This window comes from Oncorhynchus clarkii, chromosome 7 (assembly GCF_045791955.1).
Source record: "Oncorhynchus clarkii lewisi isolate Uvic-CL-2024 chromosome 7, UVic_Ocla_1.0, whole genome shotgun sequence".
NCBI lineage: Eukaryota > Metazoa > Chordata > Actinopteri > Salmoniformes > Salmonidae > Oncorhynchus > Oncorhynchus clarkii.
Window position 1 is genome coordinate 44,551,326 of NC_092153.1, and position 144,179 is coordinate 44,695,504.

Below are 144,179 nucleotides of genomic sequence, written 5' to 3' on the forward strand. Positions count from 1 at the left end.
CTCAATCAACGAGAGGAAGGGGAGTGCTCTGTTTCTGCTGCTGCATTAGCTGATAGGACAGCCAGTGAGATTCTCCCAGGCCTTTTTCACCCGAGACCTCTCTAGACCCTTTACTCTGGCAACCGTCATAAGCCCAACTCACAGTGGCCAGAATGGATATGAAGACAGATTCCGCAAACCAGTCAACCCATTCCATTACTACCATGGCTGTACAGTATGCAGGAGAGGTTTGCATTGGCAGAATTACATATTACATACATATTACACATCCCCAGTAGGATGTTGCGACAGGTGTCACAGCCCCACTGCCAAATAGGAAGACCAATTAGACAGAGGAACCCCTGCTCTCTTATCCAGTAGGAGCCTGCTACCTTCCCACAGTATCCTCATTAAGTATCAATGGACTGGGCAATGCCAAGCCTACAGCACAATAGACCAGCTGGGGAGAGATGCCACTGAATGTTCCAATGCTAGCTGACTTCCTTTGGCACAAGAGAGGGACTAAGTAAAAGATGATACAGAACTTGACGTATTTTTTTCTGTCACTTCAAGATGTGTATCATAAAAACAAAAACAGAGGGTAGACAAAATACATCAAACATGTAGGGATAAAGGTTATTGGTTGAGCACAAAGTGGAAGGAAAAGGTCCCAGTACAGCCTCGTGTAAGCAGATGGTGGTGAGAAGTGAACATGCACTCTGCCCGACGGAGTGCCTGCACGGTCTCAGTGACCCCACTGACATGACCGCCTGCTCCATGGGCTGTCCACTACGTGAACATGATCATGATAAGTGATTCAATGTTGTCCTTGTGGTCGTTAGTGTTTACTGCCTATCTGTTACTCAATAATACGGAAGTCTATCTTTATGTAGTGGTATGCAACCATACAGGGTGATAGTGTTTACTGCCTAATGAGCACAAGGGACCACATTGAATCATTTATCATGATCGTGTTCATATAGTGGACAGTGATGACAGAGACACTGGGTGTCTGTCATCACTGGGGCTGACAGGCCCATGTTGTCTCTACCTTCTTGCCCTTTGTGCTGTTGTCTGTGCCCAATAATGTTTGTACCATGTGTGTGCTGCCACCATGTTGTGCTGCTGCCATGTTGTGTCGCTACCGTGTTGTCATCATGTTGTGTTGCTACCATGCTGTGTTGTCATGTGTTGCTGCCATGCTGTGTTGTTGTCTTTAGGTCTCTCTTTGTGTAGTGTTGTGGTGTCTCTCTTGTCGTGTTTTGTGTGTTTTGTCCTACATTTTTAATCCCAGCCTCCGTCCCTGCAGGAGGCCTTTTGTCTTTTGGTAGGCCGTCCTTGTAAATAAGAATTTGCTCTTAACTGACTTGCTGAGTCAAATAAAGGTTAAATAAATAAATAAAACCTTGTTGTAGAGAATAACCCTCGCATTCCTCTGGGGGAGATGCAGATGTGTCCTTACATGAACCACCACCGTAGCTGGAAGTGAGACTGCGTGGCATTGGCAATGTGGTGGGGGCATGCAGCGATGAGAGAGAGACAGCTGCTGATATGTTTTTTAAACGTACCCATGCCTCTCAGTTCCCTTCCACTGTCTCCGTTTGTCTGATGGACACACCACGATGTCAGTGTAGCAATACGATACGATACAATACGATTTTCTTGTCCAATGTAACATCTTGATTGGTGGTTTTCATCATTGGGGACAATAGAAAATGAAAAAGGCCTGGTGATATCACAATCAGATGTTGGATTTACAGTATGTTGGTATTTGCAACTGTATGGAGATTTACTCTTATTCAAATTAACTTGTTGTAAATACTGTAGACACTCCTAACGATGCCTGCCTTCCAATAACAATGGAATAATTACATAATAGAGCATTTGACTTCTCGCAAGGGTACCAGCCAGCACAAAGCACAGTCCCCACAGTACTTGCTCTTACCTCCCTGAAACTTCCCTTGGAATGTCCTCAAAGAATGACCCACCTTCTAATTGTGCTTATTTCCTTTTATCGAAACTGTTCCTTTTCCACAGAATGAATCACCACTCAAAGTTTGGAAGACGGATTATTTGTTTACATTTCTGCCCTGCCCCTTTAGCAGCCAAGAATGGCCACAGAATTTGAAGTTGAGGTCCTGCCCTTAAGAAGAGAGGTTTATTGCGGAACATTTTGTTTGTGGGCATTGATATGTTCTCCATCCTAGCACTGTAGAGTTGTGATTTTATTAAATGACAGACTATTTACTTTAGACATATTTCAACATTGATGTAGGGCAGTCCTGGGTAAAAATTAAGTCACCTCTTCCTCCACACACACACACACACACACACACACACACACACACACACACACACACACACACGCACACGCACACACACACACACGCACACGCGCACACACACACACACACACACACACACACATTAGGAAGTGGTCTAGTAGTCTCACTGGGATACTGGTATATTTGTGCAGCTTAGACGAGAGCAGTTTATAGTGCTACTTCCCTTTTTGATGTGTGAAAGGTGGAAGGAAATCAAAGCCATTCCTTCAAATGGTTCTGGCTACAGTGGGTTGTGGCTCCAATGAGAGACTGGCAGTAAGGAAACATGGGGGGGGGCTGCATTCAGTCTGGGAGGGAGGGAGGGAGGGAGGGAGGGAGGGAGGGAGGGAGGGAGGGAGGGAGGGAGGGAGGGAGGGAGGGAGGGAGGGAGGGAGGGAGGGAGGGAGGGAGGGAGGGAGGGAGGGAGGGAGGGAGGGAAGGAGGTATGGAGATGTGCTGCATGCAGGGCTCAACCCTCTGCCAAAAACAACAGGGGAAACTGTGGCTCAATCCCTCCAACCACAGGTACGGGAAAAGAAGGTGGCCCTGTAACGTTAGTGTTCTTGTGAGTACCATGCTATTACGAGCATTCAGAGAACATTATCAATACATATAATCTTTGAAATGTAGTTGATTTCTGGCACTGGTCAAGCTGAGGGGGCAGCTGTATAAACAGGCACGGTTATGTGGTAAGAGCTGCAGAGGGTTGTGGTCTGTTGCTAAAGGGGCCATCACACGGCCAGTCGGCTTGTTCAACACTGCTGCCAGGCCACACTCACTCCCTCTCTCAGCCATTCGCTCGCTATCTTTCTCACTCACTCTCTCACTCACTCTTGCTCGCTCACTTGCTTCTATACATCATCTCAGGTGGATTCATAGTGTATGTGTGTTTAATTTGAAAAGTATTTTCAGCTGAAGTACTTCTGACTGTCCTTCATTAGACCTGTGGCAGGTCTATAAGTGCATACCAATGAAAATATAAACACTTTTCCAAAAACTCTCACTCTAGACCCTGGTCTTTCCTGTAAGCAGTATAGGAAAACGTTTCTTCCATGATCAAGGTGAGATGCTGTCTACTGCAATATCTTCTTTTCCCATTTAAATGCAAATAACTCTGAGAACATTGACTTCACACCAGCAAAGAGTCAGGCTTTTTGTCATATCTCGTCACACCATAAGGTTAAAGCTTTTCTATGGAAGCTGAAAGATTACCACATGTGCAGTCCTGAAACTCAACAGGGCAAACTCTTTCTGTGTTTAGGGTCATGAGTAAAAATGCCCAGTTGCCCCATTATTCTGGCCACCATGACTAGAAGAAGAGATCTCAGTGACTTTGAAAGAGGGGTCTTAACGGAGCATGGGGGGGGTTAAAGTGTGTGTGTGTGTGTGTGTGTGTGTGTGTGTTGCGTGCGTGTGTGTGTGTGCATTTTTCCTTTTAACATTGTTTCTCCCTTGGTGATGTTTGTGATTATGCTTTACCTTTAGGCTTATTGAGACGGACTTAAAACCCTCATGAGTTATATGATGTCATGATTTTTACACTTGGGACTAGTTGCCAAGCAATGAGGTAGACATCCCAAAACAGGGTGTTTGTGATTGGAATTCCCTTTGTTATGACAATGGAACAGGGTCAATATTGTCCTGTTGACTTCCTGTTTTCAGGGCAGAACAACCCATGGGGTTATGATATGTGTCTTTCTCTGAACACAAAAGAGGAGAGCGGAGAGAAATGATCTCTGTATTAATTAACATCAACTCACAAAACATAGCAGGAGGGGCTTACGCCTTCTTATCTTGGAGTTGAAGACTCAACAGCACTATGTACCAAGAAAACGTTCATTGAAATGGCAACACAGCATGTGGAGACAGCATGTGCCAACACAGCATATCACAACCACATTATAACCAGGTTCATATGTGAATGATAGATATTGTAAAATACCAATGAGTTGGAATTTCCCCAAAATGAGAAAAACACCACTGCTAAGAAAATGTTAATTGACATGGCAACACAGCATGTGGAAACTGCAATACCTATTTCCAGGATGAACAAAACACCTCATGTTTTTCTCACAAAATGGCGAAAACATGTCCCACAACTTGCCTGAAACATTGAGCAAGAGACAGAGTTCAGGGCTGACAACTACACCTTTCAGCTCAGCAGCACCGACTCGAGGTGGATTCTGAACCCTGCATTGCTCAGCAGAACGGCAGCAGCACTGGATCGCATTCAGTCACAAAGAGTGGAGAGTGAGACATGCACCAGGGGTGTTACATCTCCCTACACAATAAGCCTACACAATGTGGATGAACCCTGGAACTCTGCAGTGTGGTGTCCAATGCTAGCCCTCCATTTGAGCCCCAAAGGCAGTCAGTGGCCCTGAGCAGGTATTGCACACTCCATTTGGAATGCAGCGTATTCTGCAGAACACTAAAAACAACGTCATACACCACTTAGATAGATGTCAACAGCATCATTAAATCGTGTGCTGGCAAGATTTTATCCAAAATATTATAGTTCAGGCCCACTTAAAAAGTCATGTTGGCGGCAAAATGTGCACAAGTCATCTTGGATTTCTATCAAGCAGAAAAGCACAACTCCCATATGGGCAGAGTGGAACTAGATCTGACACCCCCAACTTTTGTCTTTTAGCGTGAAGACTGGATGGGGAGAAGAATGTAGAGATGGCTTTGCAGGACTCTCAGGCTTGCTTCTCATCTCAGCCAGCAAATCCATTCTCACCCTCAGTGAACAGATAACTTGTCGGACCTTGCCTGAAGAGATGGAGAGGAAAAAGTCAACTTGGAATCACCGGGGAGATCTTTTTCATTTGACCTCTGCCAAGTGGATTTGTAAAAGGACCTTTATGGAAGGCCAGAATAGATTGGAGATTCAGGAGTATAGAGTGAATGGCATGGCTTTGTATGTGTGAATACTTGGGAGGGACAGTTTCTTTTGACCACATTGATTCCATCCTGACACTTCCAGCTAACTTCTTTCAAGTCATTGGCAGGCTTTATTGAGAAACTAAGGCATGACATTTAAAGGGATGAGGTTGAATAAGGAACTGATAATGCAGGTAGGAAAGGACGGTGAAAAGAATGAGTCTCCTTTTGAAAATGAACAAGTCTTTATAAGCAATAACTCAATGAATATATTACGTTCTATCAGTTTGGAAGGGGAAAGTAACAATTTTAATGGTAATTTCCCAATCGCTGTTAAATAAATGACATCGGCTGCCCTCTGAAAAGTACTATTCACATGATCATCATTAAGTACGTGACGAAGATAACACTTTGTCATTTCTGACATTTGCAATGGGGTTATTAATCAGCACCTGTTAAGGTGCTCTGTCTTCAGTCGCATTAGTGGAAGTGAAAGTCAAACATTATTTGGAAAGAGATGCGAATGAGGTTTAATGGCTTAAAGGTCAAGTTAGTATGTGATCTCACGCAGTATTCATGGCCACAGTGGTAGCGAACTGAACGTACGCAACCAGTGATTTGCAATAGGTCTTCATTTATCCATTTTTCTTCTTACATGAAGTTCCAGTGAAAACACACAGAAAAGTATATTTTATACCACTTGTGGATTGGACAAGCATTGAAATCCGTAGGAATACACAACACATTATTAGGAAGTGTGTACTCAGCCAAATCCTGTTGAATATTTCCCGTCCACATTTCATGTGAGGGTGGCAGATGGTGCGTTGCTGGCTGTCGGTGAGACGGGAGATGGAAATAATACAGACAGGCAGTTGATTCAAAGCAAACAAACACCCTCTCAATAGTCAGATTCAGACATGGTCATATCAATTCCAAAGGAGGAAATAGAGTATGAATAACCGGGTTTTGAGTCCTTCCCATTCCCAAATGCTGAAAACATAAAGACGTCAGAGGTTACCTTCTCTAACATATTTTTCATATCCATTACAGTTTTGAGAACCATTTTGTAACATTGGAATACATATTTCTGTGTTTACAGGATAAGTCCCTGCTGTTCCATAAGCAAGTCTCTGATTTGTTGACAATTGAAAGGAGCCAATCAAAGGGGAATGTAGAATATTTGAAGGTGAATGTTTTGTTGACCTTTGTTTGAAGGTAATCTTGTCAGTTTGTCTCAGCTGTAATAGCAATGCAGTATGCTACTCCTGTTTTGTGTAATGAAATACTGCCTATAATATACAGACCTAATGTAAATCTTCCAAAAGTCTGACGTTCGAGTCAAGCAACAATATCCATTTAACAGTGTTTGAACTTCCTTCTTGTTGATGTGTGTCTAGATGTGTGCCTTCCTGCTATATTGTTAGTGGCTGTCGGTCTTCATTTGAGTCCATACACCACACCTACATTCCAGCATCAAAGAAATTGTTCATGGAAACGTGTCAAAGACCAAGATGTTATTGCTGTCAGGTACAGTATGTTCCATTATAGGTACGTGATTTAATCTTCTTAATTCCGGATTCATCTCTGATATTTTCTTCTCATATCATTATCATACAGACTAAGGCAGCATGCCCTGTGAGCAGGTAAGGTCTACACGTAGGCTATAACAATGTGTAGGCTAGTAGGGGTGGCAGGTAGCCTAGCGATTAAGAGCATTGGGGTGCTGGTTAGAATCTCTGAGCTGGCTAGGTGATGTGCCCTTGAGCAATGCACTTAAGCCTAATTGCTCCTGTTGCAATTGTAAGTGTTCACCGTAATTACAATAGACGTCGATAAGAGTTTATAATATATGTTTAAGGTCATATACATTGGTAACACACTATCAAAGCAAATTCATTTCATAATTGTGGAAGCAATCTGGTTTGAGGGCCACTGTTGTCCAGTTAGTCACCACAATACTCCGATATTTTCTAAAAGCCTGCTCATCTAGATGCTGGAGGAATGGGCGGTGGCAGCTAAGGTACTTCCCGCCTAGTGGGTGTGTTTTACGCAAATGACCATTGCATCCACCTGCCAGTGCGTTTCCCCAGCAGTCAGGAGAAAATACACTTTCACCAGTAACACTGGCTGCATGTTTAGCCGAGTTTCAGACGAGGAATTCTGACAATTGATCATTTTGAAGGAGCTGTCACATTGGACTTGTCACAACTTCTGGTCATTAAACTTACACGATATTTACTTGGAGAGACGATATTTTCAGCTGTGCCTCATGAGCATTGGACCGGGCAGCGGTAAACACACCGGACTCCAGGTGTATCTCTATAAGGACTCCTGCAACGGGGCCACGGCACCCCGGATCTTATACATTTTAAACTTGGAGAATTGAGGCGAACGATTCGGTGGAATTCTGTTGGTTTCTTCGATGACTTGTAAGGTTGGACTTGGACTCCAAGTTATTTGTGTAGAGTAAAGTGACAATCAGGTATGCCTAATTATTTATAACGTTAATGATTTGCATTCAAACAGCCTGCAATTGGCTCGCACAGAACTGTCATTTTTCATTTACTTTATATTACCGTGAGAGGTATATCTATGCTGTTTACTTTACTGGTGTGTTACATGGGACATTTGGTTACCTCAAAATAACTGTGACAAAATGGTTTTAATAAGTTCTGTACTGGCATTGTAACCCTTAAACATTTTAATTCGATTAGGCTTAATTAGCCTTGTGAAAACCATCATGAGGCTATTTCAATTATAACAATGAACTTTTGCATTTGAAAGTGTGACAGTAATATTTGGACACTTAGACTTTGTTATAAACATCGAACTAAATATTATATTTCATGTCAGTGAGTTTTAACGTGCTTTAAATTAGTATTTTGAATTTATTACATGCACTCTTGCAAATTGCGCATGAACTCCTACCAGGTTCAGATTGTTTACAGCATTAAAATCAGAAAAATGTATAGCTTTATCTCTCGCAGTCCAACACCGATAGTGTTGATGTGAAATTAGGGAAATATTTCTCGATATGATTAAATTAAATTACCAGACTACTTATTCATAGCCTATTGCTTTGTTCGCGCTGGAATTTGACAGCTGACGTGTTTTCAAAATAGCATAACAATAAAAAAAAATGGTTCAAAGTGGTTTTGTAATGCACTAGGTGTTTTCTTTTTAGAATAAAAATACGGACGGGATGGATTTAGTCATCCACAAAGTTTATTTTGCTGCTGGTAAAAGCGCACAAATCATTAACAGCGCACACGTCTCTAAGAAAAGCAATGCAGTATTTAGCCTACCCACGCCTGAAAGGGAAAAATAGATAATTACCAAATAATTGGGAACATGCACAAATGTAGGCTACTCTTGGAATACGATCCCCTATAGACCGCTGAATTTACAAGCGCGGCTGGACCAAGCAGGGAGGGTGATTGGCTGAAAGCGCGTTTTAATAGTGGTCTTTACCACCCTGCGCTTGTAAATCATGCTCAACATGTCGATTGTCTTGACTCTTGACTCACAATATAGCAATAAGTTAAGTTTGGCTGTCTAAAACACATGCAAGAACCGCGAAAAGACAATTGGTCAACCCTCACCTTTTATAGGAATGGTGTTGATAAAAGTAATAAACGAGGAACCGTTCAAAATGCCAGTGAACCGATGGCGTGGGGGATACGTTGCCTTAATGTAGATGTCATGTTTATTATACATGGTTGATCCTTTGATTAGAACTATGTCAAGGCTACTGACCTTGATTCCTGTATTTAGCGCCAAATATGTTTTACCGTGGCCCACGCTATTACACTGCAACTACACTTCTTGCACTTTCTTCAAGAATGTTAAGATGAATACATTAGATTGACCTGTTTAGATAATCAAATCAAGTGGAAAGTCATCCCTTTGTGTGTGTGTGTGACAGTGTGTGTGTGCGCCTGTATGTGTGTTTGTGTCTGCCTATGTGGTGTGTGTTGAAATGTAATTTGTAAATAGTCTGTTGTTTAATTTAATTGTGTAAATATATCTGCCCTTGACTTAGAATAAACAGCTGGCCAGTTAACAAATTGCCCATAAATAGCTGAGGTTTGCACTGATGGTTATACTCGTAAATCCCCCCTAACCAACCCGTTTGGTTCGAGGATATATTTTGGACTGTAGGCTCTGGTTCCAGCACTCCAGCAGTCTACATGTTGAGTTTGTGTTTGTGGTGGAAGTGCCCTTTAAAATGTGCCCTCTGGCAATCACATGCAGAGTGGTTAGTTGGCCGTCAAGCCATGAAATAAGACCAATTTGTAGATTTGTTAAATAACGTTTCTAGGCAACCCTGTATACCCATAAAGAAGCATGCAGTATTCTGCTTACCCTTTATAACTTGAGTTTATTGCACATTCCTGTTTGATGTGGTTGGCTCCATTACACAATTTAATTACAATGTTATATACAGTTTCAATCAACAGTCCCAAATGGTTCTGGCAAGACTGATTTTATTTATCTTCAGTACCGTATTGTCCTTTGTAGAGATGAGATTACATCAGTGACCATTTGTCACACTGAATTGTGTGACAACAAGGTATATTGCGTGACGACGACAAGGTAGAACCTTACATTAGGTGACTACAGTACATAATTACAGAGTAGTGCACAGGGTTGGTGGTCATGCAAGAGGATTGTGTTTGGTGGGACTAGGAGACAACAGCATCGTCTTGCACAAGAGGCAGGGAACAGTGGAGGAGACATCATTGTGTCCCACATACATAAAGGTCAAATATGACTCTTGCTAAATGGAATTGTATAGAAAACTAAAAGGCTGGATTCTCTATGTTCGAAAGGCATTAGGTCCCTATGGTCTGGTTATAATCCCTGAACATCAGTGATGTACTTCAGATGTTCACATCTCTCACTAAGAAGCTCTCATGAAGACCAATGTTTCGAGATCTACACTGAAGGATGCTGTGTTATAATGTGTATGGCTTTTGGCAGCAGAAGTTTTTAAATCTTTAATTGTTGACCTCTTCTTTCCTCCAGCGTTCTGCGATCGTTCTATTCCTGGAGGTTGGTTTACCATGCTGTTGGACAGTCTGTGGACGGTCCACATGCTCCTGGCCCTGGTTGTCGGGGCTCTGTGCAATCACAACATCATCGACCCTCATGCTGCACCCCGCGTCTTCATCTCCTTCAAAGGTAAGAGGCAAACGTCTCTGCTCTATTTCTCCCCCAACCACATCCCTATCTGTTTAGTGTTTTATGCTAGTGGTTTCTACATGGTGTCTTGAGTTCCATGCAGTGCTCTCCTCTAATAGCTCGGTGTATCGTCTTTAAAATAATCGCCTCATTTGCTGTTTTCTGCTACTCTGAAATGTGTGTGTGTGCACCCTTATGTGTGACTGATGAGTTGATGATCAGATAAATGGGACGATTCTGACTTTGATAAGTAGGAAGAACTCAGGCTCTCAGGTTACACTGCAGACCCGTCCCAGTGACCACTAACAAATCATGCAATGCTAATTTGCTTCCCCTCTTAAACATCCTGGCATGGTAATTCTCAGCAGCTGCTTCCACTTGACTGTATGTACGAATAATTAAAAACAGAAACAAAGACAGAAAAAATGGTTCAATTTGAGGTTAACAGAGACAACAGTGTATTTTTGAGAAGCCTTTTGCGTCTGGTACAGAATGCTAGTTATAAGGTGTCCTTGAATCAACATGATTAGATTCTCTGATGCTTTTGAAATTGAAAAGGAACAATCTAAAAGTGAAAGTGATGCATTAAAAAGACGTCGCCTGCAGCATATTAGCATGTAATAATAACACTATCATGGTCATTATCAGATTGGGGGTCCCTCTACAGAACGACACATCTCAGGGCTTTGTTCATGCACTTCAGTGGTCATGTAGATGAGGTGGGGTAGGGAGGGAGCAGGTAGCGGGTATTACTGAGAGCAAATTGCCTGGTTCAGCCAAGCAGAGCGCTGTCTGTCCCTAAGGTCTGTCCCACTCTCAGATCTAGCTTGCGATTAGCAGCCGGAGCAGAGCTAAGGGACTGAGCAGTGCCCCTGTTTGCTTTGCCTTCCATTTCCCTGGGCTCTCTCCACGGCACCAGTTTACTTAATTAACTGGACAGGCACAGTTCACTACTAAAGGTTTTTTCCCTTTTTAATCAAGTCGGATTTTACATGTCACTGAGCACATATCCAGAGCTCAGCAATTCCTTCATGTTTTTTTCAAAATATTATTTACCCAGTTCTCTAGTTTAATATCTGCAAATATATTGCTTTTACTCAACTGTAGGTTGGTCTTTTCATTTTTTTTTTCTCGGTTCAATGCCTTTCTTAGAATGGATGACTTTTTATTCAAATCTTTTTCTCAGAAGTATGTAGTTGAAATTTTAGCCAGTTCTTTATTCACCTGCAAGACGCTAAAAGAGTCATTCATTTCTGTTAAACCAGCTTACTATAGCAGTATTGTTTAGCTGACGAGAAGACAGAGGAGTCCCTTGCTCTCTTGCTTACCTGTTTGTTTTTCTCCCCAGTCAACATGCACGTCACGGTCGACTCTGCTTTTCTCCCAAGCTCTGGAGAGAGCGTTTTGCCTTTAAATATTGTGAAATGCACTTAATTGTTTTTCTAATCTCTTGGTAACCTCACCTATATATCATAGTGTTTTAATACGTTGACTATTGGCCAGCAATTTAGGTTACTAGATTGTTGGCAACAAGTTTTAGATCCTCTTTATAGCACCCTTAGATGTTTTGGCTATGGGCTTTGGCTGTTATGGGGAGTGAATGAGGACCCAAAAGCGAACTAACTTAAACAGAGCTTCTTTAATAACCAAACATAGGTAGGCTCAGATAGACCGGCAGATTCCGACAGGACAGGACAAGGTTACAGCAAACATGACGATAGTCTGGCTCAGGCATGAAACACAACAAACAAGAATCCGACAAGGACAGGAACAGAAACAGAGAGAGATATAGGGACCTAATCAGAGGGAAAAAGGGAACAGGTGGGAAACGGGGTGAATGGGTAGTTAGAGGAGACAAGGAACAGCTGGGGGAAAGCGGGGGAGAAAAGGTAACCTAACAACGACCAGCAGAGGGAGACAGGGTGAAGGGAAAGGACAGAGACAAGACACAACATGACAGTACATGACAGTACCCCCCCACTCACCGAGCGCCTCCTGGCGCACTCGAGGAGGAAACCTGGCGGCAACGGAGGAAATCCTCGATCAGCGCACGGTCCAGCACGTCCCGAGAGGGAACCCAACTCCTCTCCTCAGGACCGTACCCCTCCCAATCTACGAGGTACTGGTGACCACGGCCCCGAGGACGCATGTCCAAAATTCTACGGACCCTGTAGATGGGTGCGCCCTCGACAAGGATGGGTGGGGGGGGGGGAAGACGAGCGGGGGCGCGAAGGACGGGCTTGATGCAGGAGACATGGAAGACCGGGTGGACGCGACGAAGGTATCGCGGAAGAAGAAGTCGAACTGCGACAGGATTAATGACCCGAGAAATACGGAACGGACCAATGAACCGCGGGGTCAACTTGCGAGAAGCCGTCTTAAGGGGAAGGTTCTGAGTGGAGAGCCAAACTCTCTGACCGCGACAATATCTAGGACTCTTAGTTCTACGCTTATTAGCAGCCCTCACAGTCTGCGTCCTATAACGGCAAAGTGCAGACCTGACCCTCTTCCAGGTGCGCTCGCAACGTTGGACAAAAGCCTGAGCGGAGGGGACGCTGGACTCGGCGAACTGAGATGAGAACAGCGGAGGCTGGTACCCGAGGCTACTCTGAAAAGGAGATAGCCCGGTCGCAGACGAAGGAAGCGAGTTGTGGGCGTATTCTGCCCAGGGGAGCTGTTCTGACCAAGACGCAGGGTTACGAAAAGAAAGACTGCGTAAGATGCGACCAATAGTCTGATTGGCCCGTTCTGCTTGACCGTTAGACTGGGGGTGAAAGCCGGAAGAGAGACTGACGGAAGCCCCAATCAAACGGCAAAACTCCCTCCAAAATTGAGACGTGAATTGCGGACCTCTGTCCGAAACGACGTCTGACGGAAGGCCATGAATTCTGAAAACATTCTCGATGATGATTTGTGCCGTCTCTTTAGCAGAAGGAAGCTTAGCAAGGGGAATGAAATGAGCCGCCTTAGAGAACCTATCGACAACCGTAAGAATAACAGTCTTCCCCGCTGACGAAGGCAGTCCGGTGACAAAATCTAAGGCGATGTGAGACCACGGTCGAGAGGGAATAGGAAGCGGCCTGAGACGGCCGGCAGGAGGAGAGTTACCGGACTTAGTCTGCGCGCAGACCGAACAAGCAGCCACGAAACGACGCGTGTCATGCTCCCGGGTGGGCCACCAAAAACGCTGGCGAATGGAAGCAAGCGTACCCCGAACGCCAGGGTGGCCGGCTAACTTGGCAGAGTGAGCCCACTGAAGAACGGCCAGACGAGTAGGAACGGGAACGAAAAGAAGGTTCCTAGGACAAGCGCGCGGCGACGGAGTGTGAGTGAGCGCTTGTTTTACCTGCCTCTCAATTCCCCAGACAGTCAACCCGACAACACGCCCCTCAGGGAGAATCCCCTCGGGGTCAGTGGAGGCTACTGAAGAACTGAAGAGACGAGACAAAGCATCAGGCTTGGTGTTCTTAGAGCCCGGACGATAAGAAATCACGAACTCGAAACGAGCGAAAAACAGCGCCCAACGCGCCTGACGCGCATTAAGTCGTTTGGCAGAACGGATGTACTCAAGGTTCCTATGGTCAGTCCAAACGACAAAAGGAACGGTCGCCCCCTCCAACCACTGTCGCCATTCGCCTAGGGCTAACCGGATGGCGAGCAGTTCGCGGTTACCCACATCATAGTTACGTTCCGACGGCGACAGGCGATGAGAAAAATACGCGCATGGGTGGACCTTGTCGTCAGAGAGGGAGCGCTGAGAAAGGATGGCTCCCACGCCCACCTCTGACGCGTCAACCTCGACAACGAACTGTCTAGAGACGTCAGGTGTAACAAGGATAGGAGCGGATGTAAAACGATTCTTGAGGAGATCAAAAGCTCCCTGGGCGGAAACGGACCACTTAAAGCACGTCTTGACAGAAGTAAGGGCTGTGAGAGGAGCTGCCACCTGACCGAAATTACGGATGAAACGACGATAGAAGTTCGCGAAGCCGAGAAAGCGCTGCAGCTCGACGCGTGACTTAGGGACGGGCCAATCAATGACAGCTTGGACCTTAGCGGGATCCATCTTAATGCCTTCAGCGGAAATAACAGAACCGAGAAATGTGACGGAGGAGGCATGAAAAGTGCACTTCTCAGCCTTCACAAAAAGACAATTCTCTAAAAGGCGCTGGAGGACACGTCGAACGTGCTGAACATGAATCTGGAGTGACGGTGAAAAAATCAGGATATCGTCAAGGTAAACGAAAACAAAGATGTTCAGCATGTCTCTCAGGACATCATTGACTAATGCCTGAAAGACAGCTGGAGCGTTAGCGAGGCCGAAAGGAAGAACCCGGTATTCAAAGTGCCCCAACGGAGTGTTAAACGCCGTCTTCCACTCGTCCCCCTCCCTGATGCGCACGAGATGGTAAGCGTTACGAAGGTCCAACTTAGTGAAAAACCTGGCTCCCTGCAGGATCTCGAAGGCTGAAGACATAAGAGGAAGCGGATAACGATTCTTCACTGTTATGTCATTCAGCCCTCGATAATCTATGCAGGGGCGCAGAGACCCGTCCTTCTTCTTGACAAAAAAAAACCCCGCTCCGGCGGGAGAGGAGGAGGGGACTATGGTACCGGCGTCAAGAGCTACAGACAAATAATCTTCGAGAGCCTTACGTTCGGGAGCCGACAGAGAGTATAGTCTACCCCGGGGGGGGGTGGTTCCCGGAAGGAGATCAATACTACAATCATACGACCGGTGTGGAGGAAGAGAGGTGGCCCTGGACCGACTGAACACCGTGCGCAGATCGTGATATTCCTCCGGCACCCCTGTCAAATCACCAGGCTCCTCCTGTGAAGAAGAGACAGAGGAAACAGGAGGGATAGCAGACATTAAACATTTCACATGACAAGAGACGTTCCAGGAGAGGATAGAATTACTAGACCAATTAATGGAAGGATTATGACAAACTAGCCAGGGATGGCCCAAAACAACAGGTGTAAAAGGTGAACGAAAAATTAAAAAAGAAATGGTTTCACTATGATTACCAGAAACAGTGAGGGTTAAAGGTAGCGTCTCACGCTGAATCCTGGGGAGAGGACTACCATCCAGAGCGAACAAGGCCGTGGGCTCCTTTAACTGTCTGAGAGGAATGTCATGTTCCCGAGCCCAGGTCTCGTCCATAAAACAGCCCTCCGCCCCAGAGTCTATTAAGGCACTGCAGGAAGCTGACGAACCGGTCCAGCGTAGATGGACCGACAAGGTAGTGCAGGATCTTGAAGGAGAGACAGGAGTAGTAGCGCTCACCAGTAGCCCTCCGCTTACTGACGAGCTCTGGCCTTTTACTGGACATGAAGTGACAAAATGACCAGCGGAACCGCAATAGAGACAGAGGCGGTTGGTGATTCTCCGTTCCCTCTCCTTAGTCGAGATGCGGATACCTCCCAGCTGCATGGGCTCAGCACCCGAGCCGGCAGAGGAAGATGGTAGTGATGCGGAGAGGGAGGCGACGGAGAGCGCGAGCTCCTTTCCACGAGCTCGGTGACGAAGATCAACCCGTCGCTCAATGCGAATAGCGAGTTCAATCAAGGAATCCACGCTGGAAGGAACCTCCCGGGAGAGAATCTCATCCTTTACCTCTGCGCGGAAACCCTCCAGAAGACGAGCGAGCAAGGCCGGCTCGTTCCAGCCACTGGAGACAGCAAGAGTGCGAAACTCAATAGAGTAGTCTGTTATGGATCGATTGCCTTGACATAGGGAAGACAGGGCCCTGGAAGCCTCCTCCCCAAAAACAGATCGATCAAAAACCCGTATCATCTCCTCCTTAAAGTCTTGATACTGGTTAGTACACTCAGCCCTTGCCTCCCAGATTGCCGTGCCCCACTCACGAGCCCGTCCAATAAGGAGAGATATGACGTAGGCGACACGAGCAGTGCTCCTGGAGTAAGTGTTGGGCTGGAGAGAAAACACAATATCACACTGGGTGAGGAACGAGCGGCATTCAGTGGGCTCCCCAGAGTAACACGGCGGGTTGTTGATTCTGGGCTCCGGAGATTCGAAAGCCCTGGAAGTGGCCGGTGGATCGAGGCGGAGATGGTGAACCTGTTCTGTGAGGTTGGAGACTTGGGTGGCCAGGGTCTCAACGGCATGTCGAGCAGCAGACACTTCCTGCTCGTGTCTGCCTAGCATCGCTCCCTGGATCCCGACGGCTGAGTGGAGAGGATCCGAAGTCGCTGGGTCCATTCTTGGTCGGATTCTTCTGTTATGGGGAGTGAATGAGGACCCAAAAGCGAACTAACTTAAACAGAGCTTCTTTAATAACCAAACATAGGTAGGCTCAGATAGACCGGCAGATTCCGACAGGACAGGACAAGGTTACAGCAAACATGACGATAGTCTGGCTCAGGCATGAAACACAACAAACAAGAATCCGACAAGGACAGGAACAGAAACAGAGAGAGATATAGGGACCTAATCAGAGGGAAAAAGGGAACAGGTGGGAAACGGGGTGAATGGGTAGTTAGAGGAGACAAGGAACAGCTGGGGGAAAGCGGGGGAGAAAAGGTAACCTAACAACGACCAGCAGAGGGAGACAGGGTGAAGGGAAAGGACAGAGACAAGACACAACATGACAGTACATGACATTGGCACAGCATAAAGTTGATAATGATATATTTTTTGCTGAATATACTCGTTATGAACGTGCCGTATAAAGGTGCTGTATCATATTAAACATATCTCTAATTAAAAACTTTAAGCTTACATCCCTCTCTTGGTTACCTGACGGTCCGGTCTCTCAATATTACAAAGTTGGCTGCTTGCCAAAAACTGATTAACTCTGTTTCTCCCGAGACGGTTTAAGGACCGTGACCTCTTACTCAAGAGGCCCTCACTTCCCCATTAAAACAGGTCGTACACATGTGGAGAGTAAATCAAGAACCTCTTAATTGTTTTTTTTCTTTCCCCTTTATTTTGTGCTTCACTTAAATGTTTCCCCGGGGAACACCATCTATGATCCACAGTCTGGTCTACTGACTGAGTGTCCATTAAATGCAGATATGTTAGTTAGTATGTCTCAAGATATTCACTCTAATGCTTGATAGTTAGAAATGCTTATGTACTGCACAAACAGTATGTTTTGGAGCTAAACTATGTAACTGTTGATATGAACCACAGTGAGGAAGTGTAGCCATCAAAAGGATACTCCTCTGTAGCTCGCATAGCTCGAAAACATGAGGTAAGAGCCTTGGAAAAGTAGACTGGTCAGGCTTACAACTGTCTCCGGCCCTGCAGGATCACAGCCAGGATGAAGGACTTTGATAGCCAGAGCTGTGAAGTCTGCTTCAGTTAGGAGAGCTTATAGGAATCTGTGTAATCAATACCGCACCGCTTGTTTAAATTGCCAACCTAACTTAGGCATAAAGAGAAGTGAGTCGCCATAGATAATCAATTGCACTCTATGGGTGTAGCTCAGACAAGACTGCTGTCTCCAGAAATCTCAAAGAAGGGAATGTCTCCTCCCCTCTTCGCACGTAAGTCAGAGGGCCTGGAAAGAAAATGGAAAAAACATTGAGTTAGTTTGAGCCTTTCCCCAATGACCGTATTTTAAGGATCAAAGTTGAGTTCCGAGCCAGCGGGAATTCATAGGGAGTGAAATCTGCCGTAACTCTGTGTGCCTGAGCCAAAAAATAATATTCCTTTCTACGGAACTCGATGACCAACACAGTTCTATATTTATGTAATAAATGGAGTTAAAGGCATTATTCCAGATTGGGTTTATTGCCATGCAAACGGATTGTGTGAGAGAATACAGGCCTCCAATGTGACAACTACTAAGTTATTGTTTACATGCAAGGCCCCTTGTAAATCCATTTAAAGATTACAACAGATTTATCTGTGTACTTTTACAGATTACTCATTCCGTATCACAGTTTGACAATACCCATGGAGAATGACAAATCATTTGGATGAACAAATGTACTGCTAGGCATTGCTCCAGGGAAGTTTCTCCATTATGTTTTGGTATAGAATTCCCCTGCATCACAGATAAGTGTAACCTTACTATGTTGGCCCATATTCCCCCTCTGACACATTTCTGCTCATGCGTTACGGATCTAAATTCATGCTTCTAGCTCTGCCTTTTGAGGTCTTAAACCACACGTGGACCCTGGCTACAGCGGTGCTGGTAAATACGTAGCTTACTATAACTGACTAAATGCTTATAGTACTCTTACAGAATGTCAGCTTTTGTTTAGTGTTGTTGTAAAAGGCACAGGGTCAAGAGCCACTACAGTTGTAAATAACATGACCATGGCTGTGAAGGTGACATAGCCCTCCCCTGCAACCACCATCACTAGATACGTGCTGATAAGACCAGTGGAGCACACTAGTGTGTATACTCGCATATAATTGGTTGTGTTTGATGTTGTGTTTGCTGTTTCTAGCTTCCCATTAACTGCTAGCGAGAAGTTATACATGCACCTTTACTCTCCCTTTCACCTTTTCCCTGACGGACTTAATGACATTTGAAACGGCTGTTCTCCAGTGTAGTCCCTGGAATTATGGACCATGGTGGGAATGCCGTGACATCACATTACTCCCCCATTGGCATACAGGACCAAATCCACTGGAAGGGGGTCACTGTTACCACCGTGGTTGTGGTCGGGAATGCCAGCGGTAGGTGTCTCAGAGCAGGAGGAAGCTACACTGAATGATTGCCCCTGTCTTTCAATCACAGTTGTCATCTGCATCCTCCCCATCCATGCCGGGGGTAGCAGCAGACTCTATTTCGGGTGCTGTTGGGGTTAAAAACTCCCCTTCAGGGCTAAAAGCCCTGCACTCATGAATGGCAGTGCCCTTGAAGTACAGTATTAATGTATCTGTAATCTAAAGTGTTATTTGCCAGTGTTTTTCTGGGTTAAAGCCTTAGAACCTGCACAACAACAGAGAAGGATTTAAAAACCATGAATAAAAAGCAGCTTAATACTGTTAGTACATGCCGTTTAGCAATAGTTGTTTTCCTTTAAAAAAATCTGAGTGCCAGTTCATCTTTCAGCTAATCCCCCAGTTGTGCCCTCTCACTGTCTGCACTAGCCAATGTTTAAAACATTACAACATTGATACAGAATACAGACAATAACCCAAGTGTTCACTTAGGTTAGGAATACATTAGACGTAGTTTTCTCATCATGAACTCCTGAGTATGTTTGTTTACATGCACACTAATAGTTTGATATTAAACTGATTATTATTAAACTGATTATGGCAGTAGGTCGTACACATAGAAAATACGTGATTGATCAAACAATCCTATGAGTGTCATACACACATGGAAACATGACTCTCTTGGGATATACTGTCCCTGTCCATACAGCCAGGCTTCTCAGTACATCGCGCAGTCAGGAATAAAGAAGTCTTCGGGAAGAATGGCGTGATTGTGATAACATACAGAAACTCAATTCCTTTTGTTCACCCAACCTAGAATACATCACAATCAAATGCCAACCATATTACCTCCAAAGAGAATTATCTTTGTTTATAGTCAGAGCCGTGTATATTCCCCCTCAAGCCGATACCATGACGGCCCTCAAAGAACTACACTGGACTTTATGGAAACCACATATCCTGAGGCAGCATTTATTGTATCTGGGGATTTTAACAAAGCAAATGTGAGGAAAACGCTACCGAAGTTCTACCAACACATTGGATGTAGTGCTCGCGCTGGGAAAACATTGGACCACTGCTACTTTTCGAAATTCTTACAAGGCTCTCCCCCGCCCTCCCATTGGCAAATCTGATCATGACTCCATTTTGCTCATCCCTTCCTATAGACAGAAACTCAAACAAGAAGTACCCATGCTAAGGTCTATTCAACGCTAGTCTGACCAATCGGAATTCATGCTTCAAGATTGTTTGATCACTCGGCCTGGGATATGTTCCGGGTAGCCTCTGAGAATAACAGCAAATATATGGATACGGTGACTGAGTTCATCAGGAAGTGTATAGGAGATGTTGTACCCGCTGTGACCTACCCAGACCAAAAACCGTGGATATATGGCAGCATTCACGCAAAACTGAAAGCGCGAACCACTGCATTTAACCATGGCATGGTGACTGGCAATATGGCTGAATACGAACAGTGTGGGTTTTCTCTCTGTTAGGCTATCAAACAGGCAATACGTCAATACAGAGACAAAGTGGTGTCGCAATTCAACGTCTCAGACACGAGACATGTGTGGCAAGGTCTACAGACAATTACTCACTACAATGGGAAAACCAGCCACGTCGCGGACACCAACATCTTGCTTCCGGACTAGCTAAACACCTTCTTTGCCAGCTTTGACGATAACACAGTGCCACCAACGCGGCCCGTTATCAAAGACTGTGGGCTCTCCTTCTCCATGGCTGAACGTGAGTAGGACATTTAAGCGTGTTAACCCTCACAATGCTGCCGGCCCAGATGGCATCCATACCCGCGTCCTCAGAGCATGCGCAGACCAGATGGCTGTAGTGTTTACGGACATATTCAATCTCTTCCTATCCCAGTCTGCTGTCCCCACTTTCTTCAAGATGTCCATCATTGTTCCTGTACCCAAGAAAGCAAAGGTAACTGAACTAAATGACTATCGTAGCACTAATTTTGTCATGAAGTGCTTTTAGAGGCTAGTTAAAGATCATATCACCTCTACTTTACCTGACACCCTAGACCCACTTCAATTTGCTTACCGCCCCAATAGATCCACAGACAATGCAATTGCCAACGCACTGCAGACTGCTCTTTCCCATCTGGACAAGAGGAATACCTATGTAAGAATGCTGTTCATTGACTATAGCTCAGCATTCAACACCATAGTATCCTCCAAGCTCATCATTAAGCTCGGGGCCCTGTGTCTGAACCCCGCCCTGTGCAACTGGATCCTGGACTTCATGACAGGCCTCCCCCAGGTGGTGAAGGTAGGAATCAACACTCTCAACACAGGGGCCCCACAAGGGTGCGTTCTCAGCCCCCTCCTGTATTGTCCACCCATGACTGCGTGGCCAATCACGCCTCCAACTCAATCATTAAGTTTACAGACAACCCAAAAGTAGTAGGCCTGATTACCAACAATGATGAGACAGCCTACAGGGAGGAGGTGAGGGCCCTGGGAAAGTGGTACCATGAAAATAACCTCTCACTCAACGTCAATAAAACAAAATCAAGGAGCTGATTGTGGACTTCAGGAAACAGCAGAGGGAGCACGCCCCTTTCCGGGATCGCAGTGGAGAAGGTGGAAAGCTTCAAGTTCCTCGACAAGCACATCACTGACAATCTGAAATGGTCCACCCACACAGACAGTGTGGTGAAGAAGGCTCAAAAGTGCCTCCTCCACGTCAGGAGGTAGATTTTTTTTTTGACTTGGCCCCTAAAACCCTCACAAACTTTTATATATGCACAATTTAGAGCATCCTGTCGGGCTGTATCACCGCCTGGTATGGCAACTGCACCGCCCGCAACTGCAGGGCTCTCCAGAGGGTGGTGCGGTCTGCCCAACGCATCACCGGGGGCAACCTACCTGCACTCCAGGACACCTACAGCACAAGATTGTCAGAGGAAGGCCAGGAAGATCATCAAGGACATCAACCACCCATAATGTGGTTTCCATATGAAGATCATTAATATAGGGACAATTGGCTGTGTGTATGAGGCTATTAGCTCCATGACAGTTTCCATGGCTGTCTCTCCAACCTGCCCTGATTTTCATGGCTCCTCAAGCGTACACATTTAGACACACCGAATACCTAGCTCATAACACTCCTATGGACCACAAGACGTGTTGAATCTATGAAACCAAACCGCTGTCATCTGGCACAGATGAAAATGTTTGGCTATGTTTTCTAATTACAGTTAGCAGGCCAGTGGTGGAGAGGTAATTACTGACAAAGCATTAAAAAATATATATTACATTGGCCCTGGCCCAGACCTCAGTTTCTCCCCATAGCAGCTATATTTAGTGAGAAATGCTGTGCTCCGCTAAGTGTCAGGCACATAGCGCTCATCTGTAATATAATTGTTAACCAGAGACAGATGAAGGCCAGTGGATATGTGGAAACACTGCCTGGTTGTGCCTTTCTCTCTGGGTTTTGTATTCATGATACACGTGTCAAGTGTGTCACTTCTGTCAGGCAAGCAAGTCTCACTCTGTCAGATGCATATTGTTTGTGTACAAAATTGTGTGTGTGTGTGTGTGTGTGTGTGCGCATGAGAGACAGAGAGAGAGAGATTGTTGAAGCTCTATGCTGTGAGGTCAGTAGATTGAGCTCTTGTGTTCCAAAACCAGTGCTGATCCTCCACTTTGGTCCACATGATAGGAGGGGGTGATGGGGAGGGGAAGGGAGTGTAAGGGGTGAAGGGGAGGGTGGCATGAGTCCCCCCCACTTAGTGAGTGGTTGGCTGGCATACCAACAGTATAGCTCCATGGATTAGTAATTAACCAAAACTATTTGTAAATCTGTTTACACAGTGTGAGAGCACTAAAGGCAGAGCTGTGTTTCCTACTTGACAGGATTAGTCATGTAGAAAGCTGCCTTCATCTTACTCCTACACCTACCCCTACCCCTCACCCTTACACCCCCCCCCCCCCCTCACCACCGCGCCCCCTCACCCTTACCCCCTCACCCTCACCCACATCAGGTGGTGTGTTAGAGGGGTTTGTGATCCCAGAAGGGTCACACATGGGGGAGTGGTTCTGCACATACTGTCCTAAATTCAGTTGTAATATTGTCTCACATCTTCATGTGTTGGTCAGTAAAGGCACACTGTAGGTTTTATGACAGCCCATGAATTGAGGTCATTGTAGTGATGGGTTATAGAATCGCTGTTACAGAATCTTGCCAGTTGGCACTTGAGTCTGCAGAAAGCTTACAGTACAGTACCTAAGGCCATGTGGCCATTTTATTTATTTTTTAATTAACCTCTATCTAAGCAGGGAGTCATGCTGAGACCATGTTTTTATGCCATACTGAGACCACAGCCATGAAGTCATTAAGAGAATATGTATCAAAAACCACTTGGGTGGTCCTCATTTTTTATGCTGATAAAGGGTTGGGGCTTCTCTCTGGAATCTATTGGGGTTAAATAAGAGTTAGTAGCATTGCTCAGTGTGTGCACATCTGGGCCCAGTTGCTGAAAGATAGATGTTGATAAAGTCTGTTTCATGCTTTCATGAGGGATCTGTTGTGTGGTAGTGCGTGTTTGCGGAGTGCATATGTGTGTGTGTCATTAAGTGTGTAAACAGATTCTGTGGAGGGACAGGAGACACAGGCAGGTCCAATCCCCACTGTGCTCGGCAGGGACCCTAAGTGCAGCAGGCGGATTATTCTGGGGAGGGAAACTGAAGGTGACAGTGTGTCATCTAAACATAGCCCTCCCCATCTCAGCCGCTCAGTTTCCTGGTGCAGAGCCCTCTCTCCTTCTCCCACTCCCTCTCCTACTCCCACTCCCTCTCTCCTTCTCCCACAACCTCTCTCCTACTCCCACTCCCTCTCTCCTACTCCCACTCCCTCTCTTCTCCCACTCCCCCTCTCCTTCTCCCTCTCTCCTACTCCCACTCCCTTTCTCCTATTCCCACTCCGTCTCTCCTACTCCCACTCCCTCTCTCCTATTCCCACTCCATCTCTTCTTCTCAAACTCCCTCCCCCCTTTCTCTCACTCCTTCTTTCTTCCTTCTCTCTTCAATTAACAAAGGAATTGGAGTGTTTGGGAGTGGAGTGTTTGGGATTCCTGGAGTGGTAGTGGTGATCTCTTTTAGCACACACGGGAACAGAGCTGCTGGCGAGTGTGCGTGTATGTGCGTGTGTGTGTGTGTGTGCGCGTGTGTGCGTGTGTGTGCGCGCGTGTGTGTGTGTGTGTGTGTGTGTGTGTGTGTGTGTGTGTGTGTGTGTGTGTGTGTGTGTGTGTGTGGTGTTCCTACACTGCTCCGACTTTCACCTGTGGACATCCTCGCTGGACTCGGGTTCCTGATTCTTTTAGATTCTTGTCTTCATTGAAACTGAGATCGTCCCAAAAAGACTTCTGTTTCGCAGCCATGTTGTTGCATCTGTTGCTCCCTCGCCATGCTGCAAAATCCAAATCATCCAGACACTATGAATAACTTCTTCCCTACTGTAGCAGACCAGCGGGGCCTGTACACATTTGTTTTTATATTGATATTGTGAAGGTTACACTGAACCTCTTACAGAGAACGTGTGCAGACATTTTCAGTCTACAAGCAAAGTCAGTCTTCTCTCCCGTTGGTAAGGAATGACATTTAGTGAACTACATGCAGCTACAGTTATAGATGGCTTGTACAGTGCCTTGAAAAAGTATTCATCCCCCTTGGCGTTTTTCCTATTTTGATGCATTACAACCTGTAATTAAAAAATATTTTGGGAGAGATTTCATGTAATACACATACACAAAATAGTCCCAATTGGTGAAGTGAAATGAAACAAATAACTTCAAATAAATTCTAAAAAATTCAAAACAGAAAAGTGGTGCGTGCATATGTCTTCACCTTCTTTGCTATGAGGCCCCTAAATAAGATATGGTGCAACCAATTACCTTCAGAAGTCACATAATTGTTAAATAAAGTCTACCTGTGTGCAATCTAAGTGTTACATGATCTGTCATGTATATATACACGTGTCCTGAAAGGCCCCAGAGTCTGCAACACCACTAAGCACCACTAAGCAAGAGTCTGCAACACCACTAAGCAAGGGGCACCACCAAGCAAGTGGCACCATGAAGACCAAGGAGCTCTTCAAACAGGTCAGGGACAAAGTTGTTGAGAAGTACAGATCAGGGTTGAGTTGTAAAAAAATTATCAGAAACTTTGAACATCCCACGGAGCACCATTAAATCCATTCAATTTTTTTTTTTTAAGAATATGGCACCACAACAAACCTGCCAAGAGAGGGCCACGCCAAAACTCACAGACCAGGCAAGGAGGGCATTAATCAGAGCGGCAACAAAGAGACCAAAGAGAACCCTGAAGGAGCTGCAAAACTCCACAGCGGACATTGGTGTATCTGTCCATAGAACCACTTTGAGCCATACACTCCACTGAGATGGGCTTTAGGGAAGAGTGGCCAGAAAAAACACAGCTTAAAGAAAAAAATAAGCAAACACGCTTGGTGTCCGCCAAAAGGCTTGTGGGAGACTCCCCAAACATATGGAAGAAGGTACTCTGGTCAGATGAGACTAAAATTTAGATTTTTGTCCATCAAGGAAAACGCTATGTCTGGCGCAAACCCAACACCTCTCCTCACCCCGAGAACACCATCCCCACATTGAAGCATGGTGTTGGCAGCATCATGCTGTGGGGATGTTTTACATTGGCAGGGACTGGGAAACTGGTCAGAATTGAAGAAAGGATGAATGATTCTAAATACAGTGAAATTCTTGAGGGAAACCTGTTTCAGTCTTCCAGAGATTTGAGACTGGAACGGAGGTTCACCTTCCAAATGACCATAAGCATACTGTTAAAGCAACACTCGAGTGGTTTAATGGGAAACATTTAAATGTCTTGGAATGGCCTAGTCAAAGCCCAGACCTCAATCCATTTGAGAATCTTTGGTATGACTTAAAGATTGCTGTACACCAGCAGAACCCAGCCAACTTGAAGGAGCTGGAGCAGTTTTGCCTTGAAGAATGGCCAAAATTCCCAGTGGCTAGATGTGCCAATCTTATAGAGACATACCCCAAGAGACATGCATTTGTAATTGCTGCAAAAGGTGGCTCTAAATAGTATTGATTTTGGTGGGGTGAATAGTTATGCACACTCAAGTTTTCATTTTGTTGTCTTATTTCTTTTTGGTTTCACAATAAAACATATTTTGCATCTTCAAAATGGTAGGCATGTTGTGTAAATCAAATGATACAACCCCCCCCAAAAAATCTATTTTAATTCCAGGTTGTAAGGCAACATAATAGGAAATATGTTAGGGGGTGAATACTTTCGCAAGCCACTGTATATGGACAAACTTAGAGAGCAAGATTATATTGTCACTTTGTCCAAAAATATGATACAAAAACTGATAGAGCAATACATGGTTCTCAGAAATGAGCTCTCTTTCAGAACAGGCTTGCCAGGTTCAACCGGAGCAGTGAAACTAAAATGTTTCCCTCACCTGCAGGGCTTTACCCTTCAAGGTGACTCTTTTCTAGGTGGCACAATTGGCACATCCTGTGGGATTTGGTGGCTTTTCTCACCAGTCAAGACAGAGCATTAGTGCTTACTGGATAAACAGGTCTAGAATCCTGCCTGGCTTTGTCCTATTGTACCCGGCACTCTCTGCTCTCAGTTTGAGACCTGAACCACAGTGTATTCTTAGATGTAGTACTAAGCCTGTGGAAGATACGATTAAGGTGTCAGTGAGAATGATAGTCCAGATGGATTAGATGCCTAATAATTAGTTACGTGTGCATGCATGGATGTATCCTCCCTAAACCTGAGCTGAGGCTGGAAAGCTACCTGAAAACAGAACCCTGGTGAAAGTGAGAGTATTATAACAGGACCAACTTAAAATGCTCTGATTTACTGGAGTGGTGGGAAAAAGAGAGAATGAGGGAGGGAGAGACAGAGAGAGAGAGAACCTGAATGCAGTGACCCACGCAGAGATCAAGTGCAGTTTGACTGAGCCATGACCTTGACAGGCTTCTTTGTCTTGTCATTTGGATACAGGGAGAACACAGCACCAGTGCTATTCTCATTACCACAACGGCTCATGACAGCAGCACTTGAAAAAGTGTATTTTAAGATACGAGGTGAACATGCCTGTAGAGTTGGGGATGGGTGGTTGTACAGTACATTCATGTAGTTTTAATCTTGTTTTGTCCTCCATCTGTTTAAGGAAATCTCTCTCAGGGTGTCAGGGTGGGAACAAGATGGTTGTGATGGCTCCTGTCTTTCATGGTAGCTACTGTTGTTTAGTAATTGGCTAAATCTCAAACTTGTCTCTCTCTCTCTCAGCAGTATGGGGAACACGTTGAGGCACAACAACCATCCTCTGAAAATGTGTCCAGCTGGATAATCTATTTACTTAGTTGATGTTTGTTGGTATATCTCAGGAGTTATGCCACGTAACATGGGATATGGACTTAACCCATACCCTATTTGTCTTAAACAGATAGACAGTAGCACTCTTACATGCATTCATGGACACTGCTCCTTTCTCCCAAGAGGTGAGCTATGTGGGAATTCCTCCGAAAGTTTGTGCCAGCAGGCCTTACTCTGACTGAGGAGGTCAAGGGCGCTCTTCCCCTCTGATCATTCCGCCCAACCATCATTTCTCACCCTTCTGTCAGTCGGAGATTCTGTTACCGTAGTCTCTCTCTCTCTGGGCTGACACCGGGAACACCATGCAGTCACCAAGCTGAGTTATGAGAGTGGGCGAGTAAAGTTTAGACCTGAACCAAATGGGCTCAACTGAGTTGGACCTCAGGAAGAAAAGGTCATATAAGTTGGCCATAGTACGATGTTGCAAACCAACTATTAAAAAAGAAGACTCCATGCACCATGTCTGAACGTACAGTTCTGGGCATTAAAACATTCTGTTTTATCAAAATGCTAGCTACATCGTTAACTTCAGGTCATTTTACATCAAGTATACCAACTAAGTGTTTTCCAATGCATGCAACAGATATAGACATCAAGCTGGAATAATATGGATAATATAACAATATCATTTCCAGAGATACACCTCTAAACGTCAAGTACGTTTTCATTTTTTCTCACTTAGATTAAATTACCATCAGCATTTCACCCACTCTCTCTCGGTTCCCTTTATGACTGTCAAGTCGCCCCACTCCCCCTCTAGTCAGCTGTAGTCATATCCCCCGTTTGGAACAGGGGAAACTAAGCCCTTAGGAAGGCACAATGTATGGGAAGTGGCTCCAAAGAGCACTCAGGCGTAATAGGATGCGTGTTGCTTTGATGCTTTTGTGGTGGGGCGTTTTGAAATGCTGATTTCTACTTTTCCCTTTGCTGCCTCTTGCATGTTGGTGGAGTAGGTAGGTGTTGATTGTTATGTGAGGAGATGGACTCGCATCCACATCAATTGAGGCCATGCCAGGGCAGCTTTTACCCCCTCTGGTTTTGTTTTTGGCTCATCTTTTCAAGGCCCCCCCCCTCCTCCTTGGTGGTGCCTCCTCTCCATTGGTGAGGGAGTGAAAGGGGGGACCCCGGCATGCATTCCCCTTGTTGTTGTTGTTGTTGTGTGTCGCCCACACACTCTTCCCCCTATGAAGGTCCCGCAGGCCTCTCAAGCCACAGGGGCGTTTGTATAGGTCTGCCTCCCATTCACAGAAGTTCATTCACATTCTGGGAGACCTGGGGGTGGGTGTCAAACTGGCATCAGGCCTTTTTGTCAATGAATGCCCCGCACCGCATCCCACAGACCTCTCTCTGTGCTGCATGTACTCTATAGGTCGGCCCCAGAGAGGATCGCTTTGGAGATGCAAAGGGACGACAGCTGCTTTGAATATGGGTGAAAAATGAAGTCCTTGGGTGGACATGGGGGTGCTTGGATGGAGTCAGAGGAGCTGGGAGGATTGTTCACTCTCTCTCCTCTGGCTGGCCTATTGCCATGTCGACATGAGCCCGGTGTTGTAATCGGAAATATCTGTGGATATTATGGGTGTGGAGAGAAAAGAGAATGCTTTTTTAAAATGCCTTGGTGAATGCTATGACATAATACTCCACTTAACCCTGGGAGATTTCATTCATCTGATTCAATTTCTATTTGTTCCAGCTCTGGAGTTCTCTTATTCTCTTACCCCCCTCAGGTGCACCCCAAACCTGAGCTCATCAATGGCTTCCCATTGTTTTACAAATCTAGAAGGGGGGGGGGGGTTTACAATGTTAAGTCTCTGTTTGACTTATTAACTTGGCCACTTGTTTCGCCCGCTTCCTCTCTGAATGGGGGTTAATGAATACTTTATTGCTACTTTACTGTGTGTGTATCTCAGTGAGCGTATTTAATCCACCCCCCCCCCCCCCCCCCCCTCCCACCCCCCCAGAGACGTCCCATGGCGTTTCCCAGAGTATCACGACAGCCTCTTTTGCATTTCCTTTCTGTGGGAAGACAAACGAACCCAGTCTGAGAAAAAACACTCACTCATACACTCCGAGAGAGGGAGAGAGAGAGTAAGAGCGAAAGAGAGAGAGGCAGAGGTTAGGATAGGATTACACTCTCCCACTCCTCCTCAGTTAGGCTCTCCATCGGTCCACAGACAATCTGTCTCTTGGGCTACAGCGTGGATCACATTTCATCCACAGTTGTTCTCTTCCACTTGCCCAGTTTTGGCATGTTTGTGCTGTGTCTTCCAGGACATGAATAGAGAGAAAGAGCAAAAGAACGGGGTGAGAGACGGAGAGACAAACATTGTAGACTAGCGGAGGAGGATAGGGATGGAGTGAGTGAGCTGTTTGGGGGCAGAGCGCTGGGATTTGGCTGCAGCCCTGTCTGTAACTGTACACTGTGGGCCGTGGCAGCATGCGGGCACTTCCCTGGAGTTGAGAGCTACTAGTGAGCAGTCAGGCAGGGGTCCATGTGTTTGTCACCATTGAGGTTTTATTTCTGCTTCCTTTCGTGCCCGTATGAACTAATCAACCTCACGCTTTTTCACTGTTGGATGACAGATATCATCAGCCCCTTTGTAACGTTGCTTTTTTACTAAGAAAAGATACAGCGCATAACTCTGTCAGCTTAGGGTAAATGACATAGCACGGCTGTGATGATGACAGTTGGCTATTTTAATCTATGTTATTAAGTAAATGCACCTCTTCATTTTCCGCTACGGGGGAGGAGGGTGTGTGACCATGCAGAGGAGGGTGCCAGCCAGGGAGGGTCTCACTCTGAATGCACCTCTGTCCACCCCAGGACCCCTGAGCGAGCTATGTCTATTTAATGGGACCTGCCTTCTCAGCAGAAATCAGGCTGAGCTGAGCTATTGAAACAAACCAACCAACCCGGGGGAATATTTAAGCGGTGGGCCAAAAGAGCAGCGGCACATAAGCACCTCTTCCTGTTGTGTTAGACATGAAAGCAGCATTGAGTAAATGTAATTGATCGTAACTAATTAGCGGAGCGCAGATAAACGATGCCGAGCGGATGAGATGCAGTGGTTTTAATGACACACTGGAGGATAGAATGCACTGTGGAATTAACTCTTCAACATCCGTCCTGACATGGCTTCAAGCACAAGATGACGCTTGGTGTGTGTGTGTGTGTGTGTGTGTGTGTGTGTGTGTGTGTGTGTGTGTGTGTGTGTGTGTGTGTGTTCATGAGTTTTTCTCATTGCTGGCCATGCTGGTGTATGGAAACCTATGCAGTTTAGATGATTTAATTTACAGATTTTTCCAGTCTCTAACATTTATACCCAAAAGCCTTTACAAAAAGGTTTTTGGTGGAAATAAATAGAAGAGGGTTTAATAGAGCTAGGGTTTATGTCCGCTCCAGGGAGAAGTAGTGACCTTGTTGGGCTAGTTTGGGTTGACTCTCTCTCTCTTTACTCATCTTAGCTTCTGCTCTCTTTACTAATCAGCACTATACAGGGTTGACTCTCTCTTCTCTTTTTACTCATCTTGGCTCCTGCTCTCTTTACTAATCAGCACTATACCAGGTTGACTCTCTCTTCTCTCTTTACTCATCTTGGATCCTGCTCTCTTTACTAATCAGCACTATACCAGGTTGACTCTCTCTCTCTTTACTCATCTTGGATCCTGCTCTCTTTACTAATCAGCACTATACAAGGATGATGTTGCCATGGTGAACACGAGAGAGGGTGTGGTTCTGTACTGACCAGACCTGTTCTACTGTTCTACTGCTCCAACCCCATGCCAGTCCCTATAACAGCCACTCCTCTCCATGTCACACGTCAGCTGGCATTGCCAGGAAGGCCCATGCAGCACAGCTCTGGTTTTGTCTAGTAGCTGGAATAAATAACGGGCCTTCCTGAAAAGAGAATCTGGCAAGACTGCGAAATCTCCCAAACAACTCAGAAGTGACTTTATTATGGTTCCACTTGTAATGATTTCTGTGGTTTGATTTGGAAAGAGAAAGTGTCTTGTGGTGGTTAAGCTGAGGCTTCAGTTTAGTGGTTTTAGTGTCATCGATGCATTACCAATGGGAGCTTTTTTAACACACCGTAATTCAATTTTAACAGCTACGAGGGACCTGTTAATTGGATTACCGTAGGACAGAGAGAGTAAATCAATACAAGATCATCATATTGCTCTCTGAGGCGTTCATGGCCTCCTTTCAAATGAAGGTCCAGGAGATGTTTTGCAATTTGCTTTTGAGTTGTGAGTTTTTGAGTTATTTTGTCAACCCCTTAGCTAAGTGTTTCTAGGTCAATAGTGAAACTGAGAGTTGGTTTTGGATCACTTGTTTAGTTTTTTTTTCACAGTCAGGCTTCTTTCTCAGCTAAGCTGTCATTGTCCTCTGTTCAAAAGAACCCCAATTCTCCTTCTCAGTAACATTCTTAAGTTACCTGCCAATGGCTGCCATTTGAGATGGAGAGGAGAGGAGATTCACGTCCATCAGTGAAAGACGAAATACGGTACGCAACTGCCTGCCATATTTCCTGTCATGGAGTTTCATCTCCTACTTTCCTGTATCAAACACAAAAACGGTTGCCAGCAAGATATTTTCATGCCAGATATTTCCACATTTGATTAACATCATGTTGATCTGCATCAGTGTGATATACAGAAGGCCTATGGGCATTACTAGATTGTTTTTGTCTGTGCTCTAGGAGGCTGGCACAAGTTACTACAGCAGCTGCACCACGATCAAATTTAATTAGCTAAACAACACAGTTTTTCCTCTAATCAGTATATGAAGATGCTTGTCTTGTCAAAATGCCTCTCTGTGTACAACTATGCAGTGCTTGTGGTATGAGTAATGGGAATATACAGGAGAGCAGATCTGAATCTTGTGATTGTAGGTGTAAGGTACTCAGTTTCAGAGTAACTTAGGTTCTCACTTCATTCTTCAGAAGCTTGTGAGGAAATAGAAACGGTCTGGAGGTCGATGGGGGTGTACATCATCTGTGAAAAGTAGTTTTCGAAGGTAATGTATCAATGTCAACACATTCTGGTTTGGAGTGCATGGATAATCCAAGTTGTTCTCTCTCCATTCTTCTCAGCTTCACAGTAAACCCGATCTGCCCGCTGGATAAAAACAGATAGGTTTGCATATGTCTCAACATTTTTTGAATGCTGTTGAAGTCCCCACACATGGAAATGTGTTTTAACTACAGCTAGGAATGACAAAAGAACATTGCAACAATTCAATGTTTCTTTCTCTACACCCAACAGCTCTCCCACATCATATCACAGCTGAGACAGTGTGGGGTTGATGCATAAAGCATCCGACAAAATTGATTTAGGACATGTTAGCTGTTGATGTACTGCACTTTCACATTATCCAACAGCCCAAATATTTCCCCTTCAGTGCACTTTCTCTGGCTTTGATTCAAGCCAAAGATCTTCAACGGATATTCTGCATTCTCTCCGAGCGTTCTGTGGAAGAGAAACTTGCCTGGGGAAGCAGATTACCTTCTACCTTACACAAAAGCTCCGTTTTGACTTGTCTTGCGTAATTGCCGTGGCAATTAAAACTGTTTTTCAGAAACATCACGACGGTGCGATAGAGGCCAGGGCCATCGCAGAAGGCTACATCTCGATCTTGTTCACAGCTGTGCAACGTCTCTAGTGTAGCTGCTGTAGAGAAGAAAAGCTGGCGAGCAGAAACAAACAGTGGGCCAAGAATCATATCTGTGGTCCAGTCCAAATCAGATGAACAATATTACTAAGATTCCAGTAAGTGAGAGGCACCTCCTTTATCATGATATACATGTGGTTCTTTCTGGAGCTCCTCTGATATCATCTGCATTGACCTGATGCAGATGGAAGGAGTGGAGCTTGGTTGGCAGTCGTGGTAAGAGATAAAAAAATGCCAAGCAAAATCTTCGTTGCAGGTGGTACCACCCTGTCAGCAGGGCTGGCAAAATTATTGTATAATCGTGTAACCAACAATTATGGACAACAATCCATGAACAAAATAAAATTATCGTCATAATCATCTTAATACATTCATTTTAGGAGCAGTAAAGAATCAACTTTATATTAAGGTAAATCGAGTTTACCCAATAGCAGGTTTTCATTTTTATATGAAGTGGGTAAAATGGGTAATTATTTTACGAGCAGAATGAATGGCATAGTCGGGAGAAGTTTCACTTCCAAAAGTTACAAGCGGTCAATACCATTCGTTTTTAAGACAGTGTCAGGGTTTTCGCTGCTGGTCATTCGATTCAAGTGCAGGAGAGCAGAGATAGGTGATCAGGCGACTTTATTTGCCAAGAGCGCAAACAGCTACAACTCAAGCCAACCGGCAAAAGTGACAAGTGCAAAATACCGTCAAGAATACAACCATAAGTTTCACCCAAATTTCCCCAATAGGGTACAGGCAATGCCCAGGGTGAAGAAAACCAGACTGGCGCGATACAATAAACACAAAACAAAAACAATTCCACACAAAGACTTGGGGGGAACAGAGGAATATATATATATGCAGTGTGATTATGGAATGTAAACCAGGTGTGCAGGGAACAAGACAAAATAAATGGAATAATGAAAAATGGAGCGGCGATGCCTAGAAGACCGTTGACGCCGAACGCCGCCCGAACAAGAAGAGAAGCCGACTTCGGCGGAAGTCGTGACAGACAGAGGTGTCACCAAAGCTGTGTTGTATTCATTAGGGATGTCGTAGCTAATTTTCAAAGATGCATTATGATGCATTACAAGCAACAACAACAAAAAATCTACTAAAATGACAATTATGACAACAGTGGTCATTTGCATGACAATTAAACATGACCCACATTTCCATAATCGTAATAAGCCCTTTTACCGGTCAGTCTCTTGCTGTGACCTTCGCACATGGGAAGTGCTGAGACTGAGAGACAAACTGAAAATGAAAGTACATCAAAAGGAAACACAATTCAAACAAGAGAGAATTAAACCAAAGGAGAAAGACTCTAACAAGAGAACAACTTGGTCGCTGTTGTAATCGCAAACACTTAAAAAGGGTTTTGTGTTCATCTGCTTCGTTGTTCCTCTTCAATAGAAGAGCAGTGGCACCAGAGATAGAAGACTACTGACCCTGTACAGAACACCCGGTACCCTCCCAGCATTCAACCCTGCCTCCTCCTCCTCCTTTGTGTATTGTTAGGTCCTCATGCTGGGTGGTCGTGGTTCTACACCCCACACAGACATTACATTTGTGGAACACCCTTTTCATTCCACTCCCCCCCCCCCCCCCCCCACTGGATCAAATCATCTGTTTGATGTTCAAAATCCTTCCCACAAAGCCCCTTCACTATACATTCAGATGTTTTGGAAGAGTATGACTTTGATTACTTTGTATAACTCAATATGAAGTCATTCTCATACTAAGTGGATAGTAAGCACTCTCGTAAAATGACTCTGGGGCCCCCTCGTTGTGAATGATGTAACTATTAGAGACGTGCCTTTCAGTGTATCCGTGTTTCCTTGCTTGAATAGAGCCAACAATAACATGCCATATTAATTGCTTACATACTGGGATTGGGTTTTGTTCCACTTGGCACAGCATGGGGAATCCATTAATCTCTTCCCTCAAACAAGGGGATGCTCTCCATCCATGGTTTGATGCCCAGTTGATGGTTAATTGCTGAGACATGGAGGCCACAAAGGAGTGCTGAGAAGTACTGGAGCATGCTGGGCTTTTACACAGGGCCAGGGCCAGACGGAGATCTCAGCTCCACAGAGCAGTTTGGGTGCATCAAAGCATAACACTGCTGCCTCGGAGGAAGAGGAAACGCTGTGATAACCCCAATTATAGACAGACCAAAATAAGTTAGTCGCTGGCTTCCATTGTACTTGTTCCTTTACTTCTCTCTCCATCTCTCCCTGCCTTGCTCCTTTTTACTTTATAACTTCAATTTCCCCTTTATCCATCTGTGTCGTTTCCACACGGCTACACCAACAAGGCACTCTGTCTGCAACCAGGTGTGAGGTATCTCATCTGTGATTTGTATGACATTTAGAGAGCACCCTCTCATTGAGCTTGTACTTGGTCCTGTTGCCTCCTCCCAACCACATCATTGCCTTACTTGCTATCTAGAAATTCCCTGAGAAAAGCAGTTGGAATATACACTTCCGACCTCACTCACTACCAAAACTCCTCCAGCGATGGGCTACGAGGTCATGGGGTAGAATGCCAATTAAACATTAAGGCTGTCAGTTTAGACTGCAGTTGAAGATTTAGTTCCTCTGGGAGAGACTACCTGGACAGGCACCGCTGGGGGAGAGGAAGAGCCTTTGTTTCACTATTTTTTGAGTTGTCAACCTGTCTTTTATTTACGGTGCATTCGGAAAGTATTCAGACACCTTCCCCTTTTCCACATTTTGTTACATTACAGCCTTATTCTAAAATTGATTAAATACATTTTCCCCCTCATCAATCTACCAACAATACCCCATAATGACAAAGCGAAGTATTTAGACCCTTTGCTATGAGACTCAAAATTGAGCTCAGGTGAATCCTATTTCTATTGATCATTCTTGACATGTTTCTACAACTTGATTGTAGTCCACCTGTGGTAAATGTAATTGATTGGACAATATTTGGAAAGGCACACACCTGTCTATATAAGGTCCCACAGTTGACAGTGCATGTCAGAGCAAAAATCAAGCAATGAGGTAGAATGAATTGTCCGTAGAGCTCCAAGACAGGATTGTGTCGAGCCACAGATATTTCTGCAGCATTGAAGGTCTCCTAGTGGCTTCCTTCATTCTTAAATGTAAGAAGCTTGGAACTACCAAAACTCTTCCTAGAGCTGGCCGCTCGGCCAAACTCTCCTCTGGAGAACAACCATCTCTGCAGCACTCTACCAATCAGGCCTTTATGGTAGAGTGGCCAGACTCAAGCTACTCCTCAGTAAAAGGCACATAACAGCCCACTTGGAGTTTGTCAAAAGGCCCCTAAAGGACTCTCAGACCATGACAAACAAGATTCTCTGGTCTGATGAGCTAGATTGAACTCTTTGGCCTGAATGCCAAGCATCACGTCTGAAGGAAACCTGGCACCATCCCTACAGTGAAGCATGGGGGTAGCAGCATCATGCTGTGTGGATGTTTTTCAGCAGCAGGGACTGGGAGACTAGTCAGGATCGGGGGAAAGATGAACAGAGAAATTCTTGATGAAAACCTGCTCCAGAGCTCTCAGGCCCTCAGACTGGGGTGAAGGTTCACCTTCCAACAGGACAACAACCCTAAGCACACAACCAAGATAATGCAGGAGTGGCTTTGGGACTAGTCTCTGAATGTCATTGAGTTGCCCAGCCAGAGCCCGGACTTGAACCCAATCAAACATCTCTGGAGAGACCTGAAAATAGCTGAGAGGATCTGCAGAGAAGAATGGGAGAAACTCCCCAAATACAGGTGTGCCAAGCTTGTAGCATCATAACCAAGAAGACTCAAGGCTGTATTCAGGTGCTTCAACAAAGTACTGAGTAAAGGGTCTGAATACGTATGCAAATATGATATTTCAGTTTTATATTTCTAATACATTTGCAAAAATGTCAAAAAAACTGTTTTTGCTATGTCATATGTCACTGACTTCCTTGATTGGGTCTTATGTAGCACAATTTGAAATTGTGTTTTTTTACATTGGATAAAAGCATAGACACAGAGCTACAAAATGGTATATCATACATTGCATTTGAGGAACAACGGGAAAGTATTTCTGCTTTGAAAGTTGATTAACTTGTTACCTCACTTTTGAAAAAATGGCCTTTGAATGTTTTGGTACCTACAGGAGAGCTTCTTTGTCTACACCTTCGTTGTCTACACCTATTCAGCATTGTCCCTACCCTTTAAAGCTTTAGCCCCACCCATCTCTTTAAGGGTTGATCCGAGCGTTCTGTCCTAACAACAACAGTCAAGCACCCAAGCTAACTGGCTAACATTGGCTAGTTTGCTAGCTACTTCCAGACACAAATGATAGAACAGCTCACTGACCATTTTACGCACCCTAGCAGAGCTGGTTTGGCTGTTTTTATGTTATCCTGAGCGTTGGTGACTGCAACTGTAATGCTGGCAACAATTCACTCTTTTTTGGCAATGTTTACTGACACTGGCCATATTCAACAGGTGTTGAGCATTTGTAAATTCATCAGTTATTCTGCGCTCTGGCACACTCAAGATGAGAGTGCTCTGAAATTGGAGTAAATAACCAGAGTGAATTTACCAGCTGCGTCTATCAACAGTTGTCGCAGTGGCATTCTATTGAAATGATTACTTGCAAAGTGGAGTCTGTTGTTAAGACATGTAGCTACAGTAGCGAGCTAGGTAAGCAATAAACCATAATCCTAACTCTTGACGTTACTACAGTTCATGAATCTGCAGGTAGCTAACCAACCAGGTTCAATGTTAGCTAGCTAACATTAGGCTATAACTAGCAAAGCAAATGGCTCTGAGATACGAATAATAAGATCATACATGTAATGTTAGCTAGTGAGCCAGCCAGCCAGCTAACGTTAGTTCGCAAGCTAACAGTACACTTTAACTTTAAATGAAAAATACTTTCTGTCAAAATTAGAAACGTGTAAAATCCAGAGACAGGTGTTTTCTCCATCTCCTTAGCTATCATACTCTAATTCCACTGATTTCAAAACTCAGTCCTTCAGAAAGTGGAGAGCAACACTTATGCGGTTCTACTATGCAATACATTAAAAAAGACGCATTCGACAGGATTAACTTCACATGCTGACCAGCTCAAAACAAATAGAAGTGTGCTATATGGCAGACCAATTCGAACTCATGTTCAGCCCACTCATTATCTCAGCCAATCATGGCTAGCGGGAAGGTTTCCTCTTTTTCTGTGGCTAAACCAACTAGGATTGTAATTTAATAATTTTATTTGTATTTACAGATGGCATATAAATATGTTATTAATGCACATGAATGTTCTAGAAGGCATTTATGCCAAAAACGCATTTTGATTAAAAAACAGTTTGTTCAAATGGCTCTCCTGTGAAGTAGTGACAGGCGACATGTGCCTAGTTTCCTGAAACGAGTCACATATGGGGTATTGTGTGTAGATTAATGAGGGGGAAAAAACAATTTTAGAATAAGGCTGTAACGTAACAAAATATGATAAAAAGTAAAGGGGTCTGAACACTTTCCGAATGCAAGTGTAGCTAACATCCCACTGACCCCAGACATAAGGGTATGAAAACAGCGAGAGACCTTAGCTTTGGTGAATGGAGGTTACTGGTTGGGTCGTCTCTGGCTCTCTCTAGATATTCTCATGCATCTGGCCCTGACCTGACCCCCGTAGGGCTCAAATGAGATTAATGTCAAGGCCCCTGGATGCTAGAGGGCTGCAGAGAGCTTAGAAGTGCTTTATTCTCGTCTCTAAGAGTGGACCCATGGATTTAGAGTGCCTGATGTGAATGACCAATAGGGCTGCAACGCAACTCGGACTCCCGAGTGGCGCAGCGGTCTAAGGCACTGAATCTCAGAGCTAGAGGTGTCACTACAGACACCCTGGTTACATCACACCCAGGCTGTATCACAACCGGCCGTGATTGGAGTCCCATAGGGCGGCGCACAATTGGCCCAGAGTCGTCCGGGTTTAGCCGGTGTAGGACGTCATTGTAAATAAGAATTTGTTCTTAAATGACTTGCCTAGTTAAATAAAGGTTAAATAAATAAGTAAATAAAATAGGCTAGCTGGTATTTGACAGGCCTACTGTGTGTTAGAACGTAACGCTTAGACCTTGAGTGATGGACTTGATTCAGAACAATACAAAATCCATATTTTATTTGTTTTAAAGAGTGCTCTTAGTGTAATATCATCCATATACTATTATTATATGAGAATATAATATACATATACAGTGGGGCAAAAAAGTATTTAGTCAGCCACCAATTGTGCAAGTTCTCCCACTAAAAAAGATGAGAGAGGCCTGTAATTTTCATCATAGGTACACTTCAACTATGACAGACACAATGAAAAGAAAAAATATCCAGAAAATCACATTGTAGGTTTTTTCATGAATTTATTTGCAAATTATGGTGGAAAATAAGTATTTGGTCAATAACAAAAGTTTACCTCAATACTTTGTTATATACCCTTTGTTTGCAATTACAGAGGTCAAACGTTTTCTGTAAGTCTTCACAAGGTTTTCACACACTGTTGCTGGTATTTTGGCCCATTCCTCCATGCAGATCTCCTCTAGAGCAGTGATGTTTTGGGGCTGTTGCTGGGCAACACGGACTTTCAACTCTTCAGATTTTCTATGGGGTTGAGATTTGGAGACTGGCTAGGCCACTCCGGGACCTTGACATGCTTCTTACGAAGCCACTCCTTCGTTGCCTGGGCGGTGTGTTTGGGATCAGTGTCATGCTGAAAGACCCAGCCACGTTTCATATTCAATGCCCTTGCTGATGGAAGGAGGTTTTCACTCAAAATCTCACAATACATGGCCCCATTCATTCTTTCCTTTACACGGATCAGTCGTCCTGGTCCCTTTAACGAAAAACAGCCCCAAAGCATGATGTTTACACCCCCATGCTTCACAGTAGGTATGGTGTTCTTTGGTGTTCAAATGCTCTCTAGCAAACTTCAGACGGGCCTGGACATGTACTGGCTTAAGCAGGGGGACACGTCTGGCACTGCAGGATTTGAGTCCCTGGCGGTGTAGTGTGTTACTGATGGTAGGCTTTGTTACTTTGGCCCCAGCTCTCTGCAGGTCATTCACTAGGTCCCCACGTGTGGTTCTGGGATTTTTGCTCACCGTTCTTGTGATCATTTTGACCCCACAGGGTGAGATCTTGCGTGGAGCCCCAGATCGAGGGAGATTATCAGTGGTCGTGTATGTCTTCCATTTCCTAATAATTGCTCCCACAGTTGATTTATTCAAACCAAGCTGCTTACCTATTGCAGATTCAGTCTTCCCAGCCTGGTGCAGGTCTACAATTTTGTTTCTGGTGTCCTTTGACAGCTCTTTGGTCTTGGCCATAGTGGAGTTTGGAGTGTGACTGTTTGAGGTTGTGGACAGGTGTCTTTTATACTGATAACAAGTTCAAACAGGTGCCATTAATACAGGTAATGAGTGGAGGACAGAGGAGCCTCTTAAAGAAGAAGTTACAGGTCTGTGAGAGCCAGAAATCTTGCCAGTTTGTAGGTGACCAAATACTTATTTTCCACCATAATTTGCAAATAAATTCATTAAAAATCCTACAATGTGATTTTCTGAGGAGAGGAGATCTGCATGGAGGAATGGGCCAAAATACCAGCAACAGTGTGTGAAAACCTTGTGAAGACTTACAGAAAACGTTTGACCTCTGTCATTGCAAACAAAGGGTATATAACAAAGTATTGAGGTAAACTTTTGTTATTGACCAAATACTTATTTTCCACCATAATTTGCAAATAAATTCATTAAAAAACCTACAATGTGATTTTCTGGATTTTTTTTCTTCTAATTTTGTCTGTCATAGTTGAAGTGTACCTATGATGAATTACAGGCCTCTCTCATCTTTAAGTGGGAGAACTTGCACAATTGGTGGCTGACTAAATACCTTTTTGCTCCACTGTATTTATGTGTATATATATATATATATATATATATATACACACTGATTGTACAAAATATTAGGAACACCTGCTCTTTCCATGACATAGACTGACCAGGTGAATCCAGATAAAAGCTATGATCCCTTATTGATGTCACTTGTTAAATCCACTTCAATCAGTGTAGATGAAGGGGAAGAGACAGGTTAAAGAAGGATTTTTAAGCCTTGAGACAATTGAGACATGGATTGTGCCATTGAGGGTGAATGGGCAAGTGCCTTTGAACGGGGTATGGTAGTAGGTGACAGGCACACCGGTTTTCGTGTGTCAAGAACTGTAACGATGCAGGGTTTTTCACACTCAACAGTTTCCTGTCTGTATCAAGAATGGTCCACCACCCAAAAGACATACAGCCAACTTGACACAACTGTGGGAAGCATTGGAGTCAACATGGGCCAGCATCCCTGGGGAATGTTTTCGACACCTTGTAGAGTCCATGCACAGATGAATTGAGGCTGTTTCAAGGGCAAAGGGAGGTGCATCTCAATATTAGAAAGCTACTCCTAATGTTGTGTACACTCATATGTATAGATAAATTATATATATATATATATATCATCATGTTTACATGTTAATAAAGGATTGTTTTTGAAATCTGTGCAGAGTAGGCTCAACGAATCCAAACTGTTCAGAGGGAAGTTTATTGTATTTGTCATACAGTTTCTGCTCTTTCTTTTTCTACCGTGTTTCCTTTACTCACAGCTTGACTCATAGCCTCCTCCTCCCATACCACTCCCTGCTGCTTTCTGTTGTCATGCCATCCCAAAAGTTATAACTGAATGTAAATGAGTAAGCCTGTCATGGGTGTGCAGAGGGAGTCCCATTGTGAGTTTCAAATGTTTGGGGTCAATACGAGGCTATTGTACACTGGGAAGCGCTATGGATGTCACATCGTGTGAGATGCTAGTTTAGTGTTTGAGATGATAACAGGAAGTCCGAGTGATGCATGTTACCACTCTTCCACTGGAAGACAAAAAGATTGGAGGAGATAGAGGGAGAGGGGAAGCCCTCTAATCAGGGGGCACGCACATTCCATCCAGAGAGATGGATGGAGCTTTTCTTCTACACACAGACTGAGTGCTCTGCTACAAAAAGCAGCCGCAGCGCCTCCGCTGATCTTTAAGTGCACTTAGCGGCGGTGGAGATTGGGGGTGGCTTGTGAGAGATCCCGACCTTGGACCACTCGCTCAGATAAGCCCGTCAGGGATTGAGAAGCTTCGATCAATGAGTCATTATGGGGAGTCTATGGTTTTGCTCTCTGCCAATGTACAGAGCAGGATGCTTATGGTCCGGCTTAACAGGCACTGCAGCCCAGCGTCCCCCTACAACCCACTCCCAGCCTGTAGTTAGGGCATTGTGGTTCAATAGGAACTCTCAGGGATTTACTACTGATTCTATATAAGACTGGGAATTGACAGGGACCTCATGATACAATATTATCATGATACGTAGGTGCAGATACGATATGTGTTGCGATTCTATATATGTCTCAGTTCTATACAGTGCCTTCAGAAAGTATTCACACCCCTTTACTTTTCCTACATTGTTGGTGGGATTAAGGTGGGAGAAGGTGGGATTAAAATGTATTTATTTGTTATTTTTTTGTAAATGATCTACACAATATTCTCTAATGTCAAAGTGGAAGAAGAATTCTCCAATTTGTAAAACATTTGACACATATTGTGCTGATAAGATGATAACAATTTAATTTGTATTGAACTTTTTCCATTGTTTTTTGTTTCTATTACCATTTATGTTTCGGTCATATTTAATGATAAAATTAAAATGTAATATTTGGTATGATGCCCTGGTGGGTGAGTGGGTGGATTGGAAGGGAGGGAGGGAGGGGTGGGTGGGTTGGTGGGAGGGTTTGGGGTTGTACTATTTTTCTGTTCTCATATCTGAAAATCTATAAATAATGTACAAAATAAAATTAAAATTACATTTATGAAACATTTAACACAAATATATCTTGATTACCTAAGTTTTTAACCCACTGAGTCAATACATGTTAGAATCACCTTTTGTCAGTGGTTACAGCTGTGATTCCTTCTGGGTAAGTCACTAAGATGTTTGCACACCTGGATTGTACAATATTTGCACAATATTCTAAAAAATATATTAAAGTTCTGTCACGTGGGTTGTTGCTCATTGCCAGACAGCCATTTTTTTCAAGACAATTTACGTCAAAACTGTAATTAGGCCACTCGGGAACATTCAATGTTGTCTTGGTAATCAACTCCAGTGAATATTTGGCATTGTGTTTTAGGTTATTGTCCTGCTGAAAGGTGAATTTGTTTCCCAGTGTCTGTTGGAAAGCAGACTGAACCCGTTTTTCTTCTAGGATTTTGCCTGTGCTTAGCTCTATTCCATTTATGTTTTATCTCCCACAAAAGCGCCCTAGTCCTTGCTGATGGCAAGCAAACCCATAACATGATGCAGCCACCACCATGCGTGAAAGTTTGAAGAGTGGTACTCAGTGATGTGTTGTGTTGGATTTGCCCCCGACATAACACTTTCTATTCAGAACATAAAGTTAATATCTTAGCCACATGTTTTGCTGTTTTACTGTAGTGCATTATTGCAAACAGGATGCAAGTTTTGGAATATTTTTATTCTGGACATTTTTATTCTTCATTTCACTCTGTCATTTAGGTTAGTATTTTTTAGTAACTACAATGTTGTTGATCCATCCTCAGTTTTCTCCTACCACAGCCATTAAACTCTGTAACTGTAATGACTGGGTGTATTGATACACCATCTAAAGTGTAATTAATAACTTCACCATGCTCAAAGTCAGCTTTTTTTTACCCATCTATCAGTGCCCTTCTTTGTGAGGCATTGGAAAACCTCCCTGGTCTTTGTGGTTGAATCTGTGTTTGAAATTCAATGCTCGACTGAGGGACATTGTATGTGTGAGGTAGAGAGATGAGGTAGTCATTCAAAAAACACTATTATTGCACACACAACCTTTCTAAAAACATAATTCCAATTTGACATTATGGGGTACTATGTGTGGGCCTGTGACACAAAATCTCAGTTTAATCCATTTTATTAAGGCTGTAACACAACAAAATGTGGAAAAGGTCAAGGGGTGTGAATACTTTCTGACGTTTAGGTTGAGAAATGAGTTTTACTGCAGCTTCAGCCAAATAGTGCTAGCTAGCGTTTCTTGGCGTCACAGTATTGACATAAAATAGGCAAAAATATATATTTCTATACTACACTGTATCGATTTTTTCCCCCTTCCCTAATTCTATTTCAAATATACTCTCCAGGAATAAAGTTTTCCATGTTTTAACAGGACACTTTCTAGGACTGTGAATGAGTTTAATAACCCAACGTGCTTTTTGTTTATTTCCAGTTATGGTCCCGGCTTTACTGTGGGATGCGCTGATGGTGTAGGACTTGTTGCTTCTACCTCAGACCATGCACCGTACACAGACCGAGGGCTCAGGTAGTGCTTTACTGGGATGTAGGCCTACAGTAGTGGGATTAAAGGCCCTGCTCATACAGGAACATTGAAACCCGCTACAGATGAAGAGCGCTGTTCTTTCAGTGGTTGTTTTCACAGGCCTGAGGCAAGGACTATTACTGATACGGATTCAGTGAAGTCTGTGATGCCAATGTAGAAATGTGTTTGTTTATGTGTACGGAGGACTTGTTTTTTCTAACATCAACAGGCTTTTCTCTCCTGCTCTGTGGCAGCGATTACGTTTTCATAACCCGGGCAGTGAGGGCTGTGTAGTGTAGAGAGAGCTGTACGGTTATGTTATCTCTCTAAAAGAGCGATTCACCTGATGTTCACTCTTTTTCTGACCTCAGTCATATCTCATCATTATGTTCCCTAAAAGGGGATATTTCATAACATTATGCGTGATTAAGAGTGTTGAGCAAAATGTTGATGCTCCCAAGTAGTGAAAAGGAGGATCCAGTCTTCCTGGTGATGTCATTGTTTGAAAGGACAGTAGCCTTTTGTTTGTATATGTCGTGCATGTCCAATGACATTATGGTCATAAACTAGCCTGGCATGCTATGTCTCTGTATTGGCACTAGCTTAGTAGAGAGGGTGACTCCTCTTTCATACCTGGGGATCAAGTGTAGGCAGGTCGGATGTAGGAACTGTTGTGGGGTTTGGTATGCTTTGGTCACATGCCTGCCATTCTGATCACAAACAACTCCATACTTGCACCAGTTGCATTACCCCCCCTTTCTCTCTCTGAATGTCAACTAATTCCCCCTCTTCTGCCATGACCCAGTCTCCTGTTGGCTGATTGATCAATGTTGAAAGGGGACCCCTTAAGTGAAAGTGTAAAAACTCTCTGCAATCAATGATTGACAGTTGGGTTTTCGTCTATTAAGGTCACCCAGAAAGACAATATTAGCCTCTCAGAGCTTTAGGCCAATCAAGTAATGAGTGGAAATTAAGGTTTGTTTTGTCTCTTCAGATTCTCCCCACTGGGCACACATGAGTTGAATCAACGTTGTTTACACATCATTTCAATGAAATTACGTTGAGCCAACGTGGAATAGAGGTTGAATTGACGTCTGTGCGAAGTCGGTCTAGTACCTGAGGGAAGTAGAGAGGTGGGGGATGCAGTTAAGCAGACTAGGATTTAGTGCTATGAGCAGGACAGAACAGAACCAAGAGGGAAGAATTATTTTGTGTTGCTGTCATCTCTGCTCCCTACAAATGCAATTCAGCTTTAGGCTACAGTACTTGTTTAATATGCCATAGGCCTGATGGATTAGCTGGTTAATATACAGCTACATGTGGTCATATACTGTATATGGTCAGTATGAGTAAATCCTAGTCCCAAAATATGTTGTGTTTAGTCATCTGAGTCATGAAATTGTACAGTTTGGCATGAAAACATGCAGAGGTACACACCAAAAAGCGATTGCATATCACGGCTAAAACGGCTTGCACCTGCAGTTTGTAAATGCATTCCGACGTAATTCACTTTTCATTTAGTGAAAGTGAGGAAATTAAACTGGGTGCTCCAGTTGAGGATCTGTTGGCCTGTCATGCTAGCAGCTCACACATGACTTTATTTAGAATAATATCCCTGTGTTTCCCCTTCAACAAAGGACTTTGACTTGGCTGTAATTGGCTCGGCTCACGGACAGGCAGAATGAAGACGTTTTCACATAGGCCCCCATCTCTCTCTCACTCTGGGGTGGAGATGGGGTGTTTCTTAATTCAGAAAGCATATTGTCAGAGGCGCGGGGTCTCGGTGAGATGACGGGTGTACGGCGTGTGGGGGTGTGGGGAGGTCACGCTGTGGTGTTTGAGGGACTGGAATGAGGGATACTTTGGCTTCGTAGCAAGCTGAGGTCCTAAGCACAGCCAAACTAAACACCTCAGGAACCGGCCTGATACGAACGTTGCCTCGTTCACACGCTTCTTGCTTTACTCTCTTTCTCTGACCTTGGTCTTTGATTATCTCATTCGTTCAATTCTAAAAGCTAGAATCATTGATGGAAACAATAACAAAGCGGCACCTTGCCTCTGTTTTGGGAAAAAGCTGAGGGGTGAGCATGGAGAAATGTAACCACACTCAGATTCATAGACAGAGCCATGGATGCGAGGATTGACCATCCATGATATATAAATCATGTCTTGATTTCAGCAAATAGGCAGAACTTAACACACTGGATTTAAAAAAAAAACCGCTGCTAGCTTGATTGCAAATGGAAAAACCTACAAGAATTAACCAGCCGACCAGTTGATCTCTTGTTGTCACCGTGTCAAGTGATGATGATACCCGACAGCTGGTCTAGATTCACTACTAACCCTGATCTTGATAAGAAATGATCATTCAGATCATTTTATTTTCAAGTATTTAATGGATTACATAAATTAGAAACAAATAAAATAATAACAGTAGGCTACACCAACATTAGTTTTCCATTCATACGTGTCAATTCCCACACAGTAGATTTGCCTGGTTAAAACGAGGAAATACTGTATTTCAGTTGTATGGACTGATTGTCAAATTGATTAATCGCCCCTTAGTCTGCTCAAAGTAGGACTAATTTATTCGCTGGGCAATGTTGGTTGCAATTTAAATCAGCTTTTTGGGGTTCTTAATTAAGTAGTACAACAGTTAAACTAAGCTCATGAGGCATTTATAAGTTTTGTTCTTCAAGAATCAATGAGTATATAAAAATGGATGTAGCAACTAAGGATTCTAGCTTTAACCATTGCCCTCTCAATTTTGCCCTTTAAGCTGTTAAGAAACATGAGGAATGTTGGGGATTATTTTGGTCTGAACGAGTGTGTGTGTGTGTGTGTGTGTATGTGTGTGTCAGAGAGGGAGAGTTGAAATCAGAGAAAGCTTGTCCTCATCAGCTTAAAGTACTTCCCACCCCCTGTCTCGTCCTGTTAGCTGCAGAGAGATTACCAGTGACAAACTGGGAGGACCAAATCGGCTTGGCAAACTCCAACTCGCTGACCCTGGCTCCCATTCCCCTTATCCTGTATCTTCTTTACACCTCCACCTCACATGGACTGGGAGTAGAGCAGGTGTAGAGTAGAGCAGAGTTAAGTCTGATAAAGCTCTGGGGACTGCAGGAAGCCATCTGAACCATTTGTGACAGTTGTGTGTACATTTTTAAGTAGGCCTACCAACTTGTGGTCATTATTCCATACAATCTATACAGTGAAGTAGAATCATTGAGATTGTTTTAGCAATTCTGTCATTATTTATGTTATGAATTATTGTTATGTTTAATGGACATTGAGTATTGTACAGAAGTAAACCACTGTCCAATAATGTGAAGGGACAAGAGCATTGACACAAACATGACAAATAGAAAGACAGGATTTTTCTCACCAGATAGAATGCTATAGTGTCTTAAGGGAGACTATTACCTCTTTCTGGTTCCCGAAGCGGATCAGACAGCCAAGGCTAGAAAGGCCTTTTAAAACTGCCATGCAGGTTTAAAGGACTGTCACAGTCACAAACCACCATGGCTTGAGCTCAGGGACTTCTGCTCCCCTGTGTCTGGCTGAGGCTGGTTGGGGCTGGCTGTCTGATAGTGTTGGAGGGGTTAACCCTGTGGTCTCTCGTTCCCATGGGAGCAAGTGTTGGGGATGTAGGGTACTTCAGCACACTGCTTGGAGAGGCGGCAGCAGACCAAAAACACCATGCTGTTGGTGATGGGCTAATCACCCTTATTTCAGATGAGTGCCCTCTCAAAAGAAAAATAAAATGATGAGGCAAAATGCATGACCCTGCTGACATAAGCGTGAGAAAACACCCGCTTTGACTCCTAATCCCATTTCCTGTCCTTCCGGCATGGGAAACAGGGCACCTGCCTGGGGACTGAGCCGGGCCCGTTGCTATAGGAGGGGCTGACTGGGCCACCCGCTGGCCCAACCCCCATAACTAACCCTATCTCCCCTAACCAAACTCCATGTAAGGGGCGCAGGCTGCAACTGTTGGACACTTGGGAAGGGGATGCTGATAAAGCAATTAGTGTATCCTCCTTCATTCCTCCATCCCTAAAAACAGAACACACTCACACAAAGGGCCACACAATGCCATTCCCCTCACACTACATCCCTCCCACAGGTCAGGAAGATAAACGCTGAGGTGGCGCTGTGCTGTGGAGGCCAGGCCCAAAGTGAAGCAGCAGCAGGCGGCTAGTGGCTGGTGGGAGGAAGAGCCCCGTCACAATGGCCTCTGTCACATTCTGTCTGCTCTTCCTGTCCTCCACAGGATGAGGAGAAACAATAATGCTGTCCAACACTGTGACCCCACACTGGTGTACAAATAGGTCGGAAGTTTACATACACTTAGGTTGGAGTCATTAAAACTCGTTTTTCTACCACTCCGCAAATTGCTTGTTAACAAACTATAATTTTGGCAAGTCGGTTAGGACATCTACTTTGTGCATGACACAAGTAATTTTTCCAACAATTCTTTACAAACAGATTATTTCACTTATAATTCACTATCACAATTCCAGTTTAATACACTAAATTGACTGTGCCTTTAAACACCTTGGAAAATTCCAGAAAATTATTTAATGGCTTTAGAAGCTTCTGATAGGCTAATTTTAAAGTCTACCTTCAAACTCAGTGCCTCTTTTCTTGACATCATGGGAAAGTCAAAAGAAATCAGCAAAGACCTCAGAAATAAAATTGTAGACCTCCACAAGTCTGGTTCATCCTTGGGAGCAATTTCCAAATGCCTGAAGGTACCACGTTCATCTGTACAAACAATAGTACTCAAGTATAAACACCATGGGACCACACAGCTGTCCTACCACTCAGGAAGGAGACGCATACTTTGGTGTGAAAAGTGCAAATCAATCCCAGAACAACACCAAAGGACCTTGTGAAGATGCTGGTACAAAAGTATCTATATCCACAGTAAAACGAGTCCAATATCGACATAACCTGATAGGCCGCTCAGCAAGGAAGAAGCCACTGCTCCAAAACCGCCATAGAAAAAGCAAGACTACGGTTTGCAACTAGACATGGGGACAAAGATCATACTTTTTGGAGAAATGTCCTCTGGTCTGATGAAAAAAAAATAGAACTGTTTGGCCATAATGACCATTGTTGTTATGTTAGGTTGGAAAAAGGGGGAGGCTTGCAAGCCAGGGAACACCATCCCAATCATGAAGCACAGGGGTGGCAGCGTCATGTTGTGGGGGTGCTTTGCTGCAGGAGTGACTGGTGCACTTCACAAAATAGATGGCATTATGAGGAGGAAAATTACGTGGATATATTGAAGCAACATCTCAAGACATCAGTCAGAAAGTTAAAGATTGGTCGCAAATGGGTCTTCCGAATGGACAATGACCCCAAGCACACTTCCAAAGTTGTGGCAAAATGGCTTAAGGACAACAAAGTCAAGGTAGTGGAGTGGCAATCACAAAACCCTGACCTCAATCCCATAGAAAATGTGTGGGCAGAAGTGAAAAAGTGTGTGCGAGCAAGGAGGCCTACAAACCTGACTCAGTTACACCAGCTCTGTCAGGAGGAATGGGCCAAAATTCACCCAACTTATTGTGGGAAGCTTGTGGAAGGCTACCCGAAACGTTTGACCCAAATTAAACAATTTGAAGGCAATGCTACCAAATACTAATTGAGTGTATGTAAACTTCTGACCCACTGGGAATGTGATGAAAGAAATAAAAGCTTAAATAAATCATTCTCTCTACTATTATTCTGACATTTCACATTCTTAAAATAAAGTGGTGATCCTAACTGACCTAAAACAGGGAATTTTTACTAGGATTAAATGTCAGGAATTGTGAAAAACTGAGTTTAAATGTATTTGGCTAAGACCTATGTAATCTTCCGACTTCAACTGTACATTTAGGGGTCATCATATGGGGTCATGTTAGGGCACCATCCTCTTTCCGCTGGTTTGTAAATCAACTGCAGACTTGAGGATACAGCTTAAATGTTAGAGAGAGAGATATGTCCAGTTATCTTCCAAAGCTCTGCATGTTGTCTCCCCATGACCCTCATTCTCTTACTCAGTTGAAACCCCTGTCTCTTCTTACTTTCCTTCAGTGGTGGAAAAAGTACTAAATTGTCATTATTGAGTAAAAGTAAAGATACCTTAATAGAAAATGACTCAAGGGACAGCATACTGTATCAGTTTTCAGGTAAGACCCAAGGGCCGACTGTGTTGAAGTAATTTATTGCAACAGGGGCAGGCAAATGACAGGTCAAAGCAGGCAGGGGTCGATAATCCAGAGTAGTGGGGCCAAGGTACAGGACGGCAGGCAGGCCCAGGGTCAGGCAAGGGACAAACCCAGGAGGACGAGAAAAGCAGGAGCTGTGACAAAACACTGGTTGACTTGAACAAACTAGACAAACTGGCAAAGACAGACAGAAACCACAGGTATAAATACCCAGGGGATAAGTGAAGATGGGCGACACCTGGAGGGGGTGGAGACAAGCACAAGGACAGGTGAAACAGATCAGGGCGTGACATACTGTAAGTCACCAAGTAAAATACTGATTGAGTAAAAGTCTAAAAGTCTCTGGTTTCAAATGTACTTAAGTACAGTGGTGGAAAAATGACTCAATTGTCATACTTGAGTAACATTTTAAGTAAATGCTGTACATCAAATTCCTTATATTAAGCTAACCAGATGCCACGATTACGGACAGACGGTGCAACACTCAGACATCTTTTAAAACTGAGTATTTGAGTTGAGTGAGTTTGTCATCCATGCTGCATCTGATCTGACAATGTGTTATCATGATAGGTGCATGATTGGGCCATAATTCTGTTCTGCCTGAACATTACAAATGCAACAAGTACTTTTTGGCGTCAGGGAAAATGTATGGAAGTAAAAAAGCACATATTTTCTTTAGGAATGCAGTGGATTAAAAGTAAAAGTTGTCCAAAATATATGTCCATATCCTCTGCTTGATGTAAAAAATGCCAAAAGAGAACAATTGACAGTTTTATTTATGGAAAATAGAGCAATTGCTTTACCTCTATACACCATAAAAAAATGACCTTGCAGAAAGAAAAGCGCAACTGAATCAAAAGGAAAGCAGTGGTGTAAAAATACTTGAAAGTACTACTTAAGTAGTTTTGGGGGGGTATCTGTACTTTACTTTACTATTTATATTTTTGATAACTTTTACTTTTAGTCTAAAGTATTTTTTTCCTCATACATTTTCCCTGACACGCAAAAGTACTCTTTACATTTTGAATGCTTAGCAGCAAATGGTCAAATTCACCACTTATCAAGAGAACATCCCTGGTCATCCTTACTGCCTCTGATCTGCCGGACTCACTGAACACAAATCTTTCATTTGTAAATGATGTCAGAGGGTTGGAGTGTGCCCCTGGCTATTCGTAAAAAACAACATTTGTGCCATCTAATTTGCTTAATATAAGCAATTTTTAAATCATTTATTATTTTACTTTTGATACTTAAGTATATTTAAAACCAAATACTTTTAGACTTTTACTCAAGTAGTATTTTACTGGGTGACTTTCACTTTTACTTGAGTCATTTTCTATTAAGGTATCTTTTACTTTTACTCAATTATGACAATTGGATACTTTTGTTTTTACCACTGTGCGCGTGTGATAGTTGTGTTGGATAAATAAGATACATGATGGCTAACGAAAATACACACGGGACCCTTTAAATCCACAAATTATGCAAATTGCCCTGTAGACTGATAAGCATTATGGTCAAATGTATTTCCATCGACTGGTATATCCATCAATGAATAAAAAGCGTTATTTTGCAATGTTATTTTTTTTCAACGGTCATTTTGGCCGGCAACTTTTTTATTTATAATATTTTTTTGTGGAGCTGAAAGCCAGAAATTGCAAGAAATGTGGCTAGACACATACTGTTAATGCATGTGATTCATGGGTAGACAGGGCATAGTAATTCATAGTCACACATTGTCTTCCAGTGAGTGGAACCTAATGGAAGACTGTTTCAAAGTGATGGCAGGGGTCACGACCCTGGGCTCAGTGAAACATGGATGAGCCTCTTTCTGCCCATTCTTCTCTGTGTGTTTGGTCTCTGCATCTCTCCTCCTCTCCTGGTGAACACAGGCTCATTTGGATTCTGTGCACTGTGCAGTAATGCCACTTCACCCCAGGACAATCCCTGTTTCCTGATTCCTCTCAGGCCGGCCGGGGGGAGATAACCCTGACAATGAGCTAATCCCAGATTATAATGGAGCATGGCCGGCCACTGCTGACCACTGCTGACCTTTCACCTCTCGGTCTCAGAGCTGATGCTGGAGCATGCTCAGCACTGCTGAACAGCACTCAAAACTCTGCGAGATGGAAACCAGGTCAAAGCCGGTCGACCAGAGACACAAGCCATGTCATCTCTCCAAGCATTAAAATCCACTGAGTGCCTACAACACAGACACAACACAGGAGTGTGTCTGCAATAATCATCTTAACTTTGGTTTCAAACCCCCAGAGAAAGAGATGGGGGAGGACTCGATCCAGAATGCACCTGATTAACAGCAGACTGCGGTGTAGACACACTGACTGGGCTCGCAGTACGATGGGGAAGATGTGGGGAGGGGACGTGTGAGATAGGAGCAGGGTTGAGATTTGTCACTGTTGAAAAGGAGATAAAGCACATGACCACAGAGAGAGAGAGACGTTTTTACCCAGAGAGGATCTCCTTCCCTCTCATTCACCTTCTCCTTTTCCTCACTCTTTCTTTTGCACCCTTTCTTAAGCTGTTTCTCTGTATGAGATGGTGCTTGAACAGTGCTCGGGCAAACAAATCAATTCCTCCCCATTTCTGCTTGTTTCAAAACAAACAGTTCTAATTACGTTTTGCCTCCCCCTACCTTCTGAACAAGACGAAACATTAAAAGAGGAGAGTGTCTTCTTCATGAGGAACGACTCCCTTAGAAATCCATCATCTCCTCCCACCCATGTTGACACTGAAGTAGGCCACAGCTGTCTGCGGCTGCAACATTTAGAATGACGATAGAGACAAACATACAGTATGCCTCTCCCCATATACCTTCCCAGCCTGTATCCGTTCTCACCAAGCCTGTCCATCACTGGTGTGGGGCTGGCTGGCAGCAGGAGAGGAGAGGGCTTAGGCGACAGGAATCAGAGGCCCCAGTGAAGGGCCATCACTCCACATGACAGCCCATCAGAGCTGACAGTGAATACAAATTAGTGCCTTTAGCTGGAAGGGAGCAGCCATGAGTGGGTCCTAATTATAGGGTAGGTGAGTCCCGGGGTCGGGGGTGATAATGAGGTGGCGATGCTGGTAAACAGAGATGTGTCAGAGGCATAGAGGGACATCACAGCACAACCTCTGAACTCTGTGGGGTCAGAGCTATACACTAATGATCTTCATCTGGTAATGCACATTCATGTGACACACACACACACTCACACACCATGCTTTGAGACATTCTTAAGCAGTTCTGGGTTCACACCTTTTTAATATTAAGGGAGCTCTATGCAAGAGACTATCAACAGCATGCCGTGAATGCCTGGGTATGTATGCATTATTGTGGGACAGCTGGCGAGATGGGGTGGGATGATTATAGTACCCTGTGCAGTTGTCAAATCAAAGATACCTGATGATTCGCTTTAGCTTGGCTTTCTTGCTGTATATACAGGTTTCCTGCAGGAGAAGCTAGAAATTAAGTAGAGTATTGGTATTCACACAGGCCACTAATAAAATTAAATTGCAAAGGTTTCGGTTCTAGCTCCACATGTAAGAGACAGCAGTTAGGTAACACACACAGCACAGGACACAGGCATGCTGTCATGTCTCTATTTGTTTGCTTCTCCAGCAACAAGGCGCCGGGCTGTCTCTACACTTAGATACTAAAATACAGTGTGCAGGGAAACGTGACCACACCATTGAGAAACAAAAACATGAGTTTACCACCCCCTCTCCATTGGCCTCTAAGGCATCACCAAGGAAGACTGATCATACAGTATCTCCTCATTCTAACCATGAAGCCGTGCTCTTGTATCTTCGTTATTTGGTGATTCATATTTGCTGTCTGATCTGACACTGCCAGCCACTCTGACCCTGTCCATTATGCTTTAACCCTCAGAGGTTTTCTAGAAGCACTAGCTCAGTAAGCAGCAGCTGCTGTATTTCCATGTCCCATGCTCTTATCATCATTCCTTTTCATTTAAGTAGCACAGCTACTCATACCAGTGGCGGTCGGTGCTGTTTAAGAGTAGGGAGGACATTTTTGTTTTATGAGAATAATCTTATTTCTATAACATCATATCAGATGACTGTCATTCATACTCCATTAAATGTAACATCGATAGGTTTAGGCTACTACGAAATAAAGTTTTTAACAAATTGGAGTAATCAAAGTGACAGAGTGATTAGTCCAAAAAGTTGCAAATTCATTCAGGTTTTTATTGGAGTTTCTATTGGACAAATTCAGATTTTTATCTGTGGGTTTATCCCCACTTCATTCTGTTTGCTTCCAGGTAAGAAACATTTTTCAACAGAATTGGCAGAATGAATATGCCCCTGATCACCTGCACACAAAGTTCACTTTCATAGCAGCCACATACAAACAGCATCATCACTTTGCTCGTTGTATAATTCCTTCTCGCATCTACACGCTTTCCTCTCACCTTTACCCATTCGCTTGTGGACTTCAGTGCACAACACAATGGCTGTCTGTGACAAGGCGAAAAAACCTTTCCAAGCCAAACCATAGTCAACTTAGCTACTAGAACTAACGCGCTAGTAAACCCACTACAATCACGCAGTACAATGTACATCAAACAGTTTAGCAGTTACATCATCAATTAAACATTTGATTTCAATTCCGTTTTTTGTTCCCAAAACTAGAATCTGTTATGAACAGAGTGGACTAAGTTTTGTAGATTTTACCCTTTGCCAAAGTAAAAAAAAAAGTTTTGTTTAGAAGGAGTGCAATGGCGAATTGACTTAATGCATCTCTCACTTCACAGAGTAGGTGTTCCCGAACAGAAACATGCAAAGACATGCTAGAACGCTAGCTCTTGCTTGGCTCTACATCTCTCATTGCATGTTCTATGACTAATTTGTTCCCATTGAACTGCTGTTCACAAATGCTCTCCATCCAACCTCACTGAGCTCGAGCTGTTTTGCAAGGAGGAATGGGAAAAAATGTCAGTCTCTCGATGTGCAAAACTGATAGAGACATACCCCAAGCGACTTACAGCTGTAATCGCAGCAAAAGGTGGCGCTACAAAGTATTAACTTAAGGGGGCTGAATAATTTTGCACGCCCAATTTTTCAGTTTTTGATTTGTTAAAAAAGTTTGAAATATCCAATAAATGTCGTTCCACTTCATGATTGTGTCCCACTTGTTGTTGATTCTTCACAAAAAAAATACAGTTTTATATCTTTATGTTTGAAGCCTGAAATGTGGCAAAAGGTCGCAAAGTTCAAGGGGGCCGAATACTTTCGCAAGGCACTGTAGCTAGCTCTCTCTCTCGCTCTGCTGCCTCTTCTTATGTTTTGAATATATATTTTTTTTAACTATTGTCTTTCTCCCTCTGAGTCAATTACTCACCACATGTTATGCCCTGCAGTGCTAGCTATGCTTTCAGTACTATATTCATTCTCGGATCCTTTAATTGGATGGACAATATGTCAGTTAATTCTGCAAAGAGCTCTGATAGGACGTTGTCATAATTACTGTGTAAGTCTATGGAAGGGGGGTGAGAACCGTAAGCCTCGTAGGTTTTCTATTGAAGTCAATATATATAGGGGAGGATGGAAAATAGATGTCCTCCGGCTACACAATTTTGCTTCCCAGAGAGTGCTGTTGAGGCAACAAAACATTGGGTTTCAATCACTTATTTATTGACGTGATTATATTTAGAATTATTTTTATCTAAAAAGGATAACATTTTTAATGTATCACTATTTAAATTGTTCTGAAATTCACTGAGTAGGATGGTCCTTCCCTTCCTCCACTGAGGAGCCTCCACTAACTCATACTCTCTACAGTACCAACCTCCAGCAATCACACAGGCATTCTTTTTACATGTGTCACCTCGCATGCAGCCAACTCAAATCCAAATAACTCCTGTTAATGTTTGACATGAAGAGAAGTCGTGTTGAAAGGAGCTGTTAAAGGCTAATCAAAGACCCTGTAGGCTCTGGGCTGCTGATTAGAAGAGGCTCCCCTGTGGCTCATGTGTGCAAACTGGGACTGAGGGGATGTCAGTGGTGGTGTCAGGCTTGTTCTACTGTAGTGGAGATCAAATCAAATCAAAGTTTATTTGTCACGTGCGCCGAATACATCAGGTGTAGTAGACCTTACAGTGAAATGCTTACTTAGAGGCTCTAACCAATAGTGCATAAAAGGTGTTACGTGAACAATAGGTAAGTAAAGAAATAAAACAGCAGTAAAAAGACAGGCTATATACAGTAGCGAGGCTACATACAGACATCGGTTAGTCAGGCTGATTGAGGTGGTATGTACATGTATATATGGTTAAAGTGACTATGCATATATGATGAACAGAGAGTAGTCGTAGCGTAAAAGAGGGGTTGGTGGGTGGTGGGACACAATGTAGATAGCCCGGTTAGCCAATGTGCTGGAGCACTGGTTGGTCGGCCCAATTGAGGTAGTATGTACATGAATGTATAGTTAAAGTGACTATGCATATAAGATAGACAGAGAGTAGCAGCAGCATAAAAAGAGGGGTTTGGGTGGTTGGGAGGGCACACAATGCAAATAGTCCGGCTAGCCATTTGATTACCTGTTCAGGTGTCTTACGGCTTGGGGGTAAAAACTGTTGAGAAGCCTTTTTGTCCTAGACTTGGCACTCCGGTACCGCTTGCCATGAGGTAGTAGACAGAACAGTCTATGACTGGGGTGGCTGGGGTATATGACATTTTTTAGGGCCTTCCTCTGACACCGCCTGGTGTAGAGGTCCTGGATGGCAGGCAGCTTAGCCCCAGTGATGTACTGGGCCGTACGCACTACCCTCTGTAGTGCCTTGCTGTAGAACCTTTTGGGGATCTCATGACCCATGACAAATCTTTTTAGTTTCCTGACGGGGAATGCCCTCTTCACGACTGTCTTGGTGTGTTTCTAGTTTGTTGTTGATGTGGACACCAAGAAACTTGAAACTCTCAACCTGCTCCACTACAGCCCCATTGATGAGAATGGGGGCCTGCTCGGTCCTCCTTTTCCTGTAGTCCACAATCATCTCCTTAGTCTTGGTTACGCTGAGGGATAGGTTGTTATTCTGGCACCACCCGGCCAGGTCTCTGACCTCCTCCCTATAGGCTGTCTCGTCATTGTCGGTGATAAGGCGTACCACTGTTCTGTCGTCTGCAAACTTAATGATAGTGTTGGAGTCGTGCCTGGCTATGCAGTCGTGGGTGAACAGAGAGTACAGGAGTGGACTGAGCACGCACCCCTATGGAGCTCCAGTGTTGAGGATCAGCGTGGCAGATGTGTTGCCACCTACCCTCACCACCTGGGTCCGGCCCGTCAGGAAGTCCAGGATCCAGTTACAGAGGGAGGTGATTAGTCCCAGGATCCTTAGCTTAGTGATGAGTTTTGAATGCACTATGGTGTTGAACGCTGAGCTGTAGTCAATAAATATAATTCTCACATAAGTGTTCCTTTTGTCCAGGTGGGAAAGGGCATTATGGAGTGCAATAGAGATTTCGTCATCTGTGGATCTATTTGGGCGGTATGCAAATTAGAGTAGGTCTAGGGTTTCTTGGATAATGGTGTTAATGTGAGCCATTACCAACCTTTGAGTCTGTAGTCATTTAGGCAGGTTGCCTTTGTGTTCTGGGGCACAGTGACTATGGTGGTTTGCTTGAAACATGTTGGTATTACAGACTCAATCAGGGACATGTTGAAAATGTCAGTGAAGACACCTGCCAGTTGGGCAGCACATGCCCGGAGCACACGTCCTGATAATCCGTCTGGCCTCGCAGCCTTGTGTATGTTGACCTGTTTAAAGGTCTTACTCACGTCGGCTACAGAGAGTGTGATCACACAGTCATCCGGAACAGCTGATGCTCTCATGCATGCCTCAGTGTTGCTTGCCTCGAAGCGAGCATAGAAGTGATTTAGCTCGTCTGGTAGGCTCGTGTCACTGGACAGCTCGCGGATGTGCTTCCCTTTCCACATCAGAGAAGCACCTAGCTGGGTTAAAGTTCAAATGCAGGGTACTGTGTGTGTATATACAGTGAAAGTTGGAAGTTTACATACACCTTAGCCAAATACATTTAAACTCAGTTTTTCACAATTCCTGACCTTTAATCAGAGTTAAGATTCCCTGTTTTAGGTCAGTTAGGATCACCACTTTATTTTAAGAATGTGAAATGTCAGAATAATAGTAGAGAATGATTTATTTCAGCTTTTTTTTCTTTCATCACATTTCCAGTGGGTCAGAAGTTGGTTTAACTTATGTAAAATGTTTCAAGGTAGCCTTCCACAAGCTTCCCACAATAAGTTGGGTGAATTTTGACCCATTCCTCCTGACAGAGCTGGTGTAACTGAGTCAGGTTTGTAGGCCTCCTTGCTCGCTCACGCTTTTTCAGTTCTGCCCACACATGTTCTATAGGATTGAGGTCAGGGCTTTGTGATGGCCACTCCAACACCTTGATGTTGTTTTCCTTAAGCCATTTTGACACAACTTTGGAAGTGTGCTTGGGGTCATTGTCCATTTGGAAGACCCATTTGCGTCCAAGCTTTAACTTCCTGAATGACGTCTTGAGATGTTGCTTCAATATATCCACATAATTTTCCTACCTCATGATGCCATCTATTTTGTGAAGTGCACCAGTCCCTCCTGCAGCAAAGCACCACCACAACATGACGCTGCCACCTCCGTGCTTCACGGTTGGGATGATGTTCTGCGGCTTGCAAGTTTCCTCCAAATCATAACGATGGTCATTATGGCCAAACAGTTCTATTTTTGTTTCATCAGACCAGAGGACATTTCTCCAAAAAGTATGATCTTTGTCTCCATGTGCAGTTGCAAACCATAGTCTGGCTTTTTTATGGGGATTTTTGAGCAATGGTGTCTTCCTTGCTGAGCGGCTGTAACTGCCATTGTTGGTGGAAGAAGGTGAGGACCAAGGTGCAGAGTGGTACGTGTCCATATTTATTAAAATGAACAGGGAAATAACAAAATAAGAAAGAGAAACAACCGAAAACAGTTCTGGCTGGTGCAGACATACAACAGAAAACAGAAAATAATCACCCACGAAACACAATAGAAAACCTGCTACCTAAATATGGTTCTCAATCACGGACAATGATTGACAGCTGCCTCTGATTGAGAACCATACCAGGCCAAACATAGAAATAGCAAATCATAGAAAACTAACATAGACAACCCACCCAGTTCACGCCCTGACCATACTAAAACAAAGACATAACAAGAGAACTAAGGTCAGAACGTGACAGCGGCCTTTCAGGTTATGTCGATATAGGACTTGTTTTACTGTGGATTTTTGTGCCTATTTCCTCCAGCATATTCACAAGGTCCTTTGCTGTTGTTCTGGGATTGATTTGAACATTTCGCACAAAAGTATGTTCATCTCTAGGCGACAGAACGCATCTCCTTCCTGAGTGGTATGAAGGCTGTGTGGTCCCATGGTGTTTATACTTGCATAATATTGTTTTTACAGATGAACGTGGTACCTTCAGGCATTTGGAAATTGCTCCCACGGATGAACCAGACATGTGGAGGTCTACACAATTATTTTCTGAAGTCTTGGCTGATTTCTTTTGATTTTCCCATGATGTCAAGCAAAGAGGCACTGGGTTTGAAGGTAGGCCCAAGCATACTTCCAAAGTTGTGGCAAAATGGTTTAAGGACAACATAGTCAAGCTATTGGAGTGGCCATCACAAAGCCCTGACCTCAATCCCAAAGACAATTTATGGGCAGAACTGAAAAAGCGTGTACCTGCAAGGAGGCCTTACAAACCTGACTCAGTTACACCAGCTCTGTCAGGAGGAATGGGCCAAAATTCACCCAACTTATTGTGGGAATCTTGTGGAAGGCTACCTGAAGCGTTTGACCCAAGTTATACATTTTAAAGGCAATGCTACCAAACACTAATTGAGTGTATGTAAACTTCTGACCCACTGGGAATGTGATGAAAGAAATAAAAGCTGAAATAAATCATTCTCTCTACTATTATTCTGACATTTCATATTCTTAAAATAAAGTGGTGATCATAACTAACGCCTGCTACATTAGGTTAGATTTACAAAGACTGTATAGACCACATGAGGGAGGAATGTGCACAACACAACGACGAGAGGGATATAGACAGTTTGTGAATATATATACCTTATCTACTTTGAAGAACTAGTAAAATTATTTAGTTAGACAGTTCTGCAGCATACTTAGTCAGGCAAGCCTAGCTAAATAGGATGACTAATGACAGTACAGTATGGGGAGCACAGAGACAGCGTTAGATGGTTTGGCTGGCTGGCTGCTACTGCCTGAGCAGGAATGAGATGATGACTTAAAAAATAATAAAGTATTCAAATAAAAACTAAATGTAAATATTGAATGATTTCAATATTAATTTCTTATTTTTCTATTGATGTCTATCCAATGTGGACCTGACAGAGACAATGGAATATTTTCTATGTTTTGGCTATTTCATGTTCCCTATTGCCTTTGGAATTGCCATTAAAAAGCTCTAAAATCATTTTAATGGGATTATTTCATAAGGCTTTTAATGTAGAAATGTTGTTTTTGAAACAAATCGAAAACCGTGTTTCTTTAAAAGAAAAATCAAACCGGATCCAAACCCAGCTCAAAAAGCACTAATCGCTCAGCAATAACAGGAAGTCACTGTGAGAAAGTTAACAACCGGTCGTAGACATGCAGGTATCTGGAGATGGACCATATCTGTGTAACTAAACTACACTGGATTCCCCACGGTTATGGTTATGGTGGCATCTTACACTGGTAGGACGAGGTCACATACTCCGATAACGCTCTTAGAGTATCGCTGTGGTTGTTTCAGAGGGTGTACCAGATAATTAACTGCCTCATCACATTTACTTTTACTGCTTTGTCCTGACACTTGGTAGTGAGGTGCAAATTCATTCACGCCCAACCGCTAAATATCACACTGCATTTCCAGAGTTAAACACAAGCTGGCTCATTAACAGCTGATTACCTCTTCCTGAAAAACTCTGATTACATACAAATCTCTCACATTATTTTAGTGGCTATGATGATTAGATTCATCTATTATTAGATGATAAATCAACCAAAACGCTGCATGCAGAATTTTCTCATATTTGTCCTTAATTCTAGTTGAAGCATGTTTACAGTAGAACCGTGAAGGAGAACCTTCTTGGCAGCATTAAGCTGCCACATCATGATTTTCTCTTACAGTTTGGACTAGACGGTGACAGAATGGCACAGTGAATGGTTGTAGCTCTGATCTCCAGATAGCAGAGCCTGAGCGCCGAGCCCATTCCCAGGTCCATCCTACCCCTGGCAGGCCTAAGCAACCACTGACATTTACTCTGCCTGAGAACAACTGAGCCTTTCTTATATCTACAGGGCTACAGGCAGCAGACACTTCCTAATTATGGCAGGGAGAGAAGAATAACACAGACGTTAATGAGAATGTCTGACTTTGACTTCCATAAGGTAATGGATGACGGGTAAATCTGTTAAACCTGTGGCACCGTTGCCTGGTTGACACATTACTGCACCTCGTAAAAATTGGACAGAACTGCCAACACGGCAGCTCATTCTGCCCTTCCTATTGGCGTTCGGTTTTTCCTTAGGTCCTAAATCTATAGGGGTTGAGATCCCGTCCACTGGTGTTGAAACGGAGTGGGCGTAAAGGAGTAGTGTCGACCACTTTGCCATTTTTCTTCACGACATTGACAGCTTTAAAAAATATTAGACCCCAGTTTCTGACATGCACATCCTTTCATGTGAGTGAGCATGCCACTTCTCCCGCCCCCCCCTCTTAAACACCCTCATTATCACTACTGCCACTCCAGTGTGTGTGAACTCACACACCTCGCCTCGCTCCAAGGAGCTGAAAACGGCCTCAGGCCTCTAGTAGTAGTAGTACAGGCTTGTGTTAGTGTATCCAAATCGCATTGTTTGTTTTTCAATAAATATGTCCCAGTGAATGAATATGGTTTAACTGGATGGACTGATGTTACTGCATGTATTCTAGCCTTAAAACTCACTACAATTCCACAAAGGAGAGACTGTCATATTTAAAAAGGAAACCACAGAACCTAGATGGCTCATGTCGTATAAAACCAGATATTTTTGCAATCCCTGCCCCTATCTTCAATCTGGCAGATTCCCATGTAACTATTCAGCCCCCCAACCCGGTTTCCCTCCACTCTGCCACCCTCCCCTTCCTCCAGGCCTCTGCAGAGACACAGGCAGTCTTCATGCAGCAACATGCCCTGTTCTGTCGTTCTTTGGCAGGGCCCACACTTTTAATTTACCCAATTCGAAACCAGAGAAACACTGTATGTAGCTGGGTGGAACACCCACATCAGGTTCATGTAGCTAATGTGAGCCGCACAGTTGGGTGCCAGAAGTCTTTTTTCCCCCTTTGTTATGTTTAACCATACAGTCAAACATTTTCCATTATTCAATCATTCGCCTCATTCATCTTGTAGATTTGCCAGAAAAGTAAATATACTCTTAAATCATGGTAGATGCGGTAATCTGTCCTTAATGAGAGGAAGTGCTCATGTTTCTAAGCCCACCACAAAACATGATTCATTAATACAGTCTAAATTATAAATCTACAATTTCTGGTTATTTTGGTTATTTGAGTGGATTGTGTATTTATATACTTAACAGAAATATAAACGCAACATGTAAAGTGTTGGTCCCATGTTTATTGAGATGAATACAAAGATCTCAGATATTTTTCATACGCACAAAAATATTATTTCTCTCATATTTTGTGCACAAATTTGATTACATCCCTGTTAGTGAGCATTCTTTTGCCAAGATAATCCATCCACCTGACAGGTGTGGCATATCAAGAAGCTGATTAAACAGCATGGTTATTACATAGGTGCACCTTGTACTGGGGACAATATAAGGCCATTCTAAAATGTGCAGTTTTGTCACAACGCAACGGCCACAGATGTCTCAAGTTTTGAGGAAGCATGCAATTCAAATCAAATTTTATTTGCCACATGCGCCGAATACAACAGGTGTAGGTAGACCTTACAGTGAAATGCTAACGTACAAGCCTTTATCAAACAATGCAGTTTTAAGAAAAATACCAACAAAAAAAATAAGAAATAAAATTAAAAAATAATTAAAGAGCAGCAGTAAAATAACAATAGTGGGTACCGGTACAGAGTCAATGTGTGGGGGCACCGGTTAGTCAAGGTAATTGAGGTAAAATGTACATATAGGTAGAGTTATTAAAGTGACTATGCATAGATAATAACAGAGAGTAGCAGCAGCATAAAAGAGGGTAGGGGAAGCTGTTTAGAAGCCTCTTGGACTTAGACTTGGTGCTACGGTACCGCTTGCCTTGTGGTAGCAGAGAGAACTTTCTATGACTAGGGTGGCTGGAATCTTTGACAATTTTTAGGGTCTTCCTCTGACACCGCCTGGTATAGAGGTCCTGGATGGCAGGAAACTTGGTCCCAGTGATGTACTGGGCCGTACGCACTACCCTCTGTAGTGCCTTGCGGTCAAAGGCCGAGCAGTTGTCATACCAGGCAGTGATGCAACCCGTCGGGATGCTCTCGATGGTGCAGCTGTAGAAACTTTTGATGATCTGTGGACCCATGCCAAATCTTTTCAGTCTCCTGAGGAGGAATAGGTTTAGTTGTGCCCTCTTCACAACTGTCTTGGTGTGCTTGGACCATGTTAGTTTGTTGGTGATGTGGATGCCAATCTGCTCCATTACAGCCCTGTCGATGAGAATGGGGCCGTGCTCGGTCCTCCTTTTCCTGTTGTCCACAATCATATCATTTGTCTTGATCACGTTGAGGGAGAGGTTGTTGTACTTGCACCACATGGTCAGGTCTCTGACCTCCTCCCTATTGACTGTCTCGTCATTGTCGGTGAGACATATGAGACACTGTTGTGTCATCGGCAAACTTAATAATGGTGTTGGAGTCGTGCCTGGCCGTACAGTCATGAGTGAACAGGGAGTACAGGAGGGGACTGAGCACGCGCCCCTGAGGGGCTCTGTGTTGAGGATCAGTGTAGCACATGTGTTGTTACCTACCCTTACCACCTGGGGGCGGGCCGTCAGGAAGTCCAACATCCAGTTGCAGAGTGAGGTGTTTAGTCCCAGGGTCCTTAGCTTAGTGATGAGCTTTGAGGGCTGTGAGCCGATTGGCATCCTGACTTCAGGAATGTCCAACGGAGCTGTTGCCAGAGAATGTAATGTTCATTTCTCAACCATTAGCAACCTCATATCGTTCTAGAGAATTTTCACTTCCAGCTTCTTCACCTGACACCAGCTGTCTGACACTAGCCACCCAGACAGCTGATGAAAACTGAGGATTGTTTCTGTCTGTAATAAAGCCCTTTTATGGGGGAAAACTCATTCTGATTGGCTGGGCCTGGCTCCCAAGTGGGTGGGCCTATGCCCTCCCAAGCCCACCCATGGCTGAGCCTCTGCCCAGTCATGTGAAATCCATAGATTAGTGCTTAATGTATTTATTTAAATGTACTAATTTCCTTTTATAAACTGTAACTCAGTAAAATTCGAAATTGTTGCATGTTGCGCATATATTTTTCTTCAGTATATTATATAAGACAGCTTTAACCTGTATAAAAATACAAAAACTGGAGATGTCCAGTTTTGCCAGGGAATCTCAAGAATATATGACCTTGAACTCAGCATTTTCATGCTCCAAAAAAAGAAAAAAGTAATCTAAACCCGTGGGCAATTAACTGAAGATGGTGAGTTATAGGTAACTGTCAAAATAAAGGAAACACCAACATAAAGTGTCTTAATAGGGCATTGGGCCACCACGAGCGGCCAGGACAGCTTTAATGCGCCTTTGCATAGATTCTACAAGTGTCTGGAACTCTATTCGATGGTTCTTCCATGAGAAATTCCATAATTTGTTGGTGGTAGAACATGCTGTCTCAGGCTCCACTCTAGAATCTCCCATAAGTGTTCAATTCGGGCGAGATCTGGTGACTGACACCCTCATTTACTCAAGTGTTTCCTTTATTTTGCCAGTTACCTGTATGTGGTAACATGCGCGCCTGCAGCCATGGGATCTCATTGTCAGTGGCCAAGTATTCTCTCAGGAGGACTGATCCTGTTTGACTGTGGGGCTTCTGAGTTCACCCTTTGATTTCTGCCTCCCTCCTTTAGCCACCAGAAACATGGATTGGCTCTCTGGCTCGTTTCTGTGTGATCCCAGAGGAAGTCCTTATGACTTACCCTGAACCATTAGAGATGGGGAAATCGAATCTGTGGCCATTTCACAACATAGTGAAGTGCACATATGCATTTGAACCTGTTGCTCCCTCTTAACATGTGTCAATGTGTCATGTGTGACCGTGAGCTTGAGTTTGGGCTGTATGGTGGCTGGCTCAGGAGTTAGGGACTTGGGGCATCGGCCAGAGAATAGGCTATTAAGAAACAGTGGGTTTGGGCTTCATCTTACATGACTCCAAGCTACATCCACTAACATAACCTTTTCTGCTAATAGAATGGGAAGCGGGCACCATCTAGAGATATCCAGACGGCGGGTAGAGGATTGTCCCTGTTCAGTAGACTAGAGAGAAAGGACAGGACCGCCACCAACGACTTTACTGACAATTCTCAGCTCAAGCTACAACGGGATCACCTTCCTCTCTGTGCACCATTACTCCTGGGAGTAACGTTCATTTCAGTGTGTGTGTTTGAGGGATCAGGAGTACACGGATCAGGTTCACTCACCAGCAACAGGAAGTCTAACTTTCCCCACTAATAGAGCCATTGCCATTCAACTGGGGGAACTTGTCCACTCCCGAAACAAAGCCCCCCTCTGTCCTACAGGCCCCCCAGAGAGAGCTAAAACCCCACACGCAGTAATGGACTACTTTAAGAGCTGATCTGCCTCTAATATATACGCTCTTATGTTGCTCCAGTTCTCCAAAACTCCAAGTCTGTGTGGTGAAAATGGCGTCCTGCCCTAATGCGGATGACTCACAGAGCTCAGAGGAGTTCAGGTTTTGAGCCTCTTCCTGTACTAAAACTCCCCTTCCTGCTGCTTCACTCCCTCTACTGTTGGGGATCATGCACCTGTCCTGTAATATAGAGAGAACCAGCACTTTTTTGGAATAGGCCTTAGATTGGCTATATACATGGTAGTCTTGAATGAAGTAAGAAAAATTAAGAAAAATAATCATGTGGAGTCAACCAAATCTCTCATTCTGCTTGTCAAATGGTTTGACAGCAAATGAAGTAGCCTGGTTAAAAATCACCATCCGTCTTGATCATGCACGTTTTCCCCTCTGTCGTTGTGTGCCTTAGCTTGCTGATGGTGTCTCAGTGTTTGTCCAGTCCCTCTCCAGGCCTCCTGGACTTGTTTCCACAGGTGGCCTGACCTCTTAGGCAGGGTGGCGTAGCTGAGCCCAGTCTCCCGCCATTATGATCCCTGGATCAACATTTAATATGAGCACACTGCCCAGTGCTTCTGTCTGTCTGAGCAGAGGGTCGAGCAGGGGATAGGAGGGGAGAGGAGAGCAGGGGATAATGTACAGTAGCTGGCAGACTTTTCCTTTCAGATTTCCAGATTTTCCTTGTGTATTTACCCCCAACGAGACCCAACGAAAGTTCAATTTCTCTGACTGATACGACAAGAAACCTAAGTGGCATGTTGGGTTTACAATGAGCTCAATGCCAAATCACCGGGAAAATGGCCTCTAATGCTAGTATAGGAACAGTAGTTTCCTCTTAGTAATGCTTTAATAGCAGTGCCACAGGAGCATTAAGGAACAGATGGAATATGATTTTCTACGCAGCCTAGTAAACGTTCTGTATTTGTTTAGAGAACGTTCTTTCACTAACAAGGGGAGGGAGGGAGTTATTATCTAAATATGTATATCTAATGCATAACAGTATTATTACCTAAATATGCATAGCTAATGTATGACAATATTATATAAATATGTATATCTAATGCACAACAGTATTATTATCTAAATATGTATATCTAATGCACAACAGTATTATTATCTAAATATGTATATTTAATGCATAACAGTATTATTATGTAGATATGCATAGCTAATGTATAACAATATCATCCAAATATGAATATCTAATCTGTAACAGTATTATTATCTAAATATGCATATCTAATTTATAACAATATTATCTAAATATGCATATCTAATGCATAACAGTATTTATTTCAAGTGTTATGGATGTTTAAGGTTTTTGGTTTGTGGAAAATTAACATATGGCTAGCTAGCTATAGATGTTTAAAAGGGTCATATGTTTGGTTTGTCACCACGCTTTAGTGTACATTATGACTCCAATTATCCGTCCGTTGTCAGATGATTATGGGCTTCGATTACATATGTTTTGGAGCTGGATACGGACTCTATAGAGTCTATAGTTGCTCTGTAGTGCTTTGACTCCCTCCTCACCAAACAGATGGTTACATTCAGCTACTCTCTGAAAACAAACATACGCTGAGGAGTTGCTGACAAACTGGTTCAGAAAGGGCTTAAACTGGCCCCTGGAGTGTGTGTGTGTGTCTGTCTGTCTGTCTGTCTGTCTGTCTGTCTGTCTGTCTGTCTCTGTCTGTCTCTGTCTGTCTCTGTCTGTCTGTCTCTGTCTGTCTGTCTCTGTCTGTCTGTCTCTGTCTGTCTGTCTCTGTCTGTCTGTCTGTCTGTCTGTCTGTCTGTCTGTCTGTCTGTCTGTGTCTGCAAGCAAGTGTGTGTGTGTGTACATGTGCAAGTGTGTATGTGCATGTGTGTTAAACTTCACATCCAGTAGCACACAGCCAATGATATACAGAGGGGTGTAGTTTGGGGACTCATCATTCAACCCAACTCTCAAACACAAATAATCACGGGGTGAGACCACATGTCGCAGCTCTTATGCATAGGGCCTCGACAGCTGTCAATCACACAGATGACCTATAAACAGACCCTTGGCAGACACTCTTATTTAATCAAACTGTACAAATATAGCAAATCGAATGCTATGAATCGTTGATTATTGACGTAACCCAGAGTTAAATTTAGATACGGTATGGAAGACTGGTACTATCAGATTCCATGGTAAGTATGTTGAGAAACGTCTGTGGATGGAGTTTATTTAAAGGTCCTGTGGTTTAATGGGGGACATGGGGATGGCTTTCGTCTTGTCTTGGTATTCAGATAACTTCCTGAGAGACAGCCAGACAACCAGATAGGAATGTATTTTTCACCCTGTTCAAACAGGGATTGAATATAAACCAGCACACACCTTCTTTGGCTTTATGGAGGCATGTGTTTTTCCCAGAGTAGGGTGACCAGTTTAGAAACAGGTCCTGCATAAACATGGATATTAATGAACTTATTTTTTACCCTTTTGCTATATCAGAAGGATTTGTTATTTGAAACTATGTTGTGCAGGTTTTGACTTTGAAGCTACAACAGGAGCATTTGAAGCTGTGATACAACAGGAGCATTTGAAGCTGTGATACAACAGGACCATTTGAAGCTGTGATACAACAGGACCATTTGAAGCTGTGATACAACAGGACCATTTGAAGCTGTGATACAACAGGACCATTTGAAGCTGTGATACAACAGGAGCATTTGAAGCTGGGATACAACAGGAACATTTGAAGCTGTGATACAACAGGACCATTTGAAGCTGGGATACAACAGGACCATTTGAAGCTGTGATACAACAGGACCATTTGAAGCTGTGATACAACAGGACCATTTGAAGCTGTGATACAACAGGACCATTTGAAGCTGTGATACAACAGGAGCATTTGAAGCTGGGATACAACAGGACCATTTGAAGCTGTGATACAACAGGACCATTTGAAGCTGGGATACAACAGGACCATTTGAAGCTGTGATACAACAGGACCATTTGAAGCTGTGATACAACAGGACCATTTGAAGCTGGGATACAACAGGGCCATTTGAAGCTGTGATACAACAGGACCATTTGAAGCTGTGATACAACAGGAGCATTTGAAGCTGTGATACAACAGGACCATTTGAAGCTGTGATACAACAGGACCATTTGAAGCTGTGATACAACAGGACCATTTGAAGCTGTGATACAACAGGACCATTTGAAGCTGTGATACAACAGGACCATTTGAAGCTGTGATACAACAGGACCATTTGAAGCTATGATACAACAGGGCCATTTGAAGCTGTGATACAACAGGACCATTTGAAGCTGTGATACAACAGGACCATTTGAAGCTGTGATACAACAGGACCATTTGAAGCTGTGATACAACAGGACCATTTGAAGCTGTGATGCAACAGGACCATTTGAAGCTGTGATACAACAGGACCATTTGAAGCTGTGATACAACAGGACCATTTGAAGCTGTGATACAACAGGACCATTTTATTTTAAGTTGATCCTCTGATTATGTGCAGACATACCTTAGTTCTGATATATAGTATGTAAACAGTAAAATTAGATCTACATCCTTCCTATCAGTCATCTACTATTTTTCCCTGACCACAATTTAACCACTAAAATTACCATAGTTGTGGCATTGTGGAGATGTTGTTTTTTGGTGGACTCCTAAATGAGTTCAGTAGAAGCTTATTGAGTAAAACCGCAATGTTTGTCAAGCAGCAGTATATGATTGCCACCCTGCTAAGCCCTACACTGTAGGGTCCCATTGATTGTTTGTCTTTGGTGTCGGGCCCGAGCAGCGGAGAGACAGTGGGCCTCTCAAACAGCACTGCCCTGTCTGTACATGGCTGCTGAACCGTGGAGAACGTATCAAACAAACACTCAAGTCTCACAGGGAAGGGTCTATAGGAAGGGTCCTGTTACTCTTGACACAGGAATGTCTGTCAACTGCATTCTTAATGTAGCCGCAGAAGACCCACTCAGACCTTCAGATGACCAGAGAAAAGCATCCTTGGCAGATGTCCATGCCGGTATTTAACAGAGATATGGAGGAAAGACAGTATTGAGATGGCAACACAATGAGACGCTGTCTAGCACTTGTCACTGACCGACTGTATTGGGTTTCAACAGTGTTGATAAAAAACATCTCATAACCCCACATGGGTATGCAGGACAGGGGTGGAATGTCTCAGTTGAGCCTGCATGTGTGTGTTAATCTGTTTGTGTACAGCAGCTGTCTTTCCCTAATGGATATTTTGCTCTCTTGTTCCCCCTCTCCTCTCTGCAGAGCTGAGGTCCACCGGCACTGCCCAACACTTTGCCTACCTGCTCAACACGTCTGACTACCGTATCCTGCGTATGGACGAGGACCACGACCGCATGTACGTTGGCAGTAAGGACTACATCCTGTCCCTGGACCTGCATGACATCAACAAGGAGCCGCTCATTGTAAGACCTTACAGTCACTAACCCTGTATCTCTTCACCTTCCCTTACCTACTCTCACCTCTTCTCCCCTCACCCTTCTCCCCTCACCTCTCCTCCCCCCTCTCCCCTCTCTCATCTCCAGAGCTCTATGATCCGGGGTGAGGCTAACCCTTTGCCTCAGCTCTCAAAAACGGCTCCCGAGGGTCATATGTCTCATTTCGCTGCCCTGTGTCTGACATTTTGATTAGCTCGCCTACAGTTTGTATTGGACTGCACTATTTTCTGGAGACAGGGGTTGTAAAACACTGTAAAAACAAAATCTGGATATGACCATTCCAAGGGGGCTAATAGTACCCTGTGGCAGGTTTAGCCCCACATCTATAAAGTCCAGTGATGTTGAACGGGTTGTGCGATGTGTTGGGTTATTGCTATAAAATGACCTTTGTTCCCCCCCTGCCTTCAGCTCCACTGGCCTGTCTCTCAGCAGAGGAAGACTGAGTGTGTTCTAAGTGGGAAGGACACCAATGTAAGTATTTCTGTTGACTCTCGATCTCCACACAACTAATTCAGGATTTATGTTTCAGATCAGGTGACTTGTGCCACCTGTAATATGTAGTAATGTATTTTCTATATTTATCTAACTATAAAGTGTCCATATATATATATATATATATATATATATATATATATATATATATATATATATATATATATATATATATATATATATATATATACAGTGCCTTGCGAAAGTATTCGGCCCCCTTGAACTTTGCGACCTTTTGCCACATTTCAGGCTTCAAACATAAAGATATAAAACTGTATTTTTTTGTGAAGAATCAACAACAAGTGGGACACAATCATGAAGTGGAACGACATTTATTGGATATTTCAAACTTTTTTAACAAATCAAAAACTGAAAAATTGGGCGTGCAAAATTATTATGACAAAATTAATGACAAAATTAACTATGACAGACAAAATGAGAAAAAAAAATCCAGAAAATCACATTGTAGGATTTTTTATGAATTTATTTCCAAATTATGGTTTAAAATAAGTATTTGGCCACCTACAAACAAGCCAGATTTCTGGCTCTCACAGACCTGTAACTTCTTATTTAAGAGGCTCCTCTGTCCTCCACTCATTACCTGTATTAATGGCACCTGTTTGAACTTGTTATCAGTATAAAAGACACCTGTCCACAACCTCAAACAGTCACACTCCAAACTCCACTATGGCCAAGACCAAAGAGCTGTCAAAGGACACCAGAAACAAAATTGTTCCACCAAGGCAATTATACATAGGCAAGATCCCACAACACAAATGAGGAAAATGACTACCTAAATATGATCCCCAATCAGAGACCACGATAAACAGCTGTCTCTGATTGGGAACCATTTCAGGCCAACATAGATATACAAAAACCCCTAGACATACAAAAACCCTAGACATACAAAAACTAGAGTACCCACCCTAGTCACACACTGACCTAACCAAAATATATAGAAAAACAGAGATATTTAAGGTCAGGGCGTGACACTTTAAGACATGAAGGTCCGTCAATACGGAACATTTCAAGAACTTAGAAAGTTTCTTCAAGCGCAGTCGCAAAAACCATCAAGCGCTATTATGAAGCCCAGTTGAAGGGCATATTTTCTTCCTTTATTTAACTAGGCACGTCAGTTAAGAACACATTCTTATTTTCAATGACAGCCTAGGAACAATGGGTTAACTACCTTGTTCAGGTGAAGAATGACAGATTTTTACCTTGTCAGCTCAGGGATTTGATCTTGCAACCTTTCGGTTACTAGTCCAATGCTCTAAACACTAGGCTACCTGCCGCCCCATATACCTACGGGGATTTAATTTGGCCCTGTAAAATCCTGGTTCCGCTCTGTCTGGACAAACAGACAGGGCAGGACTGGCACCAACTAGTCTCACTCTTCCCCATCTGCCAGTGTAGGGTGTGGATAAACAGATTATACTGGCATTATACTGGCACACTGGCATGTTAATATATTGACATTTCCATTGATGTTAAAGATAATTGCCTCTTGTAATATGCTTTATTTTGTATATAGGTATTATCATACATGTTGATAATCCATTCATGTCTGTCTATGTTTGTTCCCATGCAGGGCGAGTGTGGGAACTTCATCCGTCTGATTGAGCCATGGAACAGGACCCACTTGTATGTCTGTGGTACTGGGGCCTACAACCCCATCTGCACCTACGTCAACCGTGGACGCAAACCGCAGGTTAGAGCTCCACACCTTAGTGAATACATTGAGTCTGTGTTCACATAATGAAGAGGTGAGGGAGCATATGGCTCTGTCTGTAAAATCAAATCAAATGTATATTCATCACATGCTGTGTAAACAGCAGGTGTAGACTGTGAAATGCTGACTTATGGGCCCTTTTTCAGCAATGCAGAGTTAAAGATCAAAATGTCATACAAAATTGAAATAGTGACACGAGGAAAACAGTTGACGTCGGAAGTTTACATAGACCTCAGCCAAATACATTTAAACTCAGTTTTTCACAATTCCTAACATTTAATCCGAGTACAAATTCCCTGTTTTAGGTCAGTTAGGATCACCACTTTATTTTAAGAATGTGACATGTCACAATAATAGTAGAGAGAGTGATTTATTTCAGCTTGTATTCCTTTCATCACGTTCCCAGTGGTTCAGAAGTTTACATACACTCAATCTGCCCACAAATTTTCTATAGGATTGAGGTCAGGGCTTTGTGATGGCCACTCCACTACCTTGACTTTGCTGTCCTTAAGCATTTTGCCACAACTTTGGAAGTGTGCTTGGGGTCATTGTCCATTTGGAAGACCCACGCTTTCACTTCCTGACTGATGTCTTGAGATGTTGCTTCAATATGTCCACATAATTTTCCTACCTCATGATGCCATCTATTTTGTGAATTGCACCAGTCCCTCTTGCAGCAAAGCACTCCCACAACATGATGCTGCCACCCCCGTGCTTCACGGTTGGGATGGTGTTCTTTGACTTGCAAGCCTCCCCCTTTTCCTCCAAACATAACAATTGTCATTATGGCCAAACAGTTCTATTTTTGTTTCATCAGACCAGAGGACATTCATCCAAAAGTATGATCTTTGTCCCCATGTACAGTTGCAAACTCTTTTTTATGGCGGTTTTGGAGCAGTGGCTTCTTCCTTTCTGAGCAGCCTTTCAGGTTATGAAGATATAGGACTAATTTTATTGTGGATATAGATACTTTTGTACTTGTGTTCTCCAGCATCTTCACAAGGTCCTTTGCTGTTGTTCTGGGATTGATTTGAACTTTTCGCACCAGAGTACGTTCATCTCTAGGAGACAGAACGCATCTCCTTCCTGAAATTGCTCCGAAAGATGAACAAGACTTGTGGAGGTCTACAAAATCAGGCTGATTTCTTTTGATTTTCCCACGTGGTCAAGCAGAGGCACTGAGTTTGAAGGTAGGCCTTGAAATACATCCACAGGTACACCTCCAATTGACTCAAGTGATATCAATTAGCCTTTCAGAAGCTTCTAGAGCCGTGACTTAATTTTCTGGAATTTCTGGAAAGCTGTTTAAAGGCACAGTCAACTTAGTGTATGTAAACTTCTGACCCACTGGAATTGTGATACAGGGAAGTATAAAGTATAAAAATGACTTGTGTCATGCACAAAGTAGATGTCCTAACCGACTTGCCAAAACTATAGTTTGTTTTAACAAAAAAATGGTGGAGTGGTTGAAAACAAGTTTTAATGACTCCAACCCAAGTGTATGTAAACTTCCCGACTTCAACTGTATATTGTGAATAACAGTTCCTCTCTCAACGCGAAACATCTTTCAAACACTCGCCCTCGATAACCACCAAGCCTTGGTATGAACTAAATCGTTGTCATTCTCTGATCCCACATCTCCACATAGTTTTGCAAACTGGCGTGAGCACAGTGAGTGTGGTTTGATGTAAGTTACAATTTAAGTTATCTGCTACAGTATATTTCCTAGTTCTGTGCTCAGATCTTTTGCCACTAGTTGCTCTCGGTGTATCATACAATGCATCCATTGGTCAGAGGAAGACATACATATTCATAACTAGAGTGCAGAGGCCTGCCCACCATCCCACCGTAGATGGAGCCACATCTGTGTAAAAGCCCACCATTCGATCCCATAGAATCTGTTTTTCGTCAACATAGCACACTGAACATCCCGTGCCATTTAATGCTCGGGAATCGTGAGACAGAACTATATGTCTTCGTGAATAGCATCCCCCGACTTATATATCGAACAAAACTCAATGCCACCGGGGTCTGACAATCTGGATGGAAAATTACTGAAGATAATAGCAGATGATTTTGCCACTCCTATTTGCCACATCTTCAATTTAAACCTACTAGAGAGCATGTGCCCTCAGGCCTGGAGGGAAGCTAAAGTCCTTCTGCTACCCAAGAATAGTAAATCCCCCTTTACTGGCTCAAATAGCTGACCAGTCAGCCTGTTACCAAACCTTAGTAAACTTCTGTGTTTGAGCAGATACAATGCTATTTCACAGTAAACAAATTGACAACAGAATTTCAGCATGCTTATAGGGAAGGACACTCAACAGGCACAGCACATACACAAATAACTGATGGTTGGCGGAGAGAAATTGAGGATAAAAGCATTGTGGGGGATGTCTTGTTAGACTTCAGTGCAGCTTTTGAAATTATCGATCATAGTCTGCTTCTGGAAAAACTTGTGGATAAAGAGTTATTTGTCTAACAGAACACAGAGGGTGTTCTTTAATATAAGCCTCTCAAATATAATCCAGTTAGAACCAGGAATTCCCCAAGGTAGCTTTTTAGGCCCATTGCTTTTTTCCATTTTTACTAACAACATGCCACTAACTTTGAGTAAAGCCAGTTTGTCTATGTATGTGGATGACTCAACACTATTCATGTCAGCTACAACAGTGACTGAAATGACTGTAACACACAAAGAGCTGCAGTTAGTTTCAGATTGGGTGGCAAGTAATAAGTTTCCCTAAATATTTCGAAAACTAAAAGCATTGTATTTGGAACAAAACACTCACTAAACCCTAAACCTCAACTAAATCTTGTAATAAATAATGTGGAAATTGAGCAAGTTGAGATGACTAAACTGCTTGGAGTAACCCTAGATTGTAAACAGTTATGGTCAAAACATATTGATGCAGTAGTAGCTAAGATGGGGAGAAGTCTGTCTATAATAAAGCGATGCTCTGCCTTCTTAACAACACTATCAACAAGGCAGGTCCTACAGGCCCTAGTTTTGTCGCACCTTGACTTCTGTTCAGTTGTGTGGTCAGGTGCCACAAAAAAAGGATTAGGAAAATTGCAATTGGGCAGCACAGCTGGCCCTTGGATGTACACAGAGAGCTAATATTAATAATATGCATGTCATTCTCTTCTGGTTTATAGTGGAGGAATAGATTGGACTTCATCACTACTTTTATTTATGAGAGGTATTGACATGTTGAATGCACCGAGCCGTCTGTCTAAACTACTGGCACACAGCTCGGACACCCATGCATACTAGAGGTCGACCTCGAATGCCTACCCCACAAGACAAGACATGCCACCAGAGGTCTCTTCACAGTCCCCAAGTCCAGAAACAGCCTATGGGAGGAGCACAGTACAACATAGAGCCCTGACTACATGGAACTCTATTCCACATCAGGGAACTGATGCAAACAGCAAAGTTAGATAAAAAAAAAATAGATAAAAAAACACCTTATGGAACAGCGGGGACTGTGAAGCAACACAAACATTGGCACACACACACACACACACACACACACACACACACACACACACACACACACACACACACACACACACACACAAATTTAGTAATGTAGATATGTGGTAGTGGTGGAGTAGGGGCCTGAGGGCACACAGTGTGTTGTGCAATCTGGGAATGTGTTGTAATGTTTTTAAAATTGTATAAACTGCCTTAATGTTGCTGGACCCCAGGAAGAGCAGGTGCCTCTTTGGCAGCAGCTAATGGAGATCCATAGTAAACACAAATACAAATGCATGGGCATCTCGGCCCTCACAGCTAACGTCCATTTGGAGAGCATAAGCTGGGGAGTTTGAGTTGTTCAGTCAGTTTCCTCTTGATTGCAATAGCATCAATTCTGTGTTTAACAGTGTTCTCAGAATGATATTGATGTGAGTTTCTGTGCCTCTGCCTCCGCACACATGGTTTTCACCATATCAATTGCGTCCGGTAATATCAAAGTCTCTGCAATAGTGTGTGGCTTCATAGCGTAGCTGGCCTAGCCATTCACCATGGGAATGATTCAAGTGCAACAAGTGCAGCCTTTTCCTATAAAGGCACAAGGTGAGACCCAGATGCAGACACAGGAGGCAGATGGTTAGAGTCCAAGAAGTTTATTAACAATCCAAAAGGGGTAGGCAAGAGAATGGTCGAAGACAGGCAAAAGGTCAAAACCAGTTCAGAGTTCTAGAGGTACAGAATGGCAGGCAGGCTCGAGGTCAGGGCAGGCAGAATGGTCAGGCAGGCGGGAATGGAGTCCAGAAAAACAGGCAAAGGTCAAAACCGGGAGGACTAGCAGAAGAGAATAGAAAAGCAGGCGCACGGGAAAACACGCTGGTTGACTTGAACATACAAGACAAACTGGCACAGAGAGACAGGAAACACAGGGATAAATACTCCAGGGAAAATAAGCGACACCTGGAGGGGGTGGAGACAATCACAAGGACAGGTGAAACAGATCAGGGTGTGACATTTCCCATGATATAAGGGCGCTCTCTGATTGAATTTAGTCTTTTAGATTTGAATGATTTTGATTTTTAAGGTTAGCCACATTACAATGATTTTTAGATACAAAGACAATATTATAATATATATGTGTTTTTTGGGGGTAGATTTTGGAAATTCACCCATGACCCCATTTTCATATCAGGTGAGACCACATTGGGTCGCGATCTCTAGTTTGGGAACCACTGCTGTAATCCATGGCTTCTGGTTGGGATATGTACAGTCACTGTGGGGACGACCTCGTCAATGCACTTATTAATGAAGCCAGTGACTGATGTGGTAAACTCCTCAATGTTATCAGATGAATCCCGGAACATATTCTAAGTCTGTGCTCCTGAAACAGTCCTGTAGTTTAGCATCCGCTTCATCAGACCATTTCCATATTGAGCACGTCACTGGTACTTCCTGTTAAGAGTTTTTGCATGTAAGCAGGACGCAGTATATAGTTATGGTCTGATTTGCCAAAGGGAGGGCGAGGGAGGGCCTTGTATGCGTTTCTTTGCACAGGAGACATGCTGGTAAAAGTTTGGTAAAACGGATTTCAGTTTCCCTGGATTAAAATCACCAGCCAAGTGAAAAGTCGCCTCTGAGCTGTAGAGATCATCTCCACATTTACTCTCCCTCCCTCCCTCCCTCCCTCCCTCCCTCCCTCTCTCTCTCTCTCTCTCTCTCTCTCTCTCTTCATCCCCACATCTCTCTTTCTCTCTCTACATTTCTCTCACCATCCTACCTTCATTCCTACCTTCACCATCCTCTACCCCCCCCCTCCCCCCGATCTCCACTGCTTCATCTCCAGCCCCAGGCCTAAGCAGCCATTGGAGTCTCAGTCTTCACAACTGTCGTCCCCAGCGTTACTTCTCACCTTTACTGTTACGGCGCTGAATGTTAATTCTCACTCTTTAAATGGAGGTCTTGAGTTTCGTAGAGCCAGGCATCACCACCATGGAGTACTTTACCCCTCTGCTATTTCATGTGGATCCATATGACCGTTACTAACAAAGGGCATCCATCCCTACATCTATCCATCCATCCATCCATCAGCCCTGTGTGATTCTCAGTTGGCCTGCTCCCGCTATGCTCCCTCAGCCTCCAGTCCTCGCCATATGAGAAGTTGAGAGCTCCCGTTATGGGGTGCCAGTGGAATGTTCTAGTTATAGTACATTAATGAGATGGCTTTTATTTTCCCCTTCATATTAAACAGACAGGTCAGACTCTTCCCATGAGTCCCCTCTCTCTCTCTCTGCTGGTCTGGAGTTAAGTATGGGAGCAGAGATGTGAAATGGTACACCACCATACACACAGCTTTTCCAGACAGGAAGCCAGGAGAAGGCGAAATGCTGCTCATTGCCAGAAATCTACTGTGCTCATTGTCTCATGTAGATGTATACACACACACACACACACACACACACACACACACACACACACACACACACACACACACACACACTCATTCTCACACGTCAGGAAGCTGCTTTGACATTTGTAACTGAAGACGTCCAGATATATTGTTATCAGCTTGCCAGATACCATCATTCTTTCTTTTTCAGACGTTATTCAGACACGTACTATTCACTCAGTTGTAGATAATTTCCTTTCTAACTACCTAAAGGATATATATTAGCCTACACGGGGCTATGATAGCTAGTATTGTCTTAAAAGCCAAATGTTGGTTCTTGGCGGTGGCTCAGGCCAGGATTTAATGTATGTACCATACTGTGAGAGACTGTATTGACTCAACCACATGGTACAGAACTAATATTGATGATTTTCACACCATCTGGTGAAGTTGAGCCACACAGGCATTCCTTGCACAGAGAATGTAGAGAATAAGATATCCACACATTTACCCACAGGCTTTCCAAATTACATTATTGAAACAGTCATGTAGTCACATCAGTCCCAGACCAGTTTACAGAATTACTGAGCTCACGTCAGGTCCCAACTACTGCAGGTGCGTAACATCTAGAATGTGTCGCTGTCTCCTGTTTTAGGCCGCCATGCACCTGCAGATGCCCCAGACCGGAGGGAGGGCTAGCCGCGCGGCCCAACCAAACGATGTGTCCGAAACACTGGGACTAAAGGTGGGACGTGGGTCTGGGTCAGGTGCCCATCACTAGCATGGGCACGTCTGCCTGCCTGCCTGTCTGCCCCTGAGCCTTACGTTTATGGGCTGGGGAGACCCACTATGGGACTCAGCCAACATGCCATGCCTCTGTCTCTCACTCTCTCTGTCTCCCTGGTAGGGGAGGGCTGTGCATGTCTCCCGACCCCTCAGTTCTGTCTGTGCTCATTCTGTGTCTTGAAGCATTTCTGTCTTTATCAGTTGAATTGTCCCACTCTGTTGGGTGTCTAGTGAAGTGGATCGCTTATCTCCTCATGGCTACTTATCCCTTCTCTAGACCCTGTCCATTTTAAGTTTCATCCAACATGTTTGTGTTATCCGTTGCTCTCGTTGTTCATCTGTCCATTTTTGTGTAAGCCTCACTTTCTGAGCGCTCTCTCTCTTTCTCGTTCTCTCTCTGTGTGTGTTTGTTGAGCTGATTTGTCAGTATTTGCGTCGCCTGCTTCTCATGCATGAGAGAGATGGAAGCCCAGCATTTTGTGATTTGCTACACAAGGTCACAGAACATGTTGATACAGTACACAATCAAATATACATGTTTCATTTGTGATAGATAAATTAGTAACTTTCCTCTCCTCCTCACATTGCCTTGTCACTTGTCTTAGAGGGCACAGAATGCCCCACACTCCATTCCTTTACCCCCCCACCCGTCCTCCCTCTGTAGGAATGCGGGCCAAACCCTCTCACAGGTCTCACACGGTTAATGTCTGACCCTCTCACACTAAAGCCCCGTTGGTTCAGGACAAACACCAGTCGACTGTGTCCAACTACTAAAGCAGAAAGGAAATAATAGACCCACATAGCTGAGCATTACTTGAATGTTTGTGCTCTCCCACCATTCGCAGCACAGGAAGGAACTCTTAACCCTTTGAACGACAGGGCCATTATGTTTTCAGCCTTATGTTTTGAATGTGTTGCATGCAACACTTAATCCTCGTAGGGTACAATCTTTCATAAAGGTTTAAAAACATGTTCAGAGAATATCCCTTGGCACATGTAACCAACCGTTGGTGACTTGGTGCATGTCAACATCTGGCATCTCTTGCAGGGAGCTGCCAACACCTTCAGATTTACATGTGCGGTTGATTTTAAACAAAGGTGAGAGGGAGTCTCATAAAGGTGCACGTAGGAGCCAGTGGAGAATAACTTTGGCAAGGACCTCACTTTCTCCTGCTCGGTTGTTGACGGACAAGGACAGAGATGTCTTCGTCTCTGCTCCCCTTCTTGCTCGATTGAAGAGCGAGGGGTTGGGGGATTTGGTTTGTTCTGGCTTGTGGCAAGGCTATGTCATTGCATGCCATTGGCTGGTCCCACCCGCAAATCCAAATACCTGCCAATCACCTTTCAGTGCTGCGTATAGAGATACCAGGAGTCATGAGCATCAGTCATCCAGCCTCCATCCAGGAAGTGTTTTCACTGAGCAGGATTGCAGGTGTCAGCAGCAGTAGGGGTACATAAACAGTTATAATCAAGAGGGGATGAGAGACATTTGGCATAGGAGACATTTCTGTGCAGAAAGAACAGCCTTTGACGCATTATTCCCCCAGTCCTTCTAGTGCACTATGGATGGATTTAGAAGAGTTGAATTTAATTTTTTTCTGTATGAAGGAACTCTCATTATTCTATGTTTCATCCTCTGAAACCACAATGCCTTATAGGCCCCAGAGGACCTACTGGAAACATATTGCACTGCCTCATTTCCCCTCCACTAGGGAATTACTGTGACATGATGAAGAGCACTATGAATGTATCGCTTCTTTCTTATGATTTTTCTATTTCAGGAATACATATGGCATTTGGAGCCGGGCAAAGTGGAGTCTGGGAAAGGAAAGTGCTCCTACGACCCAAAGCTCAACAGCGTCTCAGCTTTGATCAGTGAGTATCATCTACACTCGGCCACATGGCTGGAGAGGTCCCCAGTCCAGTCCAGATCATCCAGTTCGTCCCCATGGCTCTCTCAGTGACTCTGAGCGACCTTGAGGCCATGTCCCCTGTGTACGCCTCCTTTTATTTCCCACTACTAAAAATGGCCACCTCCTCTATCCTCAATTTAATGGCCAATTTTGTTTTTGGCACACTTAAAAAATGTTTCAATGCCTAAGTTATGTCCAGACAGTGTCCTTTTCCATTCTGTGCCTATTTCCCACGAGATAGATCAGAGTGGAATGGTCATCTCATCTCTCATGATAAAATCCGAAGGCATTTTGCTTTGTTAGGATTGAAAGAGCTGTGGGCAGTCTGGGCACATACCACTGGGTTCACTGTTTTAATAAGCCAATCCTTTCCATCGTGGTTTCGTGACATCCAATGGAAAAATACCAAGGACATATTCACACGATTTGTTGTGGTCTTTAACCTTCATGAGAAATCCAATATTTTGCTTACCTGGCCCAAGTTCGAGGAGCAATCACATGACACCTTGCAACATGTTTGGTTTCTGGTAACTTCATGATGTAATGTTTATGATATTGGTGTTTATGAGGTAGTAGAGCGTTCTCCGCCTGCCACTCAAGGTCAGTCAGCCAGGGCGAGACCTCACAGTTGCCACCAATGTAAGTTGATTCTGACTCTGTGGGGTGGAATAGTCAGTATAAATTGTCAGTGTAGCATACTGCCAGCTGACCGGGGCGGAACCAGGAAACCAAGGGACTGTTGTCTTCTGAGACCAATTACCCCGCCGCCCCACCCCCATCTCCACCAGTTAGCATCAGCTATGGGTGACTGATGGCAGGAATTGAGAACTGGAGACTACTTTGTGTTAAAAATGTTTTATTGATACCAATCAGGAGAAACATTTGAGTATATATTGTCATAGTTTGGGTCATTTTTTAAGGTTACAAATGGTCAAATGTAGTCATAGAATGTGTGAAAAAATAAGAAAAAATGGTGGATGACCATAACAAAAACTTTCCTTCCCACTATCCCAGCCCAACCCCACATCCCCAGTTCCCACCCACCGGGAAGATAGTAAGATCCTTCCTGGCTGTCACTTCAGTCCCACGGTTCACCCTCCAACCTTCCCGACGCCCACCCTTCCTCCACCCTACCCACAGACCACCCATCCTCCCTCCTGCCATCGCCAGGTACCCCCCTGGCGATGGCAGGAGGGTAAATGGATAGAAAGATAATGATTAGAGACTAAATAATAGTAATTAAGAGGTAATTAGGTCAGTAGATAAATAAGTACTGAATAGATGATAAAGGGGCCCTAGACTTTGGCCATAATGCAAGGTGTGGGTACCCAAGCCATCCTCCTCTGTAACGACAACAGTGGTTTTATCAAGAGATGCGACTCGGGGCTGCTATGCTCTGTGAAACATATCTACAGGCCCGCAAATGGTGTAGCAGAACTTTTCGACTTTAGAAAGAACATCATGTCTCTCAACCACCACACGTGAGAGGGTGGGGCAGTCTCCTTCCAATTCGGCAACAATTCTTGTGTCTCATTGTAGTTTTGGGAAACACAACTCTTCTGGGTGACGCCAAAAATATCAATCAACAGGTTTGGTGAGGTGAGGTTGTGAGTGTCAAGTATGTTTTGGAGTGTCAGCGTCATTATCAGCTGATTTACATGGCATTATCACAACACACAATTAATGAGTGTTGTCAAAAAGAAAGAGTATTATTAGCCATGTGGGTACAGCGATTGGATGTAACTACATAGTCATAGTCAGTCAGGCCAATACAGGGGGAAAACAACAAAAATCAAACCTGATGTACAGTGGCAAGAAAAAGTATGTGAACCCTTTGGAAATACCTGGATTTCTGCAATAATTGGTCATAAAATGTGATCTGATCTTCATCAAGGTCACAACTATAGACAAACACAGTCTGCTTAAACTAATAACACAAATAATGATCATGTATTTATTGAACACACCGTGTAAACATTCACAGTGCGGGGTGTAAAAAGTATGTGTACCCTTGCATTCAATAACTGGTTGATCCTCCTTTGGCAGAAATAACCTCAACCAAATGTTTTCTGTAGTTGCAAACCTGCACAACGGTCAGGAGGAATTTTGGACCATCCCTTTTTACAAAACTATTTCAGTTCAGCAATATTCTTGGGATGTCTGGTGTGAACTGCTCTCTTGAGGTCATGCCACAGCATCTCAATCGGGTTGAGGTCAGGACTCTGACTGGGCCCAGGTAATTTGCAAAGGGTTCACATACCTTTTTTCTTACCACTGTAGATTAGCCAAAATAAAAAGTGTTTAATATGGGAACGATTACAACTTAGTGCTTGACATTGTCACAACGCACAATTAGAACAATTACAGCTAACGACAGAAAGGGACAGTGGTGGTCGCTGCAGCAGGGAGGAGGGAGAGATAACGGGTGCTTGTCACACAGTCACTCGCTTTCATTTTGTTTAACACAGCACAGCAAGTCTGAGCCCGGCCCGCCACAATCAAATCAATTGTGGTTGGACTACCTTTATTCATTTGTGTCTTAATTATTTCATCAAACAGTGTGCTTAAAGCATCAGACAAGCTCAGTGCATATAGTTGATTTGATTAAAACATATATGGAAAAATACACATTTAAACATTTTGACCAATCGATTGGTCAAAAGAATAGATGACTCCTGGACGACCAATATTTTTTTTAGTCGGGGAAAGGCCTACATCCATTAGTTTAAACAGACAATAATGAACTGAAGGTCCCGTACCTTTGTCTCCAAAAAGTGTTGTGGTTTGCTAGCAAAGCCAGTCTCAGCCAAACTAGCCAGTGTTGTAGCCCAGCTAGTCGGTGGCAACTCAGGGCAAACTTTTTCGGCCATAGTTTTCCAAGTTTTCTACTCCCCAGTGCAGTCAACAACACAAGGTCCTTAGTTTGGTAACGGTGGAAGCAAACAATGACAGCACGAGGCTTCTGAATGAGGCTGTGGTGGGCTCTGTCTAGCTCCGGAGGAGAGGGGAAAACATCTTCCCCTAGGACCTCCACGAAGAACTTGGAGAAAAAAGCAGTGGGATGTGTGTCCATTTCTGTCTTTTCGGGTAAATTCACAATCCTCACATTCTGGTTCCTACTGCACCCGTTTAGGTCCATTACCCTCACCATTAGGGTAGTGGAGTGTTGCAGTGGTCTAAGATAATGCAACCCAGTGCAAGAGGTATCAGTGCAGTACCTGGTTCAAATCCAGACAGCATCATATCCGGCTGTGATTGGGAGTTCCATAGGGCGGTGCACAATTGTCCCAGCGTCTGCCTCGTTTGGCTGGGGTAGGCTGTCATTGTAGATAAGAATTTGTTCTTAACTGACTTGCCTAGTTAAATAAAGATTATATATTTTTAAATTGCATTTCAATGTCTCTCTTCAGCTTGACGTTTCTAGTGTTTAGACCCAGGTATTTTCAGCATCTGCTTCAAGGTCGATGATCCGCCTTGAGAAGTAACTAGAGTGTGGTTGTTGTCCAGTTTCGCATCCATTCTAGCAAATTAAGTCTTGAATGACTCAGCTATTAGGACAAAATTGGCGGGCGATGCCCGCCATTGTTGCCTGCCAATGCGGTTTCTCTGGCAGAGTAAAGTTAGATCTTAGTGAGGTGGCCTCTGGTTTGTCAGGTTTTGGCAGTTTAGGCGTTTTCGATTGCCACAGGTATTACAAAACTGCCTGTACTAACTGCTAGTTAGTACATACTAGTAGTTTCGTTGTTGCTCCGTTTGCCCTGAGCCCGTTGTCCTGATAACCCCACCCTTGAGAACTCCCCGTAGCTGTCAAATGCATGCTGAGACACCTGCTGTCATATTTAATATATATATATATATATATATATATTTCACCTTTATTTAGCCAGGTAGGCTAGTTGAGAACAAGTTCTCCTTTGCAACTGTGACCTGGCCAAGATAAAGCATAGCAATTCGACACATACAACAACACAGCGTTACACGTGGAATAAACAAAACATAGTCAATAATACAGTAGAACAAAATAAAACAATATGAGGCCCAACCAGCAACTGAAGGACCAACACCCAGCCTCCCCACTGACTAACAAGACTATGGTCCTCCTTCTCTGTACATAACTTTAAAAGGCCTGGTTAGTGGCAAACCATGCAATCTTCCTTATGTATGATTGTGTAATATAATGTGTGTTGTTCATCTGTCTTTGTCCACATTATGTGCTAAAGATGTCTTTTACACAGGCACCGTGATGATGACAGTCTAAAGATATGTATCTGGACGTAGGGGATGGAAAGTCCTGAGGTATTGGGCACTAGGGTCCTGTCAGGGGACCTGCCAGAGACTAAAGGTTTAATTATGGGGGTGGGGGGTTCTGCGTAAGGAGAGCCTCAGTCCTTCATGCCAAGGGTGTGGCTGGCTTAATATCAAAGAGTCAAAAGTATTTGGCTCAGCCGATTTAATCTCTCTCTCTCTCTCTCTCTCTCTCTCTCTCTCTCTCTCTCTCTCTCTCTCTCTCCCTCTGTCCTTCCGTCTCTCTTTTCCTTTTCTCTCAGACGGTGAACTCTATGCTGGGGTCTACATTGACTTCATGGGAACAGACTCTGCCATCTTCCGTACTGGGAAACAGACCGCCATGCGTACAGACCAGTATAACTCCAGATGGTTAAATGGTAAATAAATAAATGGCTTCTTTGGCACTCGAGATATGTGTTATACAAGAGCTTGTCTATGCTATACTGTGCTGTAATTTATGCATGGGATGGCACGGATTTGAAAGTGCCATTTGTCAACATGTGAGCCGAAACTATTGAAAAGTTTAATCATGTTCATGTTTACAAACTCTAATCCTTTATTAAACACGGAATGCAGACAGTTTGTAAATGATATTAACCAGATGTTCAGTGAAATGTATCTCCTCCTAAGCTTCTCGCACTCCTTCTCTCTCTCCTTCTTCCAGACCCGTCCTTTGTCCATGTGCAGCTCATCCCTGACAGCGCAGAGAGGAATGACGACAAGCTTTACTTCTTCTTCCGTGAGACGTCTGCTGAGATGGGCCAGAGTCCCGTGACTCAGGCCCGCATCGGTCGGATCTGCCTGGTGAGCACAGCCTCAGAATGGAGTGTATTAATAATGAGGCCACGTTCACCTCAGAACTGTCAAATAACAATACATGTGACATGCACAACATGACAAATAAACCCTAGTTTCTTTAAGAAAGGGAAAGGAATCAGTTTTGTCGGGACTTCCTGGGTGTGGAACTACTTGTGTTAGTCTAACACTAACTCGCTGAAATCCACATGTCTATTTAACCTTCCTGTGTACAATGCATGCCTCTGTCCATGAGATGGTACTCTGACCTAAGACCCCATGATCCTCTGACCTCTCCTGACTGGTAGTCTTAAAAAACTCTAAAGGATGTAGTATATTAGGTATTCAGTTAACAGCTTGGTAAAGTCCAGAGCCTCTAAACCAGCCCAGCAGCTCTTCGACATCATTATTCTCTAGTGCCTGTGGTAATTAACCACACACTGTCTTAATAAAAGCACGGCCCTGACCTTCTACCCCCAGAGCTACAAATTGAGAAGAACAGCAAAAAACGAATAACAGGGAATGTGTTTGTCCCCTGTAGGGTATACTTGGAGCTTAGGATGCATCTTTCTGGGCTTAGCTTACAAACATGGAGAGCGTAGTGTTTATTCAGTTAGTCACCATGCTCCAGTTCTTCCACAGCTCACCACTGTGTTTATTTGAATGGGTGAGGCAGTGACCCTGCACACAAACACTCATTCCCCTCTCAATGTTTTTTACACTGGTCCCCAGGGATGCTGTTCTATCATTCTCACTTCCATACACATCTGGATGCTCTTAATGCCAGTCACTTTATTGGCTCTATACACTCCTCATACCCCAAAACATGAACAACTGTACAGCGTAGTTGCTCTAAAAATGTAGTGAAAACAATTTCAAATCCCATTTAGGGATTTATTCCAAATACATGTGTGTAGAAGGTAGTGTGCAGTATGTACAGGCCTACAACAGTCATGTGGGTATTAAAATGTTATATGTGGTGAAAACAATTTGCTACAGCAATATTTTTTAAATATATGACACGGCAGTGTGTTTTCCCCATCAAAGTGGAACGTGCCTGAAGGAGAATGTGTTGGTTAAGGAGGAGGAAACCTCTAAATCACATCTACTGGGTTTGACTGGAATTTGGCCCTGCTCCATGACAGATGGGAGAGGCTCTAAATAAGAGGAGACAGTGTTTACCATCTCATCCCCCCACAACTAAGCATTTCTCAACGTTTTGCAGGGCCGCTCTCAAAACCGGCCTGCTTTTTAAAATATGTACAATGTATGTGGGTGGCTCCACCTGTTTGTTTTTGGACAGAGGATGTGAGTGTGTGTGTGATGAAGACTGTGTTTTCTCCCCCTCTCTGCAGAATGATGATGGTGGACACTGCTGCCTGGTCAACAAGTGGAGCACTTTCCTGAAGGCACGGCTCATCTGCTCAGTGCCGGGGGCCGACGGGATTGAGACGCACTTCGACGAGCTCCGTGAGTTCTCCTTCCTCCCCTTTACTGTGGTTTCATCCGCTATCCACATCAAAGTAAGGAACGAGGAACCAGACAGCCTGTTGAATATCTTGAGGTTTCTCATCGGTATTAAAACTGTGTCAAATAGAGACCAGTTAAAGATGATGGTGATGGAACTGACTCCAGACCAGTTGCAGGGGTGGGCAACTCCAATCCTCGGGTGCCTGAATGGTGTCACACTTTTTCTCCATCCCCTAAAGCTGATTAATCATATTGCATTCTAAACTGAAGACCATGATTAGGTGATTATTGGAGTCAGGTGTGTTAGCTGGGGCTAGGGCAAAACTGTGACACTAATCAGGCCCCTGAGGACTGGAAATGCCCACCCTTGATAGAGGAACTAGCTGGTGTTGCCTGTCTTTCATAACCCTGCAAGCACTATCCAACCAGGCTCATCTAAGGCCAGTTTTAGCTCTGCATACCACCACCTGACAAGTGCCTGACTACACTGCGCTGCACTGCACACAGCCCAGTCTCTGCACCATATGGCAGCCTCTTCCATTACACAACCTCCTCTCAATCCTCCTGTGGCCCATACGGCATGCTGTAATGGGAATTGCGCACACTCCGGTACTATAGTTGTTATTTTCTTTCAAGATGTCTCAAACAAAAGACTCCTTTTTCCTTGCTGTGCAGTAAAAGGTGTCTGGGAAGCACTCCCATCCTGTCATAGACTGGATATGAGGGGCTTGCTGCCTCGTGGCAGACAGATCAAGTAGCCAGGCAGGACTGTCAAGCCCATTACCATGTCTTTCTATCTCTGCCTCACTGCTTCCAAATAGAATGTTGGAATGATAAGAGTTCTGATTATTCTAAGACCGAGCCTACAGTAGACAAGTTCTAACCTCAAGAATGAAAAGCTTGTGTTGCTTTCTATTTGACCTCTGTTTATAGTCCCAGAGTGCGCATTATGCCTAATTGAACTACGGTGTAGGTTATGGTTGATTCATTCTGCTTGCGTGTGCATTAGTCTTGCAATTTTTTTTCTCTCTCAGTAACGTTTCCATCCCAAGTTTTTATGCGAGTTAAGTCATACCGTATATTAAAATAAAATCACTAAAGCTGCGATGGAAACAGTACGTTTCGGTACAACTTTCTAAATGCCGACAGACCATTTGTTAGTTCAACATGGTCGGTGAAATTAAATACGCGAGAAATGGCAATGGAAATGCCTTTATCCGCAAATATTGATATAACAACTATCATATCGAAGTCAACTTGGAGTCACGGAATACAGACATGGTCTGTATTCCTCCCACTACGACTCGGGAAACCATGCAGCCTATTAGGCTAAATATGAAATAAGTTACAGAGAGGAAAGTGCACAGTGATCTTGATCTCCTTTCCAATAATGGGGGGGGGGGGGGGGCTGGGCTAGAGCGCACATGCCTCGCCAGTAGGCACATTTCTATTTAATGCAACAGTTTAATGCAACAGTTATAGTTTTGTGCAACAGTGACTAAACTATTGGTAGAGTTTAAAATGTGATGGAAACACATTGAACTTTAGATTTGTATTAAGTACATGGAAGCGAAGAAGTACATTTTGTGTGCACTACGTCATCACACACTGATTCTTTATCTGCAACAAGTCCGTTTGGTGGAAACACACCACTGGTTGGAAAATGCACAGATTTTTAGAATGTTTGCATGAAAATCTGTGGCAATTGTATGTAAACCCAGCTACTGGTGCTATATAACCATTTTGCCCAAGTAAATGAAAGGATATCCAAACCGTGAGCAGCGTACTCTACGGTTATAAACTACTTTGTGTCTTTATTAGTCGGCTCAGTGTTGACACAGGCATGCCGTGCACACTGGGTTTAGAGGAGTGTGGAGAGCTGGCACTGGTTCACATGTACAGTGCACCGTTCAGGATAGTACTTTAATAAAGCTGTAAATGTGTAAAGACATGGGCTGTTGCAGTCTCCTAATGAACAGTGCAGACGCAGCTTAGCAACAGGCTGTCCATACAGTACATCCATACAGTACGTCCCGAACTAGGAAGCAAAGGTCAGACAGACCTGATGCCAGTGGCCACTGCCCACTCCTGCCAGGCACTGTACCCCCAGGAAGTGCATGTGTTTAACTGGGTATAGGTGAGCTCCATGCCAAGTCTCCAGTTTACTGATGGGTTATAATATCTGGTCTAAATACAGGTGTAGGATCTTCATTTGAGCCAGTTTGCTACAGCAGGAAAGTAATCCTGCGGCAACAGGAAATGTGAATTATGTTGTGAATATATACAGTGCCTTGCGAAAGTATTTGGCCCCCTTGAACTTTGCGACCTTTTGCCACATTTCTATGAGACTATCACAGTGCAGGTGCATTTATACAGAGACTTGATTACACACAGGTGGATTGTATTTATCATCATTAGTCATTTAGGTCAACATTGGATCATTCAGAGATCCTCACTGAACTTCTGGAGAGAGTTTGCTGCACTGAAAGTAAAGGGGCTGAATAATTTTGCACGCCCAATTTTTCAGTTTTTGATTTGTTAAAAAAGTTTGAAATATCCAATAAATGTCGTTCCACTTCATGATTGTGTCCCACTTGTTGTTGATTCTTTGTGGGTTTGATTACAGGTGCAAAATGGCCAGAAACAAATAACTTTCTTATGAAACTCGTCAGTCAATTCTTGTTCTGAGAAATGAAGGCTATTCCATGCGAGAAATTGCCAAGAAACTGAAGATCTCGTACAGCGCTGTGTACTACTCCCTTCACAAAAAAGAGCAAACTGGCTCTAACCAGAATAGGAAGAGGAGTGGAAGGCGCCGGTGCACAACTGAGCAAGAGGACAAGTATATTAGAGTTTCTAGTTTGAGAAACAGACGCTTCACAAGTCCTCAACTGGCAGCTTAATTTAATAGTACCCACAAAACACCAGTCTCAATGCCAACAGTGAAGAGGTGACTCCGGGATGCTGGCTTGCTCAGAGCCCTGACCTCAACTCCATCGAGCACCTTTGGGATTCATTGGAATGCCGACTACGAGCCAGGTCTAATCGCCCAACATCAGTGTCCGACCTCACTAATGCTCTTGTGGATGAATGGAAGCAAGTCCCTGCAGCAATGTTCCAACATCTAGTGAAAAGCCTTCCCAGAAGAGTGGAGGCTGTTATAGCAACAAAGGGGGGACTAACTCCCCCTCGTCGAACATCTCATTCCAAAACCCATGATTTTGGAATGAGATGTTTGACGAACAGGTGTCTACATACTTTCTGTCATGTAGTGTATTTTGTAGGGGGTGTTAGGGCTGACATTTTAAAGTGGAAATGACAAACTTTAGAAGTATTTTTAAACCTTGAATGCACTACAAGTTTGCTGTTCCTGCTGTGCCACAAAAATTCTCAGCAACAAAGGAGTGATCCAATGAAGATCCTACATCTGTCGGTCCATGCTCAGGTTGTGGTGTTGACAGGGGAGAATAAGGATGGAAGGATTACTCCAGTACTGCAGGGCAACAAGTTCTATGTGCCTTCTACACTGAACAAAAATATAAATGCAACGTGATGGTCCCACCCATGTTTCATGAGCTGCAATAAAAGATCCCAGAAATGTTCCATATGCACAAAAAGCTTATTTCTCTCAAATGTTTTGCACAAATGTGTTTACATCCCTGTTAGTGAGACAAAATAATCCATCGACCTGACAGGTCTAACACATCAAGAATTAGTTGATTAAACAGCATTATCATTGCACAGGTGCACATTGTGCTTTGCACAATAAAGCCCACTCTAAAGTGTGCAGTTTTGTCACACAACACAATGCCACACATGTCTCAAGTTTTGAGGGAGTGTGCTATTCGCATGCTGACTGCAGGAATGTCCACCAGAGCTGTTGCCAGATAATTGAATTTTCATTTCTCTACCATAAGCCTCCTCCAACGTTGTTTTAGAGAATTGGTCAGTACATCCAACAGGCCTCACAACCGCAGACCACAGTGTCGTATGGTGTCGTGTGGGCGAGCGGTTGGCAGATGTCAACGTTTTCAACGTTGAGTGCCCCATGGTGCCCCATGGTGGCGGTGGAGTTAGGACCTAGGGGTACCTATAGGACCTTGGGGTAATTATTGTGAACTTTGATGAGCATTCCAGCCCAGCTGTATTCCTTGTGTGGCAACAGTTTTATGTGTGACTGCTGTTAGCTTCGGACGCCAGAGACCCAGAGAGTTTTACAGTTGAGAAGAGTTAAAGATTTGGCTCTACTTGAGAACTTGCACCCAAATGACCCCCGGTAAATTGAAACACAAGGTAGAGGCCCTTATCCAGGCACATGTGCTTGTATTCTATGTCAAAATGAATAATGCAAAGCAATTATAGAAATTGATACTGTAAAGGTTTAGATTGTATGGTTTTATATAAATAAGGAAGTGCATTGCATGAAATTGAGCATCAACAATATTTACACTTTTGAAGCTACTCTAATCAATCTCACTGCTTCAACAATCCGCAGGTACCTGCGCATGGATTTCACAGAGAAGACTTTATGAGAGATGAACAAGAGTGGTAGAGGGAAAGAAAGACTGAAAGAGAAGGGGGAGAGGTAGAGGGCAATATCACGCTAAGCTCCAGGAAAAATACATTCATACTTTTGAGGAAACGAAAAATGTTAAGACAGGATTTTTATTGCCTTGCAAAAGTAGGAAGGTGAAAGGGCAGTTTGGAGTCTGGATTCACTCACAGCTCTTACTAACATGCACGTGAGAAGCCTTCCTGTTGCCAACTCTTCTCTGCCCTGTCAGAATATTTCAATTTCAAATCAAGTAGCTTTTTTCATAATAATAATAACATTTTTGGGAGACAACAGACTCAAACAGCCAACTGTATTGAGCTAATGATAGCTCTGGTTTTCTGGCTGTTTGTGATTGCAGTGTAGTCTACGGTATCTGATTCATCACTTCCTGTAGTGGAACAGCTGTGTTTCTTGGTGGGGCTCATCTGTTATATGACAACCCTGACAGCCTTTCTCTCTGTATTCTATTAAGTATGTCGAATTGCTAATCCTAGTGAATAACAATGTGCCCAGTCTACGCAAAAGGAAGAATTGTAGACTAGCAGAATTTATCATACGTCTCATTGGAGTCCATTGCATGATAATGCTTTCAATTTGAGTTCTCACAGGCTCTTCACAGGCTCTTGCATGTAGACATGCAGTGTCTTTATCCTCTGGCCAATGGCCATTCCCCTACTGCACACAAGTAGTCTGACTTACTATTGAGTTCTGTTCTGTGAGGTGGATGTGACTCCTGAGAGGAGAATGTGGGCCAGTCAGAAAGCAGGCCAGCAAGGAGAGACAATCACTATTGGCCGGAGGCCAATCAGATCTAAAGTAGGTCTCCTTCTGCAGCCACCTGGGCTCCAACCAGAAATAAACTGGTTGGAGTTTCTCTCTGGGACCCCCAGAGGCATGTGAGGTATGATTGCATCTTCCTCTAAGGCACGTGTCAAACTCATTCCACGGGGGGAATGTCTGCAGGTTTTCGCTCCTCCAATGTACTTGATTTGATTAATTAAGGTCACTGATTAGTTTAGAACTACCCTCACCTGGTTGTGTAGGGCTTAATTGAAAGGAAAAAACAAAAACCAGCAGACACTAGGATTGAGTTTGACACCCCTGCTCTAGGGCTTAGAACAAAGCCCAACTGCCACCCATGCCAACCTTGGACACCGGAAGTGGAAAGTGTCTGTTCGTCACATATTAAATAACTCAGATTCCGGAGAAAACTCTCAGGTGACACAGCAATCATGTTGTCTCACTCAAACCTAGACACCCAGGCGACTGTGTGGGTTTCCTTGCTATATATCTTTACATGGTGTCCCAGTTTGGTCTTTTCTATTAATTGTTCTGCATACATAGATGCTCAATAATGAGTTTCATTACCCTCTGGGTTCAGTTGGGAATATCCGCTACTGGATAGAATGCTTACTGTTCAAGGGTGTGGTCTCTGAAGCGCTTTGTTTTTGTTTTATCATATTGTGTACTGTACAGACAGTACTGTAGCCTTCATCTTGGCCTAGGGAGGAATCCTGTGGACGTTTGTCTCTGTTAGTTTCCTGTTGCTCTGTAAAGATGTGTCATGGGCTTACCCTTCCTGTTTCTGTCAGCAGTATGATGGATGTCAGTCGTACAGCCCTGGAGGAAAAGGCTAGCCACATCTTCTCCTCCTTTCATTTTGACCCCATCCTCACTGCTAGGCTAGTTTATCTCCAATTCCATCAAGCCCACCGCATTTTTTATTTAACTAGGCAAGTCAGTTCAGAACAAAAATCTTGTTTACCATGACGGCCTAGGAACAGTGGGTTAACTGCCTTGTTCAGGGGCAGAACGACAGATTTTTACCTTGTCAGCTCGGGGATTTGATCTAGCAACCTTTCAGTTACTGGCCCAACACTCTAACCACCTGCCACCCCTGCATGATTGTGGTCCGGTCACACAACGTCTTCAAGCAACACAAAGCTTGACATTAGATTTAGATTAGAAGTTGAATCGCTACATGTAGTGTTGCAGGTCTAATCACAGGGTACAGTGAAAATGTTGAGCTCCGAGCTCCAGCAACGCAGGTCAAAGTGAAATAGAAACGATTCATGTGATGATAAAGAGAAATGAAATGCGTGCCTCTGAGCTGCCCTCTAAAAGAGGAGAGGAGAGACACTGTGTGCATTTGCTCCTCCTGTTTGACATCCCTAAGAGCAGAGCTGTTCTGATGGGAGTTCAGGTTTTGCCAAAAGGTGTGAAAAGCGAAAGGTGGATTGACTGGACCTCTGTAAATACTACCTTCTCTTTGCACTGACGTGATTCTTGCTGTGTATCTCTTTAAGGAGACGTTTACATACAGCCGACCCAGGACACCAAGAATCCTGTTATCTACGGAGTCTTTTCCGTCTCGGGGTGAGTCGTCAAACTTGTTTTCAGAAACTTTTATTAGAAACATTGAAGAATAATTATTTAAATACACTTTCGTTGTCATATGGTGTCCCTATTAGTTGTTTCAGTTCTTAACCCGATGAGCTGTCTGTCTCTCCCCTCTCCACACAGCTCAGTGTTTAGGGGCTCAGCAGTGTGTGTCTACTCCATGGCAGACATCCGCCAGGTCTTCAATGGGCCCTTCGCCCACAAAGAAGGGCCCAACTACCAGTGGGTCGCCTACACTGGGAAGATCCCCTACCCTCGACCTGGGACGGTGAGCCTCACCCTCCCATGGCCATGAGTGTTAATACCAAACCACGCTGGCATAAGAGACACTTAGACTTTAAATAGAAACTGTCTGTGTGTCAAGCAGGACACAAACATTAGCCTCCATAGCCGTGTTCTCCTGCTATAAGAGTCCTCATGTCTCCCATGTTGATGCTGTGGATAAGTGGTTGTTGTTGTTTCTGTGGTGAGAGGCAACGTTTTAATGCTCGTTTCATTTTCAACCACAGTGCCCAGGTGGAACGTTCACCCCCAACATGAAGTCCACCAAAGACTACCCAGACGAAGTCATCAACTTCATGAGGAACCACCCCAACATGTACAATGCAGTGTACCCAATGCACAAGCGCCCCCTGGTGGTCCGGACCAACGTGGACTACGAGTTCACCACCATCACTGTGGACCAGGTGGCCGCCGCAGACGGGAACTATGAAGTGCTGTTCCTGGGAACTGGTGAGTCGTCACTGGTCTATATTCACGTGAAATAAAGTAGGCCTACATAAAGTCACATTAGCGTTACTTTCTATAACTCTTTGTACAAAACCTCCGCCAGATGGACCTGGTGTCTTTCTCATGATCATTTATCACCAGGAGAAAAGCTTCTGACCCCCTTTTTGTCAAAATGAATGTTTAACCAATAAACAGGGTCGTCCTTTGTGTCATTCACTTGAAGTAAAAGCTTTGAGGTCTCTACCTGCAGGTCAGGGGGAATGGGTGAGAGGAGGGGGAATGGAGGTGGGGGGTTACAGTAATGAAATCCATTATACTAATCTCACCACCAGCATAGTGCAGCAGTAGAGATTTTACGTTTTTTTTCCTCCCCTACGCGCATTATCCCTTTAGTGTGCCGTCTTTGTTCTGCTCTGCATCTCTTGGAGACTAAAGGGTTTTTATACTAGTGCACCGTGCTCCACTGTGCCGGGAGTCAGTGGAATGTCTCTCCTTTGAGCCGCCGTCAGGAGCACGCATTCATCGCTGCGTTGGGGCACATTGAGAGTCATAATAAATCTCAGGTATCCTGCACTCAGGAATGCCTGGGTGCAGAAATCAAACATGCCATGCTGTTGGGGCGCGGCTGGGCTGTCTGGGGGGAAATTCCTACCTCCTGGCTCCTGTAGAACGGGGCGCAGGGAGGAAGAGGAGAACGTTATGCCAGTTGACATGCAGTACTAAGCAAGTGAAAGAGATGATGTTCATATAGGGGAGCACAAAGGTGAACACTGAGAGAGAGCTGTCTGAAAGAGGTGAAGAGTACTGAAGTGTAAAGCCTGATGGAATGAGCAGTGAGGATGAACCTTTACATAAGCAGGGTAGTGTCAAGCCACAGTAGGTGTGTGTAGTAATATTAACTCTCAGGTGTTTCCCTGGGCCACAGACAGGGGGACGGTTCAGAAGGTGATTGTTCTGCCCAAAGACGACCTGCAGACTGAAGAACTGGTCCTGGAGGAGGTTGAGGTGTTCAAGGTGAGCACTCACTGTCTTTCTTCTGTCTCTCTCTTTCTCTCTGCCTATATCCACGTCTATTTTCAATAAAGATACTTTAGAAGACTCATCAATGCATTGTCTCCACATTCCAGGTTCCAACTCCAATTACAACCATGAAGATTTCGTCCAAAAGGGTAGGCATGTCTGTATAAGCTTACCTAATAGACTTAGAAATCACTGAGAAATGTCTTTATTTTTTAAAAGAAAAACACTTTTTTTTGTCCATTAAAATAACATCAAATTGATCAGAAATACAAGTGTAGACATTGTTAATGTTGTAAATAACTGAATAGACTGACGAGTTTAAGAAGGAGGTTCTTTGTTTCTGGCCATTTTGAGCCTGTGATTGAACCCACAAATGCTGATGCTCTAGATACACAACTCGTCTAAAGATGATCAGTTTTATTGCTTCTTAAATTAGAACACCAGTTTTCAGCTGTGCTAACATCATTGTAAAATGGTTTCAATTAGCCTTTTAAAATGATAAACTTGCATTAGCTAACACACCGTGCCACTGGAACACAGGAGTGATGGTTGCTGATAATGCGCCTCTGTATGCCTATGTAGATATTCCATTACAAATCAGCCGTTTCCTGCTATAATAGTCATTTACAACATTAACAATGTCTACACTGTGTTTCTGATCAATTTGACGTTATTTTAATGGACAAAAAAAAAGTTTTTCTTTCAAAAATAAGGACATTTCTAAGTGACCCCAAGCTTTTGAACGGTGGTGTATATTTCGTAGGATAAAGAGGAGGGAGTGAATTAAATGAAGGGAAATGATTTAAGAATGCCATGAGCTACCTATATGAAGCTCTGGAACTAATGTTTCCCTTCACAATTCATAGAATGCCTGCAGTCTGGTCAAAACAATAAAAAGAGAGATATGGTAAACGCATTAAGTTAGTGTTGTCTTTCACTGTGGTTAAAATAGTTGGCCTTGGATACATGACATGACATCCTTCTTAGAAAGGGTTACAATTTTACACAGGCTGACAAGAATGATGAATTCAAAACAGCTGATCGTAAAAGCTGACGGTGCATTGTCCTGGGACAATGGAAATCTTAGTTATACAGTAAAGATGAGCTCTCCCAGTGTGCTCGCAACTCTTCCAAGTAGCAAACTATATTTACATGTGTTTTAATAGTTATATTATCACATTACATTGTTATAGCTTTGACCGACTCTTGGCCCACTGTAACCCTCTGCACTGTGACTTGATCTGTGGTAAATATTGGATATTCCCCTACTTTATCCAGCTGGGATCTCACATCCTCCTTTGCGTTCTACTCTCACAGCAACAGCTCTACGTGTCTTCTGAGCTTGGTGTGACCCACCTGGCCCTCCACCGCTGTGATGTGTATGGGGAGGCGTGTGCTGACTGCTGCCTGGCCCGGGACCCCTACTGCGCCTGGGACGGAAAGTCCTGCTCTCGCTACTCCACCTCGCAGAAGAGGTGAGCATCAGCATGAGCTGCTCAGAATGGCTCTATAGATTGTAAATGGCTTTATACTGTAGATTGTTGAATGGCTCTATAGAATGTAAATGGCTTTATAGTGTAGATTGTTGAATGGCTCTATAGATTATAAATGGCTTTATACCGTAGATTGTTGAATGCCTCTATAGATTGTAAATGGCTTCATACTGTAGATTGTTGAATGTCTCTATAGATTGTTGAAGGGCTCTATAGATTGCTGAATGGCTCTATAGAATGTTGAATGGCTCTATATATTGTTGAATGGCTCTATAGAATGTTGAATGATTCTTTAGAATGCCGAATGGCTCTATATATTGTTGAATGGCTCTATAGAATGTTGAATGGCTCTATAGAATGTTGAATGGATCTATAGATTGTTGAACGGCTCTATAGATTGTTGAACGGCTCTATAGATTGTTGAACGGCTCTATAGATTGTTGAACGGCTCTATAGATTGTTGAATGGCTCTATAGATTGTTGAATGGCCCTTTAGAATGTTGAATTGTTTCTATAGATTGGATGGTTGATGTATATGGATTGTTAGCTGGCTCTATAGATTGTTGAATGGCTTCCGGTATATGGATTGTTGAATGGTTGAAAAGCTCTATACTATAGGCCGTTGAATGACTACTGCATGCAATGTTTTATGGCAGATTGTTGACTGACTCTATGGAATGTTGAATGGCTTTGCATTTGCATGGTAATTTATTCTCTTCTCTTATTCGGGAATACTGGTCTGACCCCTTTAGACGCAGCCGGAGGCAGGACGTGAAGTACGGGAACCCCATCCGGCAGTGCAGAGGCTTCAACTCCAATGGTAAGACCAGTGTGTGCCAGAGGGTGGATGGAGTAGAGATTTTCAGTGGCGGTGAATACATCTCATCCATTCATTGACTTTATTTATGCCATCACACGGCAACATTTTCATCAAATAGATATGAAATAAAACATTGCTCTTCTGGATTTTTTTGTCTTTGTGTGACATGATTGCCATGGTGTCTTTCTCAGCTAATAAGAACACCTTGGAGATGGTGCAGTATGGAGTGGAGGGCAGCAGTACCTTCCTGGAGTGCCAGGCCCGTTCTCCCCACGCCGCCATCAAGTGGCACCTGCAGAGGGACAACAGTGACCGCCGGAAAGAGGTGAGCGGCCATCTATGACACACACAATATCACTCAAACTAGTATTCTTCCCAAAACACTGTTGCGATCTATACTCTCTGCCCATTGAGCCCAGATGTATTATATATTATATGTATATGCCACCACTGCGACCTGTATGCTCTAGTCGGCTGGCCCTCGCTACATACAGTATTCGTCGCTAGACCCATTGGCTCCAGGTCATCTATAAGTCTATGCTAGGTAAAGCTCCGCCTTATCTCAGCTCACTGGTCACGATAACAACACCCACCCGTAGCACGCGCTCCAGCAGGTATATCTCACTGGTCATCCCCAAAGCCAACACCTCCTTTGGCCGCCTTTCCTTCCAGTTCTCTGCTGCCAATGACAGGAACGAATTGCAAAATTTGCTGAAGCTGGAGACTTATATTTCCCTCAATAACTTTAAACATCAGCTATCTGAGCAACTAATTGATCGCTGCAGTTGTACATATCCAATCTTTAAATAGCCACCCAAATACCTACCTCCTCCCCATATTGTTTTTACTTTTCTGCTCTTTTGCACACCAGCATTTCTACTTGCACATCACCATCTGCTCATCGATCACTCCAGTGTTCATTTGCTAAATTGTAATTACTTGCTACTATGGCCTATTTATTTTCTTACCTCCTCACGCCATTTGCACAAACTGTATATAGGCTTTCTTTTTTTCTATTGTGTTATTGACTGTACACTTGTTTATTCCATGTGGAACTCTGTGTTGTTGTTTGTGTCGCACTGCTATGCTTTATCTTGCCCAGGTCGCAGTTGTAAATGAGAACTTGTTCTCAACTAGCCTACCTGGTTAAAAAGGTGAAATTTAAAATGTTAAATTAAAAAAATATATGGGTTTTTGGTATACTATGACCTAAGGTAATTCAAACCATACATCAACTTCGTGACAGGGGATGTGATCTTGTTCAGATAAAGTGGGATTAGTTTAGGAGTAAATCTCCCAGGAAGGACATGATGTTCCCCTCTGTCGACTGCACTTCTCATTCTGTTACATAATGATGCTGAGGGGTATTCCTCAGGCTACAGTATGTTTCATCTGAAAGCTGAAGTTGTCAGTCTATTGATGTATTACTGTTGTCAGTGTATTGATGTAATACTGTAATAAAGAGATAACAGCCATACAGATATGATAACCAGGTGGTTGGTTTTCAACCTGAAGGGATAAAGCCCAAACTGTCCCAGTACCCAAAGGGAGGGCCCATCCATAAAACAACATAAGACCTGCTCATAGTTTCTCCCCCTGAGGCTATTCTTGAAGTTTACTGTGAAGCTATAGTGTAACGTCTGTTTTATTTGGCTTTTCGGTTGGATACTGCCTTTCCCCATTGGCATGGCTCAATTGGCTGGGCTGTTGCTCAACCCATCTGATTCTGGGTATAAAAGCTGTCAGCAGCTAATCAAACTCTTGGATATGTTTCAGGAATTACATCGAGAGACAATGGAAAACATCACTAGAGCACTTTTATTGAAGTGGAATTGACTGTCGTATTTAAATGCAGATCAATGTGGATCATGTTAGTGGAAGAATGTACAGGTAGACATAACACTGATATATTGATATAGTAGGTGGTTGGTGGTGCTGGGCTGCCAATAAGAACAGGAGATTAGCTGTCAGCTTGGCCTCTCCACTGATGTTACTATCCTGGCTTTACATCGTGCCTCATTTCATCATTGTAGATTCAAGTCATAACTCTCTCTCTCTCAGATGCGCTCTGACGGGCGGGTACTGAAGACAGAGCAAGGTCTCCTGCTGCGTTCTCTCCAGCCCTCAGACTCCGGGGTCTACCAGTGCACGGCCACAGAGAAGAACTTCAAACACACGCTGGTCAAGCTGCAGCTGGTGGTCCTGTCCAGCCGAGCCATCAACAACGTCCTGGTGGAGGGTGGGGGACTGGGGCCATCTGCTCTCCAGTCCAGCGCTTGGACGCCCAGCGCGGGTCAGTACAAGGACCTGCTGACCATCCTGAGCCAGCCAGAGATGGGCCTGATCAACCAGTACTGTCAGGACTACTGGCAGCTGGGAGACCCCATGATGGGAGCCATCAAGGCCAATGACATGAAAGAGCTCAAGGAGCAGAAGAAACCACGCAACCGCCGACATCACGGTGAGGGAGAGGACGAAGAGGAGGTGGAGACATGAGGGGTCCCTCAACTCTCCCAAACTTCAACCGCACCCCAGGGAAACTGGGAAAGACTCAATTCAGGAGACTGACAAGGTGAAAGAAAATCAAAACCCACAAATAAAAGAAATGGAAGTGGGAAAAAAACAAGTCATACAAACAAACACAGCCCACATCCCTTTCAACAATAAAGTATATGATACACAGTATTTATTGTAGGTTGTATATAGTATCATTCTGTGGATTTCTTTGTACTTATAGAAAAATGCTCTTTGTGTATAGGTACCTTTTGGGTAAATGTTATTGTATTATTGTTATTAATTGTATTATTGTTGTTACTGTCATTACAAAAATCTTAATCTTTCCATCTTTCGACATTGACAGCTCTGTTTGGAATGTAAACTCTGTTGGTAGTAAGCTGAAAGGGGTCATTGTGTAAACAGATACGTTAACCGAGGGTTGGGGTAGATGGGGATATAATGGTTTCTTGTTTGCCTTGACTGAATGTCAATACTCATATTCTCAGCTCACCAGGAAGTGTTTGAACATACAGTAACCTCACAATCCGTGCATAAGGACAAAGACTCCTGACTCCAATTTCAGAGGATGCACAAATGGCCCCACTCATTGGCTAGCTGTCCATTCTCCCTGTGAACCTGTTGTCTAAATGACTATGTTGAATACTGTTGCTGCTAAGCATAATTGGCTCCCCTAATAGGTTGATGCTATTTATTTTCGGCTTCATTGGTTATTCCTCACTGTACAGTATGTGCCATTAACTCAGGCAAACCAATTGTTAAAAATACAGTGTTGCCATGTAGCCTATGCATGAAATCATCTCTAGATTACCAGAGTCCGTGAAGGGGGGGGGGGTTGAAACTAAGGTTATTATTGAATGGCCAGGTCAATCGAATAGATTGTTTAACAAAGACTGAAAAAAGGATTAAAACCTTACCTTTCAGCAGCTAAATTGTGGTAAATGACATTGTGAGAATCAGAAAGTAAACTTACTCAGAAGAGAAAAAAAACACTGTAGATACTTATCAAAGTAATATTTTAAGGAAGTCTACGAGCTCTGTTTGGTATATTTTGCAATCTAAACATCGAATGGGACTGAGTTTGAGGTACAGTAAAGGGTCAAGGTTGTGCACAAAGGGCATTATTCTCTTACCTTCAAATTATTCAATTGAATCTTATGGAAGGTATAAGATATTCAAAACATTGGCCAGGGCCAAACCTAGCACACTTTGGCCAAATACATTTCCTTTTGGTCAACAAAAACAAAGCAGAATTCAGTTTGAGATCAAGCGATGCTAGAGCGGAAGAGGCGAAGCGAGAGGGAAAACTGGGCCCAAAATCTGTCTTCACCTGCCATTTTTTCTTATTTTTTTCCTCTCACCAAGCAGAGTTTTTGTATGGAGGTCAAAGAAAGTGTAGAATTTGGTTAACAAAAAATGTAATGGCTTATTTGCTACTTGTGGCTTATTTGATCGAACAGAAGTTTCGCAATGCTTAAGGTTGTTATGAATGTACTGATATAAGAAGGACACGTCACCTCCCGGCAACTTTGAGAAAAAACACTTTGTATCGGAGTTGTGCCTTTTATCACAATCGTATCTGCCTTCTCATTGGCTAGAATGGTCCCACCTGATATTGCCTCCTACCAACTACCTTCCATTTTTGAAGGCATTTATTTTCATTGTTAGAGAGGTCAATGGAGTATCTGATCAATATAATGGATAATCTATGGCAATGCCCAGATCACTTTCACTCAGCAGCCATGTTGGTTCAAACTAAGAGCCATCTCTTTTCATTTACCGGTGCATTTGGATTCTTCGACTTTACATGTGAAAAAAATAAATGTCCTCCTTACACAACAAAACATTGTAACAACGTTGTGACAATAACCAAAATATTCATTGTGTGCATGAATATGTATTTGTACTGTAATTATGAAACAAAAAAAACTGTTGTAGTTTTTCTGTTCTTCAAGTGTACAGTATGGTCAAACGTCAGCGAAGACATGAGGGACAGCCTCAGTGCAGCATAAAACAGAATGGAGGAGAATTACTATGTGTAATGTACCGACAGATATTGATAGGCTCTCTTTTCCACGCTTCACTATGGGATAGTATTCATTCCCAGAATAAAACCAGACGGCCCCTGTTACTCTCCTCCAGTTGAAAACAGGGTGTTACAGCAAAAAAATGATTGTACAATTTCTTGGTATTTTTAAGGTGTCTTTTATTTCTTTTGGTTTTGTATTTCTTTTTTTGTGTTCTTTTTTGCTATCAGTTAAGATTCAATGCACAGAGGTGATGTTATTGTAATTACTTGTGTAAATTACTTTCTCTTCCCTTTCCATTGTTGTTGCTGACTAATAAATTAAAGCTCTATATTTTATAAAATATAATGCTCTGCTTTTATTCTGATGTACGGTGTGATGTTTCCATATTATATTTGTGTATCACTCAGAACTTTTGGGAATAAATGTTCCAAGCTACCATAGAGAGAGAGAAAGATGAGCTACCAGCCATTTATGGCAGACAAGGTCATCATTGGCAGCTTGACTGACAGTGACGCTCTGTTATTATCCAAGATGGAACCCTGGGAGGAAATAGATGCGTAGAGCTTTTCTTCAGCCTTAACATTTTTATCATCTCCTCTCATATTTCAATACGGAATCACATGGCCTATACCCTCATTACTAGTAGATATTATCAAATGGACTGTATGATTTGTTGTGGTCGTCAAGTAACCCCAACAGCACACATTGTTGTTGTAATCCCGGACAAAAACACCTGAGTCAACTAACCATCAAGTTGAAAAGTAGAATCAGATGTGCTTGTCCGGGGCCACAACAAAAATGTGATCTGTTGGAGGTACTCGAGGACCGGAGTTGGGAAACACTACCTTAGAGGATGGCGCTGACTACAAGGCCATGGGAGACTGCATGGTTAAAGCAGTGTCTTGAGGATTTCCACACCTTGTAAAAGCCAAGACAGCGGGTTAGAAATGACCCTTTCCAGGCAGCACCAGACTGAGTCGCTTTCTCCATGACCGATCTAGCTCATGGCCAAACTGACACAGTAGCCCCTATTATACCTTGTTCTAACATGTGTCTGTTGTGCGGATCTTGTCCACATTCTGATTGAGCCCACATTTGTCGACAGGTGTAGACAATCAAAAGTCTCATTGTGATTAGATCTTCCTGACCGCCTCTGGAGGTAGTCGAAGACGCATATTGTGCGGATGTCTTTGAAGTGTAAACAAATCCAGACAACAAAAGCGTATACATTTGGCCAACGTCACGGTTGTCTCGCCCTGAAAATAATCACAATAGCCAGCTGAATTAAGATCATGGTCTTCATTTGAAACCAGTGGATCGTATGCGGTTTGCCACAACCAAATATCGCATTCAGCTCTGAATAAAATGGCCATATAGAAATAAAGATATTTATGAAGAGATATCGTCAATCCAGATGCTCAGATATTTATAAGTGGGGACACGATCAATGTGGGCACCATCCAATGTACTCATGCATAAATCATCAGATACATTTTTAAGTGTTTTGGGAAAATAAAATATACTTGGATTTACCTGCATTAAGTACCAATTTCAGTTCCACAAAGGCAGATTGTAGCTCCGAAAGAGCCTTGTAAAACGTGGGGGCAACAGCGTACACAACAGTGTCAGCTGCATACAGGTGTATGTACTTTTTTAGCAGATAGACCAATATTGTTTATATACACAGTAAAAAGTACAGGACCTAACAGATCAATGAAGAGGGCAACACAGTGTTTCCTTTTGTCCATACAATTTACCACATCAATTAAAGTGATGCATTGGAGATGGTGTTATGACCTGACCTGAAAGCAGATTGCTACGAACTGTATTCTAAGTGTTTATAAACACTTAGAATACAGTTCTTAGCAGATTGATAAACACTTAGAATACAGTTCGTAGCAGATTGATAAACACTTAGAATACAGTCCGTAGCAGATTGATAAACACTTAGAATACAGTTCGTAGCAGATTGATAAACACTTAGAATACAGTTCGTAGCAGATTGATAAACACTTAGAATACAGTTCGTAGCAGATTGATAAACACTTAGAATACAGTTCGTAGCAGATTGATAAACACTTAGAATACAGTTCGTAGCAGATTGATAAACACTTAGAATACAGTTCGTAGCAGATTGATAAACACTTAGAATACAGTTCGTAGCAGATTGATAAACACTTAGAATACAGTTCGTAGCAGATTGATAAACACTTAGAATACAGTTCGTAGCAGATTGATAAACACTTAGAATACAGTTCGTAGCTAGGAAAGATCTAAGCTGAGAGATGATCAAAGAGTAAAAAAAAAATTCTTCACAAGACAGTTCAGAGATTGGCCGATAATTATTTAGGTCGGAGGGATCACCTCCTTTGCGGAGATGGAGCACATGGGCCGCCTTCCAAACCCTGGGGAAAGTACCTGAGATAATTGTCAGGTTAAAAACGTGTCAATAATTCTGCAATCAGGGGAGCAGAAAGCTGCAGTAAGAAAGGAGCAAGCAGATCAGCCCCAGTGGATTTATTTTTTATTTTTTACATCAATCTTAATCAAGGCGTCTAACACATCACAAGTAGAAAGTTGTTGAAATGAAAACAAAGATTAACTATAAATTGACAGGTATTCCATCGAGCTAGCTAGAGGGTGGGAGATACATTGAAGTAGACCAATGTTACTTTAAAGACAGCTATAACAACAGGATGTGCTCTCTCAGCTAGCCTACAAGGCCTAATCATGGTAAAAGTAATACTTATTATTGTAATGATAATAATCGTAAGGGCAAAAATAATTAGAACAACAACGCTAAGATGAAGTGTCAACATTCTCTTCTGTCTCTCCCACAGCACACAACAGAGAAGCCCAGAATCACAAATGGCTTTGTTGGGCCAGGGAGATTGATTCTGAACTGGGAGCAGTGAGAGGCAGCAGTTTGGCATCCCATGAAACTGCTTGATTGTTCTGATTTGACCTTCAGAAGATCCTCAGTCAGTGATTGGTCTTTTCCAGTCAGTCACACCCACTCCGTTACTCAGAACTGATAATCCACTGACATCATCAGTGTCCTAACCTGGGGTGGTTGCCTGGTGGGAATTTGAGCAGATCAACTGTTAACAATTACAATTGCAATGTACTGCATGGAATACTGTATATAGGGTTAGTGTCACATTTAGGTTTATTTACAAATTCCAAGGTCTTGGCTGAAAAAAACACTTACCTACTTACTACCTGACCAAGAAAAACTCTAGGCTCTACTTATCAACACAACACAATATTGGGTTAGCAAGGACAGACAGTCTTGAAGGATAGAATCATTGGGCAACTCTGCAGTGACTTGACCTGGGTAGGCAAAGCAGATAAAAAAAAGCGGGCAATGCTGCTCCCTGCTGGACAGTTATAGCATAAACCATGTCATTAGTGGACTAACATTTTTTTTTCCACAAGCATTTTAAAGCCCAATTTAATTTGTATCGCTGAAGAGTAATTTCCGATCGAGCCCACGTGTGCAGCGTTTACCGGGAATGCAGTCACCTCTGTCGCGGGAACATTGTCTTTCAACTTATATCACGCTGTAATGCAGAACTTCCTAGATAAAGATTGAATAGAGCCCTTAGCATAATTGTTCATACACATTAGTTATTCCATTTATTAATTTGACCATCTGCAAACAACTGAATGGCAATGTCTGTTAGTTATACAGTTATCTTATACTCTTGTTCTTCTACCCCTGCCAAAACGCATACAGTTGAAGTCGGAAGTTTACATACACATAGGTTGGAGTCATTAAAACTCGTTTTTTAACCACTCCACAAATGTCTTGTTAACAAACTGTAGTTTTGGCAAGTCGGTTAGGACATCTACTATGTACATGAAACAAGTAATTTGTCCAACAATTGATTGCAGACAGATTATTTCACTTATAATTCACTGTAGCACAATTACAGTGGGTCAGAAGTTTACATACACTAAGTTGACTGTGCCTTTAAACAGCTTGGAAAATTCCAGGAAATTATATCATGGCTTTAGAAGCTTCTGATAGGCTAATTGACATGTTGGATGTATTTCAATGCCTACCTTCAAACTCAGTGCCTCGTTGCTTGACATCATGGGAAAATCAAAAGAAATCAGCCAAGACCTCAGAAAAAAAATTGTAGACCTTCACAAGTCTGGTTCGTCCGTGGAAGCAAGTTCCAAACGCCTGAAGGTACCACATGGATCTGTATAAACAATATTACGCAAGTATAAACACCATGGGACCAAGCAGCCGTCATACCACTCAGGAAGGAGACGCGTTCTGCAAATCAATCCCAGAACATCAGCAAAGGACCTTGTGAAGATGCTGGAGGAAACAGGTAGAAAAGTATCTATATCCACAGTAAAACGAGTCCTATATCGACATAACCTGAAAGGCCGCTCAGCAAGGAAGAAGCCACTGCTCCAAAATCGCCAAAAAAAAGCCAGACTACGGTTTGTAACTGCACATGTGGACAAAGATCGTACTTTTTGGAGAAATGTCCTCTCCTCTGGTCTGATGAAACAAAAATAGAACTGTTTGGCCATAATGACCATCATTATGTTTGGAGGAAAAAGGTGAAGGCTTGCAAGCCGAAGAACACCATCCCAAACGTGAATCACAGGGGTGGCAGCATCATGTTGTGGGAGTGCTTTGCTGCAGGAGGGTCTGGTGCACTTCAGAAAATAGATGGCTTCATGAGGTAGGAAAATTATGTGGATATATTGAAGCAACATCTCAAGACATCTCAAGTCAGGAAGTTAAAGGGTCTTCCAAATGGACAATGACCCCAAGCATACTTCCAAAGTTGTGGCAAAATGGCTTAAGGTCAACAGAGTCAAGGTATTGGAGTGGCCATCACAAAGCCCTGACCTCAATCCCATGGACAATTTGTGGGCAGAACTGAAAAAGCGTGTGTGAGAAAGGAGGTCTACAAACCTGACTCAGTTGCACCAGCTCTGTCAGGAGAAATGGGCCAAAATTCACCCAAAATATCGTGGGAAGCTTGTGGAAGGCTACACCAAACATTTGACCCAAGTTAAACAATTTAAAGGCAATGGGAATGTGATGAAAAAAATAAAAGCTGAAATAAATCATTCTCTCAACTATTATTCTGACATTTCACATTCTTAAAATAAAATGGTGATCCTAACTGACCTAAGGCAGGACATTTTTACTTGGATTAAATGTCAGGAATTGTGAAAAACTGAGTATAAATGTATCTGGCTAAGGTGTAAGTAAACTTACGACTTCAACTGTACATACTTTCGTCTGGAGGAAAAACCTTCACCTACAAACTGCATTGTAGCATTTCACCCAGTAGATGGCAAGGCACACCAGTGGCCATGATGAAAACAAAATGCTATGATGTACGTATGCTTGAATGTCATTCATGCCTTTGTAATGCGTCTGGGTTCAATTGCCAATAAATCAATGAGACAAACTGCACATATTCATCGTCTTTATAATCTTTGTCCACTGGGAATGTACTCAGTCACTCGGATGATGACGGATGAAGTCACTTCAGTGTCACAGGAAACAGAGGCATCCATAGTAAATGGTAAAGCTGAGTGTATTATTAAGAAGGCAGAGCGACATTCCATACCTGAATTTGAATTTAAGAATCATGTCACTTTATACTCTCGCGTCGCATCAATTACAGATACACACATTCTCTTCATCTAACGGAAGAATGTCTCATTGATTCCATGACCATTTCCTCCAAGCATATGTCAATCTGCCTTCAGGAAAGACCTTACTGTTCAATAACATGTTTAGTGCTATACCATTGCGTGTTGCATGTTTGTAAGCTTCATATTTCTTATCTCCTTTTTTTTAATCATAATCCAGACAGCAATGTGCATGTTTGTTTGTCATTCCAACATTTCTTAATTTCTTTATTTTTACATTTTGGATTATGTGTCCAGTGGCAATTTCAGCATGTCAATCTTGGTGTGGAAAACTCATTTTATTTTATGCATGCCAGAAAAGCCACTACACAACACAATGCTAAACAATACATTAATTGCACTATAACGGTGAAAAACGGTGCCCGCAAACTGTTAGGGCCTACATAAAGCTGTCCCAACAGTAGAGCTTTATTTTCAGCACAATGGAGTGAATCCTCACCATCGCTAGCTACACCTGGCTATCAGCGGAGCCTTGTCTGGCAGCAAAAAAGTACATTTAGCCTAATTTACTGCCTTTTTAAAAACATAGCTGATAGGGCTGACTTGCTTAAGCAAATGTGGTTTCTACTGACAATTGAGATGAACAAACTATGGCATAAAGGGATGATAAGCGGATAAGAGGCAATCCATAATTTGATTAAGACATTAATGAGTGAGCTAAGATGGACGTAGTTTACTTTTTAATGTACAACGACAGAATTCAGAACATGGGCCGTTCTTACAGTATCCTGTACACCAAGTCAGAACCGTAGCATAAATAAAGGGGGCATATAAGAAGACAATAAAAGCTCTTACAATATTTGATGATTACATTTCTCTAAACAGGCTATAGGCTACATGTGTACCACCAAGTCAGAAAAGTAGGCTAAGTTATGAGGGGGAAAGGGAACAAATTATTAGGGTGAGACACATGGGCTACTAAAAGCTTACTACACAACATACACTTACTATTAATTTCTCAGCTACAGTATACATATCTCCCTGACATTTTACATAATTTCTGCAGCAGCATACAATACATTTTCCACATTTTTGGACTCACCATTGTGCTGTGCTCACTTGAACAGGAAGGTGGCGCGGCGGTCCTTCTTGTGGGTAAAGTTTGTCATGAAACTTTGTCATCAAATTCTGGCAGTCTTTGGATTTATGGTGCTTTCAAGACAACTGGGAACAAGGTCGAATCATGACGTCAGTGATTTTCAGGTCTTACAGTGCCTTGCGAAAGTATTCGGCCCCCTTGAACTTTGCGACCTTTTGCCACATTTCAGGCTTCAAACATAAAGATATAAAACTGTATTTTTTTGTGAAGAATCAACAAGTGGGACACAATCATGAAGTGGAACGACATTTATTGGATATTTCAAACTTTTTTAACAAATCAAAAACTGAAAAATTGGGCGTGCAAAATTATTCAGCCCCTTTACGTTCAGTGCAGCAAACTCTCTCCAGAAGTTCATCCAGTTGTCTTGAACTCACTCAGTTCCGAGTTTCCAGTTGTTTTGAATGCGGCAGAAGTCATGCTGGATTGACAGCATGACCACTTTATTCAACCTTTACTGGCCCATGGTGTTGCATGTGAATGTTTATCCTTTAAAGCTTGGAAAAGAGATACTTAAACCCAGACTTGGACCCACAACCTCTCCACCTAATAACAGGCAGGGGAAGCAAAACAGTGATTGCTTTGCAACTGATTCCTTCCAAATCACTCATTGTTGAATTTGCGATCTCCACATTTTTGTGTAATGTAATGTTTATATCCAATGGCTGACAAGCACCAATCTATAATTTAGCTTCATATTTTTACATTTCAGTCATTTAGCAGACACTCTTATCCAGAGCAATTAGGGTTAAGTGCCTTGCTTCAAGGGCACATCAACAGATTTTTCACCTAGTCAGCTTGGAGATTTTATCCAGAAACCTTTTAGTTAATTGCCCAACGCTCTTAACCTCTAGGCTACCTGCCACCCTATGTCAAGGATCTGCATATGACAAGGATTGAAAAGCATTTGCCAGTAGATTGTCGAAGTGATTCATGATGATGACTGCTTGTTTAGCTTGCAAAGCTACAGTAGATATGTGAGTTGACGTCATTTTATTTGTGGCCAATGACCTTGAGCCCTTCTTGGATGGCAGCATCCAAGTGGGCTTGAACTTTTTAGCTCTCCCTGTAAATTTGGCTGTGACAGAACACTGAGCCAATCACTGCGCAATTAGAGAAGATTACCAAACACTACGCTCTGTATTTATTGCTGGCTGCCCCTCCACCACGTAAATCACTGAGCTAGGCTGAAACACCTGCATTTTGGAGCTGCCTTACTCAAGAAAGCAAAAAATAGACCAGATTCGTATGTGGCTTTATTAACTCAATATATATATATATATATTTTTTACATTGTTGCAAACTGACATGTGATACATACACAAATAACATGCAAAACATGCAACATCATTTTTTTTAGCTATACAGGTGGGGCTCAAAACAGGTGGGGCTCTGTGTGTGTATTGTTTTGTATTGATAGCTATTGCTGCACTGTTGGAGCTAGAAACATTAGCATTTAGTTGCACTTGTGATAACATGTGCAAGTCTGTGTACATGACCAATACATTTTGATTAGATTTTTTCTGTCTTTTATCCAATCAATTATTCAGTGAAATCTAACTGGAAATGAAGTGAAAGGCATGTTAAAGTCCCATGTCCCACTGGGTAAGGAATAGCTGTTATTATTGGCTTTTAATCTCAGCGACCACCAGTTTTAAGAGGGGCAGGAAACGGACTCTCATTCCTCCCACCACAATACAGATGAACAGAAGGCATGAGACATGGCAAGCCTCTCTAAAGGAAGGATATCCCATTCCCATCTCAGCCGTCCTTATCCATTAACATTCAAAGAGACCAATCTGAATGAATTCCAAGTATCCTGGAGAGTCACTCGAATTGTGTCCGTTTTGGCATAGCACACTTAGGGATTGTCAGACTAGAATATGAGTTAAAGTTAAATTGAAAAAGTTATTCACTTACAGTGCATTCGGAAAGTATTCAGACCCCTTCCCCTTTTCCACATTTTGTTACGTTACAGTCGTATTCTAAATGGATTTTTTTTTTTATTAAATCAATGTTCCCACAATACCCCAGTGAAAACAGGTTCAGACATTTTTGCAAATGTATTTTAAAAATAGAAATATCTTATTTACATAAGTATTCAGACCCTTTGCTATGAGACTCGAAATTGAGATCAGATCTGTTTCCATTGAACACAGTGGCCTACATCATTCTTAAATGTAAGAAGTTTGGAACCACCTAGACTCCTCCTAGAGCTGGCCGGGGGGCCAAACAGAGCAATCTAGGGAGAAGGGCCTTGGTCAGGGAGGTGACCAAGAACCTGATGGTCACACTGACAGAGCTCCAGAATTACTCTATGGAGATGGGAGAACCTTTCAGAAGGACAACCATCTCTGCAGCATTCCACCAATCAGGCCGTTATGGTAGAGTGGCCACTCTTCAGTAAAAGGCACATGACAGCCCGCTTGGAGTTTGCCTAAAGGCACCTAAAGGGCTCTCACACCACGAGAAACAAGAATCTCTGGTCTGATGAAACCAAGATTGAACTCTTTGGCCTGAATGCCAAATATCACATCTGGAGGAATCTTGGCACCATCCCTACAGTGAAGCATGGTGGTGGCAGCATCATGCTGTGGGGATGATATTTAGCAGCAGGGACTAGGAGACTAGTCAGAATCGAGGGAAATATGAATGGAGCAAAGTACAGAGATCGTTGATGAAAGCCTGCTCCAGAGCGCTCAGGACCTCAAACTGGGGCGAAGGTTCACCTTCCAACAGGACAACAAGTTTCTGAATATCCTTGAGCCAGAGCCCGGACTTGAACCCGATCTAACATCTCTGGAGAGACCTGAAAATAGCTGCGCAGCGAAGCTACAGAGCTCGAGAGGATCTTCAAAGAATGACAAAGTACTGAGTAAAGGGTTTGAATACTTATATAAGTGTGATATTTCAGTTGAAATGTTTTTGTTTTTTATAAATGTGCAAAAATGTATACAAATCTGTTTTTGCTTTCTCATTATGGGGTATTGTGTGAAGATTGATGAGGGAAAAGGCTGTAACGTAACAAAATGTGGAAAAAGTCAAGGGGTCTGAATCCGTCCCGAATGCACTGTATGCTCTACTGTTTAGAGAGGCTACTGTCAACACGTACATAACACATGACAGAGGGCACGATATGATGAGCCTGCTTATGAGTCACTGGTGAATCTGTCCATTTAAGCTTTAAAATTAAGCTTGATCATGTCATTTCATGTACAAGCTGCTTTTATGAGTCAGCTTTCAATTGCAACATTAACTGAAGGCTCAATTCAATCCGTAGAGCTGAAGATATGAGCTCGTGTTTGAAATTTAAAGGCAACGTTCGCGCATTGGCGGAGACTGCATGAAGGTCAACGCTGCATATGTCGGCTCAATCGGAAATTACCTGTACATTCCAATCACGCTGTATCTTCCGCGATACGGATTGAATTCGAGCCATGAGCGTTTTCCCTGTATTGGATGCTTGCTTGCCGTTCCAGATAAAACATGTTCTAGCCGTGTACAGCACATCTCAGAAAGGTAAGCGGCTGAGAAGAATAAGTGAGATAGACATAGCAGCCTGGCCTCAAAGCCATACGTAACATACATTATGTATTTCTGAGCACCGCCAAGATGTATGATACCTACTAATGGTCTAGTTACTTTAGACAGAAATAAAAGTAGGGAGGTTGGTCAGGGAGGATGGGTGGGCGTAATCTGCGACCGTCCAGCAATCTAAAGGTTGCGTGTTTGAGTGGCGTAAGGTACAACTGTAGCATGTTAGCTAACCCTTCCCCTAATCCTTATTTAATATTCACTTAATCTTTCATATAAATGATCCTAGCCTTTGTCGTTAGTTCACCTAACCATCAACGTAAATCCTTCCCTTTATTCTCCTTTGTACTGTAGTTACGAAGCAACAAGCAACCTGGTCTCAGAAAGACATGTAATACTATACATCCTTCAAAACGTAGGGAGCCATAGGGACTCGTGACCACATATTCCACGAGTATACTTTTATTACCATCAAAGTCATGAACTCAGTCAAGGAGTACAATACAGAGCCAACAAATGAGAGACAGTCAGGACCTACAGGTGACCACTGGTCTAGATGACCATTAAATTGAGAAATAAGGTACATCAGAATGAGCATGAAATGAACAGACATGGAATACTAAATACAGTGGCACTGAAACAAAGCATTGCTTAAGATTGTGTAACAGTATTTATTTGCGGTCATAGTAAGAGGATGGTATGTTCTCACACATTTTTTAAAATATTGCTGTTAAGCTTTTCATGGAAATCAAAATGTTCTGGCAAAATGAAGACATTGTGTAATGCTATATCTCAATAATGCATATCAATCAATCAGTATATATATAAATATACACACACTGTACCAGTCAAATGTTTAGACACAGCTACTCATGCAACATTTTTATATATAAAAAAAATGTACAACTATTTTCTAGACACCAAGACATCAAAACTATGAAATAACACACATGGAATCATGTAGTAACCAAAAAAGTGTTAAACAGATCAAAATATATTTTAAATCTAAGATTCTTCAAAGTAGCCACCCTTTGTCTTGATGACAGCTTTGCACATTCTTGGCATTCTCTCAGGTAGTCACCTGGAATGCATTTCAATTAACAGGTGTGCCTTGTTAATTTGTGGAATTTCTTTCCTTAATGCGTTTGAGCCAATCAGTTGTGTTGTGAAAAGGTAGGGGTGGTATAGAGAAGATAGCCCTATTTGGTAAAAGATCAAGTCCATATTATGGCAAGAACAGCTCAAATAAACAAAGATAAATGACAGTCCATCATTACTTTAAGACAAAGTGCAGTCGCAAAAACCATAAACCGCTATAATGAAACTGGCTTTCATGAGGACCGCCACAGGAAAGGAAGACTCGAAGTTACCTCTGCTGCAAAGAAACCACTAATAAAGGAATCCAATAATAAGAAGAGACTTGCTTGGGCCAAGAAATTCGAGCAATAGACATCTGACCAGTGGAAATCTGTTGTTTGGTCTGATGAGTCCAAATTTGAGATTTTTGGTTCCAATGGTTGTGGGTTTGTGAGGATGCATGTGAAGCACAGAGGAGGAGGTGTGATGGTGTGGAGTTGCTTTGCGGGTGACACCATCTATGATTTATTTAAAATTCAAGGCACACTTAACCAGCATGGTTACCACAGCATTCCGCAGCGATATACCATCCCATCTGGTTTGCGCTAAGTGGGACTATCATTTATTTTTCAACAGGACAATGACCTCAAACACCTCCAGGCTGTGTAAAGCCTATTTGACCAAGAAGGAAAGTGATGGAGTGCTGCCTCAGATGACTTGGCCTCCACAATCACCGAACCTCAACCCAATTGAGATGGTTTGGGATGAGTTGGACCACAGAGTGAAGGAAAAGCAGCCAACAAGTGCTCAGAATATGTGGGAACTCTTTCAAGACTGTTGGAAAAGCATTCCAGGTGAAGCTGGTTGAGAGCCAAGAGTGTGCAAAGCTGTCAACAAGGCAAAGGGTGGCTACTTTGAAGGATTTAAATATAAAATATATTTTGATTTGTTTAACACTTTTGGTTACTACATGATTCCATATGTGTTATTTTATACTTTTGATGTCTTCATTATTATTCTACAATGTAGAAAATAGTAAAAAATGAAGAAAAACCCTTGAATGAGCAGGTGTGTCCAAACTTTTGACTGGATATGTATATATTTACAGTATATATGTTCTCGTAGGTGTCAGAGACATGCATAAGCAATAGACTGGGGAGCAATAACTTTGATCTCTGATCAACAAAAAATTAAGTAGCAAATTTGATTTGACTTCCTGCCTTTCATTGAAAATAATTGCTCAAACTTTTCTTAAATACATACTTCCATAGAACGTGCAGGTGAACACAGAAGCATAGTTCCTTGACAACAAATGCATTAATACACTGTATAATTAAAGTGTGTATAATAGCTACTGTTTGCTGACAATAACATCACTGTCTTGCTGGATCAAGGAAGGAGCCACCCTCTGCACAGACGGCTGGTACTATAAACAGAAAGATTGGACCCAAGTCAGAAGCATGACTAATATGATCTAGGCTCCGCCTTGTTTGACACTGGCCATGTGTTATTCGACTAACTGTCTGGACAGGGTATTGACTGTTGTCAAAGTCTATAGGCTTTTAACTTACAGGTACGCACATGCACTTTATAGAGGACACCAAGCGAAGAATCACAGTTTCGGCAGCAAGTAGAATATTGCTCAATTTACGGTGATTACAGAGAACTCTTGCAGTACCTCGTTATTGACTATACTGAAAGGGACCAAATACTATTATGTTTTTGTTATTGTTATGAATATCTTGAGAATAATTAAACCTATGAATAAATAGATAAATAAACATATACATACAGTATGTTTGCAAAAATATGAAATATGTTTTTAACACAATTGCTCTTAATTATTCTGTTTCCTTTAATCAACAACAACTTGTAAAAAAAAAAAGCTGGAGGGGGGAAGAAATGGCTTTTACAGGTGGTGCTTTACACAGTCACAATCTAATGTTATACAACTGTGAAAAGAATATCATGATTGATCCTTGTAGGCTAAATTATATTTATTTACAAATGGATCTACGTACTTTAGGATGTATAAGAATAAATAAGCCAGAAGAATTGTTAAACCAGAAACGGAATGAAAAAAAAAAAGAATAATTTTATAGAAGTTGATCTAATCGCATAGGATGGATGAAGATATGTTATGACTGAGGCCTGCCGTGAAATTCATAAAGATGAGCTACAAAATGAATTCTAGATGCATAGAAACTACTGTGTAACAAACACAACTCATTTAATATATCGTACATTTACAGTAGTGGCACTTGATGAATAGTTAGAATTTTATGGAATGATGTAGTCCATTTGAACAATACATGAGCATCAACAGTGCCCTCAACTTGGAGCCTAATGAACAGAAAGACCTTAATGTTAGCAGGATTACCACGTTCTTTCCACCAAGTGCTTATCATTTTGAAATTAACAGCAAAAGTTAAGAATGCATGCCGTTTTGACTACTTCTACAAAGGTCTCTATATACAGAATCTTTACACTGACAGCCACGTGGTGCCTTCCTAAGCAGAAAGCTGGCGAGGGAAAGGGATTGGGGGATACCTAGTCAGTTGGTAAACTGAATGCATTCAACTGAAATATGTCTTTCGCATTTAACCCAGCATGTTGTGGATGCTGCCTTTCACTTACACTGGGCCTGCTGCATCCCCCAGTAAACATAATTGCTGCAGCACAGACAAAACTACTGATGAGTGTATACAACAAATAACAAAGAGAGCAATGTTCACCTCCCAAAAAGAGATCAAACAGGATCTTTCCATGTGTAGAGAGGGGTGTAAAGGAGGAATGCTACAGATCATTATGTAAAATCAACACTACAAGAGCAAAGCCAAGCTGTTCATTACCTTATTGTATGCCATGATAATGCATTGGAATACTGTGAGAGTAGGACTGGGTAAAAATGTCCCAAAGCAGGTTTAGTACAATTACACATTTCCATATGCTTTAAAGGGGAGAGTTCAGAGGAAAATATGTAGCTGTTAGCTGCGCTGCATTAGACACAAAAAGCCCATGTAAGGCCAGAGGGATGTTTCAAAAACACAGAATACATGTAGCCAGATCAATTCAACACTCAGGAAAGATAGGACAAAGGCTCTGTGAGATGTTACTCATGCTGCAAGTGAGAGAGATAAGTCAGTGTCACCATGCTAGTGTGCAGGAAAGACGATCGCTGGGAGTGAAGGAGGTCATAGGAGGGAGTTCACCGTCTAACCCTGCCCATCGTCAACTTCAGTTGCTGGTTGGAGGGGAGTCGGGGACTCTCCGTTACACAGTGACAACGGATCAACCTCCTCCGGGGATTCAACTGGGGCCTCCACTGGACTGGCCTCCTCAGGGGCCGGGGGTGGAGCTGTGACCTCTGCTGCACCTTGGGGAGTGGCATCACACGCCACAGCCTCCATGCCAGCAGGGGGCTCTTTGACAGCAGCAGGCTCCCCCTCAGGGGCTGCAGCAGCGGTAGCTGTAGAGGGGTCACTGAGAGCCTGGGGGTCTGCTGGAGCTGGGGAGGGTTCTCCTGCTGCAGAGCTGGTTACTACTGCTGGGATGGTTGCCCCCGAGTCAGCACTCTGTTCTGGAGCTCTCAGTCGCTTCATGATGGTAGTAACCCGCACCGCTTTCTGTGGGAGGCAGTCGCAGAACACACTCAACTCAAGGCGCCTAGTTACTATACATTTTAAAGCTTTTACAGAACATGTAGCCAATTCTAAAGCCTTATACTTGCACTGTCGCCAATCATTTATCCCATTTCAAATCCTCAAGGCCCATAAAACATATATAGCAAATGTGTGATCGATAGTGTAATGAAACAGGTAGGGAGCAGGCCTCGAACCCTCGACCGTCTAGCCCGAAGTCCAGCGCTCTATCGACTGTGAAGGTAAAGCATGCTCGAGCGGCAGAGTCGATACCCACGCTTAGAAACCCAGGGTCGTAACAATAGTTCCCTCCCATCTCTCCTTCAGTGATGAAGAACTGGAACAGATAAAAAGAGAGGCTTTACCTTCCACTTGGCTTTAGCAAAGTTCTTCTCTATCTGTGCGCAGACATTATCCTTAATATTCTTATTTGAGGCTGCATTTCCAGAGATCCTGAGGAGATAAAGGGGGAAAGGGAACTTCACTATAATGGGCCTTTATAATCTTCTCTTGACATGTACAGTACAAGTGACAGCTCAGCAGATGGGGGTGAGTAATACTAATAAAACAACATCACCGACAACCTGTTTAAATGTACTTATTTATAAGAACACTCAGACATATCATACTTACCACGGACACATCAATCAACTAGATTAAATCGGGTTCATTTTCACTTCACATCTGGTATATCTCCTTAGTACTGTGGCCTTGTGGTATATCCCTATAGTAGGCTACTGTGTTAATGTGTATTTCCATACCACTCATGGTTGATGGCCTCCTGAGCAGTCAGCCTCTGATCCTGGTCTACCTCCATCATACGGGCAACCAGGCCTTTTGCTGCAACACAATAAAAGCAATATCTCAACAAACAGCAGTTACAGTTGAAGTCGGAAGTTTACATACACATAGGTTGGAGTCATTAAAACTCGTTTTTCAACCACTCCACAAACTTCATGTTAACAAAGTATAGTTTTGGCAAGTCAGTTAGGACATCTACTACATGACACAAGTAATTTTTCCAACAATTGTTTACAGACAGATTATTTCACATATAATTCACTGTATCACAATTCCAGTGGGTCAGAAGTTTACATACACTAAGTTAACTATGCCTTTAAACAGCTTGGAAAATTCCAGAAAATTATGTCATGGCTTTAGAAGCTTCTGATAGGATAATTGGCATCATTTGAATCAATTAGAGGTGTACCTGTGGATGTATTTCAAGGCCTACCTTCAAACGCAGTGCCTCTTTGCTTGACATAATGGGAAAATTAAAAGAAATCAGCCAAGACCTCAGAAAAAAATATTGTAGACCTCCACAAGTCTGGTTCATCCTTGGGAGCAATTTCCAAATGCCAGAAGGTACCACGTTCATCTGTACAAACAATAGTACGCAAGTATAACACCATGGGACAATGCACCCATCATACCGCTCAGGAAGGAGACGCGTTCTGTCTCCTAGATTTGAACGTACTTTGGTTTGAAAAGTACAAATCAATCCCAGAACAACAGCAAAGGATCTTGTGAAGATGCTGGAGGAAACAGGTACAAAAGTACCTATATCCACAGTAAAACGAGTCCTCTATCGACATAACCTGAAAGGCCACTCAGCGAGGAAGAAGCCACTGTTCCAAAACCGCCATTAAAAAGCCAGACTACGGTTTGTAAATGCACATGGGAACAAAGATCGTACTTTTTGGAGAAATGTCCTCTGGTCTGATAAAACAAAAATAGAACTGTTTAGCCATAATGACCATCGTTATGTTTGGAGGAAAAAGGGGGAGGCTTGCAAGCTGAAGAACACAATCCCAACCGTGAAGCACGGAGGTGGCAGCATCATGTTGTGGGGGTGCATGACTCAGTTACCTGACACAGTTACACCAGCTCTGTCAGGAGGAATGGGCCAAAATTCACCCAACTTATTGTGGGAAGCATCTGGAAGGCTACCCAAAATGTTTGACCCAAGTTAAACAATTTAAAGGCAATGCTACCAAATACTAATTGAGTGTATGTAAACTTCTGACCCACTGGGAATGTGATGAAAGAAATAAAAGCTGAAATAAATCATTCTCTCAACTATTATTTTGACATTTCACATTCTTTAAGTAAAGTGGTGATCCTAACTGACCTAAGACAGGGAATTTTTACTAGGATTAAATGTCAGGAATTGTGAACCTGAATTTCAATGTATTTGGCTAAGGTGCATGTAAACTTCTGACTTCAACTGTAATACACCTGATGGAATCAGAAAACAAACAGGATATGCTTTTGAAAGTGAAAAATTGAACAGATAAAATCCTCCCTTTTGAATTTCTATTTACCCAGTAAGCTGTTGTTTATAGTCTCCTGTGTCTCTACTTCATCTTAAAAATACCTGACTCTGAGATGTCGTCCCAGTACGGAGAGTCAAACTCATAGTCCCCCGCCAAGATCTTCCTGAACAGGTTCTTGTCGTGGTTTTCATAATCATCATCATCAGTTTCCTCATAGAAAGGAGGGTTGCCTGAAAGCCTGAGGTCCACAAAACAAAATGAGCTCTTTATCAGCTTGTATTGTAATACCTTGTGCACAAATGTCATGTAAAGATTTGATTTATTTCAGTAGGTAATACCCTATAAATAAATAAATAAATAAGATATCCGTACTGCTTTTGAGCATACCATGTGGAGTAGAGTGAAGATGGTCTCTTTCAATAAAGTACAGGCACCATTCATGTTGTCCGTCTGTATAATTCCAAATCTCCCATCCTATGAGTAGACTAACAACCCACCCCCCTTGCAGTAGTATACAGTGGTTCTTCCTTTAAAAGTTGCGTCATACTGCAGCACACCTTGCGGGCTACTGCAGAATTCTATGGCACATTATTTAATTGTCAGCCATTGTTACCATTAATACTAGTTAGTGCTAGTTTGACTACCAGAGGGCATCTTTCAGAAGCATTTGATAGCCTTCAATATTGGCTGTACTAGAGAATTTAAAACCTTTTTTTGTAAGAACATAGTATATGGGATTGATTTTAATAAATGTAACTTAATTCATTTGATTAATATTATGGTGTTTCTATTCCAAGAAAACCCCTCAGGGTTTCCCTTAGGAAGGACCGGAAAATATGGTGATGTACAACGTGACAGTAGGCTACAGTACTAAGAGCATAACATGTATGTAGGTGCTGAGGCTATATGACTGCACCATCAACTTGATTATTTAGCAGACATCACTTGCTTATATTCAGTCAACACATATATCTTAAGAATATCATGGAATATAAATGAACATTTTAATTTCTCTTAGAATAAAAACCTTAGTGTAACAAGTTTTATACTGTTGCAAAAAAAGTATTGTATTTTTCAGGGTGTGCATGTGCAGCACAGAGGAATAGCAATTCTTACACTATTGTTCTAAATTCAATCATCTTCATCATTCAGTTAATTGAAATTCAATTTTTAAGTCGTGCACAATTATCAGTTTCTATTTGGTTTATGTCACCCATTCATTGTCAGTTTAGTGCCTTGGGACCCAAAAGCATAATCAGTGCTCTAACTCCCCCTTGTGCTGGTCTGGAGCAATGAAGCAGTGACGCAGGGTACCGTACTAAACCACAAATTACCTCTAAATCCTGCAGCGTAATCTCAAAACTTTTAATTGAGCAACCGCTGTATATGGGCCCATGGCTTCCTATGCTGATAATCAAACCACTCACAGTATGTACATGATGACACCCAGGGCCCAGCAGTCCACTGGCCTGCCGTATCTCTGTCTCCCAACCACTTCTGGTGCTGCAAGGACACAAACACAGTTAAAGATTATCTCTTTATATCAGTAACAAAACAATACAATATACAGAAAGCTCTCTATTGAATTTTTTGTTGATGTTCTTCTCACATATGCTTTCCTGCGCTCCCATAAACTGCTCCCCAAAACCAACACTTGAAGATACCCACTGCTCCCTCTCCCAGGCAGTCTGTGCTCCCCCTTAACCAGGTACTAATCCCTCCCCTGCTCCTTCCCCAGTCCTTACCAAGGTACTCTGGGGTTCCACAGGGGTCTTTGATGAGCCCGGTCTCCAGCTTTGCCAGGTGGAAATCACTGATCACTATTTTAGAGTGCTTCAGGCGGTTGAAGTACACCAAATTCTCCAGCTGAGAAAAGGAACAGGGCGACAGCCGACGTTTGCCCAAGTTTTGCTAAAGTAATCTCATTCAAAACTTACACAGACTTAGAGCAGACTTCATAATTGTTAAATATTGAAGCAGTCAAACTCTTACTTTAGCATCACACAAGTGTCTAAAAAGGACAGTCCAATTTTCTTTGTTCAAACAAAGCAAGACCAGTGTGGTGCCAATCTGATCAAGGACATTTGCATAATATATTTGCATTATAAATGTGCCTTTTCAGAAAATTTGCCTAAAAACACAGTCCAAGTCAAAAGTTGGGACACACCTGCTCATTCAAGGGTTTTTCTTTATTTTTACTATTTTTCACATTGTATAACAATAGTGAAGACATCAAAACTATGAAATAACACATATGGAAAAATGTAGTAACCAAAAATGTGTAAAACAAATCTAAATATATTTTATATTTGACATTCTCATTTTTGGTCAAATAGCCCTTACACAGTCTGGAGGTGTGTTGAGTCATTGTCCTGTTGAAAAATAAATGATAGTCGCACGAAGTGCAAACCAGATGGGATGGTGTATCGCTGCAGAATGCTGTGGTAGCCATGTAGGTTAAGTCTGCCTTGAATTCTAAATAAATCACTGACAGTGTCACCAGCAAAGTACACCCACACCATCACACCTCCTCCTCTTCCATACTTCACGGTGGGAACCACACATGCACAGATCATCTGTTCACCTACTCTGCGTCTCACAAAGACACAGCGGTTGGAACCAAAAATCTCACATTTGGACACATCAGACCAAAGGACACATTTCCACCTGTCTAATGTCAATTGCTCATGTTTTTTGCCCCAAGCAAGTCTCTTCTTATTATTGGTGTCCTTTAGTAGGGGTTTCTTTGCAGCAATTCCACTATGAAGGTCTGATTCTGTCTAATCCTGATCTGTTTCACCTGTCTTTGTGTTTGTCTCCACCCCCCTCCAGGTGTAGCCCATCTTCCTGATTATCCACAGTGTATTTACAGTGGCTTGCAAAAATATTCACCCCCTTGGTATTTTTCCTATTTTGTTGCCTTACAACCTGGAATTCCCCTTAAACCACTAGAGTGTTGCTTTAGCAGTATGCTTATGGTCATTGTCCTGCTGGAAGGTGAACCTCCGTCCCAGTCTCAAATCTCGCCATCCATCATTCCTTCAATTCTTACCAGTTTCCCAGTCCCTGCCGATGAAAAACATGGTGTTCTCAGGGTGATGAGAGGGGTTGGGTTTGCGCCAGACATAGCGTTTTCCTTGATGGCCAAAAATATACATTTTAGTCTCATCTGACCAGAGTACCTTCTTCCATATGTTTGGGGAGTCTCCCACATGCCTTTCTTTAAGCAATGGATTTTTCTGGCCACTCTTCTGTAAAGCCCAGCTCTGTGGAGTGTACAGCTTAAGGTGGGCCTAAGGACAGATACTCCAATCTCCAATGTGGAGCTTTGCAGCTCCTTCAGGGCTATTTTTGGTATCTTTGTTGCCTCTCTGATTAATGCCCTCCTTGCCTGGTCCATGGGTTTTGGTGGGTGGCCCTCTCTTGGAAGGTTTGTTGTGGTGCCATATTCTTAACATTTTTAATAATGGATTTAATGGTGCTCCATGGGATGTTCAAAGTTTCTGATATTTTTTTATAACCAACCCTGATCTGTACTTCTCCACAACTTTGTCCCTGGACTGTTTGGAGAGCTCCTTGGTCTTCATGGTGCCCCTTGCTTAGTGGTGTTGCAGACTCTGGGGCCTTTCAGAACAGGTATAGATATACTGAGATCATGTGAGACTTAAATTGCACACAGGTGGACTTGATTTGACTAATTATGTGACTTCTGAAGGTAATTGGTTGCACCAGATCTTATTTAGGGGCTTCGTAGCCAAGGGGTTGAATACATATACACGCACCACTTGTTTTTGTATTTTTAAGATTTTTTTTGAAACAAGTTATTTTTTAAATTTCACTTTACCAATTTGGACTATTTTGTGTATGTCCATTACATGAAATCCAAATACATTTAAATTACAGATTGTAATGCAACAAAATTGGAAAAACGACAAGGAGGATGAATACATTTGCAAGGCATTGTATACCTGTGTTCTCTGTTTGTCTATTGTCAGTTCGTCTTGTCTTGTCAGGTCTTACCACAGTGTTTTCCCATCTCGTTGCTTTCTCAAGTTCTGTTTCCTAGTTTCCCCAGTTCTGACCATTCTGCCTGCCCTGACACTGAGCCTGCCTGCCCTTCTGTACCTGTCTGACTCTGACCTGTTTACAAACCTCTGCCTGTCCTGACACTGAGCCTGGTTGCATTTATTTGGGCTGCAATCTGAGGTGCAGTTAATTGCTGATTTCTGAGGCTGGTAACTCTAATGAACTTATCCTCTGCAGCAGAGGTAACTCTGTCTCTTCCTTTCCTGTGGCGGTCCTCATGAGAGCCAGTTTCATCATAGTGCTTGATGGTTTTTGTGGCTGCAATTGAAAAAACGTTCAAAGTTCTTGAAATTTTCCTGGATTGACTGACTGCTTATTGCTTATTTGATCTGTTCTTGCCATAATATGAACTTGGTATTTTACCAAATAGGGCTATATTCTGTATACCACCCCTACCTTGTCACAATACAACTGATTGGCTCAAACGCATTAAGAAGGAAAGAAATTCCACAAATTCTATTTTAACAAGTAGCACCTGTTAATAATTGAAATGCATTCCAGAGAATGCCAAGAATGTAAAAGCTGTCATCAAGGCAAAGGGTGACTACTTTGAAGATTGTCAAATATAAAATATATTTTGATTTGTTTAACACTTTTTTGGTTACTACATAATTCCATATGTGTCATTTCATGGTTTTGATGTCTTCACTATTGTGTTACAATGTAGAAAATAGTAAAAATAAATAAAAATCCTGGACTGAGTAGGTGTGGCCAAACTTTTGACTGGCACTGTATATATATATATACACTTCAACCCAATTAAATAAGTCAACAATGTATTTAAAAGAACCAGTGGCGTTTAAAATAAGCAGTGGGCTTATTACCTTGAGGTTCCTGTGGACAATGTGCAGGGAGTGAAGATAGGCCACGGCCTCCAACACCTGACGGACCACATTACTGGTGTCGCGCTCTGAATAGTAGCCCTGGTCCAGGATCCAATCAAATACCTCTCTGCCAGTAGCACTGTGGGGAGAAAGTGAGTGGCATGAAGCAGAAGCATGGTGCTGACCTACAGTAGGTGCTTTGAGCCTGACTGTCTCTGGTTCAAATAATTCACAGATCCTTTTTAATAATCTAACTTTATTTGATGTCTCTGACACGGAGACACGTTGGGGAAAAATATGTTTGCATTACTATGCTATTACCATAGAAATTACACCTTGCCAAGGGCGAAGACATCAACATTTGACAAAATTACAGAGTCACCAAACATGCTTAATGTGATGATTTCTGATGGTTTACCTCATTATCATAATAAAAGACCCACAAATCAATGCAATCCTGGAGGATATGAGTACCATATATTTTGTGAATCAGTCATATAGACCACAAAACAGATTTAGAGTTGTATACACTGCTGGAAAGAGGAGATTATTAGCTTCAAAACAATTTAGAACTTGTGTACCAACTGTTCAAATTGAGCACAGCATAGCTACAACAGAGATCAGCTGTTTAGAGAAAATCACCCCCAAAGTTTGTTGTTGGTTTTCCAATTGCAATCTGCACATCACAATGCAAGTCCCACTGTATAAAACATATTATTTGGCATCACTTGTAGCTGGTTTGCTACTCATTTAACAGTTTGACAAGATAGTGTATTACTAGCTAGATAATATGTTTAAAAATGAGTTTGTGGTTGTATTTGCCAGCTAAACAGCTAGTCAGCTAGCTTGTCAGTTGTCTGTTAGCTAGCCATTGACTCATTTTGAAAGGTGGATCTTCTTCTCCTCTGAGGCTTTCAAAGTGTACTGAAACTATGATTTCGACATTCAAATTAATTGGGTTGGCTCGAAAACATGTTGTTCTTTGAATTCTGTTTTAATCCAACAACAGGCCATGCCAATATTTTTTACAAAATGTGCAAGTTTTATGCTAATGCACTAGCACGACTTACGACTGATTATGATAGAGCATGTCACATTTAATGTTTCTATGGTAATGTGTCAAATCCCCAAGAACACAGACTAATGAAAAAAATGGAGCATGCAGAAATGAATCATATCTGAATACCAAATGAAGGCTGCAGAAGGGTAGTTCAGAGCTGTGCTCATATTTACAGGGCCTTAGGCTACCACAGCTCATTCCCTATAAGTGCATAATCAACACATAGACCCCTGCTGCCACAAAAACAGGGGCGCAATCTCAACCAATCAGATGACTCAACTCACAGTTCAAGAAAGAGGAAGTACTCTTTTCTGGTCTTATAGAAATCCACCAGCTGAAGAATATTGGGGTGCTTCACCCTGGAGAGAGCAGGCCACAGGAGGAGAGAGGAGAGTTAGAAGGAGTGTACAGATGGAGAGAAATGGGAGTGCCTTCATTGAGATACACAGTACGGTATTACGGTATAATAATGCTCATGAATAAAACACAATAACAGTCAACCATGCCAAGAGGAACAGCAACCATGTTCAGGAAAAAAAATGCAGCAATAAACATAATCAATTTAATTCAAAAAGGACTGAGATCTGCATGCTTAAACATCTGAATTGATTAGGGCATTTATGTGCAATCACGACCACGCGGCAGAACAGTATGGCATGTTTGACCGTGACCATGATAACGACTGCACCGGCTAAGAAACTTCATGGTGAGTTTTGTCAGCGAGGCTAAGAGCAATGAAGAGTTTAACGCTTCACATAATGTGTTAGACAACATGCAAACAATTGGCCGTATGTAGTCTGTGTGCTGCTGGCTTTCAATGGTGCTTCAGGGGATTGGACTGATGGAATGGTATCTTTTCTAGTCACTGAAAGTAATGGCCGCCAACCACAAGAAGATGGATCAAATCCTTCAGTTCCAGAGCTTGAAGAAACCAATTGAAATAGCGAGCCCTATGAAGGTCATGCTTTTGTGTATCGGGAGAAAAGACTCCACGTATTAGATAACCCTTCAAGAAATGACACTTTCATCTTCTATTAAGTGCATTGGCTTTTTCATCTGTATTCTTTGAGTTCCCTACTGCCTGCAACAAATTGTTTGATAAGGCTCAGGTTATGCTAATGTTTACTGGAGAGGGAGGCAATGAAAGGGAGTCTGCCACAACCTGATGATGAATAAGAAGCCTAATGTGAGAAGAATATTTGAGGATTAACAAAGTTGGAGTAAATATTGCTACCCAGTGTGATCATTCAGTGGAATGTAGTTTGCTTTACTTTTTCATAAAAAATGCTGCAGACATATTTTGTTTTCTTTGTTATTCGCTCTAATGGATGTCCGCAAATTCACATAGGCCACTAGAATAATCCACCATTTCGTATGAAACAAAAAGCATTTACAGAGAATAGTTTTGTGAACGCAGATGCAAAATGACAGAAAGCAGAGTTTAAAGTTCATAACAAAAACTCACATCTTTAAAATAAGGATCTCGTTTTTTGCAGCCTTCCGAACTTTCCTTCCATCCTTTTTCAGGAACTTTTTACAAGTAAACATTTTCAGTGTATTTTTGTCCTTGGCCCTGAAGATCTCACAGAACTCCTCTCTGAAAAGGAAATGCACAAAACCACACATTTATAAAGATCAACAGTACAGTTAATGGATTTATAAATGAATTTAGTAAAGCCCTTGATTACAATTTCATAATTATTGGCCATGGTAACAGCATCCCTAGGTGGACTTGAATAGCATTTGTCTGTATTTAATTCTTTTTTAAAAGTGAGCTAATTTTCTAATTATCTGGTTCCATATTGGACAAAGAAAAACCCAGACTAGAGGGCTGATATTGGGTTAACTGTATTTCCTGTTTGTTCAGACAGGTGGACTACTAAGAGCATACTTACGATTTAACAATCTGTCCCAGGTCATATTTATCTGTCACCTCTGAGGGATTGTTGTAATCCTTCTTTTCCCCCAGCGTCAAACAGCCAAATGGCATGGCCAATCCTGCCCTGAGGGAGAGCGAGAGAACAACCTGGTATCATGTAATGTCACACACTATTAGCCATTAGTGTACATTATTACACACCACATCAAACAGAATCCCTCAATCATGAAACATTGCACTGCACTGGTGGCGAGAAAGTCTTTCCAGAGTAAAGGGACTGATAAACAGCCAACGCCAGCTGATGCTATCACTGTTGAGCCGATTGTTTCACTTGACTACTGTAACAAGCCTTTGATAATCCTGTATTAACAAACACCCCTTTGATGGGCTGCAGAGCGTGATGTGAGGAGCTGCTAGGGGACTTAACTTTAAAAACAGATCTCATTTACAGCATGCAACTGTGTCAGTCAGCACCAGGGTTCTTTTGAGCAGTCTGAACAGGGGATCCGGATGCTAATGGAGGCAGAGCAGGAGAAGAGAAACACTAATGCAATTGTGCTCACTCAGCGAGGCTGCCAGTGTGCCACAGCAACAAGTGAAGCATTTCCAATTAGGAAAGAGGAGCGAGCGATTATGAGCAGAGCATCCGAAAACACAAATTAAAGCACTTTATGAGCTCCGCATCACACTTTCAGATCTAATTTCAGTGCTGCTTTTCTCTCTCTCTAACCACACTGAGTGAAACTGAAGAAAACCTAACTAAGTTTACTGCTGAGAATCAAGATTTTATGGCAAGCTTAATTGGCATGTTATTTTTATGTTTGTTGGGTAGTTTGTATACTTTCTGAAACACAGGACCATAGAGTCTAAAGACCAGATGGTAACATAAACTCAGTAAAAAAAGAAACGTCCCTTGTTCAGTCTTTCAAAGATAATTCGTAAAAATCCAAATAACTTACCAGATCTTCATTGTAAAGGATTTAAACACTGTTTCTCATGCTTGTTCAATGAACCACAAACAATTAATGAACTTGCACCTGTAGAACGGTTGTTAAGACACTAACAGCTTACAGACAGCAGGCAATTAAGGTCACAGTTTGAAACTAAAGAGGCCATTCTTCTGACTCTGAAAAACACCAAAAGAAAGATGCCCAGGGTCCCTGCTCATCTGTGTGAACGTGCCTTAGGCATGCTGCAAGGAGGCATGAGGACTGCAGATGTGGCCAGGGCAATAAATTGCATTGTCCGTACTGTGAGACGCCTAAGACAGCGCTACAGGGAGACAGGACAGACAGCTGAACGTCCTCGCAGTGGCAGACCACGTGTAACAACACATGCAGAGGATTGGTACATCCGAACATCACACATGCGGGACAGGTACAGGATGGCAACAACAACTGCCCGAGTTACATCAAGAACGCATAATCCCTCCATCAGTGCTCAGACTGTCCGCAATAGGCTGAGAGAGGCTGGACTGAGGACTTGTAGGCCTGTTGTAAGGCGGGTCCTCACCAGACATCACCAGCAATAACGTCGCCTAAGGGCACAAACCCACCGTAGCTGGACCAGACGGGACTGGCAAAAAGTGTTCTTCACTGATGAGTCACGGTTTTGCCTCACCAGGGATGATGGTCGGATTCGCGTTTATCGTCGAAGGAATGAGAGTTACACCGAGGCCTGTACTCTGGAGCGGGATCGATTTGGAGGTGGAGGGTACATCATGGTCTGGCGCAGTGTGTCACAGCATCATCGAACTGAGCTTGTTGTCATTGCAGGCAATCTCAATGCTATGCGCTACAGGGAAGACATCCTCCTCCCTCATGTGATACCTTCCTGCAGACTCATCCTGACATAAACCTCCAGCATGACAATGCCACAAGCCATACTGCTCGTTCTGTGCGTGATTTCCTGTAAGACAGGAATGTCAGTGTTCTGCCATGGCCAGCGAAGAGCCCGGATCTCAATCCCATTGAGGACGTCTGGGACCTGTTGGATCATAGGGTGAGGGCAGAGGCCATTCCCCCCAGAAATGTCTGGGAACTTGCAGGTGCCTTGGTGGAAGAGTGGGGTAACATCTCACAGCAATAACTGATAAATATGGTGCAGTCCATGAGGAGGAGATGCACTGCAGTACTTAATGCAGCTGGTGGCCACACCAGATACTGACTGTTACTTTTGATTTTGACCCCCCTTTGTTCAGGGACACATTATTCCATTTCTGTTCAACTTGTTCAATTGATGTCTCAGTTGTTGAATCTTGTTATGTTCATACAAATATTTACACATGTTACATTTTCTGAAAATAAACGCAGTTGACAGTGAGAGGACATTTATTTTTTTGCTGAGTTTAGTTGTTTTAAGAGTCTGCAATAATGGGACGTTCATTCTTTCCTCTAATAGTGATCCTACAGTATGCAGTCATGAAAAGAAAGGAGTGTATGGACACATTTTGACATAGTTCCAATGCAGCAACTTTTTGACCAATGTGACTCTTCTCCGCAGCCTCTGCAGTCATCCCAGCTATGAAGTGGTCAGTTTGGAGAGAATCTGGATAAGTGAATGACTTAATAGCTCTATTTATAGTATCTCCCATTGTCTGAAATATATTACATTGTGTTCGATGTTAGAAGGCCCAATAGAAAACAACAAATTTGAATACAATTACCTTGGATAATCTATCCCTATATTTCCCTGATCTGTCTGACATGGTTGTATGGCACACCAGGAGTGAATGTCTCTATGCACACACAATAGCTGACTATGAGCTATTACTGAATCAATTATTGTCTGTGAGAATAAATTGGATGGAGGAAATCAGAGAGAGCGAGAGAGAGAGAGAGAGCAGAGAGGGAGAGCAGCCAAGTGAGGGCAATCTGTTCAAAAGAACCCTGTGAACTGACTGGAAAGTCCATCAGAGACATCTGAAATGCAGAGAGGAAACGGTGCTCTCTCTGAGATATGTTTTTCATTTGAGGAGAGAGCCTGTGTTGTGTAGCGCAGGTGAGGCAAAGCGTTGACCTTTCTCAGCTCAATCTCTCACTCCGTTAGAGAAAGAGACTCCTGCAGGAGCATCATTTAAATGAGAGCAGAACTGGTCTGGCAGGCCACCCCATTAACAAATGCATCAGGAAAAAATATATTCTACTAATGCACATACAAGACAATAAAAGGAACATGTTCATTCCCCAAGTGGCAATAACAGCCAGAGACAGAGAAATTTATAGAGAAAGAATGAGACAGACAGACAGAGAGAGAGAGAAAGAAGAGAGAGATTAAATAAAAGCCTGTCTGTTACGGTTCTCTTTTTTATAGCTCTGATTAGTTATATTGGATGCTGCCAAGGTCAAATTCAGGTCCATTAAAGTAACACATCTAATCAAACATGAATAATAAAAATGGAAGTGATTTCAAAGAAGATTTTTACTCTCAGTCACTCTGAAGTCACTCAACACACAGGTTCACAGAGAGTGTTCTTTCTTTGATATCTAGCTGCAAACGCAAAACTACTTCCATTAGAGAAAAAAATACATAGTACTTATTCTTAGAATCTCTGAAAAAAGGCTAAGAATGAACCTAAAGCACCCAAAGCTGCTTCCTTTTTATATTGCTTAATTCACGTAGAAGCCAGAGGCACAAAGCAGAGGTATGAAATATGCAATGACGCAATGTAATAGCACATTTGGATTGACCACCATCAGCATTATCAGCATTATCTTCCTGTGTTCCTACCTTAATCTTCAAACGGGGAGAAGCGATCGATTGCGTGAGACACTTTACAGCACTCTGCAGTGTGACCCTCACCCAGACAGCAGCCCTGCAAGGGGGGCTTTCTATATCTCTGATGTTTTTCTGCAGACACAGCAAAGAATTATGGGAAGGAAAATTGATAACGATAAAGAGCAAGGGTTGTTAGAAACAGCATGCCTTTTCCAATGAGGCAAGGTGATGAGCAAATTAGAATTTTTCTCCTGCCCATTGAAATCGATGTGAAACTCTCTTACTTCATGTTTCGGGATAAAGCTGAATTAAGTTTAACACACGGTACTGCAGTAGGGGATTGCTTTACAACCCAGACAAATGGTATCTGTCTGGGTAGGTAAACTTTACTTACAGGAGAGAACAGCCTTCCTGCCTAATCCAACCATGACATTTTTCAGTATTTTTCGGTGCAAAAGCAGCAGCTACTCTTCCTGGGGTTCACACAAAACATGAAACCCGACATAATGTTTCTTATAAAAAGAAGTGATGCAGTCAGTCTCTCCTCAACTCTTATCCAAGAGAGACTGGCATGCATAGTATTTATATCATCCCTCTGATTACAATGAAGAGCAAGACGTGCTGCTCTGTTCTGGGCCAGCTGCAGCTTAACTAGGTCTTTCCTTGTAGCACTGGACCACACGACTGGACAATAATCAAGATTAGACTAAACTAGAGCCTGCAGAACTTGCTTTTTGGAGTGTGGTGTCAAAAAAGCAGAGCATCTCTTTATTACGGACAGACCTCTCCCAAACTTCACAACCATTGACTCTATATGTTTTGACCATGACAGTTTACAATCTAAGGTAACGCCAAGTAATTTAGTCTCCTCAACTTGTTCAACAGCCACACCATTCATTACCAGATTCAGCTGAGGTCTAGAACTTAAGGAATGATTTGTACCGAATACAATGCCTTTAGTTTTAAAGATGTTCATGACCAGTTTATTACTGGCCACCCATTCCAAAACAGACAACTCTTTGTTAAGGGTTTCAGTTACTTCATTAGCTGTGGTTGCTGATGCGTATATGGTTGAATCATCCGCAAACACGGACACATATGCTTTGTTTAATGCAAGTGGCAGGTCATTGGTAAAAATAGAAAAGAGTAGAGGGCCTAGAGAGCTACCCTGCGGTACACCACAATTTACATGTTTGACACTAGAAAAGCTTCCATTAAAGAAAACTCGTTGAGTACTATTAGATAGATAGCTCTGAATCCAGGTTATGGTCAATAATATCCAAGGCTGCACTGAAATCTAACAGTACAGCTCCCACAATCTTCCTAATATAATTTTCTTTCAACCAATCATCGGTCATTTGTGTCAGTGCAGTACATGTTGAGTGAAATATACCTTTGTTATCTACTTTTTTCTTTCTTTCTCTAGCTCTCCACTGTTCCCTGGGCGCCGAAGACGTGGATGTCGATTAAGGCAGCCCCCCGCACCTCTCTGATTCAGAGGGGTTGGGTTCAATGCGGAAGACACATTTCAGTTGAAGGCACTCAGTTGAATGCTGACTGAAATCCCCCTTTCCTTTCATTTTTCTCTCATGCAATGGACAAAGTGTGTGAAATTGGTGCAGTGTTGTCTGTGCTCTCCCTCTCTCTTTCCTCCCTCTTTCTTGCAACACATTCCCACCATTCTAAGACGAACATTCTTGACATTAATTTCTTTCATCCGTCCTAAACCCTGGGGATTGCTGTAGGGTCAGGACGACTCAGATATTGCTTTCCTTCCCTGGAATTGAGTGACTATGATACGGTCAATATGGAGGGGCAGGACAACAACCGTATGGACTAAAGAAAGACTGGTGTCAGAAGGTCGCTGATGTTCTAATATTTGCCATTTACTGTCTCGCACTCTGATGAGAGAGAGGGTCACCGAAAATAAAGGCTATGAGAACATGTTACTCCACTTCAACCTAACATGGAACCCAAACCGGCTGCATGCGTGCGCGCCATCGTGCACCATCGTGCATACATTTATTTTGTCCCCCCACACCAAACACGATCACGACATGCAGGTTAAAATATCAAAACAAACTCTGAACCAATTACGTTAATTTGGGGACAGGTCGAAAAGCATTAAACATTTATGGCAATTTAGCTAGCTAGCTTCAACTTGCTAGCTAATTTATCCTATTTAGCTAGCTTGCTGTTGCTAGCTAATTTGTCCTGGGATATTGTCACACCCTGACCATAGTTTTCTTTGTATGTTCTATGTTTTGTTTGGTCAGGGTGTGATCTGAGTGGGCATTCTATGTTGTGTGTCTAGTTTGTCTGTTTCTGTGTTTGGCCTGATATGGTTCTCAATCAGAGGCAGGTGTTAGTCATTGTCTCTGATTGGGAACCATATTTAGGTAGCCTGTTTGGTGTTGGGTTTTGTGGGTGATTGTTTCCTGTGTTAGTGTTTGTGCCACACGGGACTGTTTTCGGGTTTTCACTTTGTTGTTTTGGTTATGTGTTCATGTTCAGTTTTCTAATTAAAAAACCATGGACAACTACCGCACTGCATTTTGGTCCTCCTCTCCTTCGACACAAGAAAACCGTTACAGAATCACCCACCACAACAGGACCAAGCGGCGTGGTAACGGGCAACAGCAACAGCGGCGCAAGGAGGAATGGACATGGGACGATGTATTGGACGGCAAGGGTTGCTACACATGGGAGGAAATCCTGGCGGGAAAAGATCGCCTTCCATGGGAACAGGTGGAGGCAGCTAGGAGAGCAGAGGCAGCCGGAGAGAGGAGCCGGCGATATGAGGGAACACGGCTGGCAAGGAAGCCCGAGAGGCAGCCCCAAAAATGTCTTGGGGGGTGGCACACAGGAAGTATGGCGAAGCCAGGTAGGAGACCTGAGCCAACTTCCTGTGCTTCCCGGAGGGCGAGAGAGACCGGGCAGGCACCGTGTTATGCTGTGAAGCGCACGGTGTCCCCAGTGCGGGTGCATAGCCCGGTGCGGTACATACCAGCTCCGCGTATCGGCCGGGCTAGAGTGGGCATCGAGCCAAGTGCCATGAAGCCGGCTCTACGCATCTGGTCTCCAGTGCGTCTCCTTGGGCCGGCTTACATGGCACCAGCCTTGCGCATGGTGTCCCCGGTTCGCTTGCATAGCCCAGTGCGGGCTATTCCACCTCGCCGCACTGGCAGGGCGACCGGGAGCATTCAACCAGGTAAGGTTGGGCAGGCTCGGTGCTCAAGAGCTCCAGTGCGCCTGCACGGTCTGGTCTATCCGGTACCAGCTCCACGCACCAGCCCTCCGGTGGCAGCCCCCCGCTCCAGGCTGTCTCTCCGTCTCATCCTTACAGGTGCTCCCGCCTGTCCAGCGCTGCCGGAGCTTTCCTCCTCTCCAGCACTGCTGAAGTCTCCAGTCTGCCCAGCGCCGCCTGAGCTACCCGTCTGCCCAGCGCCATCAGAGTCGCCAGTCTGCCCAGCGCCGCCTGAGCTACCCGTCTGCCCAGCGCCATCAGAGTCGCCAGTCTGCCCAGCGCCGCCTGAGCTACCCGTCTGCCCAGCGCCATCAGAGTCGCCAGTCTGCCCAGCGCCGCCTGAGCCACCCGTCTGCCCAGCGCTGCCAGTCTGCCCAGCGCCGCCAGTCTGCAAGGAGCCGCCAGTGCCGCCAGTCTGCAAGGAGCCGCCAGTGCCACCAGTCTGCAAGGAGCCGCCAGTCAGCCAGGATCCGCCAGTGCCGCCAGTCAGCCAGGAGCCGCCACCGCGGACAGATGTCCACCCAGACCCTCCCCAATAGATTCAGGTTTTGCGTCCGGAGTCGCACCTTGGGGGGGGGGGGGGGGGGGGGGTACTGTCACACCCTGACCATAGTTTGCTTTGTATGTTCTATGTTTTGTTTGGTCAGGGTGTGATCTGAGTGGGCATTCTATGTTGTGTGTCTAGTTTGTCTGTTTCTGTGTTTGGCCTGATATGGTTCTCAATCAGAGGCAGGTGTTAGTCATTGTCTCTGATTGGGAACCATATTTAGGTAGCCTGTTTGGTGTTGGGTTTTGTGGGTGATTGTTTCCTGTGTTAGTGTTTGTGCCACACGGGACTGTTTTCGGGTTTTCACTTTGTTGTTTTGGTTATGTGTTCATGTTCAGTTTTCTAATTAAAAAACCATGGACAACTACCGCGCTGCATTTTGGTCCTCCTCTCCTTCGACACAAGAAAACCGTTACATATATAAACATTGAGTTGTTATTTTACCTGAAATTTACCTGAAAGGTTCTCTGCTCCGACAATTAATCCACACATAGAATGGTCAACTGATGTGATTGTTCCAGTATTAGCAACTTGAAATACAATGAAGATGGCAGAAAATAACCAATCAAGCATTAAGTGCAGTGGAGTCTAGCGCAAATTGAAGAGAGCCTACTGTATTCTCTTGAATTGGCCTTTTAGATTAACGAGTAACGTGATAATTGCAGGAAAATTGCCACTGTGGAGACAGGTTAGAGAATAGTGTGTTGCTTTCTTAGTGTGAGGCTTGAGAGTGTGATGTAGTGGAGAGGGGAGGGGACCAGGCTAGGGGCTGGCTGGCTTGCTGGCTGGTTAAGTGTGGGCTGAATGTCAGTGCTGTCAGAGGCAATGCAGGCCCAGCCAAAGATCACCCCTGGCAAACAAATTAAATGCTGCATCTAGCCATAAAGAAGTAAACCAAAAGGGCACCATATTTTCTGATTCACATCTACGACATCTTCCAGATGGCTCTTTATGCTCCCTGAGATGTTTTGTGTGTTAGTCATAATCCTTGTGGCCTGAACAAGTGCACTGCTAGCAATAGAGTATGGCAACAAAACAATCAATTACAGAGTTCTGACGGACTTCAACGGTACACATCGTGGACAATATCCATAAAGTACAATCTTTCCATACAGTAGTACATACTTTCCAGAGCCTATTTCTCTAGCCATGTATACCATATGAGGTAGGGGCCTCGCCCACCTTCCCTGCAACCTTACTGGAGAAAATGCAAGCGTTTCTTAAACACCTTCTAATTCCTATCACAATGTCTAAACGAAATGAAAGTTGCCCATCCAATTCGGTGAAATCAAATTTATTTTAACCAAAGGCAATACAAAAGTGAATTATTGCATTTGCAACCATTACACTGTGAAAGGTAAAGCTGCCTTGCATGCAGATATGCTAATGAACGTTATCCATCTTGGATGTATAACAGAAAAAAGTCCTAAAAAGGTCAAGGATGTCTCCGATTCAAGGTGAACTTTGAATCAGCATTGAACAGCTTCTATGCGCCTTGCCATACATTCTGGAACTCTATTGGAGGAATGCAACACCATTCTTCCACGAGAAATTCTATAATTTAGTGTTTTGTTGATGGTGGTGGAAAAATACTGTCTCAGGCGCTGCTCTAGAATCTCCCATAAGTGTTCAATTGGGTTGAGATCTGGTGACTGATACACACACACACACACACACACACACACACACACACACACACACACACACACACACACACACACACACACACACACACACACACACACACACACACACACACACACACACACACACACACACACACACCTGAGTTTCCGTTAGGAGAATGTGGCGCCGGACATTTGCCCGGCAGCATTTTAATTCACAAGACATTTAAGAAATTTACCGGAACCATATCCATTGGTTGTGTAACCTGATTAGGGCATCCACCCACGGTTCTCAGAATGACAGAAATCACATTTAGTTTATGGTAATTCATCTTAAAAGAACATGCAACTCAGATGCAACGGCGTGCATCATTTTTACTGAATTCCGATGAGCAATTTGAAGACGGTAGAGTACAGCCTTCCTGCCTAATCCCACCATTACATTTTTAGGTATTTTATTAGGATCCCCATTAGCTGTTGCAAAAGCAGCAGCTACTCTTCCTGGTGGTTAACACAAAACATGAGATAATACAGAACATGAATAGAAAAGAACAGCTCAAGGACAGAACTACATACATTTCTTAAGTTACATATCAACGCATAAACACAAACTATATAGGTCACATAGGGGAGAGGTGCTGTGCAGTCAGGTGTTGCATTGTCTGTTTTTTGAAACCAGGTTTGCTGATTATTTGAGCAATATGAGATGGAACCAAGTTCAATGCAATAATGGCTCGATATAATACTGTATGCTTTCTTGAATTTGATCTGGATTTGGGGACTGTGAAAATACCCCTGGTGGCATGTCTGGTGAGGTAAGTGTGTGTGTCAGAGCTGTGTGTAAGTAGCCTATGCAGACATTTAGGAATTTTCAACACATCTGGTGAGGTAAGTGTGTGTGTCAGAGCTGCGTGTAAGTAGCCTATGCAGACATTTAGGAATTTTCAACACATTAACATTTCTTATAAAAAGAAGTGATGCTGTCAGTCTCTCCTTAACTACTAACCAAGAGAGACTGGCATGCATAGTATTTATATCATCCCTCTGATTACAATGAAGAGCAAGACGTGCTGCTCTGTTCTGAGCCAGCTGCAGCTTAACTAGGTCTTTCCTTGTAGCACTGGGCCACACGACTAGATAATAATCAAGATTAGACTAAACTAGAGCCTGCAGAACTTGCTTTTTGGAGTGTGGTGTCAAAAAATCAAAGCATCTCTTTATTATGGACAGACCTCTCCCCATCTTTACAATGCGCCACGCGTCCCTAAGGCTAGGGGAAGCTTTCCTGCAAGTAAAATGAATTAAATTGCCAAAATGACATAGCCTAACTAGCTAACTCCTGTCTATAGAGAAAAAATATATCATTCAAAATTGGCTACTACACCAGAAAGCATGATTTGGCCACAGAGGAAAAAGTGGATTGTCTTAAATTGCATAGTTGGGCAGAGCACGCTGCAAATACCAAATAGATGATTGTTGAGTTGCGAGTGTCAGTGAAAAGAAGAGCAACCCATAAGTGCAATATTTAAAAATACAATGGCTGAAAAACAGTTTGGAAAACAAATGGCTATTGCTGTAAAAAGAAGACAATGAAAAGACTCCAATCTGTCTTTTAGTTATCAAGATTCTCAACAGTGGAGAACATCGGTCATATCCCCAGTGAGTGTGCATATTCACTGTCTTTATCATTGGGTCAGTGACACTTTTGTTTGTTTTTGGACAACAATTTCCTCCTCCAGGTTAGATGGACATCATATTGTATTTGTGTCTCCCTTTTTCGTAGGCCGATTATATGGATCAGACAACGTCGTTTTAATTGATCTGTTTGTCAGTGTCAGCAGAGTAGCCTACCCTGTCATTTTTGTCGTTTAAAAAAGATTCTGCTAATGTCCCCAGTCATATAACATTATGATTATCCAATCTGATCATCACATTAGGAACAGTAGGTTATTTTACATAAGTATGCAAATGCAAGGATGCATGGAATACGTTATTACAAAGGTGCATTTTCATGGTTCTAAATGAGCTTCCCTGAACTTGAAACCCACGCGCCGCCTATGTAAGAATAATTGCCCACATTTACAATCCTCCATAGTAGAAAAGTTGACATATTCTATTGGTCAGCTTACCGTTCTGTGCAAGAAAGAAATAGCCTATTACAAACAGACTTTGGGAAAGTTGTAGGATGATAGATCCCAAAATCATACAACCAGTAGGCCGAGGCTACATGTCAAAAACATAAAAATGCAATGAGGCAGTAGGCTTCGAGCTGATGTTAGTTCCATAATGCAAACAGCGGGAAAACACCATTGTGAGCGGTTTCCTGTGAGAGATTAAAATATCAATTACAAATATGCAACAACTAGCATGAGTTGCTAATATGACTAGGATTGTGCTTGTGGCTACTCGACAATGAAAGAAAGTTGATATGAAAACCAATAAAACATCAAATAAAAATTATACTGGTTTCAATGGCATATGATTTTGGTTAGGCTACTTTGAAGCAAAGACATGCCTCATAATATGCAGTAAAACGTTCCGATTTCAAAAAATCTAAATGCATTCTGCCTCCAGCTCATTTCAAAGTGGTGTGTGAATGGCGAATGGGAAGCACGCTTCAATTACCAGTTAAGAAATAAAAATAGTAGCTATTTTTAATCGTAGCCATTGTTTTTTATTTTTTTATTTTTTACACGCGTGCCTTTAGAATTGTTACGCAATGATTGGGCTTATTAAAGCACATGTTTCATCCAGCAGCAACAAACAGCTGTTTGAGCTGTATCAGCAGCCCTCACAGTACATCGACTGGTATTTCAATCAATTAATAGGCTAAAATGCATTATTTTGCAATTGGATTCATTTTCTCCTCCCTGACAATTGGCCAGCCTCAATTTTATTTATCGGCTTTTCATATTTTGGGGGGGGCCAAAAGCCGGCTATTACCAGCTAACGGAAACCCTGACACACACACACACTTTAAACACCCTATGCTCCATTGAGACCCACTCTAACATCCCTCAAAGTCACTGAAATCTCTTCTTCTAGCCATGGTAGCCAAAATAATTGGAAATGTTCATACATGACCTTAAGCATGATAGGATGTTAATTGCTTAATTAACTCAGGAACCACACCTGTGTGGAAGCACCTGCTTTCAATATACTATCTATCCCTCATTTACTCAAATGTTTTTGGCACTTAACTCCATCCCGTCATTGTTTGCTGAATAATTGTTTTGAACGAAAGTGAACATAACTATAAAACAAAGCAAGCAAAGTGGTAAACATTGAAGCCTTTATATGGGTTACGGGGGAAAACAAGCCCTTATACATTGGTTAGGGGTTATTTCCTAGTGTGTACAAAACATTACTTTAGTCAAGTAGTGAATACTGAGACATTGCTTCCTTGAAAAAGCTCACTGGGAAAGAACAACATTCTGCATATGAACTAACTCAGTACAATCTTTGACATTTTTGCATGTTGCGTTGATATTTTTGTTCAGTATATTTTGAAGAAAAAAAACTTTTACTGCACAGTTCCGCTGGCTTTTAGCCTACTAATGAAAGTTGCAATGCAGCATATTAGAATTGCTGTTTCAACCATTGCATTCCAGGGAGGGATGTTGAGTTGAGAGAGAAGAAAGAGTATAACAAGGAAAAAGGAGCAGGATAACAACCCCGGATTGGGAATAAACGGGTTGAAGGGAATAGGCATCAATCATCAGTGTAAAGGAAGGGGGATTAGAATGAAGTCTGAGGGAGAGATGGAGAGAGAGGAGAGAGGGACAGTCAGATTAATTATTGATGTCTGCCGGTCTGGGCCTGTAGTGGTTGATGTCTCTTGTATATGAGAATCGATGTGTCCCGCGGCATTTGCTCAACAGTCGGCTCAAGAAGGCAGGCAGTTCTCTCCCTCTCTCTCTCTTTGTGTCATAATTACCATCCCTCGCTCTCTCTCTCTCTATCCACTCCTAGCTCAGATTGTGCGTCTTTCTGCCCACTGTCTGTCTGTTTGCACCTCACACAGACGACCTCTCTGATGAATACATTACATCTTCATTTGCTCACCAGAGAGTGCCTGTCAAGGACCATTGGTGACTGACGGTTTTGCAAAGCAGCCAAATATACTTTAATTCCTGGAGCTGATTCAAAAGCCATGACCCAATGTTCAGCTTTTCCCCGTACAGCTGCTTTGTATCCGGTCAGACAAACATGTCACAGCTACGCTGTAGTCATATATTTTCACAGATTCTTCCAATTCATAGAGTTCTATATCTGTGTGACTAGTTATCTTTTCAGTGAATCTCCAATTTCATTAGTAGAAGATATCTCCTGCAGCCATTCCTCCTATGTACACCCTCTTCACTTACTTCACTCACCCTGTGTCACCTCTATTACTGTAACTTTAGTCCTGCTAGGAGTCCATGACTATTCATCTACAGTGAACTGAAGACTACAGCACGGTTCCCCAACTGGCGGCCTGCATGCCGAATTTGGTCTGTGGGTGATTTTATTTGCCCCCCCCCCCCCCAAGATTTCTGAGCAAAAGAAATGCAACCTTTTTTTGTATCCTTTTTTAAATGTTGGACATACAAGAATGTAATAACACCAGCAAATCAGCTCCAAGTGATATTAATTTTGGAGATCTGTTACAAAATATTCCCACGCATAATAGAGAGATATATGTGATCGTAAATAAATGTAAGCAAGGTTTGAAATTACTATGTTTTAGTGAAAAAATAAATCTGTTTGGGCATCTTGCAGTCAATTTACAGTCTACAATTGATTTGTAATTATGTTCCGGCCCCCTGACCATCTGGGCCTGACCAATAGATTACATGAAGAGGCTACTACAGCAATGCAAGGGCTTCATCTTTTTGTGTGGAATACAGTATACAGTTGAAGTCGGAAGTTTACATACACTACGGGCAACCAGGCCTTTTGCTGCAACACAATAAAAGCAATATCTCAACAAACAGCAGTTACAGTTGAAGTCGGAAGTTTACATACACATAGGTTGGAGTCATTAAAACTCATTTTTCAACCACTCCACAAACTTCATGTTAACAAAGTATAGTTTGGCAAGTCGGGTAGGACATCTACTTTGTGCATGACACAAGTAATTTTCCCAACAATTATTTACAGACATTAGTTCACTTATAATTCACTGTATCACAATTCCAGTGGGTCAGAAGTTTACATACACTAAGTTTACTGTGCCTTTAATCAGCTTGGAAAATTCCAGAAAATGATGTCATGGCTTTAGAAGCTTCTGATAGGCTAATTGACATCATTTGAGTCAATTGGAGGTGTACCTGTGGATGTATTTCAAGGCCTACCTTCAACCTCAGTGCCTCTTTGCTTGACATCATGGGAAAATCAAAAGAAATCAGACTAGAGCTCAGAAAAACATTTCTAGACCTCCACAAGTCTGGTTCACCCTTGGGAGCAATTTCCAAACGCCTGAAGGTACCACGTATATCTGTACAAAAAATAGTACGCAAGTATAAACACCATGGGACCACGCAGCCATCATACCACTCAGGAAGGAGACGTGTTCTGTCTCCTAGGGATGAACGTACTTTGGTGCGAAAAGTGCAAATCAATCCCAGAACAATAGCCAAAGACCTTGTGAAGATGCTGGAGGAAACAGGTACAAAAGTATCTATATCCACAGTAAAACAAGTCCTATCTCGACATAACCTGAAAGGACGCTCAGCAAGGAAAAAGACACTGCTCCAAAACCGCCATAAAAAAAGCCAGACTATGGTTTGCAACTGCACATGGGGACAAAGATCGTACATTTTGGAGAAATGTCCTCTGGTCTGATGAAACAAAAATAGAACTGTTTGGCCATAATGACCATCGTTATGTTTGG

General features: G+C 43.0%; 2 protein-coding genes across 5 annotated transcripts; one reads left to right on the forward strand and one right to left on the reverse strand.

Annotated features, from left to right (window-relative positions):
• Positions 1–7,280: 7,280 nt before the first annotated feature.
• LOC139413355 (semaphorin-3F-like) lies at positions 7,281–104,335 on the forward strand. Of its 4 annotated transcripts, none has more exons than XM_071160614.1 (19): positions 7,281–7,671; positions 10,218–10,373; positions 70,902–71,062; positions 71,504–71,566; positions 73,179–73,298; positions 79,839–79,928; positions 81,751–81,844; positions 86,430–86,546; positions 86,834–86,973; positions 88,320–88,434; positions 95,296–95,365; positions 95,513–95,657; positions 95,899–96,121; positions 97,044–97,132; positions 97,246–97,287; positions 98,456–98,613; positions 99,384–99,451; positions 99,643–99,776; positions 101,513–104,335. In XM_071160614.1, exons 2-19 carry the CDS (start codon positions 10,256–10,258, stop codon positions 101,945–101,947), a joined length of 2,382 nt encoding a protein of 793 aa, XP_071016715.1. In that variant the 5' UTR covers positions 7,281–7,671; positions 10,218–10,255; the 3' UTR covers positions 101,948–104,335. The 4 variants fall into 4 exon arrangements, with proteins under 4 accessions (XP_071016715.1, XP_071016714.1, XP_071016717.1 ...); XM_071160613.1 differs by having other exon boundaries at positions 98,456–98,612; positions 99,368–99,451; positions 101,513–102,091; XM_071160616.1 differs by lacking the exon at positions 79,839–79,928 and having other exon boundaries at positions 101,513–102,955.
• Positions 104,336–114,976: 10,641 nt separating this feature from the next.
• LOC139414263 (caM kinase-like vesicle-associated protein) lies at positions 114,977–129,286 on the reverse strand. The gene is made up of 10 exons (XM_071162164.1): positions 129,185–129,286; positions 128,755–128,886; positions 127,574–127,648; positions 126,230–126,368; positions 123,065–123,185; positions 122,747–122,822; positions 121,421–121,557; positions 119,805–119,883; positions 119,409–119,496; positions 114,977–119,028 (listed from the first exon to the last, which is right to left on the reverse strand). Exons 1-10 carry the CDS (start codon positions 129,277–129,279, stop codon positions 118,618–118,620), a joined length of 1,353 nt encoding a protein of 450 aa, XP_071018265.1. The 5' UTR covers positions 129,280–129,286; the 3' UTR covers positions 114,977–118,617.
• Positions 129,287–144,179: the final 14,893 nt, after the last annotated feature.

Bases quoted from the DNA above. Each gene is read 5' to 3' on its own strand.
- LOC139413355 (XM_071160613.1), top strand. From the start codon at position 10,256: ATGCTGTTGGACAGTCTGTGGACGGTCCACATGCTCCTGGCCCTGGTT. The intron at 86,974-88,319 runs GTGAGCACAGCC...CCCTCTCTGCAG, and splicing joins GCATCGGTCGGATCTGCCTG to AATGATGATGGTGGACACTG. The intron at 95,658-95,898 runs GTGAGCCTCACC...TTTCAACCACAG, and splicing joins CCTACCCTCGACCTGGGACG to TGCCCAGGTGGAACGTTCAC.
- LOC139414263 (XM_071162164.1), bottom strand. From the start codon at position 129,279: ATGCCATTTGGCTGTTTGACGCTGGGGGAAAAGAAGGATTACAACAAT. The intron at 123,186-126,229 runs GTAATAAGCCCA...TCCTTTTCTCAG, and splicing joins TTGTCCACAGGAACCTCAAG to CTGGAGAATTTGGTGTACTT. The intron at 121,558-122,746 runs GTGAGTGGTTTG...TGTGGACCTCAG, and splicing joins GGTGTCATCATGTACATACT to GCTTTCAGGCAACCCTCCTT.